Below are 137955 nucleotides of genomic sequence, written 5' to 3' on the forward strand. Positions count from 1 at the left end.
AAGGTACGGATTACTGTAATCCCACTGGATTCCCCCATCTGACTCGAACTCATCCTCTAATCCCGTTTTATGCATTTAGTTTAGTTTACTGCAGTCTAAGTGGAGGAAGATGCTTTATAATCTGGATTAGAGGAGGAAGATGCTCTGTAATCTGGACGTTAGAGGAGGAAGATGCTCTGTAATCTGATGTTAGAGGAGGAAGATGCTCTATAATCTGGACGTTAGAGGGGGAAGATGCTCTGTAATCTGGACGTTAGAGGAGGAAAATGCTCTGTAATCTGATGTTAGAGGAGGAAGATGCTCTATAATCTGGACGTTAGAGGAGGAAGATGCTCTGTAATCTGGACGTTAGAGGAGGAAGATGCTCTGTAATCTGATGTTAGAGGAGGAAAATGCTCTGTAATCTGATGTTAGAGGAGGAAGATGCTCTATAATCTGGACGTTAGAGGAGGAAGATGCTCTGTAATCTGGACGTTAGAGGAGGAAGATGCTCTGTAATCTGATGTTAGAGGAGGAAGATGCTCCATAATATGGAGGTTAGAGGAGGAAAATGCTCTGTAATCTGATGTTAGAGGAGGAAAATGCTCTATAATCTGGGTGTAAAGGAGGAAGATGCTCTATAATCTGGACGTTAGAGGAGGAAGATGCTCTATATGAGTTGTTTGTGTTTTGCAGGAGATCCTGTGAGTTCTCTGTTCGTGTCTCCGGCCGTCACTCCGATAAAGAGCGTAAAGGACCCGTACTCCAACAATCCGGCTTTCCGCGCTTATTCCTACGACCTGAAGGATTTCTCCGTGCTGGTAGGAAGCTAATGCTACATGTGGCTTGTGGCTACTAGCTGACTGCGTCATCATGTTAGCATTGTAGCTGCTAATTAGCTGCATCATCATGTTAGCATTGTAGCTGCTAATTAACCGTGTCATCATGTTAGCATTGTAACTGCTAACTTGCTGTGTCATGTTAGCATTGTAGCTGCTAACTTGCCGTGTCATGTTAGCATTGATGCAGCTAGCTCTGTTTCTTTGCGCTGAAGGACATCTGGCAATACTTCCTCAACCTGTCTGACGCTAACCAGAAGCAGAGCGCCGACTGGCGGCTGGAGTACGTCATGACGGAGGCGTTCGGCCTAGCCGACCTGCGGCCGAGCAGCCTCCTCAAGCTAGGCCTGAGCCTCGTCCCCGACGACTCGCCGACCTTCCACAGGTACTTCACGCACTTCATGGTTAGTTATGACAGCAGCCTCACCTGCCGGGGCGACTGTAAGCTGAGCCAGGTGTGCGCCGTGCTGCACCCGGACGGGCCGTCCTACTCCAGGTGTGTAGGGGGCGGGGCCCGCTAACAGGAAGTGGGACAAAGAAAACTGAGACTGTTTTTGATCAAACGGGAAGGTAAAGAACTGCTTTTTAGAAATTCTGGGATCAATTTTGCTGAACATTTACACGCTGATACGATTGTGAATGTCTGAGACTCTCGGTGAGTTAGCAATGCTAATGCTAACGAGACAATTCACTACCACCGTTAGACAGGACCTCTCATGTCAACGTGCTATAATGGAATATCTAAGTGAGTTAGCGTCTCTGAAGCTAATAAGTTAAAATGGAATCTCCATGTGACTTAGCATCGGCAATGTTCAGTAAATATGGGGGACCAACGACAATTAGCATCTGTACTGCTAATTTAATAGAATGTCAATCTGGGTTGGAGTCTGTTTTAGAATTAGCCTCCGATGCTAACATGGAAAAATGTAACGTTAATGTGAGTTAGCATCGCTAAAGCTACCGTGTCATGATGATTATCCAGGTGAGTTAGCATCTGTAATGCTAACATGGTGACTAAAGGGACTTAGCTTCTGTAACACTAACGAGAAAATGGAATGTGACGGTGGTTAGCGGTTGTAATGCTAACGATGTCGCCACCACGCAGCAGTTAAACGGATAAAAGAGTTTCTTGTGTGTGAAATCTACGTTCAAGACGAAGAAAAGGAAGTAAAATGTTTTGATCAGCTTTATTTTTCTATCAATTAAAGGTCTTTCTTAAAAATGTTTTAAATAAAACGTGTTTGAAAATCTGCCTCTGTTTGTATTTTGCGTGGCGTGGCGGGGCGTGGCGTGGCGTGGCGGGGCGTGGCGTGGCGGGGCGTGGCGTGGCGTGGCGGGGCGTGGCGTGGCGTGGCGGGGCGTGGGGACGCAGTGCCATGTTGGGTTGAAGCGTCCGCCAGAGCGGGATCGTAAAAGTAGAAAGTGGGATTCTCCGACCCGACGGCGAAACGTGTGCAGCCGACCTCCAACGACCTCGTGCTTGATAGTGTTGCGTTTTAATCCAACGGGATTAATGACGGAAGATGTTTTCTCTCGTTGCTAATCTTGTCAGTTTAAAAAGAAACGACGTCGTTAATGTTGAAACGACAAAACAAACAGAATTCATCTTTCCTTTTAGAGAAACCTTCAGCAGAGTCGCTCCAGCGTTTCCCCTCATGGGCCCCCGTCACGTTCCCTCCCCCAGCGACCCCCCACAGAGGCACCGTCGCCGCGGAGACGCAGTCAATGGTGAGCGTGGCGGCGGAGAGGACGCCGTCGCCACGGTAACGGGAGCCCAGCTCTCAGTCTCTCGGAGTTCAAGCCAGTGCAAGTTGGGTTAACTCTTTCAGTGCCGACCTGAAGAGGCGAGAAGTTTGAGATGGAGGAAGTAAAATCAAGAAATAATCTGAGATGAGATGGTAGGACAAAACAGATTAAGGTGGAATGAGATTAAATCTAATGAGGAAACACGATGAGCAACTGTAACGCCCCGTTTCCACGGCAACGCTTCAAGAGAACCCATGTTTACATGAAAACCTTCTCACACATATTTAAATACATTTTTTTGTTTTAGTTATTTTCTGTTGAGATTAAAACAGATTATAGATTATTCTAAAAGGTGAGACCCTACATATTTATATTTTCTTTAAAAAAATATTTTTTTTAAATTTAATTTAAATTTAAATGTCGCAGAGTAAAAATACAAAGTTTATTGAATCAGTTTTATTTCACGAGGATTATCAAGGAGCTGCATGAAGACTTTAAAGGACAAATACTCTGATTACATCTCGGAGTAAACAAAAGTTTACCCTTCAGTCACCAACGGGTTCTTTCATTTCTTTATTGAATTTCCAGTTTGATGCCGGTTTGGAGCCTGAAAGTTAAAAACAGAGAAAAGAAAAACCAGCGTGAGTGTTTCCACTCACATTTCTGCTTTTGTGTCGAAGAGAAAAAAGTTTCAGCCCAAAGCTTCTTTCAGTTTTTCTTCTATCGCAGACATAGATGGATGGACGGGGGCAGAGGGGCAGGAGACAGAGGCCATGGGGGGCAGCAAGGGGGGCGGGGGGGTCGCTTTAGTCTCAAGCTTCAGTGGTAATTTGTAAACGGGGATGAATGGAGCTCTTCATCACTGATGGTGTGTGTGTGTGTGTGTGTGTGTGTGTGTGTGTACACCCCTCCCCCGTCTTTATGTGGGACCACCATAGCCAGGTCCCTCAGCAGCCAATCAGCTTCCCCCGTGCGTGTGTGACATCACTCCGAGCCGAAGCCGCCGGAACGAAACGTTAAATTTGTGGAGGAAAAGTTTTCTAATTTAATCCAGATTTTCTCAGAGTTTCACGAGTTACGGTGTATTTCTCTCATGACGACTGTACTCACACCCCGGAGTCACGTCACCTCGTCTCAGCAGCAGTGATTCAGAAAAACTGTCCTAACCCCCGTTTCCATGGAGACGGAGTCGGAGCATTTTCAAAAAGTTGTGTTCTCAGCGTTGTGGCTGATAAACGCAGCCTGATAGTGGAGTTACTCCTCACTGTAGTGACAGTCAAAGTCTCTGCTGCCCCCCCCCCCCACCGGCAGGAGAGGGGGAACACCAGTTAATCTGGGGGGGGGGTTCTGGCTCTGTTTCCAAGGCAACAACTTCAAGTGAAAACAAAAATAGGACCGGGCCGGACCAGGTGACCTCATGTTTCCCTCCTCTGATGTCTGAAGAATCAAGTCTCTTCAACTGGTTCAATTTAATGAAACGCTTTGAAATTGAGAAACTGGCTGCAGGATGTGTGTTTGCCCCCATCCTGCTGCTGCCCTCTGCTGCCCTCTGCTGCCCTCTGCTGGTCATCCTGCCCTCTGCTGGTCATCCTTCCCTCTTCTGCCCTCTGCTGGTCTCTGCTGGTCATCCTGCCCTCTGCTGCCCTCTGCTGGTCTCTGCTGGTCTCTGCTTGTCATCCTGCCCTCTGCTGCCCTCTGCTGCCCTCTGCTGGTCATCCTGCCCTCTGCTGGTCTTCCTGCCCTCTGCTGGTCATCCTGCCCTCTGCTGGTCTTCCTCCAACACCACACTGGTTCAGGACTTTTTCAATTTATTCAATAACTTTCTGAACGTGTCCACCAGAAGGAGGCGGGGCTACCTGCCAGGACAGGTAGCTCTAATCAGGCAGGTGGAGAGACAGCCGTCTGACTGGGGTCCTGACCAGCTGATTGGCCGCTGAGAGTGCAGCGGGTACGCCTACTGCTGGTGATAACCGTCTTGTTCACTGCTGTGATGTTGTTGCCGGCTGCTCTGCATTTCGTTGTTTCACTGAAACATCGGTCAGACCGCACGATGTCGTTTCTTTTTAACTGACAAATTTAATAATAAAATATGTTTTACCTGAGCGCCCATGAAATCAGGGGTTTTGACCTGCAACCATGTCCGACCATGTACGGGCTATTTACGTTGCACTTCCTGTTCCATGGCGTGCTTGGCGATTGCCACGCCCTCAAGCGGCGCTACGAGTAATCATATGGTTGTAATGAGGGCTGGTCTCTGATGCTATGGGTCAAGTTTGACGGCGATCAAACCATGTTAAAAACATTTACGCTGCACTTCCTGTTTTGTGGCGTAACTTTGGCCACGCCCCCAGGTGTTCTGTGTCGACTTAAGTCAGATTTGCTCGTATCTCTTCTGTCGCCACGGCAATTTTCAGGTAAATTGGAATCAGACGAGCTCTCGCTGGAAACTTTGGTCCAAAATCTGTAAACATCCAATATCTACTTAAAGAAATTGGATTTTGGGGGCGTGTCGGGGGAGGGGGGGTGCGTGTTGGGGGGAGGGGGGGTGTAGAGAGGAGGGGGGGCGTGTAGAGAGGACGGGGAGTGCGTGTTGGGGGGAGGGGGGGGGGGGGCATGTAGAGAGGAGGGGGGGGGTGCGTGTTGGGGGGAGGGGGGCGTGTAGAGAGGAGGGGGGGGTGTGCGTGTTGGGGGGGGCATGTAGAGAGGAGGGGGGGGTGCGTGTTGGGGGGAGGGGGGCGTGTAGAGAGGAGGGGGGGGGTGTGCGTGTTGGGGGGGGGCATGTAGAGAGGAGGGGGGGGTGCGTGTTGGGGGGAGGGGGGCGTGTAGAGAGGAGGGGGGGGTGCATGTTGGGGGGGGGCATGTAGAGAGGACGGGGGGTGCGTGTTTGGGGGCGTGTAGGGAGGAGGAGGGGCGTGTAGGGAGGAGGGGGAGAAATGGGGGAGTTGGGGTGGGGGTGGGGGAGCCTTGCAGCTCTGAAGTGAGTCCACCAACACAATAGAATTTAATTCAGCAGCTGGTCTGCTCCCCACAGAGCCTCACCCCCTCCCTCCCTGGCCCCTCCCCCTTTTCACCCCCTCCCTCCCTGACCCCTCCCCCTTTCACCCCTCCCTCCCTGGCCCCTCCCCCTCCCTTCCTGGACCCGATGCCCTCCAGCTACAAACTGTCCTGAAACCTCCACAAGTCTCATTGTTTCCATCGAACGAGGAAAACCGCTTCAGTAGCATTAGCATTAGCATTAGAGGTGACAGCTCGCTGCATCGCTCCTACCCTCCAGTCAGGAGTAACTGATTACTCTCAGTAACTTAGTTACAGTAACTAGAATGAGCCCAAGCCATTCTCTCAGTCGATTGTATTTAATATATTAACGCACATATATGTTGAAGTATAATTCATATTTGTCCGTGTGTGTGTGTACATGCTCAATATATAGTAGTATATGTTTCACAATAGTTGTGATGTTTCATTTATTGTATGCAAATTTCTCTATATTATAAACGCTAAAATACTTATTGAGCATATGTGTGTGTATATATATATATGTGTGTGTTTGTGTGTGTGTGTGTGTCGTTTTGGAGTGTTGGGTAGGACCCCCCCCCCCCCCCCCCCCATTAGAGGACTCTTGTCAGTCACTTTCCCAGCAGCAGCTGTAATCCCCCTACACACACACACACACACACACACACACACACACACACACACACACACACACACACACACACACACACACACACACACACACACACACACACACACACACGCCCCTCCTCCTCCATCCACCCCACCCCTCCGGTAAACTCCGGACCTGTGTCACCGGCCGGAAGCCCACCAGCAGCACCTGTAGGGGCTTTTAACCGTTTTATTCCAGATCAGACTACAGCATCCTGATGAAGATGATGATGATGATGATGATGATGATGAAGCTGGCGGCTGAGTAAGGACGCGGAGACACGCGCACGGATCAGCGCACCGAGCGGCGGCGGATGGAGACGCGCGCTGGAGGCGGAGGGATGCTGGTGGTGCTGATGCTGCTGGTGGTGTAGCGGGTCGCAGCGGGTTGTTGCGGGACGGTGATGCTGCGGAGCGTCACTGTGCCGCAGGCAGCCAGACACAGCGCGCGGACAGGAGGCTTCCACACGGAGCGGAGGCGGCGCGGCGCGGCCGCGCGTCCAGCCGTCCGCCGTGTACCTTCGGTTCGTCCCTCGCATCCTCTCGCGCATCCATGCCGCGGAGCAGCAGCTGAAGTTCACGCGCATTTCGGAGCGATCGGGTGAGGAGTGAGGCCATGTGTTGATGCGCGATGCGCCGCAGCGGGAGAGTCGCGGCAGCAGCAGCGGCGGCAGCGGCGGCAGCGGCAGCGTCTGTTCAGGGCGGATTACGTGCAGAGCAGAAGGCCTCCGTCTGAAGTCTGAGAGGGGGAGGGGGGGAGGAGGGGAGGGGGAGCGCCCCTGCCCTGTTGCTCCTGCAGCCAGAGGAAGAGGAGGAGGAGGAGGAGGAGGAGCAGCAGCAGGCCACCATGACTCACCTCCAGGCCGGCCTCTCTCCGGAGACCCTGGAGAAGGCCAAGGCGGAGCTGAAGGAGAACCCCGACACGCTGCACCAGGACATCCAGGAGGTCCGGGACATGATCATCACACGGCCGGACATCGGCTTCCTGCGCACCGACGACGCCTTCATCCTCAGGTTCCTCCGGGCGCGCAAGTTCAACCACTTCGAGGCCTTCCGCCTGCTGGCCCAGTACTTCGAGTACCGGCAGCAGAACCTGGACATGTTCAAGAACCTGAAGGCCACCGACCCGGGGATCAAGCAGGCGCTGAAGGACGGCTTCCCTGGCGTGCTCGCCAACCTGGACCGCTACGGCAGGAAGATCCTGGTGCTGTTCGCCGCCAACTGGGACCAGAGCAGGTAGGAGGGGTCAAACAGGTGTATGTGGGGGGGGGGGGGGGTAGAGGGTCGTCCAGAGGGGATGGGGGGGGGGGGGTGAGCGCCACCTGGTGTCATCAGAAAGGACTGCATGCTGTTAATTCTTTAAGATTATCTACAATATTTTCTTGTCTGTGAATAAAACTTCCTCTTATTCCTCTTATATACACATAATTACCTTGAAGACTGTTTTTTTATAAAAAAATATTTTTTTGGTCGGTTACTTCCAAGGCCTGTAAGGTGGTTGTAATGTTGTGGCTAAAAGGTGGTGCCCACACTTTACTTTGGAATTCAGTGGCGTCACTAAACCTGAAATAAAATCGTGTCCCACCGAGTGTTTCAGTGTTCCACGTTCCACAGAACCGGCAGAGACGAGGAGGGAGTTTTCATGTTGGGCCACTAGTGGGTGCTGTTGTTAGTGTTAGTACTGAAAACACACACACACACACACACACACACACACACACACACACACACACACACACACACACACACACACACACACACACACACACACACACACACACACACACACACACACACACACACACACACACACACACACACACACACACACAGCAGAGAACAATGAGTTCTAAACATGAACACTGGGAGGACATTCTAATGGACAGACCATCAAGTTGGATTGTTATGACGGTGACTGTCACAATAAAACTACGAAATTAGATTGTTATTATGGTGACTGTCAAAATAAAACCACCAAGTTGGATTGTTATTATGGTGACTGTCAAAATAAAACCACCAAGTTGGATTGTTATTACGGTGACTGTCAAAATAAAACCACCAAGTTGGATTGTTATGACGGTGACTGTCAAAATAAAACTACCAAGTCCAGTAGAATAAGGACAGGGAGTCATGACACCACGGAGGAAACCTTGTTCTGTTCGTCTCTACTGAGCATGTGCAGAGGAAGAACTAGTTACTACCAACATGGTGACCAGGACCAGAGTTTCCATCAACTACATGACGGAGTCGGAGTGTTTCAAAAACTTTTGTTTCCAGTTGAACTCGTGGCCTGATTGTGTCGTCTGTTCTCGTCCTCCAAGCAAACGGTTTGAAACTGTTCCGGACTTTGACTTTGCGTGAACGTCTCCCTCCTCCTCCTCCTCCTCCTCCTCCTCCTCCTCCTCCTCAGGTACACCTTCGTGGACATCCTGCGGGCGATCCTGCTCTCGCTTGAGTCGATGATCGAAGATCCTGAACTGCAGGTCAACGGCTTCGTCCTCATCATTGACTGGAGCAACTTCACCTTCAAACAGGCGTCCAAGCTGACCCCCAGCATGCTGCGGCTGGCCATCGAGGGCCTGCAGGTACCAGGCCCGGGGGGTGACCTGGGGGAGGGGCGGGGCTATTTTTGGGACGTTAGCGGCTAACTGTTTCTGAATAAATCCCCAAAAAACTAATAAAAACTGTCCCTTACAAAGTGGCTCAAAGGAGATCAGCCTCTGTTGCCATGGAGACGCTCCCTGCTCAGCGTTTCACAGTGATGTAGCTACCTGACAGGCTAGTTAGCATCGATATGAGCTAACGATTATCATGGTAGCGATACTAACTTGGTTCAGCTAACAAATCTGATGTTGGCGAAGGTCTGCGCTCTACCGAGTGTAGCTCTAGTTTTTGTCTATGTTGAGATGACAATATATGAAGCGAGGCTAATCTTTAACTGTCCTGCTAGCTGAATCCCACTCTTAGCTTTAGCATTAGCATTTTACAAAGCTTTTGTCTCCATGTCCTGTTTACGTCTACCATTAACAAATCTAGGTGGAATTAGCAATAACGCACTTTGCTAATTAGCCTGTTTTTTGGTTGCATTCAGTTTTGCCACAGATCCCATTACTGATTACTTGTTTTTAAAAGTAACTAAGTGAGATTACAAGTTACTTTTTTAGTTACTTTCAGCAGCTGGCGACGCCCCCCCCCCCACCCCCCCCCCCCCCCCCCTTAACATTACATTAGATTACTGAAAAAAGTGGTCATGTGAGAGGAACGCGATACGGATAAACGCGTTACTGGCATCACTGGTTGCAATGCATTAAAAAGTGACATTGACCCTAAAAGAGAACTACCTAGCGTGGGGAAGCAGTTAGCTTGTCCCGCTGTGCCTGATGTTCACTCGTTTGTACAACGTGTACGGTTTCCCCACAGGACAGTTTTCCCGCCCGATTCGGAGGGATCCACTTCGTAAACCAGCCGTGGTACATTCACGCCCTCTACACTGTCATCCGACCGTTCCTCAAAGACAAGACCAGGAAAAGGGTGAGGCTAGCAGCTAGCGTCATGCTCACGCTTCCTATGGTTAGCTTTAGCATTAGCTATTGCTAATTTCTCCTGCTCACAGAGTCCTACTGTTAGCATTGTGCTCGCAGATTTATTTTTTCATTGTTCCTATTGATCGTACTGTTAGCTTTAGCATCAGCTAATGCTAATTTCTCAGGCTTACAGAGTCCTGCTGTTAGCATTGTTCTAGCATAAGTTTTTTTCATTGTGCTTATTGATCGTACTGTTAGCTTTAGCATTGCTCAATCTGTTCATCTGTAATACCGAGCGCCTTTGTTAGCATCAGCACTAGCCTAAGCTATTGGTGACTGTCATGTCCACTGTTAGCATAGCATTTCTTTATGCTGGGAAGACAATTTCACAAGGGGTTTCTAGCTAAAGCTAATGTCATGTTGGAGCTAAATGCTAACTGTGGTCCTGGTCTAGATCTTCATGCACGGTAACAACCTGAACAGCCTCCACCAGCTCATCCACCCAGAGATTCTTCCGTCGGAGCTGGGTGGCATGATGCCGCCGTACGACATGGGCACGTGGGCTCGGACCCTGCTGGACCACGCCTACGACGAGGAGGCGGAGTACTGCCCCGAGTCCTGCACACTGTCGGTCCAGGACCTGGAGCGAGACCTGGAGAAGACCCTGTCCCCCAGGACCATGAAGAGGTAACACCGCCGCCGAGCGCCAGGTGGCAGCAGTGAGACGCCAGCACCAAGCAGGATGTGGCTCGCGGGTTAGCTGGTTAGGAGGTTTTTTTAAAATTACGCTTTAAAGGCCAATTTTTTATCATTTTAAGTAGAACAGAGCAATTAACATAATTTTAACAATAAAAAAAAATACAGCGAATGACTTTATTGTTGCTGTTTTAGTCATTTTGGATATTTAAGCAGCTTTAACAATTTTAGCTGGTTCAGCCATTTTAGCATTTTTGGCCAATTAAGATATTTTAGCCTTTTGAGCAGTTTTAGCCTGTTTTTCATCGACACGTTAAGATGCGATGAAGTTTGACTTGATTTTGTGTAAAACGGAAAACGAAAATGTTGAAAAAACGTCCGGGAATAGTTCCGTGTGTTTGGCGCTCCGGAGGGAACCGTGAGAACGGAGCCGACAGTGAACGCACCGCCGTGACTCCGCCTCCTCGTGTTGTCCCCGCAGGTCTCAGTCGGTGGTGGAACCCGGAGTCCTGAAGCGACCCGACAAGACCAAGAGTGACGAGGACAACACGCAACCGCTGCTGTCGCTGGACTAGACCTGTACACACACACACACACACACACACACACACACACACACACACACACCCGGTCCCTCCAGGACCTGCGGAGTGAGCTGGGGATCTCGCAGCGAGCCCTGAGGAACGCTGCATTCTTTCCTTTACGTATTTGTCAAGTGCCAACTCTACAAACTGTGAGCTAGCTTCGGCGAACGACGCGGCGGAGAGCCGGCGCTTCGGGTTCCCCGCGTTCGGACGATAAGCGGCAAGAGGAACTTTAAAGACGGACGCGATTCATTTCTCTCGTCTTCTCTCGCACGTTTGAAGAAGCAAAAGACTGCGACTGGCCGGAGGATCAGCTGACGGACCCAAAACAGGAAGTGGGTCTCTTTGTTCTTATTTTTTCCGTTTTAAAAACTTTATCGGACTCTATTGCTTCTCTCGCGGGTTCTCAAGAACGCGACTTAGGATGAAACCGTTCTGTCAATCATCTCCTTGGTTGTTTTTCTGACCCGAATGTCCCAGAATGCACTGCTGCGCTGGCACAAGCCGCAAAAGCTACAGGATGTTCCCGAACACATCGCAGGTTATAACCTGACGGTTTATTTTCTGACGGGATGAAATGTGTTTGTTTGTTTTTTTTCTTTTGAAGAGGAAGAGGAAGAGGAAGAGGAAGAGGAACGACTCTTTGTGACACATCAGTCGTATTTCTGGCAATCGTCCAACATTCCCTCCGCCGAGCGTCCGCGTCAGATTTATTAGCGTAACGTTAAAGGGCTGGGCGGCCATGTTTCCTAGGTTTAGTTTGACAAAATTCACGTTTGATCTTCTTCTTCTTTTTTTTTTTAAGCTTTTCACTTCAGTTCACGCGCACATTGTTTTATAGCGCAACTCAAATTTAAGCTTTTCTATTTCAAATCCAAACCCATCCAAAGCTCAAAATGCCAGCTAGAATTACTGATTGCGTGCGTTAAGTGAAGTATACGTACATTTCCTTTGTGTGTTTGTCTACTTCAGACTCCTAAAAGTACTTTTTAATAAAAAAAAAAACTAGCCTTTTTTTGTACTTTTATCAGCCGATTGTCCACACAGACGCTGGAATCCGCACAGATTTGTTAGCAAAGTCACCGTGAAGTCTCTGGTTTAGTGGAACACGCAGCTTTAGTATATTTCTATAATCGTGCACTTCTTCACCGATCGGATCCTTTCAGGATATCCACAACGTTTTGTCCGCATGCTAGCTGTAGACGAGCAGCGTCTGTCACATTTTTAGCTTTGAGCTTCTCGACACGTCGAACGTGTAAAAACGAGTTTAGAATTTCAGGCTAAAGTTTAGCATTCTGTTAGCAAACAAGCTAAAGAGTTCGCATACATTTGCCAGGTCCCCTAGCTTGTGTTCAGTCGCGTAATGGGGCTGGTTTTTAGGCAGCGTTTGTCCTGTTGGCTACTAAGTATTTTAGTGCGTTTGCTAACAAAATGCTAAGCCGTTCATGAGAACCGAACAGTTTGATGAAACGACGAAAAGTTAAAGTATTCTGGGAGAAGAAGTAGAAACTCACTTACTGTACATTTTATAGCTATTATCATCCTACAGACGTAAAAGAACCAATGTTTTGTATTCCTTAGCTAACGGGCTAATAAGCTCGTCACGTGTTGCGCACAGTCATGGGAATTAGCCTTAAAGCTAGCATCACGTACCGTTCGAAAAGAGACTTAGCTTTGAGTTAGCCTTGAAGCTAACGCCTCCGTGTATCTTTCTCTGTAGGTTTGAAGCTGCGGTTAGCTTTGAGGCTAATCCTGTTAGCTTCTTCTTCAGGGTTGGACACGCGACTCCGCGACAAAAAGACAAAAATACAAAAATATAAATATTCTGGTTATTTTTCTTCCCATCTTTTTTTTACATCTTGTCGTGTTTTTGTTTTGCGAAACATAGAACATCAGCAAACTTCAGTCCGTCAACAGAACGTGTTATTTTTTTACGTTATATATAGTTTATACAGCGAACACGAGACGCGTGTCGGTTTTTTAGATGAAACGCGACTCAGAGTTTTCTTTACAGAAATGTTCACAAAGTGACGATCAGACGAGTCAACAGGAAGTTCAACAGGAAGTTCAACAGGAAGTGTTCCAAGTTCGGTTCTTTTACCAAAATGAAAGGAACCGCGGAGACGCTAGAAGCTCCCAGTTTTTCCAATTTGAAGATGACAGAGTAGAAACCGTTGAGAACTCGTCGACTCGTCCGGACTTTGTTTTCTTCAGAATTCTCTTCCGCCAGTATTTGAAATATTCGTTGACACGAACTCGTGTCACTTCAGCCTTCACAGATCCTTTCTTTGCTCTTGTCAGTGTTTTACGAGATCAGCTGCTCTCCGCCTCGACAAAGTGTTGTACGAAATGTAAACAAATCCAAACCTTCTTTTTCTTGAAAGTATTTCAGCATTTGGAATGTTTTTTTTTCGTCGTGTCTCTTCGTCCTGAATCCGCCTGGATGTATCCGACAGTCGCAGTTTGAACGGTTTGCAGCGGTGCGTTCGCGGCTCAAGGCTCCTTCATCCTCCCTTTTTGGACCCATAAGAACAAGAAGAAAGTTCTGCAGTGACGTCAGCCAGCTGCTTTCTCGGCAGGACTGTTCATACTCTGATAAGACGCTGCCGAACTTGCAGACCACGCCCCCCACAACAGGCCACGCCCCCTCGCAGCAGCCACATGTCTGTGATGCGGCGTTTAAACCTTTCAACAGCACAGTTTATCTCTGTCCTCCAGTGTTTTCAGAAACACATTTCTCTGAACTGCTCCAGTAATAAAGAGAGTTTCTGTCAGAGCGCCATGCTGGTTGGTTTTAACAGCTGACAGCTGTTCGTGATGCGTTCAGGTGCATCACGTAAGTCTGCCCTCCGACTTTATAACGAGCCGTGGCGCTCGTACAGTAGCGACGTTACAAACTAAATATGATTAAAATATGAGTGATACTCATCAGAGAGCTGGAACACGGCAGTACAGAAGTTTCGGCAGAGCGGCTCCTCCTCAGTTCGGCCAGGACGGTTGGAACAGCCCAAACTGATTCCTTCGTCCAGAAGGAGCTGGAAGAAGGAAATGAGGTCATTCCGTTCGGCCGGACCTGAACTGCCGAACCTTCGTCTTGTTCTTATGGAGGAGGAACCGGCCTTAACTCTGAAGTCGGAGGGTTCCGACTCCAGACACGTTTGAATGGCTCAACCAAATCCTTGAAATTGAAAATATGGTCTCCACGTCCACGTTAACTTTACACTTAAGTTTGAATATTGGATGTATATTTTCCAGTTTCCACGGAAATGAAGAAAGAAAAATGTGGAAAACCGTTGATTTTTGTTTGTATTACCGAGTGATTGTTCGATTGAGGAAAAAAATGTATTTTGTTGTTTCATTCACGCATGTTAGAAAAACAAGTTTCATATTTTGACTTTTTCATGAAGAACAATCAACTTTCTTTCCATTTGAATTTAATCTCGCCACACACACACACACACACACACACACACACACACACACACACACACACACACACACACACACACACACACACACACACACACACACACACACACACACACACACACACACACACACACACACACACACACACACACAGTTCAGATTAAATCCACGTCTCACGAGAATGTATAAATACCCTGAATGGATTATTTATCCCAATAAATGTTTTCTAGAGCTTCAGAATGTTTTTAACATTTTATACAAAACATTTTTTATCATGTTTTTAAGTAAATTAATTCAATTTTGTGTGTGTGTGTGTGTGTGTGTGTGTGTGTGTGTGTGTGTGTGTGTGTGTGTGTGTGTGTGTGTGTGTGTGTGTGGTTGCTATGAAGTCTGCAGCTAGAAACTGTTTATACACACACATACACACTAAAAATTAAAACTGAGAAAGTGAAGCTAATTGCTATTTGAATATGCTAACGCTAATCGCGGTCACTGTTGATACATGCTAATGCCGATGCTAACCGACTGACTACTTCCTGACGATTTAAAGAAACACGCAGAGGAAAAACTTGTAAATATCTCAAAGTTTTTATTCAAGTTGGGACAGAAAAAGTTGCGTTCCGGTGGCGATCCTCCACGTTTCCCACAGCGCACGTCGGACGATGTAAAACATCGACACCGACGTGAAACCGGCCGCGGTTACGTCGCTCACCTCCGCCTCTATTGCACATGCAACACGTAGTTCACACCGCTAACACGCCGCTAACACGCCGCTAACACACCCGAAACGTCGTCTGCCAGTGAAATCTACCTCGTTCCTCTGAGCAGAACAAATCCAGCTTTAGTATTATCTACAGTCTTTATACAGATTTACATCAGCATGCATAAAACAAACAAATAAAGGAAATAAACCTTCGATTCTTCCAAAAGAAACAAACATCCTGGAGTCGGTATATCGGTTTATCGTCGGCTACATTCCTTCAAAAACATCGATAGAATGACTGACTTTCTCCAAAAGATGTAAATAAAACCATTTCTAAGTGACTTTAATAACTTCGGCAGGTTTAGTACAAAAATATTAGCTGCGAATGCTAAATCCAAGCGAGTTAGCGTTAAGAAGCCGAATCGAACAAGTAGTTCAGCTCTTTGATTAGCAGTTTAGCATCCGGCTAAATATTCACACGTGGAGTCGTGGAAACGCGTAAAATAAACTCAAAGAAATTGAAGTACGGAAAATGTACGCCTCAGTGAGCATGTTAGCTAGCAGAATTAGCACGTGTCAGCACATTTTTCCTCGTACCCTCGAAAACGAGCTAACTAGCTAACTAGCTCAGCTGAATCTGAACGGCTCAATTTACTTTCATCCAATTTTAATAAGTAAAATGGATCCTAGTCCTTCGGTTAGCATGGTAGCGTGTTCAGTTGTTGACGGAGATTTAAAAAGTAAATGGTTTGAAGAGCGGTTTTTAACATTTCTAAACATTTTTAAACATTTGATCGTTCTGCTTTTATACTGATGACGCCACACTTTATTTCACCTCATGTATTCGTATATTTTTTGTGTTCGTAGCTAAAATATTTGGCACAGTTCTGCGTGTATCTGGCAAAAAAAAAAACCCAGAGTAAAACTAGATACTGAAATGGAAACGTTTAAAAAACATCATTAAATATTCAACATCAATGAACAAAGATCCAAATCGGAGGACGAATTAAAATTGAGATGTTTGTGAAACTGATATTTGTCATCTTATCTTTTAGTATTCTCTTTGTTAGAATGCAAAAATATAAACGTTTTTAAATTTCAAAGTCATCAGAGGGTACATCTGCTCATTGCACCATCTGGTGGTACAAGGCGGTACTGCCAGCTTTTAGCTCATTCTCCAATCATCTTGAGATTATCAAAAGATAGCGTTATATAGCTTTGTTTTAGATTCTAAAAGCGGTTTTGTAATAATCAGCGTAATCCTTGTAATTGGGTTTTATTTTATGTTATTATTACTAATAAGTTTTATTTCCATCACGTTTGAAATATTAAAAAAAAAATTTGTCTCATGTTTACAGTTTCAACCATCATTACGATTCTATTGATACGCTGACTCACGGCACCATCTGGTGCTTCAAAGCGGAACTGCAAGACCCAACAATGTGTAAGACGTGTAGGAGTTAATGATCGTAGTATTAAGGAGAATAATGTGTTTTAAATTATTCGATTAGTAGACAATGGAACCGAGGAATCGCTAAATTCAAGATGGCTCCAGATAACGACGGATGAAAAGATGAACATACGTTCAAATGAAACCGTCACTCTGAGGATTTTCAGAAGAAAATGCACAAGAAAAAAAAATCCTAAAAATCTCGTAACGGCGTCATTCGAACGCACGTCTTTAAATCCTGAAATGGGCGACGCACAGGGTTCGAGAACGTTCAGGAAGTCAAAGCAGCGTTGAACTTCAGTCACGACTGCTTAACGACAAAACTTCCAACCTTTAACGAAGTTTTCTGGGTTTCCGTAAAAAAGCACCAAGGCAGCGTGAAAAGAAGAAGCAACATCCACAACAATCTCTGTCACTCTTAAAGGTACAGCGCGTAATAGTTTCAATCAAAAACAGTGAAATTAGCAAGCGACTCACTGCTGCCACATGGTGTACTCTAAGCAGTATTACACCAATACTACACACTCTACATTCAAACCAAAAGGTACCGTGTTTAATATTTTCAAACTGTAATATTTAGAACAAAAGAGAATCATCAAAACTAACATGCTAACCAGCTAGCCGTATCCCGATCCGTGTTTCAATTTCACTTTGTGCCACAAGATTGCGTTTTTATTAAAGAAAATGTGTATTTCCTTTATATATATATATAATTTTCATATCTATTTATGTATATAATATTATTGCTATTACTTACAGTATATATATAGATTTCTTTCATTGTTTAATTTAGTTTTTCAGATTCAACCTGTTGAAACTGAGTGAAGCAAAAACTCAACGCTGCCACCCAGTGCACAAAAACGGTATTAAACAAACTTTACATACGGTACCTTTAACGTTTCGTCTTTTAAAAGCTTTTCTGCTCGCCGCTGTGATTGGTTGTTCAGCCTCCAACACATTAGCTGCAGTGTGAATATCAGTTTTTCGACCAATCGGCAGGTCTGAACAAAGTCGAACTGCGTAAACAGATCACGTTGTCTTCGTTCTGACCGATTAGAGGGAATCAAAAGTTGCGTTCGGACTGAATACGAAAACCTCCTTTTAGTCTGAAATTCAAACAGGAAGTGAGAAACTTCTCAGGTGTTCGCGGCTAATTTTAGCCTCTGTCATGTCACTGACGTCCACAGATGTATACATATATATATATATTTAAAACTCCAAATGTGCTACTTTCCTTTGTGAGAATATTTCCGTACAGCTTCACTTTTGTTCTTCTGCCGTTAGAGAATTTAAACCGATCCAAGTCACAGCTTGTTGTATTTCCTTCGTTCGACCAGAAGGAAACAAAACGTTCAGGTTTTTTTGGGCAATTGGAGGAAAAGGAAGCCGAAACTAGCCGGCGTTAGCTGCTAATGTTAGCTTGGTAACAACTTTTACTTCATTAACGACTGCAGATCGGTGAACTTTACTCAATTTATAACTCAACAGAAGCTCCGAATATCTCGTACTTTTCCTCTAGGCCGTTTACACAAACCTTTCCTAGCGATTCGGGGTCCCGTTTCCACGACGACGGTGCTCAGAGTCACTGAAACGGCTATCAACAGCACCCACTAGTGGACCAACTGGAAAACTGCATCGTTTTCAGTGTTTCTGCTGTTTCCGTGGAAACGAGACCTCGATGGAGGTTCAGTTCGTCGTGACTTTGACTGAATTGGCTTCGTTTTCTGTCTGAACGCGTCTCAATCCCAGCGGGACCCTGAGACGAGTGACCCCTGGAACCAAAACCACCGTACGTACAAAGTTCCAGTGTCTCACACACCTCGGAGGTCTGTCACGTGTCCGACTGCGCCCTTCAGCCGCTAGAACTCGGACAAAATGGCCGACGGGCGACTCTGGACGGGTGTAATAACTCCGCCCACTTTTCTTAAACACCAGGTTTCCGTAGAATAAGACCATGTTAGCAACGTTAGCTCAGCGGCGCGTCTTCGCACTCCAACCCGGAGCTCCGCATGGGGTAAATGAAAAGAGAAAAAAAAGGTGACGGGCTTCGTAAACAAGCCGATGATCCACATTCGTCCACTGACATCACGGCGTCTCGTCGGTTGGTCACATCAAAGTGGTCCTGCGCTCCACTTCCTGTCCCCTGAACGCGCTGAGTCGTCGTCAGTACGTCGCAACACAGCCACTTCTCATCTTCGGTGCTGGAACGGGTTCAAGGTCGTGAGTGTGACCCGTTTGATTTTCAACGTAAAATCCATCGTGAATACGAAATATTCAGACGATCGAAGTTATAAAATGTGATGAACGGAGAGTTTGAAGCTCAAACAAGGAAAACCTTGGAAGTTCTTCCTGCAGAGGCAGATGATGCAGCAGGTTTCTGCCCCAGGGCCCTGGAAGGGGGCAGGTTATTGCCCCCGCTGGCATGGCACGGAGGCAGGTTATTGCCCCGGGGGCTCTGGAGGGGGGAAATTTATTGCCCTGGGGCCCAAGGAGGGGGCAGATTGTTGCCATGGGACCCTGGAAGGGGGCAAGTTATTACCCTGGGTGGGGTAAGGTTGTTACCCCGAGGCCCTGGGAGGGGGAAGGTTGTTGCCCCAGAGCCCTGGAGGGGGCAGGGTATTGCCCCGGGGCCTTTGAAGAGGGAAAGTTATTGTCCCGAGGCCCTGGGGGGGGGGGCAGGTTATTGCTCCGGGGCCATGGAGGGGGGAAGGTTATTGCCCAGGGGCCTTGAGAGGGGGCAAGTTATTGCCCCAGGGCCCTGGAGGGGGGCAAGCTATTGCCCCGGGGCCCGGGCCGCCCTCTGCTGCTGCTCCAACATGGACCGGATGGCCGGGGGCAACATGGCGGGTGACATGGGGGGGGCGGCAGGGCGGAGAGGGTACGGAGAACCTTTACCCGGGAAGTAGACGCACTGGAAGAACCTCTGAGCTGCGGGGGGGGGGGGGGGGGGGGGGGGGGGGATAGGACGGTTAGGGCTAGTTACTAGTTACTAGTTACTAGTTACTAATCTAAAAAGTTACTTATTTGAAATGTTACTCATTAATTACAAATTCTTTCAACAGTAATTAGATTACTTAGATTTTTACCTGTTTTCTTCTTTTCTGTCGTTTTGTCGTCAGTCTGAGGTTCTGCAAGAGAAAAAACACCTGAGACACCAAGAAGAGGAGGAAGAGGAGGAAGAGGAGGAGGAGGGAGAGGGAGAGGAAGAGGAGGAGGAGGGAGAGGAGGAGGAGGGAGAGGAGGAGGGAGGGAGAGGAAGAGGGAGAGGGAGAGGAAGAGGGAGAGGAGGAGGGAGAGGAAGAGGAGGAGGGAGAGGGAGAGGGAGGGAGAGGGAGAGGGAGAGGAGGAGGGAGGGAGAGGAAGAGGGAGAGGGAGAGGAGGAGGAGGGAGAGGGAGAGGAAGAGGAAGAGGGAGAGGAGGAGGAGGAGGGAGAGGGAGAGGAGGAGGAGGGAGAGGAGGAGGAGGAGGAGGAGGAGGAGGGAGAGAGAGGAGGAGGAGGAGGAGGGAGAGGAGGAGGAGGGAGAGGAGGAGGAGGAGGGAGAGGAGGAGGAGGAAGAGGGAGAGGAGGAGGGAGGGAGAGGAAGAGGGAGAGGAGGAGGGAGAGGAGGAGGAGGGAGAGGGAGAGGAAGAGGGAGAGGAGGAGGAGGGAGAGGAGGAGGGAGGGAGAGGAAGAGGGAGAGGAGGAGGAGGGAGAGGAGGAGGAGGAGGGAGAGGAGGAGGGAGAGGGAGAGGGAGAGGGAGAGGAGGAGGAGGGAGGGAGAGGAAGAGGGAGAGGAGGAGGAGGGAGAGGAGGAGGAGGAGGGAGAGGAGGAGGGAGAGGGAGAGGAGGAGGAGGAGGGAGAGGAGGAGGAGGAAGAGGGGGAGGAGGAGGAGGAGGAAGAGGGAGAGGAGGAGGAGGGAGAGGAGGAGGGAGAGGGAGAGGAGGAGGAGGGAGAGGGAGAGGAGGAGGAGGGAGAGGAGGAGGAGGAGGAGGAGGGAGAGGAGGAGGAGGAGGAGGGAGAGGAGGAGGAGGAGGAGGAGGAGGAGGAGGGAGAGGAGGAGGAGGAGGAGGGAGAGGAGGAGGAGGGAGAGGAGGAAGAGGAGGAGGGAGAGGAGGAGGAGGTTCTCTGTAGTTTTCATGGTCGGTCGGTTCTTTGAGGTTCTTTCATGTTTAGTTTTGAAGATCAGACTTTATTATTCCCACGAGGGAAAAAAAACCTCCTGGTATTTTCCAGAAGTTGAGAACCGGACGGCCTCGTGGTTAAAGGATTCTAACGGAGATTAATGAAGTATTTCTGTTCTGTTCTAAGTTTCTGAGGTTTTCCAAAGTTTTTAGTTTGTGGATTTAATTGTGAAAGGTGGTGGTTGGTGTTTCTGGGTTCTGAATGAAGCGAACACGAGGACGTACTCTTCTTCTCTGCCGGAGCTCCTGACCGGCTCCTGGCTGGAAGTGAGAGAGAAACATGAGAACCTGCAGGTTCCTGATCGGAACGTTTGAGAGTCGAGAGTCGAGTTACTTTGTTCAGACGATCTGGAACGTTTCTCCTCCTTCGACGTGACGTTTGATGTTCTGGAAGCTTCCAGACGACTTCTGAGTCTGAGCAGCGGCGGACGACTGTCTGCTTCTGCAACACAACAAGTACCAGTACTAACCTGTAGCTACTTCATACTGAGTACTGATACCAGTACTAACCTGTAGCTACTTCATACTTCATACTGATACCAGTACTAACCTGTAGCTACTTCATACTGAGTACTGATACCAGTACTAACCTGTAGCTACTTCATACTGAGTACTGATACCAGTACTAACCTGTAGCTACTTCATACTGAGTACTGATACCAGTACTAACCTGTAGCTACTTCATACTGAGTACTGATACCAGTACTAACCTGTAGCTACTTCATACTGAGTACCGATACCAGTACTAACCTGTAGCTACTTCATACTGAGTACTGATACCAGTACTAACCTGTAGCTACTTCATACTGAGTACTGATACCAGTACTAACCTGTAGCTACTTCATACTGAGTACTGATACCAGTACTAACCTGTAGCTACTTCATACTGAGTACTGATACCAGTACTAACCTGTAGCTACTTCATACTGAGTACCGATACCAGTACTAACCTGTAACTAGTTCATTCCGAGTACCGATACCAGTACTAACCTGTAGCTACTTCATACTGAGTACTGATACCAGTACTAACCTGTAACTAGTTCATTCCGAGTACCGATACCAGTACTAACCTGTAGCTACTTCATACTGAGTACTGATACCAGTACTAACCTGTAGCTACTTCATACTGAGTACTGATACCAGTACTAACCTGTAACTAGTTCATTCCGAGTACCGATACCAGTACTAACCTGTAGCTACTTCATACTGAGTACCGATACCAGTACTAACCTGTAGCTACTTCTTACCGAGTACCGATACCAGTACTAACCAGTAGCTACTTCATACCGAGTACCAATGCCAGTACAAACCTGTAGCTACTTCTTACCAAGTACTGATACCAGTACTAACCAGTAGCTACTTCATACCGAGTACCGATACCAGTACTAACCTGTAGCTACTTCATACTGAGTACTGATACCAGTACTAACCTGTAGCTACTTCATACTGAGTACCGATGCCAGTACTAACCTGTAACTAGTTCATTCCGAGTACCAATACCAGTACTAACCTGTAGCTACTTCTTACAGAGTACCAATACCAGTACTAACAAGTAGCTACTTCATACCGAGCACCAATACCAGTACTAACCTGTAGCTACTTCTTACAGAGTACCGATACCAGTACTAACCTGTAGCTACTTGCTGACACCGAGAACTGATACAAGTACTAACCTTTAGTTACTTGATACCGAGTACCGATACGTGGTGATAAGATGACCTCATATCTGCTGAATCGACTTTTTCTCACAAACCGTTTAACATTTTTTTGAGATTGATCATAAAATCGACTTCCTGTTTTCGGAAACCGTTCCTACAAGTAAACAAAGTAAACAAAGTAAACCTCACCTTCTTTATCTTTCACTTTACTTTTCGCCGCCGTCGCCTCTGAAAACAGAATCAGTTGGATTATTGTGGTTCAGGTCCGTCGTTTGGGGAACTTTAGTTCTGGGATGTCGGAACGTCACCTGTCCTCTCACCTGTCCTCTCACCTGTCCTCTCACCTGTCCTCTCACCTGTCCTCTCACCTGTCCTCTCACCTGTCCTCTCAGGTGTCCTCTCAGGTGTCCTCTTCAGTCGCTCGGCTGCTGCGTCTGAGGCGTGGACAAGCGCCCATGTCAGACCAATCAACAGAACTTTGACTGCTATCAGACGGTAGTTTTACCTTTCCTCGGCGCCGCCTTGCTCCCGGCCTTCACAGGTTTCTCTACATGAGATAAAGGATGTAAACAACATGGAAGACGTCGTGTTCAGCAGTAGAAACCCTTTTTTCACCTTTTATCGTCACTGCAGCAGCTTTCTCTTTCTTCACAGCGGATTCTGTAAGAAATAAAAACATTGACGCGTTACCGTGACGACAGGGACCCAGAATAATCCACCAGTTCAATTTCCCGGAGAATCAACAGGCATTTTCCATTTGTGGGGGTATTTCGCCCTCTAGTGGCTGCAGCAGTTATACCAGGAGAACAAACCGGTGATTGGGTCCATTAGCCCCACCCCCACCCTGATTGGGTCCATTAGCCCCGCCCTCTGACTGTGTCCATTAGCCCCGCCCCCACCCGGATTGGGTCAATTAGCCCCGCCCTCTGACTGTCCATTAGCCCCGCCCCACCCTGATTGTGTCCATTAGCCCCGCCCCCACCCCGATTGTGTCCATTATCCCCGCCTCCACCCCGATTGTGTCCATTAGCCCCGCCCCCACCCTGATTGTGTCCATTAGCCCCGCCCCCACCCCGATTGTGTCCATTAGCCCCGCCCCACCCCGATTGTGTCCATTAGCCCCGCCCCCACCCCGATTGTGTCCATTATCCCCGCCTCCACCCTGATTGTGTCCATTAGCCCCGCCCCCACCCCGATTGTGTCCATTAGCCCCGCCTCCACCCTGATTGTGTCCATTAGCCCCGCCCCCACCCTGACTGTGTCCATTAGCCCCGCCCCCACCCTGATTGTGTCCATTAGCCCCGCCCCCACCCTGATTGTGTCCATTAGCCCCGCCTCCACCCTGACTGTGTCCATTAGCCCCGCCCCCACCCCGATTGTGTCCATTAGCCCCGCCTCCACCCTGATTGTGTCCATTAGCCCCGCCCCCACCCTGACTGTGTCCATTAGCCCCGCCCCCACCCCGATTGTGTCCATTAGCCCCGCCTCCACCCTGATTGTGTCCATTAGCCCCGCCCCCACCCTGACTGTGTCCATTAGCCCCGCCCCCACCCTGACTGTGTCCATTAGCCCCGCCCCCACCCTGACTGTGTCCATTAGCCCCGCCCCCACCCTGATTGTGTCCATTAGCCCCGCCCCCACCCTGACTGTGTCCATTAGCCCCGCCCCCACCCTGACTGTCCATTAGCCCCGCCCCCACCCTGATTGTGTCCATTAGCCCCGCCTCCTATTACACAGAAAAGAAGAGAAGTCCCCTCTACCTTTCTTTGCAGCTCCAGCTTTGGGTTTTTTGTCCTTTAGCGGCGTCGCTGCTGGAAAACAGAAGCGCCGTTAAGATTCACGTTAACGTCTGAGCAGCAACGACAAACAGAACAGAACTTCCTGTGAACATGAATGACCTTTCTTAGCTTTGTCTTTAGCCGCTGCCGCCGGCGCTGACGGAGAAACGCAGGAGGTAAAGAGAAGGAATCCCTCCATTCAGCACCTCCACCTTCTAGAACAACCAGAGACGGTTCCTTACCTTTCCCCGACTCGCCAGCTCCGCGTTTCTTCTTCGCAGCTGAAAGCGAACGGCGAGCTATCGTTAGCCGCCGCGATGGAAGGAGGAAACGTTAGCATTAGCACAACTACATTAGCATAGCTTACCTTTCTTTAGCGTCACGTCTTCCTGCTCAGCCTCTGGTTCTTAAAGCACAAACAGTTTGATGAGTTTACACAAACAAATCTATCTATCTATCTATCTATCTATCTATCTATCTATCTATCTATCTATCTATCTATCTATCTATCTATCTATCTATCTATCTATCTATCTATCTATCTATCTATCTAAGCATGCCTTCCTTTTTTTTTATTAATTACATTTTTTAATAATTAAATAATGAATTCAAATTTAATTATTTAATAATTTTAAGACTTTTTAATGTATTTTTCAGTACACTATAATGATAAAAATAATATAAAACATTCATTGATGAATTCATTCTTAATAGCGCCGGTTTCAACCGCTTCTCTCATCTAATTTGCATCAAGTGAAACTTTTTAAAGTTTATTTTTGTAAATTTCCAGAGAAGCAGATTGAGGATTTGATCTAAAACGGATTATCTTTACAGATGTTTATTAATTTCATCCTAGTTGAAGTTGAGTAATTTGTCTTGATGTGGTGGGTAGCTTCCTGTTAACTCCTCCTCCTCACCCTGAGCAGCAGGGGGAGCAGCAGCAGGGGGAGGGGCTTCAGGGGGAGGGGCTTCAGGAGCCTGGGTTCCGGGATCCGGACTCGAGGCCTCGGGTTCCTCTGGAGCTGCTCCCGGTTCCGGGGCATTGGGCTGGACCGGAGCTGCAGGAGGAGCCTGTTCCGGCGGCGGCGGCGGCGGCGCCATCATGGGCTGCATCATGTACGGTTGATACTGGGCGTACATGGGCGCCAGCGGCTGCTGGGGGAAAAGAGGCGGCGGGGGCGGAGCGCCGGGCTGCACCGGGTGAGCCGTCAGAACCGGAGCCGACGGCGCTGGAGGTGAAAGGAAAGGGTTTTATAGAGAGAGCAGATCTCTGACAGGTAACGCTCAGTTTCCATGACAACGCTTCAAGTCACAACGTTTTGGTTTTGTTTTTCCTGTTGCAGGATAGTTTCGCGTTTACACGTCAGCGTTCTGTAAACAACGTCTGTTTCCATGGAAACGGCAGAAAAAATGAAGTTTTCATGTTGGGCCACTAGTTGGTGCTGTTGTTAGTTTTCATACTGAAAGCACACACACACACACACACACACACACACACACACACACACACACACACACACACACACACACACACACACACACACACACACACACACACACACACACACACACACACAGCAGAGAACAATGAGCTCTAAACATGAACACTGGGAGAACATTCTAGTGGACAGAACACCAAGTTAGATTGTTATTACAGTGACTGTCAAAATAAATCTACCAAGTTAGATTGATATTACGGTGACTGTCAAAATAAATCTACCAAGTTGGATTGTTATTACGGTGACTGTCAAAATAAAACTACAAAGTTGCACTGTTATTACAGTGACTGTCAAAATAAAACTATCAAGTTGGATTGTTATTACAGTGACTGTCAAAATAAAACTACCATGTCCAGGCAAAGATGAACTGGGATTCATGACACTACGGAGGAAACTTTGTTCTGTTTGGCTCTAATGAGCATGTGCAGAATTACTAGTTACTACTAAAGTGACCAGGACCAGTGCCAGTGCCAGGACCAGTGCCAGGACCAGGACCAGGACCAGGACCAAAGTTTCCGTCGTTGATTCGGGACCGAGCGTTTCCTAAAAGTGTTTGTTTTCAGCTGTAAACACATTCCCCCTAAAAACACTACGACAGTCTTGCGTTGTGGGTTTGAACTGGTTGCCATGGAAACGGGCCTCTGGAGGGACCGGGTGACGGTACCTGACAGGGTCGGGGGAGGGTACGGGTTGTCCGTGACGACGTGATGAACTGCGGGGAGGAAACGGCCACACAAAAGTCAGCTTCCCGTTCCGACAGCGAGACGCCATGTTGGTCCGTCAGCTACTCACCGTACCATCCCGGCGGCGACGGGCAGTAAACCGGCGCCGGTCTGCAGGGACCCACTGCAACACAAGCGGCGGAGGAGGTACAGTAATTAGAGTATTAATAACGCTACTCAGAGCTGCTGAAGTTAGCTGTTAGCTCTGTACTTAGCATTCTTTAATTAATAATTTAAATCTCTTTTTATCCCAACTCCTCCAGCCTGCCGTTAGCTTTAGCATTTTCTAAATGTGGTTTCTCCTTCTCGCTATCGTTAGCTTTAGCATTTTCTAAATGTGGTTTCTCCTTCTCGCTATCGTTAGCTTTAGCATTTTCTAAATGTGGTTTCTCCTCCTCGCTATCGTTAGCTTCAGCATTTTCTAAATGTGGTTTCTCCTCCTCGCTATCGTTAGCTTTAGCATTTTCTAAATGTGGTTTCTCCTTCTCGCTATTGTTAAACAGCGTAAAAGAGACCGCTGTTAGCTTTAGCATTAGCTGGTGTGGCTCTTTTTCCCCTGAAACTTGTTTTCTCTTCGTCCTCTTCGCTCTGGAATCGTTCGGATCATCAAAATCAATAATCCATGTTGCTACCGAATTAGCCCAGTGTTACCGTTAGCATTAGCATTTTCCAAAGCGGCTTCATTAGCCCGTCGCCTCACGAGCGCTGAAGTTGTTTTACCTTCTTGTTCAGATTCTGTCGCCACTTCTGGTTTTCTGTTCTCCGTCTCTTTTTCTGTGAAACGCGACGGTAATGAGTATTATTGATCTCGGCGCTGATGTGAGGGTGAATGAAAAGTTCTTTCCTCACCGGGTCGGGAACTCTTGGTCTTCTCCTCTTTTTCCTTCTTTGCTTTATGGGCGAGAAAATTCACGAATTGTCATTGAATTGAATTTCCTGTGTTCTGCTGAATGAAAGGTGGTACCTCTTAGGAACGGAGGGAACCTCCGGACGCGCCGGGCTTTGGGCAGCAGGGCAGTGAACCTGGGTAGGGCTGCGTTCACACAGGAAGGAGGGGGTCAGTGAGGAGGACTGGATCCACACTGGACCTCACGGTACGCTTACCTTGTCTTCTGGGTTTGTCCTCGGTGGACGCCGCTTCACGCACTTCAGAAAGACAGAGAAACACGACTTCTTATCAGGGACGCACCGATACCGATTCTAGTATCGGGTTCAATACCAACACTGGTATCAGGTCTGATACCGATTATGATATAGGGTCCGATACCAATACCGGTATCCTGTCCGATACTGATACCAGTAATGGGTCTGATACCGATTCCAGTATTAGGTCCGATACCACTACCTGTATCAGGTTTGATACCGATTCGAATATCGGCTCCGATATCGAGTCCAGCATTTGGTACGATACCAACACCGGTATTGGTATTGGACCATATACTAGAATTGATATGGAACCTGATAAGGGAATCGGTATCCAACCTGATATTGGTATTGTGTCCAATACTACACAAAGAGCTCGTACTCAGAAAAAGAAAGTAAACCTGGCAGTTTTATATCTGCAACGAGTCACAAAGCTGCACTTCGATGACTTATTGTTGGTGATTTGACCGACTGTCTGTAGTTTTAAATGAGTAGTTTTAAATGAGTAGTTTTAGATGAGTAGTTTTAAATGAGTAGTTTTAAATGAGTAGTTTTAAATGAGTAGTTTTAAATGAGTAGTTTTAAATGAGTAGTTTTAGATGAGTAGTTTTAGATGAGTAGTTTTACATGAGTAGTTTTAGATGAGTAGTTTTAAATGAGTAGTTTTACATGAGTAGTTTTAGATGAGTAGTTTTAAATGAGTAGTTTTAAATGAGTAGTTTTAAATGAGTAGTTTTAAATGAGTAGTAAAGGTTGTCTTTAATTCAGTGTCTCGTCTCTTCTCACCTTTTTTCCTCCTGACGGCTGAAACTCTCCGCGGAACGTCTGAAAGAACCGACGGGTCAGAGACTGAAAACTACAGGAACCATCCAGGTACGACAATACACAACAGTACACAATACTACACAACAGTACACAATACTACACAACACTACACAATACTACACAACACTACACAACACTACAAGACAGTACACAACACTACATAACATAACACAACACAATACTACACAACAGCACACAATACTACACAACAGTACGAAACACAATACTACATAACACAACACAATACTACACAACAGTACACAATACTACACAACAATCCACAACAGTACACAATACTACACAACAGTACACAATACTACACAACACTACAAGACAGTACACAACACTACATAACACAACACAATACTACACAACAGTACACAATACTACACAACAATCCACAACAGTACACAATACTACACAACAGTACACAATACTACACACTACACAATACTACACAACACTACACAACAGTACACAACACTACATAACACAACACAATACTACACAACAGTACACAATACTACACAACAGTATGAAACACAATACTACATAACACAACACAATACTACACAACAGTACACAATACTACACAACAGTACAAAACACAATACTACATAACACAACACAATACTACACAACAGTACACAATACTACACAACAATCCACAACAGTACACAATACTACACAACAATACACAACAGTACACAACACTACATAACACAACACAATACTACACAACAGTACACAATACTACACAACAGTACGAAACACAATACTACATAACACAACACAATACTACACAACAGTACACAATACTACACAACAATCCACAACAGTACACAATACTACACAACAATACACAACACATGATACAAACTGTGTACTCAGCACTGTGTGTGTGTGTGTGTGTGTGTGTGTGTGTGTGTGTGTGTGTGTGTGTGTGTGTGTGTGTGTGTGTGTGTGTGTGTGTGTGTGTGTGTGTGTGTGTCACCTGCAGTGTGTGTGGTTCTGGTTCTGGTTCTGGTTCTGCTGGAGCTCACACAAGGACAACCTGAAACACAAGTAGAACCTGAAGTTTCACTCAAAGTTTAACGTGAAAAAACAAAAAAACTTTATTGGTTCTTACCGGCAGGTTCACTCTTCATCACCTCCTCCTCCTCCTCTTCCTCAGACACTGGTCTGATCACGTCCACCGTGGCCTTCTCCTCCTCATCCTCATCTTCATCATAGTCTTCTTTCTTGTCTTCAGCTTCGTCGACAGTCAGCCTGAGCTCGGCTTCAGGCTCCTCTTCCTCCTCTTCATCCTCGTCTTCCTCTACCTGGTCTTCAGCTTCATCTATGGACAGCCTGAGCTCCTCTTCCTCCTCCTCCTCCTCTTCCTCAGCAGCAGCAGGAGTGTCTGTGTGTAAAACCAGCTTCACCTCCAGACGTCGCTTCACACTTTGTGTTTTAGGAGTGCTACTGACCTTCCTCACCTTCCTCCTCTCCCTCCTCTTCCTCCTGCTCTTCCTCCTCCTCAGGCTTTGCTGCCTCCTGCTGGATCGCTCCGGCCGTTGCGGCTGTGAAAGATTACCACAACAGTCTGAACCGACTGAAGCCCCGTTTCTACGACAACGGTTCAAAACATCACTTTTGAGTTTTCGGTTCACAAAAGATTCACGTTTACAAAACAACGCTCGGAAAACGACGCCCGTTTCCACGGAAACGGCAGAAACAATGGGAGCACAGGGACATACCAGTGGACAGACGGACGGACGGATGAATGAAAGGAAAAGGCTTTTAACTTTACCTGCCAGGATGATGTCATCAACACCATCCTCTTCCTCATCTTCCTCCTCACCCTCCTCTTCCTCGACACCGAGCAGTTCCGATGTCAGTTCATCTTCCTCGCCGGCGAGTTCTATTCTGTCCAGTTCGTCTTCGTCGAAGGTGAACTCCAGCGAGCTCGTGTCGAGGAAGTCTTCATCATCATCATCATCGTCATCATTATCATCATCATCATCTTCATCGGTCCTGTCGTCACTGAAGAACGTCTCATCGAGGGACTCTTCGTCAGATATCAGATCGTCATCTTCGTCGGCCAGGACTCCACTGTCTGTGCTCTCAATGCGAGGAAGCTCAACTTCCTCTTCCTCCTCTTCATCATCTTCATCTTCATCATAGTCATGGATGTCCTCCTCGATGACATCATCCGGTTTGTGTTCGTCTTCGTCGAAGTCGCTGCTGAAGTCGTCATCCTCGTCTTCGTCGTCTGCAAAGTGTTCAGAGGACGCCACCGAGACGTCCTCGTCTGATTGGTCCAGATCTTCATCATCATCTTCGTCGGTGTCCAGAGCAGCCTTCTCCTCTTCCTCATCATCTTCATCATCCACTGCAGCTAAAGGAAGGAGCTCTTCCTCCTCCTCTTCTTCTTCATCTTCATCGTCATCATCCACCGCAGCCAGAGGAGGGAGCTCTTCCTCCTGTTTCAGCTTTTCCTCCTCCTCTTCCTCACTGACGGCGGCCACAAGAGGAAGATCTTCAGTGTCAGACGTCACCACATCTTCATCATCATCATCATCATCATCATCATCATCCTCGTCTTCCTCGCTGGATGTCAGCGCCACGTCGCCGAGGTCAGACGAGTCTTCGTCAAGCTCGTCTTCATCGCTAGTCGTGATGTCAGAGGCGGAATCGGAGAAGGGTTCAGGAGAAACCTCTTCCTCATCTTCATCCTCTTCAGCGTCAGCGACCGCTCCTTTTTCAGGAGACTCCTCCTCCTCGTCCTCCTCCTTCTCTTCCTCTACTATCTTTTCTTTCAGTTCATCATCATCTTCATCATCATCATAATCAACCTCTGCTGATGCTGGTTCAGGTTCCTTCTCATCCTCGTCTTCATCAACAGTTTCATCTTCTTCAACGGCCTCCTCTTCATCAGTAACTGCTTCAGCTCCTTCCTCGCCCTCTTCCTCCTCCTCTTCCTTAACTCTGCCAGCTTCCTCCTCCTCCTCTTCCTCCTTTTCTTCTTCATCGACAACAGCTGTTGGCTCCTCCTCCTCCTCCTCCCCCTCCTCTTCCTCAACTCCTCCAGCTTCCTCCTCTTCCTCCTCATCAACTCCTGCTGCTTCCTCTTTTTCCAACTCGTCATCCTCTTCCACCTCCTCTTCTTCATCTTCGACAACAGTTGCTGCACCCTCCTCCTCCTCCTCCTCCTCCAGTTCTTCCTTCCCTTCTTCCTCCTCATCCTCTTCCGCCTCAACTTCTCCTGCCTCTTCGTCCTCTACTCCTCCAGCTTCCTCCTTTTCCTCCTCCTCCTCCTCCTCTTCTTTCTCATCCTCATCATCAACAACAGCTGCTTCATCCTCCTCTTCCTCCTCCTCCTCTTCCACCTCAGCTCCTCCTGCCTCCCCCACTTCCTCATCTGTCTCCTCCTCTACTTCTCCGTCCTCCTCATCTTCATACTCGTATTCATCTTCATACTCCTCTTCATCATACTCTTCTTCCTCTTCCTCTTCCTCCACCTCCTCCTCTTCCTCCCCCTCCTCCTCCTCCTCCTCCTCCTCCTCCTCCTCCTCCTCCTCCTCCTCCTCCTCCACCACCTCAATGGCAGGTGGTTGGGTCTTAGCGTGCATCCCGATGACTGCAGCAAACAGAATAAAACAAACCATGAAAACACGTTAGAATCCTGGCAGCTGACGTAGCTCACCCTTCAACACATTAGAAACGGGTTTCAACACGTTACCAACTGGTTTCAAAACGTTACCAACTGGTTTCAACACATTACCAACAGGTTTCAACACGTTACCAACAGGTTTCAACACGTTACCAACAGGTTTCAACACGTTACCAACTGGTTTCAACATGTTACCAACAGGTTTCAACACATTAGAAACGGGTTTCAACACGTTATCAACTGGTTTCAACACATTACCAACTGGTTTCAACACGTTACCAACTGGTTTCAACACGTTACCAACTGGTTTCAACAAGTTACCAACAGGTTTCAACACGTTACCAACAGGTTTCAACACATTACCAACTGGTTTCATTAAGTTACCAACAGGTTTCAACACGTTACCAACAGGTTTCAACACGTTACCAACTGGTTTCAACACGTTACCAACTGGTTTCAACACGTTACCAACTGGTTTCAACATGTTACCAACTGGTTTCAACACGTTACCAACAGGTTTCAACATGTTACCAACTGGTTTCAACACGTTACCAACAGGTTTCAACATGTTACCAACTGGTTTCAACACATTAGAAACGGGTTTCAACACGTTACCAACTGGTTTCAACACGTTACCAACTGGTTTCAACATGTTACAAACTGGTTTCAACATGTTACCAACAGGTTTCAACACGTTACCAACTGGTTTCAACACGTTACCAACTGGTTTCAACATGTTACCAACAGGTTTCAACACGTTACCAACTGGTTTCAACACGTTACCAACAGGTTTCAACACGTTACCAACTGGTTTCAACACATTAGAAACGGGTTTCAACGCGTTACCAACTGGTTTCAACACGTTACCAACTGGTTTCAACACGTTACCAACTGGTTTCAACACATTAGAAACGGGTTTCAACACGTTACCAACTGGTTTCAACACGTTACCAACTGGTTTCAACATGTTACCAACTGGTTTCAACACGTTACCAACTGGTTTCAACACATTAGAAACGGGTTTCAACACCTTACCAACTGGTTTCAACACGTTACCAACTGGTTTCAACACATTACCAACTGGTTTCAACACGTTACCAACTGGTTTCAACATGTTACCAACTGGTTTCAACACGTTACCAACTGGTTTCAACACGTTACCAACTGGTTTCAACACGTTACAAACAGGTTTCAACACGTTACCAACTGGTTTCAACACGTTACCAATGGGTTTCAACACATTAGAAACGGGTTTCAACAAGTTACCAACTGGTTTCAACACGTTACCAACTGGTTTCAACACGTTACCAACTGGTTTCAACACGTTACCAACTGGTTTCAACACATTAGAAACGGGTTTCAACACGTTACCAACTGGTTTCAACACGTTACCAACTGGTTTCAACATGTTACCAACTGGTTTCAACACATTAGAAACTGGTTTCAACACGTTACCAACTGGTTTCAACACGTTAGAAACGGGTTTCAACACGTTACCAACTGGTTTCAACATGTTACCAACTGGTTTCAACACGTTACCAACTGGTTTCAACACGTTACCAACTGGTTTCAACACGTTACAAACTGGTTTCAACACGTTACAAACAGGTTTCAACACGTTAGAAACGGGTTTCAACACGTTACCAACTGGTTTCAACACGTTACCAATGGGTTTCAACACATTAGAAACGGGTTTCAACACGTTACCAACTGGTTTCAACACGTTACCAACTGGTTTCAACACGTTACCAACAGGTTTCAACACGTTACCAACTGGTTTCAACACGTTACCAACTGGTTTCAACACGTTACCAACTGGTTTCAACACGTTACCAACAGGTTTCAACACGTTACCAACTGGTTTCAACATGTTACCAATTGGTTTCAACATGTTACCAACAGGTTTCAACACGTTAGAAACTGGTTTCAACACGTTACCAACTGGTTTCAACACGTTAGCATCAGAGCTGCAGCCTGTCATGGGTAAGTGTGGTTAACGTAACGAAGGTGACTTGTTTCCAGCGTTAGTCACACGCTCGCCCGAGAGGTTTGTAAGGAGAGAAACGCACCTTTACTCCGAGACGGAAGAAACTCTCCTGGAAACGACAGAAAAAAAGATTATTGCTCCCATAGAGGAAGAAAAACTGTGTGTGTGTGTGTGTGTGTGTGTGTGTGTGTGTGTGTGTGTGTGTGTGTGTGTGTGTGTGTGTGTGTGTGTGTGTGTGTGTGTGTGTGTGTGTGTGTGTGTGTGTGTGTGTGTGTGTGTGTGTGTGTGTGTGTGTGTGTGTGTACTGGATATAGATTTATTTACACAGAAGATACAGATTCATTTACAAGCACGGCAAAAGTTTTTTATAGAGCAATTCACAACTAGAGCTACACTCAGTAGCCTCGGTACTGTGTGAGCCCTGCAGCTCAGTAGCATGTAGCATTTAGCCTCGGTACTGTGTGAGCCCTGCAGCTCGTTAGCATGTAGCATTTAGCCTCGGTACTGTGTGAGCCCTGCAGCTCGTTAGCATGTAGCATTTAGCCTCGGTACTGTGTGAGCCCTGCAGCTCGTTAGCATGTAGCATTTATCCTCGGTACTGTGTGAGCCCTGCAGCTCGTTAGCATGTAGCATTTAGCCTCGGTACTGTGTGAGCCCTGCAGCTCGTTAGCATGCAGCATTTAGCCTCGGTACTGTGTGAGCCCTGCAGTTCATTAGCATGTAGCATGTAGCCTCGGTACTGTGTGAGCCCTGCAGCTCGTTAGCATGCAGCATTTAGCCTCGGTACTGTGTGAGCCCTGCAGTTCGTTAGCATGTAGCATTTAGCCTCGGTACTGTGCGAGCCCTGCAGCTCGTTAGCATGTAGCATTTATCCTCGGTACTGTGTGAGCCCTTCAGTTCGTTAGCATGTAGCATTTAGCCTCGGTACTGTGTGAGCCCTGCAGCTCGTTAGCATGTAGCATTTAGCCTCGGTACTGTGTGAGCCCTTCAGTTCGTTAGCATGTAGCATTTAGCCTCGGTACTGTGTGAGCCCTGCAGCTCGTTAGCATGCAGCAAGACGATTGTAGAAACACGATCAATGAAAAGGAATTAAACGACACCGACCTTTCTTTCTCACTGCGTACAGATTTCCTGCGGAAGAGAAGACAGACGATAAACGTTAGTGGTGAAAGTTTTCGACAGCAGAGTGAGAGACATTCTGTCTCCGTCCACCTTCGTCGTCCTCGGGAGCGACCAGGCTCGCAGCAAACTTCAGCATGGTGGTGAGGACGTTGGAGGACTCCTCCACGGCGTCGTTGACCGCCTTCAGCGGGTCCGAGCCGATCTTCGTCAGGCCTCCTGGTGACGCACAGCTCGGATTATTTCCTCAGACAAACCGAACTAATCAAACATCGGTGAAAAACAAGTCGTCAAACTCCGACGTCGTTTCAAATCGTTTTCAGCCGAGAAAAGAAACGGAAGCAAGAAGTTAAACTGAGAAGGGCGACTGGAGGAGATCATCACAGGAACAGTCGTTTCAGGATTAGAGGCGCACCGATACCGTTGTTTTAACGTACAAGTACTAACCTTAGCTGCTTGCTGACGCCAAGTACCGATACGAATACTAAGTAAATACCATTAGGCCTAATTCATATTACAAACAATACACAAAGGCTATATGTTACCATGAACCTCCTCCAATGGTCTCTGTGTCGACGCTACGTCACCACCGCCAGCCTCACAGCCTGCAGTAGGATAGCATGTAGCATAGCATGTAGCATGGAGCATTGCGTGAGCCCCGAAAGACTTTAGCATGTAGCATCGCTGGTGTGTGACGCTGAAACTCTTTAGCATGTAGCATCGCTGGTGTGTGACGCTGAAACTCTTTAGCATGTAGCATGTAGCATCTCTGGTGCATGCTCCTCTTCGTATTTTGTCACTTTAGTCGTTCTCATTAACTTTAAAGAACCTCTAAGCGCTAACCTCGCTCGTCTCTCAACCCTCGGGTGACGATGACATCACGTAATACTCGCTGGATTGTATCAGGGATTTTTCATGAGTAAGAGTACTCGGTATTGGTATTGGTATTGGTATCGGTATCGACATTGGTATCGATATCGACATTGGTATCGATATCGACATCGGTATCGGTATCGATTTTGATATCGGTATCGGTATTGATATTGATATCGGTGTGTCCCCAGTGAGGACATGGCGTCCCCACTCTTCAGTTTAACCTCTTCAGTTCAGACCCTCATTCCTCAGGATTTATTCTTGCTTTTACTTTTTTAACCAGCAAAAAAAACCTTTTTTGCGTCAAAGAACTGGAAATTGTCTCCAAACGTTTGTGTATTTTCACTGATGACAGAGGGTCGGAGTTTCCAGTGGTGAAAAGAACCATTTCAACACGCCAGTGCAACTAAATACAACCGGAGAAACACACTGAAACCATGGAAACACCGCGGCAGAACAGTCGGAGCATCGAGCTGCATTCAAGGTTCAGAGGAGCTCGGGTCATCGCTCTAGAGCTACACTCGGTAGAGCGTAGTTTTAACTACAGCTACACTCAGTAGAGCGTAGTATTAACTAGAGCTACAATCGGTAGAGCGTAGTTTTAACTAGAGCTACACTCAGTAGAGCGTAGTTGTAACTAGAGCTGCACTCGGTAGAGCGTAGTTATAACTAGAGCTGCACTCGGTAGAGCGTAGTTTTAACTAGAGCTACACTCAGTAGAGCGTAGTTGTAACTAGAGCTACAATTGGTAGAGCGTAGTTTTAACTAGAGCTACAATCGGTAGAGCGTAGTTATAACTACAGCTACACTCGGTAGAGCGTAGTTTTAACTAGAGCTACAATCGGTAGAGCGTAGTTATAACTACAGCTACACTCGGTAGAGCGTAGTTTTAACTAGAGCTACACTCGGTAGGGCGTAGTTTTAACTAGAGCTACAATCGGTAGAGCATAGTTTTAACTAGAGCTACACTCGGTAGGGCGTAGTTTTAACTAGAGCTACAATCGGTAGAGCATAGTTTTAACTAGAACTACACTCGGTAGGGCGTAGTTTTAACTAGAGCTACACTCGGTAGGGCGTAGTTATAACTACAGCTACACTCGGTAGAGCGTAGTTGTAACTACAGCTACACTCGGTAGGGCGTAGTTTTAACTAGAGCTACAATCGGTAGAGCATAGTTTTAACTAGAGCTACACTCGGTAGGGCGTAGTTATAACTAGAGCTACAATCGGTAGGGCGTAGTTATAACTAGAGCTACACTCGGTAGGGCGTAGTTATAACTACAGCTACACTCGGTAGGGCGTAGTTTTAACTAGGGCTACAATCGGTAGGGCGCCGGTAGCCGTTAACGTCCCAAAATCTAATGGATTGGTCAAATTACGACAAATAATCCCTGGAGATTTCATGTAATTTGGGTGAAAAGTTGGTCAAATACAAACCAATAAGTAAACTAACGTCCTCCAACGCTCGCCGGCGAAAGTCACCGATCATTTGGTGGTGACGAGGTTTTGAGTTCGTCTTTGTCTTCAGGACAAAATCAATTACGCACGAGCGCTAGCTAACTAGCATTAGCTTTAAAAACACCCAGAATGCAACAGTCCGATGAGCGTCTCAGTGGATTTTTCACCAGAAGTTTCATTAAAATTGTCTTTACGTTGAGATTGGAGTCGTTTTCTGCAGCAAGTAGTTTCACGACCTGCTTCAAGAAAAACGTTAACGTTTAAGTTTAAAGGTTAATTATAGCCGTGCTCCAGCGGTCCGGCCCACTCCGGCGACACTGCTTGATAATTTCACTAAACGAAAACGATTTCGAAGGAAAACGACTCCAGTCTCAACAAAAGACGAGTTTAATGAAACTTTCTGGAGAAAAATACAGTGAAAGATCAAAGTATTCCTTGTTTTATTGTGAAGGAGCCAAATGAATTGATGTTGGCAGTCGATCACATCGAGCTCCTCTGAAGTTCAACTTCTACAAACGTTTCAAACCAAAACTCTTTTCTAATATTTAAACTCTTTGTTTCTGACTGAACGATGCATCAACAAATACTTTGAAGTTTTCTCTTCTGTTCAGGCCAGGAGCTTCTTAGGCCTTGGACTTGTTTCAAATAGTTTCTCTCGTCTTCGTCAGAAACCTGGTCAGGTGGTGGAGTACGAGCCTTTACATCATCAGGTGGTGGAGGAAGAGCCTTTACACCATCAGGTGGTGGAGGAACAGCCTTTACATCATCAGTTACATCATCAGGTGGTGGAGTACGAGCCTTTACATCATCAGTTACATCATCAGGTGGTGGAGGACGAGTCTTTATCTCGTCTGCTGGCGGAGGAAGAGCCTTTACACCATCAGGTGGTGGAGGAACAGCCTTTACATCATCAGTTACATCATCAGGTGGTGGAGTACGAGCCTTTATATCATCAGGTGGTGGACGGAGGCGTCACCAACCTGAAGAGGACAGATAAAGACTCGTCCCCCGCCAGCAGATGAGATAAAGACTCGTCCTCCGCCAGCAGACGAGATAAAGACTCGTCCTCCGCCACCAGACTAGAAAAAGACTCGTCCTCCGCCACCAGACGAGATGAAGACTCGTCCTCCGCCACCAGACTAGATAAAGACTCGTCCTCCGCCACCAGACTAGATAAAGACTCGTCCTCCGCCACCAGACGAGATGAAGACTCGTCCTCCGCCACCAGACTAGATAAAGACTCGTCCTCCGCCACCAGACGAGATGAAGACTCGTCCTCCGCCGCCTGCTGGCGACGTTTCTGACGAAGACGAGCGCATGCGGCTGAAACAAGTCAAAGGTTTGTAGAAAAACTCAAGTTACCCGACGAGAAGAAGAAACTGAAAGTATAACGAAGTGACACGAGAACAGCTTCTCCTCAAGAGAACCCACAAACTGCTGACGTCGGCCATGACAGTCTTCATCATAAAGCCAGTAACTGACAGGAAACAGGAAGCAGCTCATGATTTAACTTCCTGTCATCGGCCTGCTGGTTAGTAGCTGGTTAGTAGCTGGTTAGTCGATTCTGGAGCCGCCAGTTAGTGTCTTGCCTCTACGGCCTGAATCCTTTAAAACCTTCCTGACGCCAGGAGGAGGATGACCTGGGGGGGTGATAGAGCAAAGGTTATAGAGCATCTTCCTCCTCTAACATCCAGATTATAGAGCATCTTTCTCCTCTAATCCAGGTTATAAAGCATTTTACCCCTCTAATCGAGATTACAGAGCATCTTCCTCATCAAACAGCCACACTATAGAGCATCTTGCTCATCTAACATCCAAATTATAGAGCACATTTCTCCTCTAATCCAGGTTTTAAAGCATTTTACCCCTCTAATCAAGATTACAGAGCATCTTCCTCATCAAACAGCCAGATTATAGAGCATTTCCCTCATCTAACATCCAGATTATAGAGCATCTTCCCCCTCTAACATCCAGATTATAGAGCATCTTTCTCCTCTAATCCAGGTTATAAAGCATTTTACCCCTCTAATCGAGATTACAGAGCATCTTCCTCATCAAACAGCCACACTATAGAGCATCTTGCTCATCTAACATCCAAATTATAGAGCACATTTCTCCTCTAATCCAGGTTTTAAAGCATTTTACCCCTCTAATCAAGATTACAGAGCATCTCCCTCATCAAACAGCCAGATTATAGAGCATTTCCCTCATCTAACATCCAGATTATAGAGCATCTTCCCCTCTAATCCAGGTTATAAAGCATTTCCCCCCTCTAATCGAGATTACAGAGCATCTCCCTCATCTAAAATCCATATTATAGAGCATCTTCCTCCTCGAGCATCAGATTATAGAACATCTTCCTGCTCTAATCCAGATTACAGAGCTTCTTCCTCATCCAACAACCAGATTATAGAGCATCACTTTCCTCTGAAATCCAGATTATAGAGCTTCTTCCTCCTCTAATCCAGATTACAGAGCATCAGTAACAGAGCGCTTTACCTGAAATGGTTTTGTAATCCATCAGATCAAACATAATGACAAAAACACAGGACCAGGTGACGACCAGGGCCAGAACCAGGATCCAGGCGAGCGGCGAGCTGAAGGTGGCGTACAGCTCCTCCGTGAAGGTTTTCCTGGCGACGCGCGGCGACGGCGACCCCACGTCTCCGCTCCTCCCGTCAATGACCATGGTGGTGGTGACTGACGACCGCGCTGCGGGGCAGGAAACAGGAAGTCAGGATGGCGAGGGGCTTAGCCGCGGTCGGAGCAATTCTTCGATCGGGTCTCCTGGAGATTCCTGCTTCATCGAGTCTCAATCTTTAAGAAAAAGTTCAAGGGAATTAATGTTTGAATAAAATAAAACCTTCTTTTTCAAGGTTCTTCCAGGAAACTGGATCCTCCCGCCTGAAGCTAATGCTAGCGTCAAAGCTAACAGCTTCAGCCTCACGTAACATGTGAAACAACAAAATAAAGTGCTTGATATAAAAAAAATGCACCTACCAGCGCCACTTTTTGAAAACGCAGCGTCCCCGGGGAAACGGAAGGAACGAAACTGTTCTGAAATGCCGCTACTGCTACATGACGGGCGAAGTAGTTACTTCTTCTGCAACAGATTTCCCTGCCGCCGTCGTTTACACGAGCCACTTTTCGACTGTAAACGACGGCGGTGCTCGGCTCCACTGCAGCCGTCACTTTTTTCGAACAGGCTCTGGAGGTGGAGCTTTTCTTTGACGCTCCCGCTTCTGAGAGCGGATTGTCCTCTGCTGCATGTCTATGTGGTTTCATTACAACGACGAGCAACAGCGCCCCCCCCCGGTGGCCCGGAAGACTAACTACATGGCCGTCAGTGCGTCTGCTGCTGCAGCGTGAACGACAGTTCCCTTTAACGGAGCGTCGCCGTGGAAACGAGGCCTTAATGGTCTTTCAGGTTCTTCACGTTGTAATAATAATCGTTTTTCAGTTGTTTAAATGAGCTGCAGGATGTTTGGAACCAGATGAAGAAGTTCTTTGACGTTGTGATTTCCAGAGGATGAATCGGGAACGTTTGGTGTCTTATTCCTTGACGACCTGGAGCTCACAGTCGGAACGTTCTCCCCGGGAACCTGCGTGACTCCTGAGGTTTTCTTTCTTCTGCCGGTTCATCGTTTCAGGCGAGCTCCCCTCTCCTCCACTCATTCCTCCTTTTATGGCCGGCGCTGGGCTGGAGGCGATCCGGACCGGCTGCTGCCGGTGGTGCAGTGAGCCCAGGACGGAGCCCTGAGGCGCGCCTCGTCCTCTGGAGACGCAGCGCTGGCGGAAACCTGCCGCCTCCTCCGGCACTGCTAAGGCCCCGTTTGCAATGTTTTCACGTGAAAACGGAAAACGGGAAAACCTCCGCAGCGTTTCGGGATCCGACATCTCTGCTCAAGTTGCAACGCAAACACAATTATACGGAAAATGCCTCCATCTACGTCTCCATGGAAACGGGAGGAAATGCAACTTTCTAGAAACAGTCAGTCCTGAGTAGACGGTGGGAACGTCGTTCTGCACATGCTCAGTAGAGACGATCAGAACAAAGTTTCCTCCGTCATGTCATGACTCCCGGTCCGTATTCTCCTGGACTTGGTACTTTTATTTTGACAGTCACCGTAATAACAATCCAACTTGGTAGTTTTATTTTGACGGTCACCGTAATAACACTCCAACTTGGTAGTTTTATTTTGACGGTCACCTTAATAACAATCCAACTTGGTAGTTTTATTTTGACGGTCACCTTAATAACAATCCAACTTGGTAGTTTTATTTTGACGGTCACCGTAATAACAATCCAACTTGGTAGTTTTATTTTGACGGTCACCGTAATAACAATCCAACTTGCCAGTTTTATTTTGACGGTCACCGTAATAACAATCCAACTTGGTAGTTTTATTTTGACGGTCACCTTAATAACAATCCAACTTGGTAGTTTTATTCATTTATTTTTTTTATTTTTTTAAATTCGGTAGTTTTATTTTGACAATCACCAAAATAACAATCCAACTTGGTACTTATATTTTGACAGGACTTCAGAAACGTTGTTATCCTCGTTTCCATGGAGACGCAGTCGGAGCATTTTCAAAAAGTTCCACCTCGCGAGCCACACACACACTCGTGTTCTGCAACTAACTGAAACAGTTACTAGTTACTCTGGAGTTACTCTACGAGTTACATATAGTGGGAGTAACTTCAAGCAGTAGCGGTTAGCATCGTTTTTAAGATCAATGAATGAATGTTCAATCCTTCCTTTTTGGGAGGGAGGGGGGGGGGGGGGGGGGGGGGGGGGGGGGGTGCCCCGGGCCACAGAGACCCGGCGAGCCCCCCTGTACCGCCACAGATACATGAGAGCAGAATATTTTTAGTTCCTTCTAATCCTGAGTGAAAAAAGAGGAAGGAAACTGAAAACGTCTCCAGGAGGAACTTTATCATTCAGTAAATAGTCTCACACACACACACACACACACACACACACACACACACACACACACACACACACACACACACACACACACACCACACACACACACACACACACACACACACACACACACACACACACACACAGCACACTCGAAGTGAGAGCCCCCCTGCTGTTTACCTTCGGCGGCGCTCATCTCTTCACTGCCGACGTTTAATCCTGTTTGACTTTAGTTTCCATGAACTTTAATTCACCTTTAATCCCAGAGTTTGTTCTTTAATCCCGGAGAGTTTTTGACACGACGTGTCAGAAGCTGCAGCCTCCACTGTGAGGGGGGTGGGGGTGGGGTGAGGGGGGGACCGGGGACCGGGGGGGTCGCGCTGCTCTGGGGGGGGTTAGTGGGTTGGGGGGTTTTTAGTCCGACTCCGGTCCTGATAGACGAGGTTCAGGAGACGAGGTGGTGCCGGTGCCTCTGTACCTGGTTAGTGCTGGGACTGTAGAAAGAGCCCCCCCACCCCCACCTCCCCTCCCCTCCCCTCCCCAACTCCACCCCCCCCCCCCCCCCCCCCCCCCCCCCACCCCCTCCACACAAGGACAGATTTAGATTGACTGAGGAGAAGGAGCGAAGTGAGATCAGGAGTTGGGAGGGAAGTTTATCTGCTCTGCTGGGCAGGACTTTTTTGGGGGGGGAGTGGAATCAGGGGGGGGGGGGGGTTCACCTCTGGTGGGGCTTTGATTTCACACCAAGAAACTTCCAGAAAACCTGTAAACATGAAAGTTTCCCCGGCAGGATGTGGAGGAGCGACGCTGGAGTCTGATTACAGCCACATTCACACCGAGTTATTCTTAGAGCCGCCGCTGCTGCTGCTGCTGGGACGCTTCGCCTTTTTAGGCCAGAGGCGTGGTGACCTTAACCCCCCACCCCCCCCCCCCTCCCCACACACACACACACACACACACACACACATTACAAACGTACATAAAATTCATATATTCTGTGAAATACTTTCCAGAGCAGCTGATTGAACAGAATAATATTATTTACTTCATTTCTCTTGTTCATGAGGCTCTTTAATAATTCAACCCATTAATCCGTCTGGATTATTTAGTTTCCTGAGTAAATGTGTCAGTTGATATTCCTCTAAAGTGGCTTCGTTATACATCAGGATGTAACTGTACAAACCATCACTGACCACTAGGGGTCGCAGAGCAGGAAGAAAGAATCATCAAGATGATCAACAGTTAATCTGGAATATTCTGCGTGAGAGTGTTTATTCAAATTTCATTCCTTTGATGTGACTTATGATCAAGTTTTCTTTATACGTGTCAGAGAAACTCAGAGTGACTCTGTAACGACCGTGTACTTTTAATATCTGATCTGTTAAAGTATGGCAGAGGGAGGCAGACGTGATGGAGTGATGGGAATATTACTCGTCTCCAAAAACAGATTTCAGAACAGAAAAGACCTCTGACACCCCCTTCACGTCGGATATGTAGTCGCCGTCTGTCTGCCGGCAACATTTGGGGCATGAGGCCGAGTTCTGCCGCCACTGTTCCACACACGCTCTGCAGCCAATGATGCTCTGGCAACACTTGGCGAAGACGGGCCGATCGACGAAGTCTGGGAGGGAAAAATAGACTTTCAATTATCTTCCATAAGATTCTCATTCAGTTACTTTTGAACAGGAGAGATCAACCAGTGAAAGACGGCTGCAGTGGAAGAAAAACAACAAACCAGAGGATCGCACAAGTTTTCCTGTCAATTTCAAACCTTTGAACTGAAGAAGTTTTAAAAAATATATAATTTACTGTAATTTCCTCAAATTCCATAATTGTCTGAATCCTAACTTGTTATTGTACCAGTTCACCATGTCAACCTATAGTTATACATATCCTAATAGTTATGGTTTGTTAGGAGTCGTCACCGTTAACCCCTCGTTTCCTTGGTAAAACATGATTCTTGGTGTTTCACCTCAGCTGAAACTGAAAATCTGGAGTTTGAAAGTGGCTGAGTTGTTCAAACCAGAACTGCCCACAAGGGGGCGCCGCCCCATAACAGGAGGATTTGACATCCACAAATCAAAGGGAAGCTTTTTTTCAGCATGCTATCTAGTGGTTAGCTGCTAACCGCTAGCATGGCTAGTATAAATGTGATTTACAAATATTTCATTTTAAACCTCCGGGGTGTTTTGCTCTTTTTGTTTGTAGACTCTCCACCTTCGGCTTTAGGGTTAGGGTAGGGTTAGGGTTAGGGTTAGGGGTTAGGGTTAGGGGTTAGGGGTTAGGGGTTGGGGTTAGGGTTAGGGTTAGGGGTTAGGGTTAGGGGTTAGGGGTTAGGGTTAGGGGTTAGGGTTAGGGGTTGGGGGTTGGGGTTAGGGGTTAGGGTAGGGTTAGGGTTAGGGTTAGGGGTTGGGGGTTGGGGGTTGGGGGTTGGGGTTAGGGTAGGGTTAGGGTTAGGGTTAGGGGGTTAGGGTTAGGGGTTAGGGTTAGGGGTTGGGGTTGGGGTTAGGGGTTAGGGTAGGGTTAGGGTTAGGGTTAGGGTTAGGGGGTTAGGGTTAGGGGTTAGGGGTTGGGGGTTGGGGTTAGGGGTTAGGGTAGGGTTAGGGTTGGGGGTTAGGGTTAGGGGGTTAGGGTTAGGGGGTTAGGGGGTTAGGGTTAAGGTTAGTGATGACTGACAGTTCCTGTGGCCAATCAGCACATGCCTAACGTCCGTACCAGTCAATAGTTTCTGGATGAAAAAGAGTCGGAACGAGCTCCAGATTTGTTTCTTTATTTTTCTTAATAATAAATTTAGAAAATTGATTTAAAGACAAATTCAGGTAAACTGGATGCGTGAGGATACCAGGTGACGACAACGTCAATGTAAAATGTAAAAGTATTTGGAACCATTGAATTCTGTCACAAACCAAATGAAAAGGTACCAAAGGAAACAGACACTATGGATTCTATACTTACTCAAGCAAACAACACAGCAGAGGCCCTGCTCGATGACCTGCAGCTGAGACTGAGTCAGGATGACTCTCTGAGTGGTGACCAGGTCGGTGAGCTGCCTGACGGCTGCAGGTGCACCAGCGAGGCTGTTTGCTGCCAGAATTAACTCGTCGATCTTCACGGCCATGTCTCCAACGCCGGCAGCGCCTCCATTTTCTTGGCTGGTACGAGGAAAACAACACAACACGTGTGGAATATTGAGATTTTTACTATCTGCCACTTTTGACGGATCGGCCACGCCCCCTGCTGTCCCACACCTGGGGCAGCGTCCTGACAGCAGGGGGCGTGGCCAAGCTGTCAGAAACCACAGGCGCAGCATTGTTTCTCCAAATAAAATAAATGGTTCTAGTCTTTGTTTACCTTTGAAAGGTAGGTGTTGATGCTGAGACGGTCTCCTGTGGAGGCGAACTTGTGATCCTTGTACCCGGTAATCCAGACCGTTGTCCCGTACTGTCTGCAGGGCCTGGGGTCGCCTTGTCTTCACCGTGAACCTCATACCGAGTTCCTGGATTGAGATCCGATGAGCTGAAAACACCAGACGCACCCGGAAAAGAGACCACCTTTCCATCGTCGATCACGTAGAGGCTGTGAGGTGAGACCTGTCGAAACATTCAAAATGAAGAGTCAAACTGTAATAAGCTCATATTTCTAACCCTTAAACAATCGAAGGAAAGGAAACCCGATAGCAAGGCAGCAGATGAGACGGATCTCAAACAACAAGATTGATGGACCGGGTAGGGCTACCTGGACACAAGCCCCCCGGCTGGGTCATATGAAGCTCCAGAAACCTGAGGGGTTCCAGGTACCTGATGATTCAATTCAATTTTAGTTCTATAGTGCCAAATACTATCGTCATTTCAAGGTACTTTTACACAGAAAAACCCAACATACTCCATCTGAGCAATTACTATTAAATATTATGGTGGAAAGAAAAACCTTAATTTTAACTGCAGAACCAGAGTCAGAGGAGCTTCTGGTTCGGGTGAGGGGATAAGGGCGAGAGAGAGAGGACAGACAAACTGTGGGGTAGGGTTTCAAACCCCGGTTTGGGTAAGGCGTAGGGATTCTCATTCTGTCATTCCTGCATGAACCTCAGAGGGCTGTCCCCAGCTTTGGACCAGAAGTAGCAGTGAGATATACCTTCATGAAATAAACTTAAGAGTAATCTTTACCTGGAATATGCAGCTGAGATTATCTGCAGTCATGTCTTGTTCTCGGAGACACACTTGCTTTTTGTTGCGGAAGACAACGTATTGATTCTTGGCGTTCGACGGAGTCGCCTCAGCTCTGGATTTTAAGAAGCGCGGAACCTGGTAATGACCACATGAAATACCAGTAAACAAAAACAAAAGAAAGAAGAACAGCAAAGTGTTTGATTACCCGCCAAAATATATTCCATTTTATTTTTTGTAATTTTTAGATTAAAAGGAAAGTCACTCTTTTGAAAGTCGTTTCTGAATGTAAATGATCAATTACCGAGCGATTCGGGCTCTGATCTCGTACTGCTGAGGCTCTGAAGAACTTCTTGATGTTGTTGTTCATGTTGTTGTTTAATTCACAGTGGAGGAGTTCCTCCCGGTAAACCAGACAGTCCAGAGTGAGTCGGACTCTCTGGTCTTCCACCAGTCTGCTGCTCCGAGGAATCACTTGTTCACGATTGAAGGTGTGATGCATCACCACCAGAACTGCTTCTTTACCAGCTGGAGACACAAAACACAGTTAGACTAAACTCTGTTTACTGGAGGAGGAGCCTCAGTAATCCTGAACTAACTCCGTCCTCCTGACAGCAACATGGAATATGATCCCACTGTCGATAGCATTAGCATTAGCATTAGCCTGGCTCCACGCTGAAGACATGTCTTACAGAGAAGATGGTCCATGGCCTCGCTGACGTCCGTCCCGACTCGAGAGACGACGGGACAGAAAACCAGACAGTAGTCAGCGTCTCCAGGAGACGTCACCTCGGTCTGGTTCAAAGATTTAAAGAGTTTAACAACAGATTTATGAGCTCCGTTTGTTCTTCCTGTCAGGACGATGAAGAATCTTTTCCAAGAGTCTAGAGGAGAATAAAACACATTGAAGTCAAAATTTAACGGATCAATTACATTTAATGTCTGAACACTTTTTATTGAGATTTTCAACGAGGTTTTATTATCTTAATGTGTGTTACACACACGCACACACACACACACACACACACACACACACACACACACACACACACACACACACACACACACACACACACACACACACACACACACACACACACACACACACACACACACACACACACCTGGAGCTGGCTCCTTTGACTCGTTTCTGAAAACACAAACAGGAAGTTGAAGTTCAGCTCAGTGACAGTAAAAGAAGCTGAGAGGAGAAACATCTGACAGTCCACTACATTCAGCAGATTACAGATTATTACAGATTATTACAGATTATTACAGATTATTCACACACCACAACACTCGGACTTACTCGAACGATTGACGAGCTGGTGATGGATATGCCATGTTCAACGTTTCTCATCGTCACTGAAATACTTTCACTTTGAACAGTGACGTGAAGGAGCTGCAGGAGGAGGAGCTGCAGGAGGAGGGGCCGCAGAAGGAGGTGCTGCAGGAGGAGGAGCTGCAGGAGGAGTCGCTGCAGGAGGAGTCGCTGCAGGAGGAGGGGCCGCAAAAGGAGGTGCCGCAGTAGGAGGAGCTGCAGGAGGAGTCGCTGCAGGAGGAGTCGCTGCAGGAGGAGTCGCTGCAGGAGGAGGGGCCGCAGAAGGAGGTGCTGCAGGAGGAGGAGCTGCAGGAGGAAGTGCTGCAGGAGGAGGTGCTGCAGAAGGAGGTGCTGCAGGAGGAGGAGCTACAGGTAAGACGAAATCATTAACTACTCTTTCAAAACTCCTGACTCATTTTAATCACTCAAGGTTGAAGTCCCCTCCACTTTAACTCATTAACAGACTCGCTCTACTAAAACATTTTGTATTAAAAAAAAACCATGAGTGAAGATTTATCGTTATGCCTGGGCCACCCTATTCCAGTCTCACCTGCACTTTGCTTGTCAGGTGATCTCACAGAAATTAAAGGAGAGGAAAATGAGTCCTGCATGCTCCTGGTTTCCCTAAGCGTCGCAAAAAAGCTGATCCTCATGAACTGGAAATCCAAAGTAATCTGAATATAAAGTTATTTAAAAACTTACTTCTAGACCACATCACAGTGGAGAGAATGTCTGCTGGTAGGAAAAATCATTTGACACAATTTGAGTACACATGGTCCCCAATAATTAAATACACCATGTAGCCCTGTGGGGGGGGGGGGGGGCGGTGTCTCTGCCCTGGGGCTCTTGGGGCTGCTGGGGCGTCGTGGCTTGGGTGGTTGGCGGCTCTGCGGTCTGGGGAGGCTGCAGACTGACCTGGGGAGTGTTGTGTTGGGGGGATGCATGTCTGGGGTCTGCTCTGGGCCGGGGGTGGTCCCGCACCCGGTGGGGGTGCTGGGCACCGGGCCTCGGCTGGGTCGTCTGGACGGGGCGGGCGGGTGTGGGGCTTCGGGGCCCTGGGGGAGGGGTGCCTTTACAGTGTGATAACTGTAAATAATATATGCAGCACTAACGAGGGTATTGTCCTCAGACACTCCTCTTTTGATTTTCATCTTCAGCTGTATGCTGATGATACGGTCATCTATAAGTTTCCTTTAATGAATCATGAATCAAGTCTGCAGGACAGTTTTCTTTCTCTAAAATCAGCAACATGTCGACTCAGCGTGACGTTGAGAATCTAATCCAGGAGTTTCTTCCTTCTAGAGCGGTGTGAGGGGCCGAGGTGGTCACCCCGACTCGGGATGTGTTCGGCCTGGTGGTGGTTGCGAGGATGAGGAAAGGATGAGGTGACAGTCAGAGTTTCCAAAATTAATTAGATTTATTTCCAATGTTCATTTTACAAATGTTTAAAAAGAACATTCACTCCCAGCCTCACAGCAGGTATGGCTGCCGCAGACTGGCTCTTTCAGTCTCTCAGTCCTCCCCGACACTGAAGGTGTGCCTCCTTAAATAAGCCCCGCCCCACCCTGAGTGGGGCCAATCAGGACATGTTGGGATAAACAAATGCCCAAGGGGTGTTTTAATTTTAATAATAAATTACCTAAACAAACAGAAAAATCATGATCACATTCAACATATATACAATACATTATTTTAACCAGTCACCAATTCCCCACTATACACATTTACACATACATATACAAACGTGCACCCCTACACCCAGTGGACTGTGCCATCTGCCGTCTGACGGATGGAATACATCTCCTCCTACGGCGCTCCGCCCAGTGAAGGTCTGACGGGCAGGTGCAGGAAGTGCGTGAGGTGAGTTTTACAGTGAGAAGGGAGTATCACCTTCTCACAAGCAGATTCTTCTATTTCTCTATTATCAGGGCTGAGTTACATTTACTCATTTCACTTCAGCACTTCTGATGATTTCATTGTAGTTTGAATCACTTAAAACATTGTTGTGAGTCCTGGGTTCATTGGAGGACTCTGATTGGCTCAAACCATTGAAGTTACTTGAACTAAACACAGACAACAATCTGTCACCTCCAGAGTTTATTAAACACAAAACATTTCACCATCACAGCTCTGATGGGGTTTTGGAAGATTGATGCCAGCACCCGCTGCAATGAAGCTGCAGGACTGGAAATAAAGTACATGGAAGCTTCAAGCACAATTTGAAAAGTTCGACTCCCCAAACAAATGTTTGTTGATGTGATTTAGCGCTTTACAAATAAAATTGAATTGAATTGAATTGAACACCAGATTTCAGACTCAAACATCAGCATCAGCCTCCACCACCATCACACAGTCATTACAACAGCAACATCCTGGAGTTCTGAACATCAGGTCACATTCATCTGATCCCTGAAGATACAGACCACCCCAGAGGGACATTCCTTCAGGTTTTGTCTCACATGACGATGGTCTGTGTTTCAGTGGAGCTGCGCTTCATGTCGTATGTTTCCATCAGCTCAGAAAACCTGCTGATAGAAATAAAAAACCAGACCGTTAGTTCTCTGCTCTACTTTACAAACATTCATCAATATTCATCAGCAGGTAAAAACATTCTATAAACTCGCAGCACAAATTCCATCTTCATGAAATGAATACTGTGTGTTGTTTGTCTCATGTGATGCTCAGTAGAGCTGCTTCATGTTTCTGTCTGCAAAGTCAATCCTGAGTCCTTCTTTCATACAAACAAACCTTTATTGGATCAGGTGCAGAGTGTTTATCCTGAAACAACAACTCTTTCACTTTCTACCAAACTAAACATTAAAAACTCACCTTGAGGCTTAATGGAGGCTGAAGTTAGATGTAAAAACTCTGATAAAAACATTAAACTCTCATGATTCATTATGTCACAGTGAAGCACGGTGGAGGGACCATCATGATTCTGGCTGCTCAGTTACATCAGCCTCTGGCTGGCTCGTCAATATTGATGAGACTCAATGGTTGTAATGCCTTGTGTCGTGGTGGACACCGGGTCAGGAACCTCGGCTTGACAGGACCAGTGACACTCAAGGTGAGTGGCAGGGAATCAAGCAGCTCTACAGGTGGTGTCAACAGGACACCAGGTACCAAGGATGAGAACATCCACACCCTGCTGAAGCACGGTGGAGGGATCATCAGGATGCTGGCTGCTCAGCGGCATCCGGTCCTGGCTGGCTCGCCAACAATGAGAGAAACCCAATTCCACAGATGAAGCTAAACACGGAGGTGACCCGGCTGAAGACGGGAGGAAATCCTCCCTGTGGAGTGAAGCAGTCGGAGCTCAGACCTGAATCCAGTAGAGATGCTGAGAACTGAGCTCAGAGAGCCGCTCACTGCTCACCCTGAGGTCAAGGCTGGACTGAAGCAGCTCTGTGAGGAAGAACTATCCAAAACTCCTCAACATGGTCCAGCTCTGATCTTCTACTAGCTACAGATACTTGAGGAACTGAACTAGTTATAAATGTTCCCTCTGTTGTTTCCATGAGAACATAATTCCAGTCATGACAGCAGGGTTTGCAGTCTGTTGCTTTTACACTGAACTTTCATGAACTTCATACAACTTCACAGTCGTGTCATGATTGTTGCTGTGCTCACCTCAGAAACCGGTCAGCCGCCAGATTACTGAAGGTGAAAACAAAATAAACGCAAGAGTTAATCAAAATATGAGTTTCAATATTATGAAGAATTTAATGAAGCACAGCAGAAGCTATACTTGGACTCGATACTCTGATTACTTGGCAGAAGTCTTTTCTCCACCTCAGTGAGAATCTGACAAAGTTTGTATCTTGGTCCTAATTTCTCCTCAGACATCATCAAAACATCTGAAAACTTCATCAAAACCAACCCAAGTTCACCCTGTGTGGAGTCTGCGTGTTCTACCTGAGCTCATTCAGGAACATCTTGGACCCTTTTAGCTTCGTCTCTGTTTGACTCGAGCACTTTGATGATCTCTATTGACAGACCTCAGTGTGGTGGAACGCTGGAACTGTGTGGTTCCTCCTGGACAGAGGATTTCTTACCTCCTTGGACCTGAAGTACTTGGTAAGATCTTCATACAGGAAGGAAGTGGCTCCCTGATCCTCCATGGATCCTGGTTCTTCACTTTCAGCAGGAACTGGAACTCCACTCCTGGACTCAGATTTGACAGGAGAAGTAACTTTCTGCTTCAGCTCATTCTGTAATTCTTGTATGTTCTCGTCTTTTTCATCATTTTCAACTTGAAAAGTTTCGATCTTCTGAACCAGGACCATCTGTTGTTGTTGTTTCATTGTTTTATTTTTAATTTTCAGGGTGTTGAAGGCCTTTAGAACGTGATCTGAAGAATCAGCCTGTTGACGTCTGTTTGATTCCTTTAAGAAGAAAAAATGTGAAGAAAAATCAGGAAGCTACTCATTTTGTGAACAAGAGTATTTAAAAAACTAAACAGTTCAACCGTCTGCATCACTGTGACTGACAACCAGGAAGTGGGCGGAGCTTCATGGAAACGGTGAAGATTTTAAACGAATCAAAAAGAATGAAAATTAAAAACAGGAATAGAATTAAACAGAAACACATATAATTAGTAGAGGTGAACAGTATGCAGTACTTGTACTCTGTCAGCAGCAGGAGGACCAGAGACTTTTCTGGAGACATTTCTCCAGATCAGATGATCTCTATTGACAGACCTCAGTGTGATGGAACGCTGGAACTGTGTGGTTCCTCCTGGACAGAGGATTTCTTACCTCCTTGGACCTGAAGTACTTGGTAAGATCTTCATACAGGAAGGAAGTGGCTCCCTGATCCTCCATGGATCCTGGTTCTCCTCCACTGACTACCGGACCTGGACCACCTTTGGGCCCAGATTTGACAAGAGAAGTAACTTTCTGCTTCAGCTCTGACATGTAATTCTGTGATTCTTTTCTTTCATCCCGTGATTCTTGTATTTTCTTGTCTTTTTCATCATTTTGGACATGCAGAGATTCTATCTTCTGAACCAGGACCATCTGTTGTTGCTTCATTGCTCTATTTTCCTCTTTTAGGTCGTTGAAGGCCTTTAGAATGGGATCTGAAGAATCAGCCTGCGGACGTCTTTTTGATTCCTTTAAGAAAAAACAATTGGGAAGAAAAAATAGGGAAACTCATTTGGTGGAAAAAAGTATTTCAGAAAAACTATATATATATACACTACTGCTTTTACTGACAACCAGGAAGTGGGCGGAGCTTCATGAAAAAGAAAATGTAAATGAATCAAAAAGAATGAAAATCAAATAAGAAAAAAGAATAAATAGAAAACCAGTAGAACCTGTGAGGACCCGGTAAGAGCGACCCCCTGTTCTGGTCACGCCACTGCACCGACACATATTAACCCGTTAACACACCTTGATAAGGACACCCTGCTTGACGAGGACAACAGACTGGTTCTCCTGGAAAACTTCAAGCTAAGCGACACTGAAACGGTCAAAATCTTTGAGATTGACCTGATTATTGGAATATTCAGATGTTGTGGTGTGAGGAGGTTAGTTTGAGATCTGAATAACCGCCGCTTCCCTGCAGCACGGTGCTGCTCTGTGAAGCTCCTCTCCCTCAGCCCCTCCATGCTCTCCTCCATTGCGCGTCTGGAGACCTTGCGCTGGCCGTGGGCGCTACACGATTGTATCCATACTCCACTGCTGGTTCAATTCCATAACGTTCCATTAACGTTCCATAACGTTCCATAACGTTCCATTAAGTTCCATAACGTAACGTTACAATCCTGATACTGTCTTCACTTCTGCTCACCGGCGTTCTCCACCTTTCCTCAAGTAGTTTATGTTTCACTTCAGGAGTTCTGAACCTCTGGATCTTTATTTTATTTAAATTGTGATTGTTCAGACGGGAGACTGAGGATCTCCTCACACAAGAACCCAGTAGCTCTGGAGCAGGAGCAGTCGGTGTACAGATCACGTGTTCGACTGCAGAGGGTTGGAGTGGAGCCTAGCGCACAGGGTGGATGACGATATTGACGTCACGTCCTCTGCGCACATGAAAGTTTCATTTTCTTTAACAGCAGAGGACATGAGGCCCGAGGGCCAAAACCCGCCAAGAGGCTCCAGTCTGGTCCCACCAAGCAAGGAGGTTATAGAGGATTTATACAAGTTTTATTTTACATTTCATTGTATTTTGCACAAGAATGTTTCATTAAAATTGACTTTATGTTGAGATTGTAATTATTTTCAGTACTAACTGTTTCATCTTGTAAAAATATAGATAATTTCATTACACACACTGTGACTAAAAGAAAGAAAAACTTTGAACTGTAAATTTAAAGGTTATCATAGTAATATTTTACCAGTCTGGTCCTATCAAGATGAAACTGGACTGTATGTGGTCCCTGAAGTACATTTAATCTTATTTAATAATTATTTTGTATACATCTTATATACATTGGTATATATGTATTTATATAGTATACATCTCATACTGGTTCAGTTATTTGCTTTAAAATAACCAGAACATATTTGGTGTTTGGTTTGTTCAATATCAACTGGTCCTACAATTTGTCCTTGTGACCCGTCCCTCCAAAGAGAGGACACCTGTCTTCAGGGGACACTTGTATTTAGATTTTAGGGTGTCCCGACATCAGAGGTTTTACTGTACATAAAATTAGTAGCGGTGAGGAGTATTGGGTACTCATACTTCCAGGACACTTTCGCAACACATGTAGTTCCATTGGAACCACCTTGGGAAGTGGTTTGGTGCCTGAAATGCATGTTAAGAGCAGGTGGAAACAGGTCCAGTCTGGTTCCTCCTGGGCAGAGGATTTCCTACCTCCTTGCAGCTGATGTCCTTGGTACCATCTTCATATACCATCAAAGAAAAATGTCCACGTAGCTGAAATAATCCAGGATTAAGCTGAAATGAATCAGTGAATCAGTTACCTTTGACTTGGAGCGTTTGAAGAACGTCTTGATGTTGCTCATCATGTTCTTGTTAAATTCACACTTGAGGAGTTTGTCCTGGTAAAACAGGCAGTCCAGAGTGAGTCGGACTCTCTGGTCTTCCACCAGTCTGCTGCTCCGAGGAATCACTTGTTCAGGATTGAAGGTTTGATGCATCACCACCAGAACTGCTTCTTTATCAGCTGGAGACACAAACATTAGCATTAGCATGCTGGAATAGCAGTTAGCTTCCTTAGCGAAGAGCCGCCTGGATGTTGTGACTTTATCTCAGCTGGTTTGTTGCTGCTTCTTCTTCTTCTTCCTTTAAGAATCACTAACATCAGATTATAGAGCATCTTCCTCCACTAGCTGAATCATGAGACTGACTCACTCAGGGTTGACCCCTCAGCTAATGCTAATGCTAATGCTAAACCTACAGCAGTGTTGAACATTCACTGGACCGACTCACGACCACTTCATGTGTGGAAGGAGAAACAGTAATACTTCCAAATGTTGTGTTGATCTGAGGAATCAGGAATTCTAGCTACGACATGTCTTACGTAGAAGATGGTCCATGGCGTCGCGGACGGCCGTCCCGACTATCGAAACGACGGGACAGAAAACCAGACAGTAGTCAGCATCTCCAGGAGACGTCACCTCGGTTTGGCCCAAAGATTTAAAGTGTTTAACAACAGGTTCATGAGCTCCGTTAGTTTTTCCTGTCAGGACGACAAAGAATCTTTTCCAAGAGTCTGGAAAAGAATAAAACACATTGAGGTTCACGCGGCAACGTTTCAATTGAAAACACATCGTTTTTATAATTTTGCTTCAAAAAAGTTTCATGTTTGCACAACAACCCACTGGGTGTCAGTGTTAATTTCGTAGACTAAGACTATGACGAAAAATGTTCGTCAACAAACCTTTTTCACGGACGAGAACTAAATAAAAACGAAATAAAAGTCAGATATGATGACGAAGACTGAGCCGAAGGATAACTGACACTATAGTCCACGAATAAAAACGAGACGAAACTCGAAGGCGTGACGAATGGAGAAGAGATCCAATCAGAACTACTCTTTTTGCGGGACAAGTTGGGAAGAGATCCAATCAGAGTGAATCTTTTGAGGATACGTTGATCTCATTGGTTGATCTGTCCGGAGGGAGGCAGCCATTTTAAAATGCCGCGGCAAATGCACGCGAGCAACAACAGGTAAACAAACCTAAAACAAACGCAGCAGCTAAGAGAACAAAGTAACACAATGGTGTAGCCTACCATGTCCGAGGGAAACTGCATGTCTCGTGCACAATAGACATGTCAGGACTAGGCCGAAAACGAAGAATTGACATTTGGTCGCACTTCACATATGACAACAAGGACAACAAGACCGTCTGTACAGCGTGTGGAGCAAAAATCTCTGGGAAAAACACCACCAACTTGAAGCGACATTTACAGACGACTCATCAAGAAATACATGCGAAGGTAAGCTCCGGTTATTTTATCATATCAACACCTGTGTTTCTGCTAAACTTGGAGTACGATAGAAGCTAAAGGAATCCACCTTTGAACTGTATTGATAAGACTGAGTCTGAGACGATTATCTCGCTGAATTAATAGGATTATAAATTATAAATGATTATATATAGGATTATAAATGAAATATGTACTATAAGTAGATTGTGTGTGTGGGTGTCATTGTAGCCTAAGCAGTTATCGAACTTTTATTTTGTTAAATAAGCCCCTGAATTGAACAGATTTCACACTGAGAGACGGCAGATTTGTGAAGGCAAAAGCCAGCTTAATAAACATACGTGTGTGTGTGTGTGTGTGTGTGTGTGTGTGTGTGTGTGTGTGTGTGTGTGTGTGTGTGTGTGTGTGTGTGTGTGTGTGTGTGTGTGTGTGTGTGTGTGTGTGTGTGTGTGTGTGTGTGTGTGTGTCAGAGAGGTTTGAGGAGATTGGGCAAGAAAGAAAAGAATCACAGCTTGATTCCCCCCCTTTTCACCCTCACAGATACAGAAGAAGTCTGATTACAAAGATGACCATGGGCCAAGTGGAAATAAAACTCGCGCTGCTAGTGAAACCCAGCAGCAGGCCATCTCTACAGCTTTCCAAAGTTCTTCAAAATACAAAACTGAATCGAAGGAACAACATACCAAGGAGCAGGCCATAGCTAGATGGATTGGACGCACAGGTTTCCCAGTCACAACAATTGAAGACGAGGACTTTGTGCTAATGATGGAGATAGTAGATAGGAGACTAACAGTTCCAAAGAAAACCAAAATGAGCAATTTGATTGAAACACAGTATGAACATGAAAGACAGAAATTCAAAGGGAGACTGGCTGCTGCTCGGAGAGTATTGATTGGCCTTGACATGTGGACAAAAAAAGGACTGACAGCCTCATTCCTTGCCATGAGCGCATGCTACTTTTGTGTTGAACAAAGTAAACCTGTACACATATTGTTGGCCCTTGAACAAGTAGCTCACCCACACACTGCACTGTCTATCAAGGCATACGTGGATAAATGTATGCAGGAGTGGGCCATACCAAAGGAGAGGATCCTGACCGTAATAACGGACAATGGGAGTAACATGGTGGCAGCCTTTAAACACACAACAGCAGAAGAAACCAGCTCAGACTCAGAGGACGACTCCCCTGGGTCCACAATGGAAAGTGACCCTGAATCTGTAACTGAAGACCAGCGGTGAGCCATGATTAGTTTATTCTTTTACATGACAATTATCACATGAAGGATTTTCCCCGACACATGTATAGAGTATACACACACACACACCAGTCACTTTGTTAGGTTTATACTTATTTGGTTGTCCTTTCTTCCTGTTTTTAGGTACCATCATCATGTCGACATGGAAATGGACCGGACACCGTGTGTGGTGCATACTATACAACTTGTGGTCCACATGTTGCAGAAAGAGACGACTGTCAAAAGAGTCCTCGATAAAGCAAGGTCGGTGGTGAAGCTCTTTCGCAAGTCCTCAGTTGCAACACAGAGGGTACTGGACCAGTGTGGTCTTATTGTTGTAAATGACTGCCCCACACACTGGTCGAGCACATTCAGCATGGTCACACGACTCCTCACAGTCAAAGATGCAGTCTGTCAAATCGCAAGTGACATGGGATGGGACAGTTTGCTTACCAGTGAGTGGCAAAAGCTTTCATCAATCCAAGACCTACTGCTGCCTTTTGCGGAACACACTAAAACCCTCCAGAGTGACACCTCATCTATGTCCCTAGTGGTTCCTGCCCTCTTTGATCTGCTGAGTCACCTAACTGACTTTGCAGAGAGCACTCGGTACAGAGACCTCGCCACTCTTGCAGAGAAAATGAGAGCAAATCTGAACCAGCGTTTTGCTTGCTTCTTGGATTCAGCTGATGAAAAGTTCTCCCCGCTTGCAGCAGCTGCCTGCTTTGTCAACCCAACTGTCTGTGAAATCCTTGTTAATGTTGATGTGGCTGATGGAAATATCCCGCAACTGCTGAAACAGGCAGAGGACTATGTGGCCAAATGCACTTTCCCACACACAAGACAGGAGGTGGACCAGTCTGAAGAAGATGCAGAAGAAGAGGTGATTGAGGAACCAGAAGCAGCACCATCCTCAAAGCAGCCTGTATTTAGGTTCCTCTCAAAATGCCGCACCGCGCGGCTTAAACAGAAAACCTCCACAACCAGCATCAGGCAGCAGATCATCAAGTACAAGGAAGAACTTTCACATCCCATCACTGAGGATACAGGAACAGACTTCTGGCTGGAAAAGAGTGACAGTTTTTATCACAGTTTAAAGCCACTTGCATTGGACTTGTTTGTCTATGCCAGCTTCTCAAGCTTTTGCAGAGAGGGTATTCAGCATCACAGGTGACCTCACAAGAGGAAGGGTCACATTGGAGCGAAGTGCTTTCCTTAAAATGAACAGAGAGAAATAGAACTGTTGTGTTCACTGCTATTTACAGCATTTCCTGGAGCTGCACAGCCTGATATTGGTATTTGTTTTGTTTAATATGAGAGCAGAGATTTTTTGTTCCATCCAAAAATGGCATTACAGCTTAGCGTGTAATTCACTTGTTTTGAGTTGAGCTCATTGATACCTCTTTTTATTTAGTAACAGAAGAATTTCATTTTGTGTGCAATGACGATGCATATTTTCTTTTACATATATGTTTTTCTTTTCAAATATCTGATTTTGCACTCAATGCATAGTAAGAGACGACGAAGAAGATGATGTTCACAGAGTTGTGTGCTTTTTTAGTTTAATGTGATATTTACCTGTACTTTCAATGCTGAGAGACAAGGTTTTTCTTATTCACTTGAAGACAAAGGAGTACTCTTTGGTAGTTACAGCCAATACATATTTTATTTTAAATTTCAGAATTGCACTTATCTGTTCTGTTTATATCTTGTTGATTTTGCACAGAGTCGTAAGACGTGAGGCATTGTAGCCTAACACGTTATTTAACTTGGATTTTGTTCAAAATAAGCCCCTGAATTCAACACATTTTAGATCTCATGCATTAATGATGCACATAGTCCACAGAAGATCAAACTGGAGATTGATGCAATATTGAAGGAGGAGAGTTCTGTTATGACATTAAGAATAAAATACATGTTGTATTACAACCGTTATCTGTATTGCATATTTTGTATTGCAAACCCTTATACCGAACCATTCCATGAAAAAAGAAACATTTAGTCGACTAAGTCCACTGTAGATGTCGTCGACTAATATCTGCTAATGTTTAGTCTACTAAAACTAGACTAAGACTAAATGGTGTGTTATTAAAAAGACTAAGACTAAATCAGAATTTGCTGCCAAAATTAACACTGCTGGGTGTTAATTAAACAAGTTCTTAATTCTGCAAAGGAAGAAAAAGTATCTCCAACGCGAAACGCCATCTTTGCAAATGACCCGATAATGTAGGCGACGTGATGACGTCACCGCACTCGACCAATCAGAGCGTTCGCCGGACACATAGCCAAAGTCGCTTCAGTTCCGTGACCGGGCAAATATACACTTCGTAATAATAATCTTCATCAAATGGTGTATATATTTTTAAATGTGTGTGTGTGTGTGTGTGTGTGTGTGTGTGTGTGTGTGTGTGTGTGTGTGTGTGTGTGTGTGTGTGTGTGTGTGTGTGTGTGTGTGTGTGTGTGTGTGTAGAGATAGTAGTTATGTGAAATGAATGGAAAAATAAATATATATAAAGATTTTTTTAACATGTATGCCATCATGTATACTCCATCTACCCGCATACGAAAAACTGTACATACTAATCTGTATGTATACCCTTTAGTGATAATAAAAGTTACATTTTATGAAAATATTTGCAGAAAAAAAATTGATCCCGGTCTATATTTAAGTATACACATATAAACATATAAGACTTAAGAAGTAAAGCTTATCTATTCCTTCCCCTTCTTCAGTATTTATATATAGTTTTGTTTATGTAAATAATATATATATTAACAATTTGACACCAACCCATCATGTCACACACACACACACACACACACAGACACACACACACACACACACACACACACACACACACACACACACACACACACACACACACACACACACACACACACACACACACACACACACACACACACACACACACACACACTCACCTGGAGCTGGCTCCTCTGGCTGGAGTCTGAAAACACAAAGAGGAAGTTGAAGTTCAGCTCAGTGACGGTAAAAGAAGCTGCAGAGTCTCAGACGCTCTCTCAGGTTTCTACAGGCCCAGAAACACAAGATCAAATACCTGGGAGCAGGTCGGGCGGCCATGTTGGTCCTCTCAGAGAACCAAGGAGTGTTTGTCCTCTTCACTCATACTTTCACTTTGAACGGTGACGTGTGAAGGAGGAGCCGTTAATCTTTAATCCTGTTGTTCCATCATTTACAGAAGATTATTGCTTGTTTGTTTGCAGGAACTAAACTGTGAGGACGTGCTGACGTTAATGCTTTTAAAGCAGCTGTGTGTGAATGCTGAATGTGAGGAAGACTGCCGTTCTCTTCCATAGACTTCAGAATAAATAGAGCCGGCGTCGACAACCTTCATGATTCGGCAATTCTCTACAAAATACATTTTGTCTGGAAGAACAAAACATGCAAATTGTCTGAAATAGAAAAAAAAAAAAAACATCTTTAGAAAAACACTAAAATTGAGGTGGCGTTCCTAAAGTGTACTGGGGACAAATTAAATATATTTTAATGACATTTTGAGCTTTTTTAGCCAATTGAAGAAAGTTTTCCTCTTTTTTCATTTTAATTGTTTTTCCATTTGATCAATTTTAGGTATAAAAATTACATTTATATTTCATGTGTATGTTTATGTGTGTCTATCTATCCATCCATCCATCCATCCATCCATCCATCCATCCATCCATCCATCCATCCATCTATTTTGGAGTTTCTGACACAGAAGAGTCGACACTTCATTCACCTTTGTACACATTAATAAAACAGCAAGTAAGGTTCCAAAAATTATTTTTATTTACAATGAAAAGAAAACAGATTCTCACTATCTATATACAGCTTGGTGTGTGTGTGTGTGTGTGTGTGTGTGTGTGTGTGTGTGTGTGTGTGTGTGTGTGTGTGTGTGTGTGTGTGTGTGTGTGTGTGTGTGTGTGTGTGTGTGTGTGTGTGTGTGTGTGTGTGTGTGTGTAGAGAGAGAGAGAGGTGGAGGGAGTGTGTGTCTGTGGTGTGATCGAACTACAAAACAATATGGAGGATCACAATAAACTACATTCAGAATGGAGGTTCTCAGAGAGCAGGACGACTGTCCTCGGTCTCCACCAGGTGTCGGAGAACAATAGAACATAGAAGCTCGTCTTTAGCTTCTGCTTCCTGTTTGTCTCCATTAAAGGAACATTTCTAAAATGAGTTACTGTGTGATGTTGTCTCTGATGTGAAAGGTGTAGGTTGGTAGTTAACTAGTTAGTAAGGCAAATATTGGCATGCAGAAAAAGCACAAAGAGGCTCTGTGAGGTGTCGATTCCTGGTCTTGTCCTGGAGAAACTGCTTGGTCTTCCCTGGTTGATGGGAGATCAGACGCTGGGTGCTGGTCTCTGGATCTGGGGGAAGGTCTGACCCTGGTGGTCGGTCAGAGGAGGAGTTGAGGACAGGAGCAAAGCTTTAACAGAGAATCTCTCCAAAAGGCTTTTGGTAAGGTGGGGACATTCCAAGGTGTCCAATCCTGGGAGCCTCAACCAATCGGTGACTGGCTGAGAGCATGGGGGAGGGGTCACAGTCTTTTGAGCAAAAAGGGCGGAGGATTTCCATGGGACACATGTCGTATGTTTCCATCAGCTCAGAAAACCTGCTGATGGAAATAAAAAACCAGACCGTTAGTTCTCTGCTCTACTTTACAAACATTCATCAATATTCATCAGCAGGTAAAAACATTCTATAAACTCGCAGCACAAATTCCATCTTCATGAAATGAATACTGTGTGTTGTTTGTCTCATGTGATGCTCAGTAGAGCTGCTTCATGTTTCTGTCTGCAAAGTCAATCCTGAGTCCTTCTTTCATACAAACAAACCTTTATTGGATCAGGTGCAGAGTGTTTATCCTGAAACAACAACTCTTTCACTTTCTACCAAACTAAACATTAAAAACTCACCTTGAGGCTTAATGGAGGCTGAAGTTAGATGTAAAAACTCTGATAAAAACATTAAACTCTCATGATTCATTATGTCACAGTGAAGCACGGTGGAGGGACCATCATGATTCTGGCTGCTCAGTTACATCAGCCTCTGGCTGGCTCGTCAATATTGATGAGAATCAATGGTTGTAATGCCTTGTGTCGTGGTGGACACCGGGTCAGGAACCTCGGCTTGACAGGACCAGTGACACTCAAGGTGAGTGGCAGGGAATCAAGCAGCTCTACAGGTGGTGTCAACAGGACACCAGGTACCAAGGATGAGAACATCCACACCCTGCTGAAGCACGGTGGAGGGATCATCAGGATGCTGGCTGCTCAGCGGCATCCGGTCCTGGCTGGCTCGCCAACAATGAGAGAAACCCAATTCCACAGATGAAGCTAAACATGGAGGTGACCCGGCTGAAGACGGGAGGAAATCCTCCCTGTGGAGTGAAGCAGTCGGAGCTCAGACCTGAATCCAGTAGAGATGCTGAGGACTGAGCTCAGAGAGCCGCTCACTGCTCACCCTGAGGTCAAGGCTGGACTGAAGCAGCTCTGTGAGGAAGAACTATCCAAAACTCCTCAACATGGTCCAGCTCTGATCTTCTACTAGCTACAGATACTTGAGGAACTGAACTAGTTATAAATGTTCCCTCTGTTGTTTCCATTAGAACATAATTCCAGTCATGACAGCAGGGTTTGCAGTCTGTTGCTTTTACACTGAACTCTCATGAACTTCATACAACTTCACAGTCGTGTCATGATTGTTGCTGTGCTCACCTCAGAAACCGGTCAGCCGCCAGATTACTGAAGGTGAAAACAAAATAAACACAAGAGTTAATCAAAGTTCACCCTGTGTGGAGTCTGCGTGTTCTACCTGAGCTCATTCAGGAACATCTTGGACCCTTTTAGCTTCGTCTCTGTTTGACTCGAGCACTTTGATGATCTCTATTGACAGACCTCAGTGTGGTGGAACGCTGGAACTGTGTGGTTCCTCCTGGACAGAGGATTTCTTACCTCCTTGGACCTGAAGTACATGGTAAGATCTTCATACAGGAAGGAAGTGGCTCCCTGATCCTCCATGGATCCTGGTTCTCCTCCACTGACTACCGGACCTGGACCACCTTTGGGCCCAGATTTGACAAGAGAAGTAACTTTCTGCTTCAGCTCTGACATGTAATTCTGTGATTCTTTTCTTTCATCCCATGATTCTTGTATTTTCTTGTCTTTTTCATCATTTTGGACTTGCAGAGTTTCTATCTTCTGAACCAGGACCATCTGTTGTTGCATCATTATTCTATTTTCCTCTTTTAGGTCGTTGAAGGCCTTTAGAATGGGATCTGAAGAATCAGCCTGCGGACGTCTTTTTGATTCCTTTAAGAAGAAAAAATAAGGAAACTCATTTGGTGGAAAAAACTATTTAAAAATATAATAATAATATATATATATATATACACACATGCGGCTTTTACTGACAACCAGGAAGTGGGCGGAGCTTCATGGAAAACAGAATTTAAATGAATCAAAAAGAATGAAAATCAAAAAAGGTAAAATAACAAATAGAAATACATAAAATTAGTAGAGGTGAGGAGTATTGGGTACTCATACTTCCCGGACACTTTCGCAACACATGTAGTTCCATTGGAACCACCTTGGGAAGTGGTTTGGTGCCTGAAATGCATGTTAAGAGCAGGTGGAAACAGGTCCAGTCTGGTTCCTCCTGGGCAGAGGATTTCCTACCTCCTTGCAGCTGATGTCCTTGGTACCATCTTCATATACCATCAAAGAAAAATGCCCACGTAGCTGAAATAATCCAGGATGAAGCTGAAATGAATCAGTGAATCAGTGAATCAGTTACCTTTGACTTGGAGCGTTTGAAGAACGTCTTAATGTTGCTCTTCATGTTCTTGTTAAATTCACACTTGAGGAGTTTGTCCCGGTAAAACAGGCAGTCCAGAGTGAGTCGGACTCTCTGGTCTTCCACCAGTCTGCTGCTCTGAGGAATCACTTGTTCAGGATTGAAGGTTTGATGCATCACCACCAGAACTGCTTCTTTATCAGCTGGAGACACAAACATTAGCATTAGCATGCTGGAATAGCAGTTAGCTTCCTTAGCGAAGAGCCGCCTGGATGTTGTGACTTTATCTCAGCTGGTTTGTTGCTGCTTCTTGTTATTAGTTCATTCATTTGTTTCAACAAGAACCTCTAACATCAGATTATAGAGCATCTTCTTCGTCTACCATCCAGATTATAGAGCATCCTCCTCCTCTAACATCCAGACTATAGAACATCTTCCTCCTCTAACATCAGATTATAGAGCATCTTCCTCCTCTACCATCCAGATTATAGAGCATCCTCCTCCTGCTACTGATGAAACTTCACCTGAATCCTTAGACTGACCCACTTGGTGCTGGCAGCTAATGCTAATGCTAAAACTACAGCAGTGGTTAGCAGTGTTGACTTTTGTACAGCGTATATATATATATTTAAATATATATATATATATATATTTAAATATATATATATATATAATACAGAAATTTAAATAACTACATTGATCTTACAAATGAAATTAAACCTCAACAACAAAAATACATCACCCATGTTTACATACTCCAAACACAACAAGACCCAACAAATCAACAGCCTCCCTCTGCACATTAGACGGGTAACAACCCGTGGAGCTTTTTCTGGAAACTAATTTGGCCTGATGACCTTGTGGCGTCTTTACAAAGAGTTTTCTGCCTTTGTCTTAAAGGTTGAAAGAGAAGCAGCGATTGTAAAGATGCAGGCCAAGTGAGGAACTGACATTGTCCAATACTTAAAGTCTGAATGGGTACAAACCAAGTTTGGGCAGGAGAGTGTGTGTTAACAAAGGAAGAATTAAGTCGTATAAACGAGTATTTTCCCCTTGTTGCTCACTTGGTGGTCTCTACTGGTCTGGGATCGAATTTGCCTTTAGCATCCACTGAGGCCTTTTTCTCAGTGTGAGACGATTAAGCGGCTCCACATAATCCAGAGGGATGGCTCCTGCGATGGCCCAAGAGGCAGGGCATGGCGATCTTAAAGAGCTCTGCGTCACATTTCTGCAGAGTGCATGAAGATCAGAAAGAAACAAGGCCTCCACAAGCAAGGTTAGAGGGGCCTGCCTGTTTCTTTATTATTATATATTCATATAGTATATATACACTGACGGATAAATTAACCTCAATTTTAGAAACTAAAAATGCTGAAAAACTCAAATTAGTCATTCATATCAAGCCAATTGAAAACTTCAAAAATATTTAAAAAATTAACTCCAAGAGTACAACAACGTGCTCTCTAGCGCCACCTAGAAACAGTAAAATGGTTATCACAGCACATAGGACTGTCTTAGAGAGATCCAACCTAAACTCCCTGTTCGTCTCATCAAGGCCTATAAAACATGCGCTGACCCCCCTGACCTAAATCCAAGTCCACAATTTTCCTTTCAAAATAGGAGTTCTGCTGTCTCCTCTGACGGCGAATATCAGGTTGACTTCAAAACGTTATAAAATGACAGAGGAGATGCCTCCGGTGCAAAGTTCTTTACAACTTTGTAAGAACTCAATTGACTTGGATTTTATTTGCAGTCATATTTGGAGTCCAGAATCCCGGCGTCTGCCTGCTCTCATGTGAACCAGTGAAGTAAATAAATCTGAGAGGCTGTGAAAAGCCCCTGATCACACGTCTCAAACAAGTGGTGGTTGTGGTGACTCCTATTGACAAAGCCGGCACATCAGAACGCCGACAAGGACCTGCTGGAAAAGACGATACAACACATGTGGGGATGATTCCATAAAACAAGACCTTCTTGACCAGAGACAAACATGCTGTCATCTGCTGTCCTCCAGGTATTTTAAGCATACAGTACTTTATAACGGACTCTAATGGGAGGAAGATCCTGCGTCTGCATCAAACGGAGGCTCCTCGTGGCTAAAGTACAAATTCGACTGCTTTGAAACCCAGAAAGACTGAAAGATAACCAATTTCCTCCCATGAAACGATACTTTTATTGAGGTTTGGCCAAAGTTGTGGAGTGAGAGTGGAGTTGTTCCCACAGCAGTTGGGTTTTATTTTTTACCGCTCACATTCTAGGTCATGTGACTCAGTGCAGGTCGGGAGAACATTGCGCATAAACAGCCAGTATTGCGCGACACAATGTCAATCAAAGTGTGACCAGTTCACCTGCATGTCCTGACTTTCTAATTAAAAGCCCTAAACTGGTTCAAAAATAAAATTCCTTGTTTATTAGAACATTGAAAATGTATATTTCATCAATATCTAAATGAGCCAGGAGCCACGATTGGGCAGGATCATGGGGTCCCGACCAAGGCTGCTTGCAGCTTTAACTACAAAGAATGTGCCAGGAAGTAACTAATCTGGAATAATAGTGAAGACATGTCTTACGGAGAAGATGGTCCATGGCCTTGCTGATGTCCCATCCAATTCGAGAAACGACGGGACAGAAAACCAGACAGTAGTCGGCGTCTCCAGGAGACGTCACCTTGGTCTGGTTCAAAGATTTAAAGTGTTTAACAACAGATTCATGAACTCCGTTTGTTCTTCCTGCCAGGACGACTAAGAATCTTTTCCAAGAGTCTAGAGGAGAATAAAACACATTGAAGTCAAAATTTAACTTCAGAGGATCAATTACATTTAATGTCTAAACACTTTTTATTGAGACATTTTAACGAGGTTTTATTATCTTAACAACCCATCATGTAACACAATCTCTCACATACACGGAAGTCCAAAGGTCCGGTGAGAAAAGCATCGACCAACTCTCCAATTCAACACCACATCAATACCTCCAACCCCCAATAACCCCCATCTGACATGAACCCCCCCCCCCCCCCCCCCCCCACACACACACACACACACACACTCTCACCTGGAGCTGGCTCCTCTGGCTGGAGTCTGAAAACACAAAGAGGAAGTTGAAGTTCAGCTCAGTGACGGTAAAAGAAGCTGCAGAGTCTCAGACGCTCTCTCAGGTTTCTACAGGTCCAGAAACACAAGATCAAATACCTGGGAGCAGGTCGGGCGGCCATGTTGGTCCTCTCAGAGAACCAAGGACTGTTTGTCCTCTTCACTCACATACTTCCACTTTGAATGGTGGAGGAGGAGCTGCAGGTGGAGGAGCTACAGGAGGAGGAGCTACAGGAGGAGGAGCTGCAGGAGGAGGAGCTACAGGAGGAGGAGCTACAGGAGGAGGAACTGCAGGAGGAGAAGCTGCAGGAGGAGGAGCTACAGAAGGAGAAGCTGCAGGAGGAGCTGCAGGAGGAGCTGCAGGAGGAGGCGGTGCAGGAGGAGGAACTGCAGGAGGAGAAGCTGCAGGAGGAGGCGGTGCAGGAGGAGAAGCTGCAGGAGGAGCTGCAGGAGGAGGGGCTAGAGGAGGAGGGATTGCAGGTGAGACTGAATCATGAACTACTTATTGAAAACTCTGGACTCACTTCAAACAGAAACAATCCGACGGATCTTCATTCTCTTCAAGGTGAAATGAGAGACCATGTTTGTTCGTTAAACATTAAACTGAACTGAAATGAAACTTGGTGTTGGAGGATAATCTGGTGGTGTTCAGGTCAAAAGGGGAGCACCACAATCCTCTCCTCTGGGGCCACTCCTTTCCTCCATCTTTCAAAATGTCCTCAGACACTCCTCTTTTGATTTTCATCTTCAGCTGTATGCTGATGATACAGTCATCTATAAGTCATGAATCTGTTGTTTCCTTTAATGAATCATGAATCAAGTCTGCAGGACAGTTTTCTTTCTCTAAAATCAGCAACATGTCGACTCAGCGTGACGCTGAGAATCTAATCCAGGAGTTTCTTCCTTCTAGAGCAGATTCTTCTATTTCTCTATTATCAGGGCTGAGTTACATTTACTCATTTCACTTCAGCACTTCTGATGATTTCATTGTAGTTTGAATCACTTAAAACATTGTTGTGAGTCCTGGGTTCATTGGAGGACTCTGATTGGCTCAAACCATTGAAGTTACTTGAACTAAACACAGACAACAATCTGTCACCTCCAGAGTTTATTAAACACAAAACATTTCACCATCACAGCTCTGACAGGGTTTTGGAAGATTGATGCCAGCACCCGCTGCAATGAAGCTGCAGGACTGGAAATAAAGTACATGGAAGCTTCAAGCACAATTTAAAAAGTTCGACTCCCCAAACACCAGATTTCAGACTCAAACATCAGCATCAGCCTCCACCACCATCACACAGTCATTACAACAGCAACATCCTGGAGTTCTGAACATCAGGTCACATTCATCTGATCCCTGAAGATACAGACCACCCCAGAGGGACATTCCTTCAGGTTTTGTCTCACATGACGATGGTCTGTGTTTCAGTGGAGCTGCGCTTCATGTCGTATGTTTCCATCAGCTCAGAAAACCTGCTGATAGAAATAAAAAACCAGACCGTTAGTTCTCTGCTCTACTTTACAAACATTCATCAATATTCATCAGCAGGTAAAGTTGATGAAAGAAACCTGGAAGTTATCGTACAATGGGAGTCTGGTCTGTGGTCTGGTCTGTGGTCTGGTCTGTTGTCTGTGGTCTGGTCTGTTGTCTGGTCTGTGGTCTGGTCTGGTCTTTGGTCTGTGATCTGTGGTCTGGTCTGGTCTGGTCTGGTCTGGTCTGTGGTCTTGTCTGTGGTCTGGTTGTGTTTTGTGTGTTTTTGACTGAAATGATTCTGAAAAGATTTAAACGAGTCTGGAACTGTGTGGTTCCTCCTGGACGGAGGATTTCTGACCTCCATGTTATTGCGGATCCTTGGTACCGTCTTCAGACTGGAGGGGAGCAGCTCCCTGTTGGTCCATGGATTCAGGTTCTTCTGGTTCGGGTTCTTTTGCACCGACTGCAGGAACTGAACCACCACTGGACCCAGATTTGACATGAAGACCAGTGTGCTGCTGCAGCTCTGCCACATCGTCACTTAATTTCTCTATTTTCTTGTCTATTTGAGCATTTTGACAGAGTAGAATTTTTAGGTTCTGATCCTTCAATGTTTGTTGGTTTTTCAGTTTTTCCACTGTCGCTTCTGAAGAATCAGCCCCTGGACGTTTGTTTGATTTCTTTATGAAGAACAAACAATGAAGAAAAATGAGGAAACCACTCATTGTGTGAACAACACTGCTTCAGACTTTCCACATCATTCTGTGTTCCAGATATTTTACTTTTTCAGTCGGACCCTGGAAGACATTTTGGACTGGACCCGGTAGATACCTGAGGATGGACTCTTTAAACCTCTGAACCATGCCTCGATCCGCCTGCTGAGTTAACTTTGGTACCATGAAATGAAAAAGAAAAACAATGTGTCAAGAAAACCAAAATAAACTTCTCATTATATAAACAAAACTACCAGGAACTCAACTGTCACTGGGACTGACAACCAGAAAGTGGGCGGGGCTTCATGGAAAAACAAACCTGAATCATTGAAGAATTTAAGTGGAACAATGAATTTAATCAAAACTGGAAACCATTTTTATTATTTTAATAAATGTTAATCATAATAAAAACCTGCGTGTCTCTGAATAACTGACGTCCATGATGGTGACTGACATGATCCTCTTGTCTTGGATTTATTTGGCACTTTGATTAAACATCAGCTGCAAAGAAAAATGTTCACGTAGCTGAAATAATCCAGGATGAAGCTGAAATGAATCAGTGAATCAATGATTCAGTGAATCAGTGAATCAGTGATTCAGTGAATCAGTGAATCAGTGAATCAGTGAATCAGTGATTCAGTGATTCAGTGATTCAGTGAATCAGTGATTCAGTGATTCAGTGAATCAATGATTCAGTGAATCAGTGAATCAATGATTCAGTGATTCAGTGAATCAGTGAATCAGTGAATCAATTACCTCACAGAGTGAGACTCCGAAGAACTCCCCGACGTTGCTCTTCATGTTCTTGTTTAATTCACACTGGAGGAGTTCCTCCCGGTAAACCAGACAGTCCAGAGTGAGTCGGACTCTCTGGTCTCCCACCAGTCTGCTGCTCGGAGGAATCACTTGTTCACGATTGGCGGTTTGATGCATCACCACCAGAACTGCTTCTTTATCAGCTGGAGACACAAAACAGTCTTTTATTATGGGAGGACATTCCTGCGTCTGCGTCAAACTGAGGCTCCTCGTGTCCAAAGTTAAAGTCTCACTGCTTTCAAACCCACAGAGAGTCAAAGAACCATTTTTCCTCTGCAGACATGATAAGTTTATTAAAATGTCACCACAGTGGTGGAATCTGAGAGGAGATGTTTCCACCCCCTCTTCCTTCTCACTACAGGTCATGTGACTCAGTGCAGCTCGGGAGAACATTGAGCAATAAACACCCAGTATTGCGCAACACAACGTCAATCACCTGACCAGTTCATCTGCATTTTCTGGCTTTCAAAATAAAAGCCCCAAACTCCTTCAGAATGAAAGTCCTCGTTTATCAACAATGACGGATAAAACTAGATGTCAATCAAACTGTGACTAGTTCACCAGGACGTCCCGGGTTTCAAAATAAAAGTCCCAAACTCCCTCAAACTCCTTCAAGAAGTCGCCATCGCCACACTTGATGACATAAACTAAACCACGACATGAAGTTTGCTGCGTCCAGCCGATACGATGAATACACAGGCCGACTCGTAGCTGACGTATTACACAATAATGTACTGCGCAACACGTGATCACATCCTAAACATCAACATGAGTCTCACCGTTGGGAGATTTATGTATTTGGAAATAAATCGGTCCAAAGCGTACAGTGTGTGGAAGCCTGAAGACGTGTCTTACGTAGAAGATGGTCCATGGCGTCTCTGACGTCCGTCCCGACTCGAGAAACGACAGGACAGAAAACCAGACAGTAGTCAGCGTCTCCAGGAGACGTCACCTTGGTTTGGCCCAAAAATGTAAAGAATTCAACAAGAGATTCATGAACTCCGTTTGTTCTTCCTGCCAGGACGACGAAGAATCTTTTCCAAGAGTCTAGAGGAGAATAAAACACATTGAAGTCCAAATTCAACTTCAGAGGATCAATTACATTTAATGTCTAAACACTTTTTATTGAGAGATTTTCAACGAGGTTTTATTATCTTAATAAAACACACACACACACACACACACACACACACACACACACACACACACACACACACACACACACACACACACACACACACACACACACACACACACACACACACACACACACTCTCTCTCTCACCTGGAGCTGGCTCCTCTGGCTGGAGTCTGAAAACACAAAGAGGAAGTTGAAGTTCAGCTCAGTGACGGTAAAAGAAGCTGCAGAGTCTCAGACGCTCTCTCAGGTTTCTACAGGCCCAGAAACACAAGATCAAATACCTGAGAGCAGGTTGGGCGGCCATGTTGGTCCTCTCAGAGAACCAAGGAGTGTTTGTCCTCTTCACTCACATACCTTCACTTTGAACGGTGGAGGAGGAGCTGCAGGAGGAGGAGCTGCAGGTGGAGGAGCTACAGGAGGAGGAGCTACAGGGCGAGGAGATGCAGGAGGAGGAGCTGCAGGTGGAGGAGCTACAGGAGGAGGCGCTACAGGTGAGACTGAATCATAAACGATTCATTCAGAACTCCCGACTCATTTCAACCCCTGGAGTTGACGTGTCCTCCTCTTCAACTCCTCGATAGACTCACTCCCTCCTCAGTCTCTCTACCTTCCTGCAGGATCTCTGACAGTAGAACTGGAACTTTCAGTCCTTTCTACCACATCAAGTCTTTACCAAGTCATTCAGTTTCTCCTCTTTATTCCTCTCTGACTCTCTTCTGTCAGTAAATCCTCAAACACCAACTGCTGCAGAACGTTTCTATCAACCACTTTGCTGAGATGTTTTCCTGTTTAACTGGAGTTTTCCTTCCTCTCACCTTTGCCTTCTCTTGTAGATGTTGAGTTTTCTCAGCTGTACACTGACGCTGGTGACTCCAGAGGATTTTATAAGTAACCAAAGGTAGTATATGGCCCCTCACACGAGGCCCAGAGTCCTTTGCAGGGCTCGGATGGCCAGACGCTCTTCAGCGCAGTGCTCACAACAGTGCAGTCCTACGGATTCCTCGGCAACCTGATGAACCACCCACCTTTGTCGAGACCACCTGTGAGGAGGAGAGAACTGTGGCGGATCATGGTAGGAAGTTCCTCAGCCTGGTCATCCAGCCGCATGACGATCAGTGTGGTGAAGTCCGACTGGACAGCGATCAATCAACGATCTATCAGAGCCATTCTTCATCATCAGTGGGGCGAAGCAGCTTTACGTCTTGGTACACAACTTTCTTTTCAGCATGATGCTGAAACAGGCCATTGAAGACCTTGACGATGAAGACCTCCATGTTTACATGAGGTACCTACTCCACAGCAGCCTGTTCCACCTCAGACATGTACAGGCCCACATGAAGACCTTTGAGCAACTGATCCAGGACCTCCTCTTTGAAGACGACGCTGTCTTTTTTTGCCCACAAAGAGAGAAGCTCACATGTTTTGCAGAGGCTGCCCAGCTCTTCAGGCTAGAGGTCAGCCTGAAACAGAAGGAGGTCCTCCACCAACCTGCACCTCGGGACTATTATCTTTCCTCCCAGCATCAGCATTGGTAAAACCGAACTGAAATCCATACAGCAGTTCACTTACCTTGGCGGAACCATCTCCTCACATGTGACAAGGGAATCAACAAGACTTCGGAAGGCAAATGATGCATTTGGTAGACTGTACAAATGTGTGTGAAACACCAATCACCTGAAGAAGATTATTGAAAACACTGTCCACAGGACTAGTGAACTTGCCACCCCTCTACATGGTCGTGGGTCACCTATCTCTGCTACCCTAGACTCCTTGAGCACTTCAGCACTGCCTCTGGATGATCCTGAACATCCAGTGGAGTCACGTCATTACCAATAACCAGCATTGAGCTCACGCTGTTGAAGTCACAGCCACGTGGAGCAGGACACATTTCCAGGATTGTGGAATATCACGCCCAAGCCATCACTTACGATGAACTTTCTTCAGGCCTTCGTCACAGAAGGGCTCCAGAAAAATGTGGCAAGGTCTCAAGAAGTTGGCCGGTGAATGTCACCTTGACAATTACTGAGGGTCTATGCTTGCTTCAGACTGATACACCTGGCAGCACACTATAAAACGGACTGTTTCCTCGTCCCAGAACACCTGTAGGGCCATCCTCAAGGAAAAACGCCACAGGAGAAAGAATCGTGTGGCAACTGCACCAGACCATCAGCTGCCACCACTGCAACCAGACCTGCTGATCCTGAATCGGCCTCGTCAGTCACGATCATGCTTGTAATCAACGTAGACAACCACCTTCATGATCTTCATTTGCAAAGCCGAGCTGTGGTGAAATATGGTTATCGAAGTGTTAAAATAGGTGTACCACAAGGGTCTCCTCTGGAGTGATGCCTTTTTCCAGATGTAGTAATGACCTTATACAATCCTTCATGATCAGTTGTACGCCGATAATGGTCAGTTCTACTCAAACCATCAGAAATACTGTACTGGAGATGAAGGCCGTATCCACTTGAGCTACTTTGGTTGATGATCAACTCTTCTGGTAAGAACTGACATCTTTTGTTTGTTTGTTTTGTCGGATCGACTCTGAAGTTACACTCTGTGTCCGTCCATGAATCATTTTACTCTTCAAATGTAGAGAAGAAAAACTACCCAACCGTTTTTTTTTCAATTATGTTGTTAATAGGTTAAGAGAATAGAATTTACAAGCAAAAAATCAGACAATAAAACCAGTAACACCCTTAATCCAAAATACAGGTATTGTTTATCAAATCACTTCCTTCATCCTGTTAAAGATATTAACAATAGTAACTGTCGATGGTTATTTAGAAGTACTGACAGAACTCATCATGGTTCACTAAAGTGATGATCACAAACCTCAGGAGAAGTTCTAACTGGCGTCGATACATTGAGCTCAGTCATTCATATCTGTAAACAAATCAATCTGTACTTCTATTAACATTCAACCAGTCAAAATCTCTTTCTGTTGTTCTGAAGCTTTATGTTCTTCACAATCATTCTTCAGCGACGAAGCGCTGCAACTAAATTCCATCTTTTCACAGGCAGGGGCAATGCATCTTGGTCCTTCCTGGTTCCGTCACCCGAGCAGATCATCCGTTGTTGTTGTTTCCGTTGGTAAGGATAACCGATCTCACCCTTTAAACAAAGAGGATAAAAGCAATTAGTCACATGGTCTGCACAGCCACCTGAAGTCCCGGCTGGCTCGCCATCGAGAGCTAAACTTTGAATGAGTTCATCAGTGTGTCTAAAGGCAGTGGTTTCTCTCCACCTGCTGAAGCATGGTGGAGGTATCATCAGGACACTGGCTGCCCTAAGGCCGGCTCGCCATCGTGGGTTTATCAGTGGATTTGAAGGAAGTCAGAGTGGCTGTGCAGCTTCAGGAGCTCAGGAGAAACAAACAGCAGGACGACGAGGCCGAACATGAAGCTGGACGGACTGAAGAATGTGAGGAAATCCTCCTTTAGGGTTGAACCAGTCTGAGCTCAGACCTGAACTCCAATGAGACCTTGAGAACAGGCTCAGAGCGTCGGCCATGTTTCAGCTTTAATCTACTCCTGGATACCGCTTCTGAACGGAACCTGAACTTTCAGTTCCTGCTGACAGAGGAGGCTCCGCCCTCTCAGCACTAAAGTCACAACACTGCTGGATGAAAATGGTCGTAGCTCCACATTTCATCTTCATTCTTGTCGGCTGCTTGAGACCTGCAGGAACAGGTTCATCGTCCTGTTCATCTCAGCCACTCAGTTCTCAGACTGTTTGTTCCAAATTGATGAAATTGATCAACTTCTGTTTTGCATCTGACCAACTGTGATTCCTTGAAATGCTGATTTCATACCGAGTCGTTTTACTAACCTGTCATCAGTGAGGCTCACTGCCTCTCATTCCTACACTTACCCTTCAAGACATTTTAACTTTTAAAATTTTTTAATGTGAGGCTGGGCTACAAATGAATATTTTCTATGAAATGGTAACATGTGTGATTTAGAAGCCCTTAAGATGACATTTTATTATAGTTCATGTCTTTCAAATTAAATTAACTGAGAATGTGGCCAGTTAATTCCACTCACGTTGACTCATTTAGACTGTGATGATTCCTGCAGTACTTACCGAACCACCAAAACATTTGGGAAACCACGAGCGACGACGGGATTTCTAAAGCAAAAAAGCAAAAACAAAACAAATACGAGCGTAAGAAAGAATATTTATATAATCACTCTCTCACCCAGGAGGTTACTAGATCATCCATCAGAGGTTTGGGAGTTTGAGGGTTCTGTGCAGAGTCTTAGAAGACCTCTGGTAAAGGATCAGAGCTTGAGGATCTTATAAATTCCACCCTACATGCATTAGAGGGTGATTCTGATTCTTCTATACACACAGTTTGAGAAAGACCCAGCTGACCCCCCTGAGCTGCTTTATGGTGCCCAGAACCCCAAAACCTGTTTAAGCCCAACTGAGAGTCTCTCAATGACCTCCGAACTCCTCACATGGCACAGACTGCTTCTGTAGTCCAGAGTCCTCTGAATCAACCAGGTCCTAAAGGTCTACTGAGTCCAAAGTCCCCTGAACCAACCAGGTCCTAAAGGTTTACTGAGTCCAGAGTCCCCTGAACCAACCAGGTCCTAAAAGTTTACTGAGTCCAGAGTCCCCTGAACCGGCCAGGTCTTAAAGTCCTCCTTCTTCTGGTTGACAGCTTCTCAGACCGCTGGTGTCCACCAGCATGTCCTCAGGTTGTCACCATGACAGCCACCGATGAGCTTCTGGTTCCAGCTGCTTCCATGATGGAGGTCTTGATCAGGGTCCACTTGGACTCCTTGTCCTAACCTCCTCTGGTCCAGGGGAGAGGTTCTCATGGGGGTCGGAGTTGAACTGGTTTCTGAAAGACTTTCCCAGCACAGGCTCACTTTGGTCTTGGGTTTCTCTTCCTGCCCCCTGATCAACTCTCCACCAGGAGATCAGTTGATCAACTCGCTACCATCCGGTGATCAGTTGAAGCTCTACTTCTCTTCACTTTAGAGTCCAGAACATCCAGTCTCAGGTCAGGTAAAATCACAAAGTCCCGTTTCCACAGTACAAAAAGTGCCGGTATGGTCCGGTATGGTCCAATATGGTCCAATATGGTTCAGGTTTCCACTGCAAGAATTGTTTATGGGAACGAAAAAACGCTCCAAAGTTTGACGCTTTTCCGTCGCCCTTCCATTGGGGTTGTTTGATGCATGATCACAAACAACAGTCTGGGTTTTCTCCACAACACTCATGGAAAGACTTCATAGTGAATCAGTCAATCCGTCAATCCGTCAATCAGTCAGTCAGTCAATCAGTCAATCAGTCAATCAGTTACCTTTGACTTGGAGTCTCTGAAGAACTTCTTGATGTTTTTGTTCATGTTGTTGTTTATTTCACACTTGAGGAGTTTGTCCTGGTGAAACAGGCAGTCCAGAATGAGTCGGACTCTCTGGTCTTCCACCAGTCTGCTGCTCCGAGGAATCACTTGTTCACGATTGAAGGTTTGATGCATCACCACCAGAACTGCTTCTTTACCAGCTGGAGACACAAAACACTGTTAGACTAAACTCTGTTTACTGGAGGAGGAGCCTCAGTAATCCTGAACTAACTCCGTCCTCCTGAACTGAAATGATGTCCCACTAAACTCACTTCCCTCAGTGTGTGATTACTTGACTCGGCAGCCTCTCTGCCGTACCAGGAGACTGGTCATTTGGGCGATGAAAAGCACAACATGCTGACACTTTCAAACCTATAGGTACTGTAAGCCACTGGAAATTGAAAACTAAATTAGAATTATATTATAATTTAAAAAAATAACCAAAATGAATATTTCATTTATTTCAAATCAGCCTTGGGTAGGAACTGCCTACCCTGCCTACCCTGCCTACCCTGACTACCCTGCCTACCCTGCCTACCCTGACTACCCTGCCTACCCTGCCTACCCTGACTACCCTGCCTACCCTGACTACCCTGCCTACCCTGACTGCACGTCACTGGTGCTTTTACCAAATGTGGTGCTGCTCTGACTAGTCAGACGTGTCTTACGTAGAAGATGGTCCATGGCCTCGCTGACGTCCGTCCCGACTCGAGAAACGACAGGACAGAAAACCAGACAGTAGTCTGCGTCCTCAGGAGACCTCACCTCGGTCTGGCCCAAAGATTTAAAGTGTTTAACAACAGATTTATGAACTCCGTTTGTTCTTCCTGCCAGGACGACCAAGAATCTTTTCCAAGAGTCTAGAGGAGAATAAAACACATTGAAGTCATTTTACTCAAAGGATCAATTACATTTAATGTCTGAACACTTTTTATTGAGACATTTTCAACGAGGTTTTATTATCTTAATAAAACACACACACACACACACACACACACACACACACACACACACACACACACACACACACACACACTCACCTGGAGCTGGCTCCTCTGGCTGGAGTCTGAAAACACAAAGAGGAAGTTGAAGTTCAGCTCAGTGACGGTAAAAGAAGCTGCAGAGTCTCAGACGCTCTCTCAGGTTTCTACAGGCCCAGAAACACAAGATCAAATACCTGGGAGCAGGTCGGGCGGCCATGTTGGTCCTCTCAGAGAACCAAGGAGTGTTTGTCCTCTTCACTCACATACTTTCACTTTGAACGGTGACGTGTGAAGGAGGAGCCGTTAATCTTTAATCCTGTTGTTCCACCATCTACAGAAGATTATTGCTTGTTTGTTTGCAGGAACTAAACTGTGAGGACGTGCTGACGTTAATGCTTTTAAAGCAGCTGTGTGTGAATGCTGAATGTGAGGAAGACTGCCGTTCTCTTCCATAGACTTCAGAATAAATAGAGCCGGCGTCGACAACCTTCATGACTCGGCAATTCTCTACAAAATACATTTTGTCTGGAAGAACAAAACATGCAAATTGTCTGAAATAGAAAAAAAAAAAACATCTTTAAAAAACACTAAATTTTGCATCTTTTGCAGGAGGAGGAGCTGCAGGAGGAGGAGCTGCAGGAGGAGGAGCTGCAGGAGGAGGAGCTGCAGGAGGAGGAGCTGCAGGTGGAGGAGCTGCAGGAGGAGGAGCTGCAGGTGGAGGAGCTGCAGGAGGAGGAGCTGCAGGCGAGACGGAATCTTATTTATCAGGTTCAGTAGTAGTAAAATAGACCTATGGACCATTCAGATGATCCACCTTGTTTAATACCACTGATGACCTCTGGGGGCAGTGTTTAATACCACTGATGACCTGTGGGGGCAGTGTTTAATATAGAAAGTTGTGCTGTCCTATGTTTCCATGAAGACGGAGCCGGGGTGTTTTCAAGAAGTTGCACTTTCTCCCATTTCAATGGAGACCGAATCGGAGCGTTTCCAAAAGTTTCTGATTTGTTATTGCAGCTCTGAGCAACCGTGTAAACGGACCTCCAAAACACTAGAAACGTTTTCCACTGTCACTTGAAAACTTTGTCGTGTAAATGAGGTGTTCGTCAACCATGGTGAATAATCGTGGAGAATCACTGTTTCGAAGGGTTTAGGTGAGTGCTGGGATTTCCTACAGCCCGTGAAGGCAGCAGCAGATGCAGGAGGAGGGCGTTCCTGAACCACACACACACACACACACACACACACACACACACACACACACACACACACACACACACACACACACACACACACACACACACACACACACACACACACGGGGTTCAGGGTTCGCTTCCCGGGTTTGGGCACCGGAACCGGGACCGGGCCTTCCTGCGGCTGTTCCCCGCCCTGATGGTTCCTCGTCCCGGGGAGAAGCGTCGGAGGAGGCCGGGCCGGACGCTGGAGGACATGGCGGCTGCAGCCCGCGGTAGTACGGTAGGTGCGGGAACAATGACGGTCGGGTACCGGGAGACCGGGGAGCCAGCCTCGGATGGAGGCTGGAGGAGCTCCCCGCCACCGGAGAGCCGCTGCTTTTCCACCGTTTTGCTCATTTCAGGGAGAATTTAACGGCCCGATGTGACGCGTTCTGCAGGGAAACAGACTGGATGTGGTGGAGCCGTCCTGCAGGGAGCCGCTTCCTCCGCACGCTTCACCTATAACCATCCCTATCCGCTGATTCCGGAACATTCTCCGGTCCACCGAGGCCCGTTCACCCGCCACTAACGTTTAGGGAAAGGTTCAATTTCTTTACCTTCACGTTTAAAAAAAAAAAAATAAATAAATATTTCCTCTGATGTTTCTAGTGAAAACCATCGCTTTTTGAAACAATTCACTTTTAAATATTTACGTTTTTAAAAAAAAGTTTGATGTTTCCATGTGTATGTTGATGTCATGTGACAGCCCATCTTTGTTTTTATTTCTAAAAACTCCTGCGTTTCCACGGCAACGGTTCACCTGAAAACTATTCATTTGTTTAACATTTACACTTTCAAAAAGTTTTATGTTTACATGGCAGCCTATCACGTGACATAATGCGTAATCTTTCTACGTTTTTTTATTTCCGGAAAGTTCGGCGTTTACGCGGCAAAGTCTCACGTGAAAACACCCCATTTCTTTACGTTTACGATTGTGTTTCCGTGGCAACATCACAAGTGAAAACCATCGTTTTTGTGTCACAGAAAAGTTTTGTGTTTCCACGGCAACGTTTTACGTGAAAGCGCTTCGTTGTTTACGGGGTGTTTTTTTTTCTTCCAAAAAGTCCTGCGTTTACACGGCAACTTTTCATGCGAAAACCTGTAATTTGTTTTTACATTTTCAAAAAGTTTTACGTTTTCACGGAAACATGAAGTGTAAGCGCATCACTTTTTTTATGTTTTTATGTACAAAAGACCTGCATTTACACGTAAACGTTTCACGTGAAAATGTGTGGTTTTTACGTTTTTCTTTCTCAAAAGTTTCATGTTTCCATGACGACATTTCACAGGAAAATGCAGAATTTTCGTAAAAGTGTTCTGATACAGAAATGCAAACGAGAAAGCCCGGCCTTTTCCCTCGGGCCTCAAACGAGCCTGGAACTGGTCTACGGTCCGAACCCTAAACTAGCAGACGAGAATCCTCACCATCAAAGTGGGAACTTCCCAGTTTGACGAATGATCTTCTCCCACTACGAAGTGGGAATTGTTCTGGTGGACGCCGACTCGTCGTTTTTGAACGAATACGTGAGGATGTTGTGTCTCGTCCTGTTAGCGGTGATTTCCTGGGATGGACTCCGCTGCCCCCGGAGGCGACATGTCGCCGCTGTACGTGCCGAGGAAGAGGAAGCCCGTCCAGACGAAGAGCGGCGCGCCGTGTCCAGGTGACAGGAAGTAGCTGGCGTCCTCTCGCGCTAACCGTTCTTCCCGCTGAGTGCGCTCAGCTTCAGTCTGTTTCCTCTCTCCTGCAGTCGTTCAGCGAGTTCCAGGAAGAGTCGGCGAAGAATCCGCGGGTCGCTGTCGTCAGGTGAGCCACGACTCCGCCCACCGACCAGGGCTTGTTCTTCTTCACGTCAACGTTACGCTAAGCTAACTGGAAAACTGAATCTGACTATTTATTCTGATGTTTTGTCTTTAAAAGTAAAGAAAATGTCTGTTCGTTGTGTTTTCGACGTACTGAGAAGCTCCAGGAACAAATATGCTAACCGCTAAAACTCTAATGCAGTTTAGCATTTTGTTAGCAGACATGCTAACTGGCATTGGAACTGACGGTGTGAATCTAATGTGATTGTAGCGAGCTAGCATCGGACACTTAAGAAGCCGCCTGGTGCTAAGCTAGTCCCGCTATGCTAATACTCACCCACCTCGCTTAGCTTTAAAATGCTAACGTTTGATATAATCTGACATTTACGCTTTAGATTTTTTTGCTCTTTGGTCCACCTCACTTTATCAGTTTGTCGATATTGGCATTTTGTTAGCAATGAAATGCTAACGTGACCTGTACGAGGTCGATACGCAGTAGATAACACGCTGATGCTAAGCTAGCACGGCTATGCTATGTGTCAATTGTTTGTTTGCTCACAAAATGGCAACCTTTGCTCAAAAACTTTAAAATAAAGACACGAATAAATAATTGGCGCTCTGCTCAAAAAGTACTCAAAGATGTTAAGTAATAACTGTGTGTAGTCGTCGGCGTTCGTCTGCAGCTCCTGGAACTTTGTAAAAACTCTCAGAATCCTTCTGGAAATACTTGAGCTCATTTTGTAACTTCAGGTGATTTACGATTCTTTCAGAATGACGAGTCAGAGAACCCGGAGGCGGCGAGGATGAAGCGGAGGTTTGGGAGGAAACGGTGAGAGACAATCAAAAACTCAATTATGGTTTTATTTTATCTCCTTTTAACGTCTTCAATGCACCTAAAATGTTTTTTTCCCCACATACGGAATAAAAATGTGATTTTAGTTGTGATATATTAAGAAGCAAATCAAAGTATAGCAGTTCACTACCGTATGTCACCACTAGATGTCTCAGGATGACCACAGCAAATAAATATTTCTGCTGGATTTTTCACTTGAAAAGAAAAAAAGGACCTAAAAAGCAGCATTTAAAGTAAAAAATATTAAACTCTTCCTCCCCACAGGTACGAGGATCTCCAGAGCGTTTCTATGGTAACCGGAGACGACCCCGCCCCCAGCTGCTCTGTGATGTCACCTGGCGGCCTGGCCAATGGCTCGCAGCCAGACTCCGTGGTTCCCCCGCCCCCCAGGCCCCCTCCCAGACTAGAGGGAAAGGACACGTGGCCTTCGGGGCCCGAGGGGGACCGGGGCCCAGAGCTCCACGGCTGGGTCCCGGGTCCAGACCGACCCCAGGACCAGGTCTGGGACGCCGAACGGGACAGAGCGTGGGGGGCCGGCAGGGACTGGAGGGAGGGCCGGGAGGAGGGGCCGGAGCAGGGCTGGGGGCCCTGCAGAGACCGAGGCCAGAACCAGGACCGGGACCAGGACTGGAACAGAGGCCCGGGTCCAGGAGGAGACGGGGTCTATGCGGGGGCCCAGCAAGGGTGGGGCCCTGAACGAGTCCAGGACCAGAACTGGAGCCACACCAGCACAGAGAGGGGGGGCGTGTGGAGACCAGGTACACACACACACACACACACACACACACACACACACACACACACACACACACACACACACACACACAAAATGGGGCCACTTTCTGCCACTGTGGTGTGTGTGTGTGTGTGTGTGTGTGTGTGTGTGTGTGTGTGTGTGTGTGTGTGTGTGTGTGTGTGTGTGTGTGTGTGTGTGTGTGTGTGTGTTTCAGACGTAAACATGAAGAAGCTGCAGAGAGCTGGTCCAGTCAGTGACTCTTCTCAGCCAGCAGGGGGCAGCAGCTGCTGTGAGTCCGCCTCTAAACACTCGGGACTCGTCTCCTCGCTGACGCTGCGGTTCTGTTTGTCAGAACCTCATTTGCACTTTCACATGCTATGCTGTCACTATGCTATTGCTATGCTATTGCTATGCTATCGCTATGCCGTCGCTATGCTATCACTATGCTATTGCTATGCTATCACTATGCCGTCGCTATGCTATCGTTATGCTATCTATGATTGACAGTTCCTGCGGCCAATCAACACACCTGACACGTACCAGTCAAACCTCTCATGTTCTCTCTCGAGGCTGTTATAGAACAGGGTCAGAACGGCGCCATGTTTGATATTTGTGACCTTGTAAATGTTAAGAATTGATTTGAATTTAATTTAAGAAAACTGGTTCCATGAGAACATCAGCCGACGACTCCTTTAAAGAATCTTCAGAAAAGGAATCATTTATTAAAAGGAGAACTCTGGAACGAGTACTCAGTGTATCGAGTACTCTGGAACGAGTACTCAGTGTGGTATCGTCCCTGGTGAAAACTGGTGTCCTCGTCTCCTCCAGGTCCAGATGAAGTCGCTCAGACGTCCACGGCTTCCATCTGCTCAGAGCCGAAACCTCCGATCCTCCCGTCCAGGAAGGAGCCGCCCACCTACCCTGCAGGTGAGTGTCCACCTCCTCATCACCCCTCTGTCTCCTCCTCCTGCTCCTCCTCCTGCTCCTCGCTGACCCCGCCTCCTCCCAGGGAGTCCGGAGGAGCGCTGGCAGCTCCAGATCGCCGCCAGAGGGAAGGTGACGTGTCCAAAGTGTAAGAGTGTGAGCAGGAAGACTGTGGAGGGACTGAAGAAACACATGGAGAACTGCAGGCTGGTGAGCACACACACACACACACATACACACACACACACACACACACACACACACATACACACACACACACACAGAAGTTGTGTAGTAACACGTGGTACTTCCTGGTCAGAAGAGTGTCCAGGTAGAAGCAGGTCCCAGGTTCTGGTGTTGACAGCCGCTCTGCAGGGCCGAACAATGACTCCATCCGTCTGTCGTCCATAGCAACCGTTCACCTGCCAGCACTGCGGCAAGCAGCTCAAGTCTTCTACTGGGATGAAGTATCACATCATGGCCGACCACAGTCACCTGGTGAGCTCATCGGTTAGCAGGGTAGTATCGATGGGGGGGGGGGGGGGGGGGTGTAGAAGGATGGAGGAGGATGGACAGGTGACTGGAAGACTGGATGAACAGATTCCGTGGTTCCGTCCCTCAGCCCTCCATGGACGACGTCTCTGAGCTGAACGACCGAACCGTCAAAGACAAACTGAGGAAAGTCCTGAAGAGACTTGGCAAACTGAAATGCTCCAGAGAGGTGAAGCCTGCACCTTCAGGTCCGACCCACCGCCGCCTCCGCCCGTCCAAACTACGTCTGTCCTCCTCGTGTCCCCGCAGGGCTGTGGCGCCGCCTTCAGCAGCATCATGGGGTACGTGTACCACATGAGGAAGTGCGGCAAGGAGGAGGCGGAGCTTGAGAAGATGCTGCTGCGCTGCTCGCACTGCGGGAAGACGTACAAGTCCAAGGCGGGTCTGGAGTACCACCTCAAGTCAGAGCACGCCCCCGTGAGTCCTCCGTCACCGCGGCAACCAATACACCGACAGAAACGGGCGCTCAGATGTAACTGAAGAGGAGAAAGTGGTTGTTGCCATGGCGACCTCTAGGACGGGTGTTTTTAAGTTTAGCCTTTCTTCAATCTGACCTCCGATCGTCTTGTTGCCCCCCAGAACTGTACACTGTCATACAGATTGCCATGGCAACAACACCGTAGAATCAACAGCGTTAGCGCTGTATGTTAGTTCCCACCGCGCTGTAAGAAATAAAGAAAGCACCGACACCTTTCTCCACCGAAGTTACATCTGAGGGCCTGTTTCCACGGCAACCTCTTATCATCTCATTAACCCCCCATACACTGTTGTACAGGTTGCCATGGCGACATCATCTTGTTGTTCTTTTGGGTTTAACGGCAGTTTGCATCCATAAAGTTGCGTTAGCGCCATCTTCTGGTTCCATCTATCTACATTGTTTCCGTCGGCAACAGCATCTTTCTCCGCTCCAGTTACATCTGAGAGCCCGTTTCCATGGCAACATTTTAATGCGAAACTTTTGTGGCGTCTTGTGTGTCCATTTGTACGACAGTGGAGCTCGGAGTCACTGAAATGGCAGCAAACGACATTTTCCGAAAATGTTGGGGATCGGTCGTCATGTGGACAATGGAAACACTGGTCCTGGCCCTGGCCCTGGTCCTGGTCCTGGTCCTGGCCCTGGCCCTGGCCCTGGTCCTGGCCCTGGCCCTGGCCCTGGCCCTGGCCCTGGTCCTGGTCCTGGTCCTGGTCCTGGCCCTGGCCCTGGTCCTGGGCCTGGGCCTGGCCCTGGCCCTGGTCCTGGCCCTGGTTCTGGCCCTGGTCCTGGTCCTGGCCCTGGTCCTGGTCCTGGTCCTGGCCCTGGTCCTGGCCCTGGCCCTGGCCCTGGTCCTGGTCCTGGTCCTGGTCCTGGTCCTGGCCCTGTCCCTGGCCCTGGCCCTGTCCCTGGCCCTGGCCCTGGCCCTGGCCCTGGCCCTGGCCCTGGCCCTGGTCCTGGTCCTGGCCCTGGCCCTGGCCCTGGCCCTTGTCCTTGTCCTTGTCTGCTGTTTCTGTGGAAACAGACATCGTTTTCAAAACATTGCGCTGTAAACACAAAGTCTTTCTTCATTGAAAATGCACAAAACATATGTTTTCTCTTGAAAACGTTGTCGTGGAAACGGGTCTTCTATGATATGTGATCACTGTCGCATCAACTTTTTACACTTTCCACGAATTTGACCCGGAAGCTAAAACTCTTCGTCATGTGGAATGAGAAAAGTGAAGGTTTTGAGTTAATCGCACTGAATTAAACAAGATTATTTTAGGTTTGGCCTTTCTTCAATCTAAGTTCCGATGGCCTTGCCCCCCCCCCCCCCCCCAGACCTCCCAGAAGACGGAGGTGGATGAGGACTCGCAGGCTGGAGGGGAAGCCGACCCCGAGAGGACGGCCAGCGGCCGGGTGCAGCGCGCCTCCGCTCAGGTGGCAAACTTCCAGCTGGCAGAGATCGCCAACAACGACCTGCCCAAAGACTGGCCCAAGAGGAAGTTCCAGTCTGACCTGGTGCCAGACGACCAGAAGGTCTCACACACACACACACACACACACACACACACACACACACACACACACACACACACACACACACACACACACACACACACACACACACACACACACACTTTGCAGAAGTGTAAAGTGTAAAAAGTGTTTGTCTGCTGAATGGAGGCTGTAGTGTTGTTGTTGTTGTTGTTGTTGTTGTTGTTGTAGTTGAAGTACGCCCGGCCCGGTCTGCCGGCCTTCAGCCAGGAAGTTCTGAGGAAGTGGAAGAACGAAGTGAAGCTGCAGAGGAAAGTCCAGTGTCCCAACCAGGTGAAACACAACTAGACAACAACATGACAACAATGAGACAAGGAGACATGACGAGTCAACAAGATATTACAACATGACAACAACACAACATTACATGGCAATGAGGCATGACAACATGACAACATGTGTACTCTAGTTTATCCACTGTAAGTGTAATATGACACATTGTGTTGTAATATACTGCATTTTAATGGGACTTCCTGTGATGTAGCAGTTACTTCCTGTGATGTAGCAGTTACTTCCTGTGATGTAGCAGTTACTTCCTGTGATGTAGTGTAACTGTGTGCCTCTGTCAGGGCTGCGGTTGTACCTACACCAGTGTGTCTGGACTTAAAGCTCACCTGGGACTCTGCACACGGGTAAGTCCTCCTTTAGAAATACTCCCGTCCACAGGGAGTACTTACAGATTCCAGATTACCCCATACTTCAAAGTCACTAGAAGATTAGCAAACTTCTCGTTTTGTTGGAACCTCAGCGCGACGAGATGTTTCTGATCTCGTTTCACTGAAACTTCAGAATTATCGTTGTTGGATTCGTTGTATTTACATGTTTCCCTCTATTGTTAAAAATATTTGTTTCTATTTTTTATGTTGTTTATTTATATGTTCATATGTTTTGTTCTTCTGTTCATCAGGGCGACTTTCAGGCTGGAAAATACAGATGTCTGATCTGTAATAAGGAGTTTAACTCTGAGAGCGGAGTGAAGTACCACATCAACTCTGTTCATTCACAGGTAACTCTCACACTCTGTCGTCATTATTAATATTATTATTACCAGTAGGAGTAGGAGTATTTGTAGTAGTATTAGTTTTGTTGTTATTGTTGTTGTTATAGAAACAATATAAATGTCCACCACTGAACTAGAGGTAATATAAGTGTATTAAGTGTCACTGTATGCTGATGACACTGTATGATATTTTACACATTGAAATATTTAGCCTTTATTGACTTACATTTATTTATTTGTTCTCCCTCTTGTTTATTTAATTTGTCTATTTGTTTATGCATTTATTTATTTTGTTTTTGCATTTACAAAAAGCCTTTTTTAAAACCTTATTTTTTTTCAAAATAATAAATTTTATTTGTTTGTTTATTCATTTATCTTTTCTCCTTATGTTTCTCTTTGTTTACCTTTATTTCTTTTTTATTTATTTGCAATTGATTTATCTAGTCATTGATCTCTTTTGTCTTTATTTACCGTTATTGTGTTTTTGTTTATTTTCCTTACTGTCTTTTTATTATTTATGTATTTGATTTATTCATTCAAATATTTTCCTTTGTTTCTCTTTCTTTACTTTCATTTAAAAAAAAAAATTGGGGGTCTATGTGCTTTTATTGTGTTCTACATTATTTGACAATCTTTTCACTATTGATATTTTATTAATAAATTTCATTCAATTATTCAATCATTCATTCATGTACTTATTCATGTACTTATTCATGTATTTATTTATTTATTTATTTATTTATTTATTTATTCAACTTTCCCTTGAGTTCCTTATTATTTTCACTAGTTTTTATCAAATGTTTATTTCCAGTGAGACACGCAGCAGGAGCACACAGCTTCATACAGCTTCATACACATTGTAGGATATTTAATTACGCACCAAGTAATATCTGTAAAGCTGCTTCGGAGTGACGTTAGTTTTTAATTTGAAGGATTGTGACGTTCTTTCCGAGCTGTTGAATCGTCGTGTTTTGTCTTTGTTGTCGTTTCTAACAGGAGTGGTTCGTCACCAACAAGAAAGCCTCCAAGAAGTTTGAGAAGTTCCTGAAGAACCAGCCCAAAGAGTTTGTGCTCAACGTGGACAAGCAGAGCACATCTCACCTCCACCACCTCCACCACCACCACCATCATCACCATCAGCAGCAATATCAGCAGCAGCACCATCACCATCATCATCATCAGCACCACCATCATCACGCTCCTCCTCAGCAGCTGCAGCCGCTGCAGCCGCTGCACCACCTGCAGCACCAGCCACAGTTCCTCCACCTGGACAGGCCCTGTGTCACCCACCAGGGGGAGCCGCCGCTCCTCTACACCCCTCTGGAGCCCCCAGTGGTGGCCGTGTGGGTGGACATGGAGCACAGGGAGGATGTGCCAGGCCCCGAGCAGGCCCCCATCGAGATGGAGCTGGCCGTCATGGACAAGGAGGAGGAAGAGGAGGGCAGCCAGCAGCCGCTCGCAGGGGAACCTGAAGGAACCGCGTGAGGAGAAAACTCCTCAAGACTTCAACGTGACACAAGCAGGAGAAGCGACACCACCAAACGTCCCACGCTCCACCTCAGTCCTCGAACGCACCACGAGTTCATTCATCAGCAGCAACAAACAACAACAAACTGGAATTAAATCCAAATATATACAAGAAAGAAATATCCTGTTAAATACTCTGGGACCAGGTGTTCAGACCAGCAGGTGTTTAGACCAGCAGGTGTTTAGACCAGCAGGTGTTTAGACCAGCAGGTGTTTAGACCAGCAGGTGTCCAGGCAGCAGGTGTTCAGACCACCAGGTGTTCAGACCACCAGGTGTTTAGACCAGCAGGTGTCCAGGCAGCAGGTGTTCAGACCACCAGGTGTTCAGACCACCAGGTGTTTAGACCAGCAGGTGTCCAGGCAGCAGGTGTTCAGACCAGCAGGTGTTTAGACCAGCAGGTGTTTAGACCAGCAGGTGTTTAGACCAGCAGGTGTCCAGGCAGCAGGTGTTCAGACCACCAGGTGTTAAGACCACCAGGTGTTCAGACCAGCACGTGTTTAGACCAGCAGGTGTTTAGACCACCAGATGTTAAGACCACCAGGTGTTCAGACCACCAGGTGAGGTGTCCAGACCACCAGGTGTTTAGACCACCAGGTGTTCAGACCACCAGGTGTCCAGACCACCAGGTGTCCAGACCACCAGGTGTTCAGACCAGCACGTGTTTAGACCAGCAGGTGTTTAGACCACCAGATGTTAAGACCACCAGGTGTTTAGACCACCAGGTGTTCAGACCACCAGGTGTCCAGACCACCAGGTGTCCAGACCACCAGGTGTCCAGACCACCAGGTGTTCAGACCACCAGGTGTTTCACTGCCTGGCTCCCCTGGTCACCTTCAGAATGACATTTCGTGCCTCTTTCAATCTGATCTCTATCAGCTTCGTACATCTTCTCCTCACCAGACCTTCTCTCCTCCGTCACTCAGACTTGAGAGAAGACCTGGTCTCTCCTCCGTCACTCAGACTTGAGAGAAGAACTGGTCTCTCCTCACTGGGTTTCATTCCGTCTCCGTTCCAGGTGGCTGCTGCTCTCCAGATGAACTCACAGTAGAAACTTTTCTTTGTTTTACTTCCTGTGTTCATGGTGGAGAAAATATCCAGAACCTGCGATGTTCCTCCGAGGTGATTCCAGCTGTAGTTTTCATTGACAAGGAAGCAAGTGTTGAGTTGTTCTGGCGGCATCGGGAGGAGGACGATCGCGGGCAAAGCAGCCTCATTCACGGTACTGTGTTTTAAGTGAAAACCATGTCTGTTTCCACGGCAACGGCAGACGACGAAGTTGGAGCTTCGTCTCCAGATGTCTGTAGAACCGCTGTGAACACGAGGTGGTGAAGATAGCTGTGTTTTCCACACGTCCGCTCACGTTAGCACGGTTAGCTCAGCACCCAGCAGCTGATCTCTGTGTATTTAACCAATAGCATGTAGCCTAATATTTATATAGCCTACATTTTATATCTGTTGTCGTCGGATCTGGTTAACTCTGAGCTCTTATTTTGGTGTCTCTTATTTTTCTGAATGTATTTAGTTCTCGGATGAGTGACGCATTAAAGAGGAAACTCCCTTTAAACCTGTGAAAGTGAGTAAACGTCCTCCATTAATGAGACTCAGTGATTCAGTGCTTCGCCCCTCCGGTCGTCCACCTCCATCAGCTTGACGGAGAAAAAAAACCCCACCTCTTAATGTTTCTGTTCTTTGCATATTTTGGTTTTGTTTTACTCAAATGTGTTTTTAAACGATAACCAGAGTTTGGAGTGGAGCGGTAACGAGTATAGAAATTCTTTAAACCGATGGATGTGGGTCCTCACTACGTCTATTTGGAGCAATTTTGGGGTTCAGTGTCTTGCTCAAGGACACTTCCTCATCTGGAATCAAACCCGCAACCTTCCAATCGAGAGACAACCTGCTCAACCAACCACAGCCGCCCCAAGAAGCAGCTAGCTTAGATGCTAGTAGCCTCTCCTGCGCTTCGTGGAAAAGTAAAAGTAAAAGTTTGAGGTTGTGCTCGTTCTTGCTCTTGACATCTAGAGAAGTAAAATAGCGTATCGTTCCCAATAGAGGAGCATCGCCTAGTAGAAGAGCGCCCCCTTTCTGCAAAGACGTGGAGGAACAAACATCACTACTTGATAAAATATATTTTGCAAAAATGCAGAAACGACACTCAATTAAATATTTTTCTTTTTATTTCAGCCATGTTGGCAATAAAAATGGTTAAATTAAATAGTTTATAATTGCCTCTTTTTCCAGCTTTTTTCCAGCTATCTTAGTGTAGAAAATGTATAATGTTTGAAATGTAATATAAAACTACAAATGGAATTTTTATACATAAAATTGCTAAAATAGAAAAACCATTGTAATGAAAAAAGAGGAAAACTTTCTTAAATTGGCTAAAAAAAGCTCAAAATGTCATTAAAATATATTTAATTTGTCCCCAGTACACTTTAGGAACGCCACCTCAATTTTAGTGTTTTTTTAAAGATGTTTTTTTTTTTTTTTCTATTTCAGACAATTTGCATGTTTTGTTCTTCCAGACAAAATGTATTTTGTAGAGAATTGCCGAATCATGAAGGTTGTCGACGCCGGCTCTATTTATTCTGAAGTCTATGGAAGAGAACGGCAGTCTTCCTCACATTCAGCATTCACACACAGCTGCTTTAAAAGCATTAACGTCAGCACGTCCTCACAGTTTAGTTCCTGCAAACAAACAAGCAATAATCTTCTGTAGATGGTGGAACAACAGGATTAAAGATTAACGGCTCCTCCTTCACACGTCACCGTTCAAAGTGAAAGTATGAGTGAAGAGGACAAACACTCCTTGGTTCTCTGAGAGGACCAACATGGCCGCCCGACCTGCTCCCAGGTATTTGATCTTGTGTTTCTGGGCCTGTAGAAACCTGAGAGAGCGTCTGAGACTCTGCAGCTTCTTTTACCGTCACTGAGCTGAACTTCAACTTCCTCTTTGTGTTTTCAGACTCCAGCCAGAGGAGCCAGCTCCAGGTGAGAGTGTGTGTGTGTGTGTGTGTGTGTGTGTGTGTGTGTGTGTGTGTGTGTGTGTGTGTGTGTGTGTGTGTGTGTGTGTGTGTGTGTGTGTGTGTGTGTGTGTGTGTGTGTGTGTGTGTGTGTACTTGAATATAGACCGGGATCGATTTTTTTTCTGTATATATTTTCATAAAATGTAACTTTTATTATCACTAAAGGGTATACATACAGATTAGTATGTACAGTTATTCGTATGTGGGTAGATGGAGTATACATGATGGCATACATGTTAAAAAAATCTTTATATATATTTATTTTTCCATTCAACTACTATCTCTACACACACACACACACACACAAACACATTCAAAAATATATACACCATTTGATGATAGTAGATAATTAAATTAAACCTCATGAAAATATAGTTATACAAATTATATAATCTAAGATTAAGTATACTCACGCATACCATGGTTGAAAAGGGGTAGGATTATTTAATGGTTAGGTAAGGACCCTATTGAAATTGTAAAGATTATTAATATGAACTTTTATACTTTTTTCATGATGGGAAAACACATTTTTGAGGAGCAAAACATCCATAACTTTTTGTGACACTTTGCACGGTCTTCAGGCCCGGTGAAAAATGTGATAATTTAGAGGAATCACACATGTGACTGCAAAAATGGCTTAACAGCGCCACCTGGAAATTTTTTTAAAAATTCAGCCCCCTGATCCCGTTCACCTGAAACTACGAACGTTGGCAGCCATACTGTATCACCCCAAGATGAACAAAAAACTCTCTTGCCCTCGTACTGAAAAGTCAAAACTCAGCCCTCATCACAGCTATGTCACAATGACGACCACCAGCCATGGCGCCACCTGCTGGAAACAGGAAGTGGGGTGTACATGCTCGGATCTGGCTCACGCATCACACGTTGCATGAGAGTCCACATCTGATAACAGCCATAAGACGGTTATATCGATTGAGCATAGCGCCACCTGCTGGCAACAGGAAGTGAGGAAACACACGTGAGACCGTGACATGCGACCCATTCCGACCAGCGTGGGTGTGAGAGGACCTGTTCAACACTGCTTGCAGTGTTAATTTTCTAGTTATATTTTCATAAAATGTAACTTTAATTATTCTCACAAAAACATTTCCTATGGAATTGTATTTTTTTATATATATGTGGGCAGGTAGAGTATATATGATTCCACACATGTTAAAAAAAATTATATCACATGTCTGAAATGAATGAATGAATAAATACATACATACATAGACACAATTCTGATCAAAGAGTTTTTACTAGGGACGTCCCGATCACACTTTTTCACCCCGATACCAATCCGATTTTTCAGAATTGAGTATCGGCCGATACCGATACTTACATTGTTATTGCAAAGATACTCAATAGTGTATTTTTGGAGCAACTAAGATGTCTGAAGCTAAAAGCACTATTGGCAGAAGCTTTGTTTACCTAGAAATTATTGTAAAACTCACTTATTGAATCAAAATACTTGTCAGAATGACTTAAGAACTTATTTAAAGGTTATTCAGTCAGAACAACAAAAACCCAGTTACACTCTGCAGTCTTGTTTCTCTTATTTATGTTACCCTAAACAACTTCATCTGGATTTTGTGGCAAACAAAATTTTTTTTTTTTAAATGAAACCCAGTGAATCAGTTTAACATATAAACTATAAAAACTACAACATAAACAGTATTCAGTAAAACCAATCAGAAGAACCCAGTTCCACTTCAAAGTGTCTTTGGCTGGTTGGGTTGAAAATAAGTCCTAAAAAAGTGCAAATTCAATAATAAAAATAAATAAATAAATAAAAATTAAACATAAATACTCTCATTACGTCATCTTTTGTCCACGGATGATGGTGTTTGCTGAGCGTACTCCCCCGCATGTTTACTTTTTAGATGTCTTATCAGATTAGTTGTGTTAAACGAAGCTCTGGTGCTCCACCTCTCGGGACTGTGGTGAAGCTCTGGTGCTCCACCTCTCGGGACTGTGGTGAAGCTCTGGTGCTCCACCTCTCGGGACTGTGGTGAAGCTCTGGTGCTCCACCTCTCGGGACTGTGGTGAAGCTCTGGTGCTCCACCTCTCAGGACTGGTTTGGTTATCCACCCTAAACTCCCTCCAGACTGCTGGTTGATCCTCTCAGTGGCTTCAGGCTGCTCACCTCAGTTTACGGCAGGTCGCACACGGGGCTCAGTTTATGGCAGGTCGCACACGGGGCTCAGTTTATGGCAGGTCGCACACGGGGCTCGCTTTACGGCAGGTCGCACACGGGGCTCGCTTTACGGCAGCTGATGGGAAAAAGTTGGTTTTATTTATTTTTTGTTCGATCGGCGGGGTGATCGGCAGGATTTGCCGATTCCCGATCAGTCACAAATCACCAATGTCGGCCTCGATCCGATATCTACCGATCGGATCGGGACATCCCTAGTTTTTACATTACATTAATTTGATGCTTTGAAGTTTTGCAGCCACGTCAGTTATTGACTGAAACTGAATTCAAATAAAAACGCAGAACGTGGTGTTTTGTTGTCTCTTTACACGACAATGGAGCTCAGAGCCACTGATAAACACGCCGGCGCTGTGTACTAACTAGTAGTTCTGCACATGCTCAGTAGAGCCAATCAGAACAAAGTTTCCTCCGTGGCGTCATGACTCCCAGTCCATATTCTCCTGGTCTTTTATTTTGACAGTCACTGAAATAACAATCCAACTTGGTAGTTTTATTTTGACAGTCACCGTTTTGAAACAAAATTATAAAAACGATGCGTTTTCAATTGAAACGTTGCCGCGTAAACTTCAATGTGTTTTATTCTCCTCTAGACTCTTGGAAAAGATTCTTCGTCGTCCTGACAGGAAACACAAACGGAGCTCATGAATCTGTTGTTAAACACTTCGAATCTTTGGGCCAAACCGAGGTGAGGTCTGCTGGAGATGCTGACTACTGTCTGGTTTTCTGTCCCGTCGTTTCTCGAGTCGGGACGGACGTCAGCGAGGCCCTGGACCATCTTCTACGTAAGACATGTCGTAGCTAGAATTCCTGATTCCTCAGATCAACACAACATTTGGAAGTATTACTGTTTCTCCTTCCACACATGAAGTGGTCGTGAGTCGGTCCAGTGAATGTTCTGTAGTTTTAGCATTAGCATTAGCATTAGCATTAGCATTAGCTGAGGGGTCAACCCTGAGTGAGTCAGTCTCATGATTCAGCTGGTGGAGGCAGATGCTCTATAATCTGATGTTAGTGATTCTTAAAGGAAGAAGAAGAAGAAGCAGCAACAAACCAGCTGAGATAAAGTCACAACATCCAGGCGGCTCTTCGCTAAGGAAGCTAACTGCTATTCCAGCATGCTAATGCTAATGTTTGTGTCTCCAGCTGATAAAGAAGCAGTTCTGGTGGTGATGCATCAAACCTTCAATCCTGAACAAGTGATTCCTCAGAGCAGCAGACTGGTGGAAGACCAGAGAGTCCGACTCATTCTGGACTGCCTGTTTCACCGGGACAAACTCCTCAAGTGTGAATTTAACAAGAACATGAAGAGCAACATCAAGACGTTCTTCAAACGCTCCAAGTCAAAGGTAACTGATTCACTGATTCATTTCAGCTTCATCCTGGATTATTTCAGCTACGTGGACATTTTTCTTTGATGGTATATGAAGATGGTACCAAGGACATCAGCTGCAAGGAGGTAGGAAATCCTCTGCCCAGGAGGAACCAGACTGGACCTGTTTCCACCTGCTCTTAACATGCATTTCAGGCACCAAACCACTTCCCAAGGTGGTTCCAATGGAACTACATGTGTTGCGAAAGTGTCCGGGAAGTATGAGTACCCAATACTCCTCACCGCTACTAATTTTATGTATTTCTATTTGTTATTTTACCTTTTTTGATTTTCATTCTTTTTGAATCATTTAAATTCTCTTTTCCATGAAGCTCCCCGCCCACTTCCTGGTTGTCAGTAAAAGCCGCGTGTGTATATGTATATATATATATATATATATTATTAGTGCTGTCAAAAGTGTGTGTGTGTGTGTGTGTGTGTGTGTGTGTGTGTGTGTGTGTGTGTGTGTGTGTGTGTGTGTGTGTGTGTGTGTGTGTGTGTATTACAGTATATTATTGCCACTTTGTTCATGTAATAATTTTACAACTTTGTTTCTAGAAATATTCAAATTCTCAAAGTGGTGGACCTGCACTCTAACAAAACTCAGACTAATGTTCGATGTTTATTATTGCATTTATTTGGTTTTATAATTTTGCTGATCATGGAGACAAACAGTTTCACCCAAAACTAAAAGGACGTTATAAAAATAGTCTTTGAATTTAAATATAGTCTCTGTGTGTTGAGTCGACATTAATTCTGTGGTTTACCCTGAATAAATATCCATTCTAGTCTTCAGTAGAAAAACAATGTGATTAATCATAATTAATTACCGAAAATTGTGCAATTAATTAGTTGTTGTTTTTTTAATCGATTGACAGCACTAACATATATATATATATATAGCCAGTCGCCGCCTTCCCCTTGGGCTCACCACCTCCAGGAAAGGTTCTTAATGGGTGTGATCTGGGTGACGGTGCTCAGACTGACACCACCGCCACCCGGAAACGGATAAGAGGGAGAAGATGGACGGATATAGTTTTTCTTAAATACTTTATTCCACCAAATGAGTTCCCTTTTTTTTTCCCAATTGTTTTTTCTTCTTAAAGGAATCAAACAGACGTCAGCAGGCTGATTTTTCAGATCCCAGTCTAAAGGCCTTCAACGACCTAAAAGAGGAAAATAGAACAATGAAGCAACAACAGATGGTCCTGGTTCAGAAGATAGAAACTCTGCAAGTCCAAAATGATGAAAAAGACAAGAAAATACAAGAATTAGAGAATGAAAAGTCAGAGCTGAAGCAGAAAGTTGCTTCTCTTGTCAAATCCGGGTCCAATGATGGTCCAGGTCCGGTAAACAGTGGAGGAGAACCAGGATCCCTGGAGGATCAGGGAGCCACTTCCTTCCAGAATGAAGATGGTACCAAGATCAGAAGCAACATGAAGGTAAGAAATCCTCTGTCCTCTGTCACTATTGTTCCCATGAAGCTCCGCCCACTTCCTGGTTGTCAGTCACAGTGACTGACTAGTGAACTGTTTAGTTTTTGGCAGTTTTGTTCAGATAGTTAATGATTTACTTTGGTTTTTATTCACATTGGGATTTTTTTCTTTTTTTTTATGATTCCAAAATTTCACAGTTTGGTCCAAAGACAATTCTCAAAAATCTAAAACCCAAAGCCTTTGGGAAAGACAAAACGAAGTTGAAGGGGAAAGACACCCAAGACAAGAAAGAAAATCAGAAGGGCCAGGCAATGCAGGAGGACACTGGACCTTGTGACCTCCAGCCCAAAGGTCCAGGTCCTGCAGCCAGTGGAGGAGAACCAGGATACCTGGAGTTTCAGGAAATCTTTTCCCACGTTTGAAGATTTTACGAAGGACTGCTGCAACAAAGAGGTAAGAAATCCTCTGTCCAGGAGGAACCACACAGTTCCAGCGTTCCACCACACTGAGGTCTGTCAACAGAGATCCTAGTGCTCCAGTCTTGACCTCAGGGTGAGCAGTGAGCGGCTCTCTGAGCGGCTCTCTGAGCTCAGTCCTCAGCATCTCTGCTGGATTCAGGTCTGAGCTCCGACTGCTTCACTCCAGAGGGAGGATTTCCTCCCGTCTTCAACCAGCAGTGCTGTAAAAAGTACTTGAATACCATATTTGACTAAAAGTAAAGTAACTTTGTTTGAAATCTACTACAGTAAAAGTGAAAGTCATCCATAAATGAATTACTTGAGTAAAAGTTGTAAGGTACGTCATATAGGTATTTAAATACCATAAGTAAAAGTACACGACCCAACCGGAAATATTTTTCATTTTGAGGACTTACTCAAAACACAACCATTATTACAAGCCTGTACGCCTCCTTGCCTTTTTTTCTACGTCTTTCCTGAACATTGCACGGACGTCTTCCCGGTGATGCTCAGGTTCAAAAGGATGAATGTTGAAAGAGACACTGGATTCGAGGGACTTTATTCCAGGGAACTGTCAGAGATCTCACAGCACAATCGGACAGACACATCATGGACACCGACAGAGAACAGACCAACAGACAGACTCAGACAGTCCAACCCCCCGAAGGACCCCTCTGCTCCTTAAGACACCTTCCCCACCCCAATGCCTTCTGCCCCGGCTCCTCAAAGTCTGACAATAACCTTTGTTGTACTTTGTACAAGAACGCAGAAATGCACCAGTAGGACAGGGAGCCGTTGTTAGGTAGTCAATACAGCCATCCTCTAAAACTGGGGGAGACACAAGGACAGCTGCAAATACCTCCGTTAATATAATATAAAGATGTCTCAGTACAAAGGTCTTAAGATTTTCCACCAGTTTCCTCCTTTTTGATCCTAAGATCAACACTACCGGTACCTTACGTTTATCACAGCTAGCAAATGAAAAACTTAAGCAAACTGGTGGGATTTGCAATACATTTAACGGAATGCTGAAAACAAACATAAAAGACGCATGACAAAACATTTCAGGATGGTCCATTGCATCTTATTTTTTGTTGAATTTAAAGTCACACCAGATCTCTTCCTTGACTGGCAGCCCCTCCAAAGTACCTAAACCATCCCCCACAGCCCAGCTGAACACATAAAGATGTGCAGATGTTTACTAAACTGCTGGGAGATCACAGAGGATGGAGTGTGACACGGAAACAGAGTACAATGGTTACAATGAAATCCAATGCAGTGTATGATTACATTAAAATCATCAAACATCATTTGACAGTAGAGTTGCAATACTCATACAACAATGAATCCACCGCTACACATCATACAGCAGCTTGAACTCATTCTAAAGATGATTTGATGGTAAAGAATGTAAGTGACAAAAATCCCTTTTTTTGCTGTGAAAGCATAGTTATTTTCCAACTTCTTCAATTTTCTGAAAACAAAGAAAAAACTTTATTCAAAATCATGAAAGAAATCAGTAGATGTTATCTTCAACCCAATCCTCAATAGAATCTTCTTTGGGCCGTAAGATGAAACTAACAATAAAGGCAACATGGTGACTTTATCCACAATAAAAACCCATGAGTGATGGTTTTCATTCCCCTTTTAAAACTTAATGATTAAAAGTTCCGCTTTAAGGCCTGTTAAATCATCAGTTTAATGATAAAGGAAACAAAATGTTCCCTCCCCACTACTTTCTTTGATCTTTCCCGTCCGTCTTCGGACTGGGTTGGTCCGAACCAGCCTGGGTGATCGACGACACCTTGTCACATGGATCCATTCCACTTTTCCTTCCACCTGCAGGGCTGTTCTGGTCCCGACCAGCACCTGGTCTGGACCTTTCTGTCTAGGAAACAAAGACTCAGACTGAGACTTGATGAATACATAATCACCCACACCAAATGGAGGAGTTGGTTCATCTCCAGGCTTCGGCAGTCTCCTGGACACCAGTAGATGAAACTCTCTTAAAATGTCTGTTAGTTTTAACACATAGTATGTAGTCACATAGTCATCAGTCCATTGTAGAGTCGTCTGTATTCTCTTGATTATTTACCATTTATTAAAACAGCCACATGGTTCAGTTTGAAAGCTATGAACTCACAATGGAGTCCAGTCACGTCCACAGTGGCTCTGACTTTCAAATGTTAGTTGTGTTTGTCTGGGTATTGGGTCATTTTCTTCTTTGGGCTTCTCACCGCAAAATAATTCAGACAATCAGGATTGTGATAACCAACGGGGTGATCAGGCTTGCTCGGTTCCCCTAACACAGACTCTGAAATGGTTTCTTATAGTGTCTATATTGTTGATTCTACATAAACAAACAAACAAACTCACAACTTTCCAATTAATATACAAATCGTCCAGGGATTAATAATATTTAGCATTGACAGCTAATTATCTCATTGTAAAATGATCTGGTTTCTCCCTCCTTGTCCTCCCTGTGTCGGCCCATGAGCAACACATGGAGGACAGAACATGAACAAACAGAACCACCACCAGGGTGAAGCCACAAGCCGGCCCTCGGGTCTCCTGCACACCCCTTTATGTATCAACACTGACCTTCCTCAATCATCTTTAAGAGAAAAAAAATCTTATTTTCAGGATTCACAGGTAGTGCGGAAAAAAATTGAGTATCTCAGTAGCAGAAGTATTCAATATGTACAAGTGTGCCAGTCTTCTTAGAAGCAAGATGGAATCAGTTCTACAGTCCTTTTGGTGAGGTTTTGGCGAGGCTATGAGAAAATCATCAACGTACTGAATGAGTGTGCTTCCTCCTGGGGGGTGCAGGTCTTCAAGATCAGGTTCTACCACTGCTGCATACACCCCCAGACTCTCCACAAAGCCCTGGACCAGCCTAGTCCTTGTATACTGCTTACCCTTTCAAGTAAATGCAGACAGATACTGACTATCTGGGTGCAAAGGAATAGAAAAGAACGCTGAGCTTAACATTAGTTTAACATTAGCTTTAACTGTACCTCTGTGTGATTATCTTTGGTTGCTGTTATTGTTTCATAGTCACTGAAGCATCTTCTGGTTTGAAAGCCTTTATCACCTCTTCTCTGACTTCTGTGCCACATTAACTCGAGGGGCAGAACCTGAGGCTTCCTCCACAGACTCCTCTTCTTCCGCCCTCTCTTCTAACTCCACCCCTTTGGATGACCCTCTACTGCTTCCTCCAGAACTCTCTCTGTCCCGTCTGACTTCAATCTGAGCACGTCACCCATTCTCAACAATTCTCACTCGGTCTGCAACTCTCATACATTCAGACATGCAGCTGACATTACAAACAGACGCACATGAAGTAATAGAAAACTCTCAGTTGCCTCTAACTTACAAGTATTAACTGAACCTTTGGTATGTTCACACAACACGCTAGAAGAATTAAGAAAAGAACTTTTCATTCTACCAACTGCACCAGGAGGGGTTAAAACCCAAACGCATTCTCATATCTCTCTGTTATAGAGTGAGTGGACTGTTGATTACCCATTTTTATCTTCTTTCTTCAGCAGCTCTCTTATACAACAGCTGAGGAACCAAGGTCAACTAGATACAGACACACAACACAGAACACCGAAGCCTTGATTATCGAAGAACCATATCTTTCAAGATCTCCCAGAATGGCTCACCAAGCTGTCGGTTTAATTAACTCTTAAGATTTTCCACCACTTGAACGTCAGTTAACAAAAACAAAAAAACGGTGCGACTTCAATTGAACCCAAAATTCCTGTGTGACGGAATCATGTCAAAACCACAACAGGCCAGTCTGGCTGCTTTAACTTGTTAAAAAAACCTTTGAAAAACTTTAATACGTATCAACAAAACAATAACTGACACCACGCACACACAACCATCAGGGTTTTAAAAAAAAGGTTCCAGGCTGTAGCCGAGAGCTCCAGTCAACATCTTCTACAACCCAGAGCTGAATCCTAATAGTACAGTTTATACACATTACCTTCAGACAGATGGACCACAGGTCTGGATCAGCTTCCTGCTCAACTCACCTCTTGGTGCTCCTCAGAGTCCATCAGTCTTATTTTTATTTGAAAATCCGAACTTTTTGAGTAGGTTTCCTTGTTTTCTTTTAGAAGTGACCGAAAATATGATTCAGCAGTGACGCGGTGTACGTCAAAAACTACACATCCTAAAAGTAATCAGACACGTGACGCCTCTATTTCCCATAATACATCTTTTTTTTTTTATAGTGACATGCAAGCCCGCAGCAGCAGTTTGCTTAATGTTTAAAGTGATGCGACAACTTTATTCTAATTTTATTTTGTAGCCACGGTGTCCAGTAGAAATGTAACAGAGTAAAAGTATCTTTTTTTTCTTCTTTATGTAATGAAGTAAAAGTGAAAGCGCTATAAATTGAAAAAGTAAAGTACAGATACTGGCAAAAACTACTTAAGTACTGATAAAAGTATTTACACCTTTACACCACTGTCAACCAGGTCACCTCCGTGTTTAGCTTCATCTGTGGAATTGGTTTTCTCTCATTGTTGGCGAGCCAGCCAGGACCGGATGCAGCTGAGCAGCCAGCATCCTGATGATCCCTCCACCGTGCTTCAGCAGGGTGTGGATGTTCTCATCCTTGGTACCTGGTGTCCTGTTGACACCACCTGTAGAGCTGCTTGATTCCCTGCAACTCACCTTGAGTGTCACTGGTCCTGTCAAGCCAAGGTTCCTGACCCGGTGTCCACCACGACACAAGACATTACAACCATTGAGTCTCATCAATATTGACGAGCCAGCCAGAGGCTGATGTAACTGAGCAGCCAGAATCATGATGGTCCCTCCACCGTGCTTCACTGTGACATAATGAATGATGAGAGTTTAATGTTTTTATCAGAGTTTTTACATCTAACTTCAGCCTCCATTAAGCCTCAAGGTGAGTTTTTAATGTTTAGTTTGGTAGAAAGTGAAAGAGTTGTTGTTTCAGGATAAACACTCTGCACCTGATCCAATAAAGGTTTGTTTGTATAAAAGAAGGATTCAGGATTGACTTTGCAGACAGAAACATGAAGCAGCTCTACTGAGCATCACATGAGACAAACAACACACAGTATTCATTTCATGAAGATGGAATTTGTGCTGCGAGTTTATAGAATGTTTTTACCTGCTGATGAATATTGATGAATGTTTGTAAAGTAGAGCAGAGAACTAACGGTCTGGTTTTTTATTTCTATCAGCAGGTTTTCTGAGCTGATGGAAACATACGACATGAAGCGCAGCTCCACTGAAACACAGACCATCGTCATGTGAGACAAAACCTGAAGGAATGTCCCTCTGGGGTGGTCTGTATCTTCAGGGATCAGATGAATGTGACCTGATGTTCAGAACTCCAGGATGTTGCTGTTGTAATGACTGTGTGATGGTGGTGGAGGCTGATGCTGATGTTTGATTCTGAAATCTGGTGTTCAATTCAATTCAATTCAATTTTATTTGTAAAGCGCTAAATCACATCAACAAACATGTGTTTGGAGAGTCGAACTTTTCAAATTGTGCTTGAAGCTTCCATGTACTTTATTTCCAGTCCTGCAGCTTCATTGCAGCGGGTGCTGGCATCAATCTTCCAAAACCCTGTCAGAGCTGTGATGATGAAATGTTTTGTGTTTAATAAACTCTGGAGGTGACAGATTGTTGTCTGTGTTTAGTTCAAGTAACTTCAATGGTTTGAGCCAATCAGAGTCCTCCAATGAACCCAGGACTCACAACAATGTTTTAAGTGATTCAAACTACAATGAAATCATCAGAAGTGCTGAAGTGAAATGAGTAAATGTAACTCAGCCCTGATAATAGAGAAATAGAAGAATCTGCTCTAGAAGGAAGAAACTCCTGGATTAGATTCTCAGCGTCACTCTGAGTCGACATGTTGCTGATTTTAGAGAAAGAAAACTGTCCTGCAGACTTGATTCATGATTCATTAAAGGAAACAACAGATTCATGACTTATAGATGACTGTATCATCAGCATACAGCTGAAGATGAAAATCAAAAGAGGAGTGTCTGAGGACATTTTGAAAGATGGAGGAAAGGAGTGGCCCCAGAGGAGAGGATTGTGGTACTCCCCTTTTGACCTGAACACCACCAGATTATCCTCCAACACCAAGTTTCATTTCAGTTCAGTTTAATGTTTAACGAACAAACATGGTCTCTCATTTCACCTTGAAGAGAATGAAGATCCGTCGGATTGTTTCTGTTTGAAGTGAGTCCAGAGTTTTCAATAATATGGAAGCGAATGTGGTTCAACCGGGCTCTGACGTCACTCTCCTGCTCCGCTTGGAAATGTGAAGTCAAAATGGATTTTGATCTTTTTGTTGCAGGCGGACATGGAAAGAAAAAGCAATTCCCTCTTTTATGTTTTCTTTTGAGTTCGGCCATAAATGTGCAACCTGAATAAGGAAATGAAAATGCAGTTTGAATAATGAACTATTATAAATTTTATTTATGAGTTAGATAATGCAGCTATATCCTTGGAATGAAAAGGCATTTTTGCAAATGCATTTTAATTTCCAAATTTAACAATTCTAGAAGGAATTTTGGTCACTATTTGCTGCAGTGTCTTTTGAAAATGAAATCTGAATTTTCTTTTTCTTTTTCATTTTATTTAAGTCACAGAATAAGCAGCCTTGTCAAAGAAAATGAAAATGCAGTTTGGGTGATTGATTATTCATTTTTATTTAAGTCAGAAAATGCAGTTTAATCTGAAAATGAAAAAGCCTTTCTGTTGATACATTTCAAATAGATTCTTGTGCCACATTCGCTTCAATAGAATAAGTGGCTCATGATTCAGCCTCACCTGCATCTCCTCCCCCTGTAGCTCCTCCTCCTGCAGATCCTCCTCCTGTAGCTCCTCCTCCTGCAGCCCCTCCTCCTGCAGCTCCTCCTCCACCGTTCAAAGTGAAAGTATGTGAGTGAAGAGGACAAACACTCCTTTCTCTGAGAGGACCAACATGGCCAACAAATATCAACAGTTCCAGTAAGTCTGAGTGTTGTGGTGTGAATAATCTGTAATGTTAGTCATGTGGTGTTTTTTTTTTTATTATGTGAAGCTAAAACCTTTGTTTGAAAAGTACTATATAACTAAGGTTTGATTTGATAATCTGTAATAATCTGTAATCTGCTGAATGTAGTGGACTCTGTCAGATGTTTCTCCTCTCAGCTTCTTTTACTGTCACTGAGCTGAACTTCAACTTCCTGTTTGTGTTTTCAGAAACGAGTCAGAGGAGCCAGCTCCAGGTGTGTGTGTGTGTGTGTGTGTGTGTGTGTGTGTGTGTGTGTGTGTGTGTGTGTGTGTGTGTGTGTGTGTGTGTGTGTGTGTGTGTACTTGAATATAGACCGGGATCGATTTTTTTTCTGTATATATTTTCATAAAATGTAACTTTTATTATCACTAAAGGGTATACATACAGATTAGTATGTACAGTTATTCGTATGTGGGTAGATGGAGTATACATGATGGCATACATGTTAAAAAAATCTTTATATATATTTATTTTTCCATTCAACTACTATCTCTACACACACACACACACACACAAACACATTCAAAAATATATACACCATTTGATGATAGTAGATAATTAAATTAAACCTCATGAAAATATAGTTATGCAAAATATATAATCTAAGATTAAGTATACTCACGCATACCATGGTTGAAAAGGGGTAGGATTATTTAATGGTTAGGTAAGGACCCTATTGAAATTGTAAAGATTATTAATATGAACTTTTGTCAGACTCCTTGGAGTTCCAGGAAATGCCAATTCAGTTTTATCCATTTCCTAAGATTCATTTGAAATATGAATTAGTAGTTAAATTAATTAAAATGACCTAAGTTAATAGTAAAGTCTGAAGTATTTTGGAGTTCGTGACACAGTTGAAGTCAACATTTCATTCATCTTTTTTCACATTAATAAAACAAGTATTAGTCCAAAAATGATATTCATTCAAAATAACAACAAACTTGTGTTCAGACATTAAACGTAATTGATCCTTTGAGTAAATTTTTGACTTCAATGTGTTTTATTCTCCTCTAGACTCTTGGAAAAGATTCTTCGTCGTCCTGACAGGAAGAACAAACGGAGCTCATGAATCTGTTGTTAATCTCTTTAAATCTTTGGGCCAAACCGAGATGACGTCTCCTGGAGACGCTGACTACTGTCTGGTTTTCTGTCCCGTCGTCTCTCGAGTCGGGACGGACGTCTGCGAGGCCTTGAACCATCTTCTCCGTAAGACATGTCGTAGCTAGAATTCCTAATTTGTCAGATCAGCACCACATTCTGAAAAAAGCATCACTCACTGTACGGTTACAAATATGAAATTCACATCAGCCCCGTTTCTCCCTGGAAGCTGCTGAATGAACTGATCTTGACTGTTGGTGCTCTGAAGCATGTGAACCAAGTTACTGTCAGAATGTGTGAGGTTGGACCCCAGCACAGACTCACAAGTTTCCATGAAATCAATTTATTGATGAAGTAGTCCAGGGAACACAAGGAAACAGAAGTGACAAGCCGAGCCGACGCAGACGACAGGGCGAGAATACTTTAAATCCACAGGGAGACCACAGGTGCTGCACATTAGTGCTGAGCAGAGGAAGGACACGATAGGATTATTGAAAATGTGAGGTGAGACACACAGGGGCAGACAGACACGGAGACCTGACAGTTTACCGCCCCTGGAAATGGAGAAGAATCAAGATATTTACACATTTAATAGATAAACTCAAAAGTAACGACGTCTCACCAGTGGTTGGACACAATCACATTGAGAAAGACGCTAACCGCTATTCGAGAATTCTGATGCTATTCGAGAATTCTGATGCTAATCGGCGCGTCACAGTAACTGCTTAAACTCAAATGCAAAGACAAAGATAAAGGTCTGAAGATTTATTTTGAAAAAAAGCTAACAAATTGGGCATACAAACAAACACAGTCGGGACACTAGGAAGCACTAGTTTAAAGACTGGAAGACTCAACACGTAGGGATGAAGACGATCTGGCAACAGGAACATTGAGGGAAGTGAGTTTCTAGACACTAGTGGGGGAAACACATCAGGGAGGAGTCAGGTAATCACACACTGAGGGAAGTGAGTTTAGTGGGACATCATTTCAGTTCAGGAGGACGGAGTTAGTTCAGGATTACTGAGGCTCCTCCTCCAGTAAACAGAGTTTAGTCTGACAGTGTTTTGTGTCTCCAGCTGATAAAGAAGCAGTTCTGGTGGTGATGCATCACACCTTCAATCCTGAACAAGTGATTCCTCGGAGCAGCAGACTGGTGGCAGACCAGAGAGTCCGACTCACTCTGGACTGCCTGTTTCACCAGGACAAACTCCTTGACTGTGAATTTAACAACAACATGAACAAAAACATCAAGAATTTCTTCAGCGACTCCGAGTCAGAGGTAACCTATTTATAGAAAGTCAAACTCCCAGACAGTGGCGGACTCGGGATACATTCCTGAGATGATTAAAACCTGTTCTTATTCAAACCTGTTTTAATCATCTGTCTGAAGAATTTCAGTTTCAGACAGACAGACAATGTGCTTAACTTTTTGTTTTCACCAACAGAGGTCTCCTGGTTGGAGCTACCTGTGTTGCTTCTGCCAGGGTAAGTACTGCAGGAATCTTCACATTAGTGAATGTGAGTAAAATCAATGAAGTTGTACTGGGTAGGAAAATTAAGATGAAAATAGACTGAACATATGAAACATCCAGACACAATCCGACTGATTGGCTGGAGGAGCTGAACAGCCGACAAGAATGAAGATGAAATGTGGAGCTACGACCATTTTCATCCAGCAGTGTTGTGACTTTAGTGCTGAGAGGGCGGAGCCTCCTCTGTCAGCAGGAACTGAAAGTTCAGGTTCCGTTCAGAAGCGGTATCCAGGAGTAGATTAAAGCTGAAACATGGCCGACGCTCTGAGCCTGTTCTCAAGGTCTCATTGGAGTTCAGGTCTGAGCTCAGACTGGTTCAACCCTAAAGGAGGATTTCCTCACATTCTTCAGTCCGTCCAGCTTCATGTTCGGCCTCGTCGTCCTGCTGTTTGTTTCTCCTGAGCTCCTGAAGCTGCACAGCCACTCTGACTTCCTTCAAATCCACTGATAAACCCACGATGGCGAGCCGGCCTTAGGGCAGCCAGAGTCCTGATGATACCTCCACCATGCTTCAGCAGGTGGAGAGAAACCACTGCCTTTAGACACACTGATGAACTCATTCAAAGTTTAGCTCTCGATGGCGAGCCAGCCGGGACTTCAGGTGGCTGTGCAGACCATGTGACTAATTGCTTTTATCCTCTTTGTTTAAAGGGTGAGATCGGTTATCATTACCAACGGAAACCACAACAACGGATGATCTGCTCGGGTGACGGAACCAGGAAGGACCAAGATGCATTGCCCCTGCCTGTGAAAAGATGGAATTTAGTTGCAGAGCTTCGTCGCTGAAGAATGATTGTGAAGAACATAAAGCTTCAGAACAACAGAAAGAGATTTTGACTGGTTGAATGTTGAACCAAGAACAAAAAGCAGATAACATATTTACAGACAATAATCATATGTACATATTCATAATATATTCTAATGAAAAACGCTCAGGTTGCCTTTCATATTGACCATTGAAGGAACTATTTTCACTTGATTTTCTGTGATTCTACCCACCGAAATGCCAAAGCTTATTGTCTACAGAGCTTTTGACCTACATCTTTGTGCTGTACAGCTACAATCTTCTAGTTTCTGTTTATGTATGTCAAGTGTGTGAGTAAAACTTAACAAGGTATAATCGGCTTATAGTGAAAAATATGACAGCCTCTGGAATACTGGGTTGCCATAACTACACAGTCCTCAGGGAGGACGGTCCTCAAGGGGTTAAATTAAACTCCTGCACTGTAAATACTCTGATCGCAGCGATATAATGAGACTGAATGTTGAGTTTTAAAGAGGTTTGATCTCAGTCTTGGATTCTTACACAGTCCGGTGTGAAAGTTTGGATTGTCTTTGAAAAGTGGTGAGTCTGGATGGACGAGGGTGAGAAGGACTGTGGGGTGGAAACAATCTGTTAAACACTGGGGATTGTTGTGTTTTATGTGATAACGGGGATTCTGGGTCTATTTTGTGTGGAAAAGAAGCTGAGTGGTGAGTTCTGTGAACTTCCTTCACTGATATCAGATGAGGAAAAAGTAAAAACATTATTAGAAGTACAGATTGATTTGTTCAGATATGAATGAATGAGCTTGATGTATCGATGCCAGTTAGAACTTCTACTGAGGTTAGTGATCAACACTTTAGTGAACCGTGGTGAGTTCTGGCAGTACTTCTAAATAACCATCAACAGTTACTATTAACAAGGTGAAGGTTTGTTTCTGAAGTCTTTTGATGAACAAAATCTGCTTTATGGATTAAAGGTGCTACTGCTTTAAGTTTGATTGAGTGTTTGTAAATCTAATGTTCTTTACCTAATGACATTGATAAAAACCTGTTGGTAAGTTATCTTTATTTTGAAGGGAAAGACTGACAATAAGAGCAAAACGACGTTCTGGACGACTGTCGCCGGGCGAGTCGAGCACGTTTCTGATGTTCCAACAGGCGAGTTTGACGCCAAACAGCGTTTCAAGTCAAAAGGTTTTTGCATTCTGAAAATGTTTCCACTGTTTCCTCAATGCCTTCCTCTTAGGAGGCTTTCAAATTTCCCTGTTTGATCCGGACCAGAGTCTCTTCAGGGAGTTTCTGGGAAAAAAAACTGTTTTGTTTTGCTGATTTTAAACGTTCCCCCGAACTCTGGACTGAATCCCACAAGCAATCTCTGGTTCCATTGAAAACATCGGTCCAGCGAACCAGGTGGGAGGATGTCATGTAGAGCACAATGCATTCTGGGCAGTAAAAAAAAACAAACAAACAAACAAAGCTATCAGCGAAAATCAGAAGAAGCAGACAGAAAAGAAAAAGTTATAGAATATGTTGCGTTCAGACTTGGACTAGAAGAGGAAGAGGTAGTGAGGAAGACTCATTCATATCTGGTCTGAAGACTTTATATCGCGCCTGTTTAAGGCTACCCATTAGCCACCAGCTAACTAGCCTAGCCACCACAGGCTAAAGCGTCCGGACCAATCGATGAGCCGTGTTCCTTCTTCACTTCTTCTCTGGTCAGTATTAATCTGGGCGAGAACGCCCCCAAATGAGCAGCTGTTGTAATCACATCACATGTGGTAGAAAGGACTGAAAGTTCCAGTTCTACTGTCAGAGATCCTGCAGGAAGGTAGAGAGACTGAGGAGGGAGTGAGTCTATCGAGGAGTTGAAGAGGAGGACACGTCAACTCCAGGGGTTGAAATGAGTCGGGAGTTCTGAATGAATCGTTTATGATTCAGTCTCACCTGTAGCTCCTCCTCCTGTAGCTCCTCCACCTGCAGCTCCTCCTCCTGCATCTCCTCGCCCTGTAGCTCCTCCTCCTGTAGCTCCTCCACCTGCAGCTCCTCCACCTGCAGCGCCTCCTCTTGTAGCTCCTCCTCCTGTAGCTCCTCCACCTGCAGCTCCTCCTCCTGTAGCTCCTCCTCTTGTAGCTCCTCCACCTGCAGCTCCTCCACCTGCAGCTCTTCCTCCTGCAGCTTCTCCACCTGCAGCTCCTCCTCCTCCTGTAGCTCCTCCACCTGCAGCTCCTCCACCTGCAGCGCCTCCTCTTGTAGCGCCTCCTCCTGCAGCTTCTCCACCTGCAGCTCCTCCTCCTCCTGTAGCTCCTCCACCTGCAGCTCCTTCACCTGCAGCTTCTCCTCCTGCAGCTCCTCCTCCTGCAGCTCCTCCTCCACCGTTCAAAGTGAAAGTATGTGAGTGAAGAGGACAAACACTCCTTGGTTCTCTGAGAGGACCAACATGGCCGCCCGACCTGCTCTCAGGTATTTGATCTTGTGTTTCTGGGCCTGTAGAAACCTGAGAGAGCGTCTGAGACTCTGCAGCTTCTTTTACCGTCACTGAGCTGAACTTCAACTTCCTCTTTGTGTTTTCAGACTCCAGCCAGAGGAGCCAGCTCCAGGTGAGAGTGTGTGTGTGTGTGTGTGTGTGTGTGTGTGTGTGTGTGTGTGTGTGTGTGTGTGTGTGTGTGTGTGTGTGTGTGTGTGTGTGTGTGTGTGTGTGTGTGTGTGTGTGTGTGTGTGTGTGTGTGTGTAAAACACACATTAAGATAATAAAACCTCGTTGAAAATGTCTCAATAAAAAGTGTTCAGACATTAAATGTAATTGATCCTCTGAAGTTAAATTTTGACTTCAATGTGTTTTATTCTCCTCTAGACTCTTGGAAAAGATTCTTCGTCATCCTGACAGGAAGAACAAACGGAGTTCATAAATCTGTTGTTAAACACTTTAAATCTTTGGGCCAGACCGAGGTGACGTCTCCTGGAGACGCAGACTACTGTCTGGTTTTCTGTCCCGTCGTTTCTCGAGTCGGGACGAACGTCAGCGAGGCCATGGACCATCTTCTACGTAAGACATGTCTTCAGCTGTATTTACACACAGGCGATGTAAGTTTTCCGTCACTCCGTCACACTCCTAACATTTTCAATGGGACAATCAGATGCGTTACGTCACATTTAGAATCTTTAGAATGTGAGATTAATGATGAAACACGATATTCATAATGCATCTCTTCGGTGTGAATCCAGCTTGAATATGCCGATGCTAATCACAGCTAACGTAAAGCCAGGCTAATGCTAATGCTATCGACAGAGGGATCATATTCCATGTTGCTGTCAGGAGGACGGAGTTAGTTCAGGATTACTGAGGCTCCTCCTCCAGTAAACAGAGTTTAGTCTAACAGTGTTTTGTGTCTCCAGCTGGTAAAGAAGCAGTTCTGGTGGTGATGCATCAAACCTTCAATCGTGAACAAGTGATTCCTCGGAGCAGCAGACTGGTGGCAGACCAGAGAGTCCGACTCACTCTGGACTGCCTGTTTCACCAGGACAAACTCCTCCAGTGTGAAATAAACAACAACATGAAGACCAAAATCAAGACGTTTCTTAATGTTTCCAGGTCAAAGGTCACTGATTCACTGATTCCTCATGAGGTTTATCACCTGCTCACAGTCGCTGTTTTCACCACTTTGGAACCTTCTTTGTTTTTTATCTGACAGACTGTACGTCGGCTGATCGTGAGGTTCTTCCTGGTTTTGTCATCCTCTCTACTCTACATGGTAACGTATGAGTGACTGTGGTTCAGAGTCACTTGTTCACAACCTGCAGCCATTTTATTGATGGTTTTAACAGTAAACTGATCGGGATCATTATCGTGAAAACATAACATTCTCAAAGTTCTCCTGCGACCAACATCTCCGTGGGGAAATAACCACAAAGAGCAGAAAGGAAGTGATCATATAAAAACGTTAACTAATGAGTTAAAAGATCAACACAACACTTTATTTCTTTAATTCTGAGGCAGAACCAAAATGAGCCAAAGGTTCTGTTCTGAACCAACATCGGTTCAATCAATCAGGTTGAAGTGGCGACCCTCTCAGCCTTTACTACACCAACGTCACTGGACTCTCACATCTGAACAATATTTGATGGAATCCTTCCAGTTGGACTTCTGAGGTGGACCGTCAAGTCCTGACATTCAGTTTGATTAAGTATCGCCAAGCTTAGTAACAAGCAGGAACTGCTTTGCGTGCTCATCTTGTTCTTGAAGCTTCTCCCTTCAGGATGTAGGCCCTGTCCACTCGAACCAAATAATGTATTTTGTCCTCAAAAAGAAAATTCCATCACTATGAATGCAGCTCAACACGATGCCTAAGGGCATGTAGTACATATGCCAGGCCTTTAGGGGCACTGTGACTCACCAAATACACCAAAAATGCAGAAGAAGACACAGGGAACATAGAGATGTAATGGACTCCTGCTCCTCCATAAAATCCAACATGTCCCCCATATTAAACCTGCTAGTATCAATGGTGTGTGAATGTGTGTGTGAATGGCTGAATGTGATGAGCTCTGTAAAGCGCTTTGGGGCTGTTGTCAGTGAAAAGGTGCTCGATAAGTGAGTCCATTTATTTAGTATCAGTAGATTCTGCCACTCGGAAGCCATTGTGGGGGGCGATGACATCATCGTTTCCCACAGACCTGCGTCTTTGCCCATCCAGACCTCAACGCTGAGCCGGCATTTTAGAATTTCCCCACTCTTGGACCCGTGTTAAAAAAATTAAAAAGGTGGGCTCGTTTTCAGGCTCCTAACACGCTGTGGATGATCGGACACAAACGTCCTGGTGTGGACAGGCCCTCACCCTCTGTTTTCATTTGTCGTCTTCAGTTGGACTCGTTTGCTGCAGCCTTACTGTTTTTCTTGGTCAAGACTGGTCTGAGTCGCCAGCCCCAAAGACATTCTGATCTGTCCTCCTTCAGACGTGAGTACTACAGAAATGATCACATTAGTTTGAAACCCTGGTTCAGGTAGGGGGGTAGGGGATCACACCCTCGTTTAGGTAGGGGGGTAGGGGATCACACCCTCGTTTAAGTAGGGGATCACACCCTGGTTTAGGTAGGGGATCAGACTCTGGTTCAGGTAGGGAGGTTAGGGGATAACAACCTGGTTCAGGTAGGGAGGTAGAGCATCAGGCCCTGGTTCAGGTAGGGGGGTAGGGGTTAGGGGATAACAACCTGGTTCAGGTAGGGGGTAAGGGTTCAGACCCTGGTTCGAGTAGGGGGTAGGGGATCAGACCCGTGTTCAGGTAGGGGGTAGGGAATCAGACTCTGGTTCAGGTAGGAGGTAGGGAACCAGACTCTGGTTCAGGTTAGGGGGTAGAGAATCAGACTCTGGTCCAGGTAGGGGGTAGGGAATCAGACTCTGGTTCAGGTAGGAGTCAGAGAACTCGATCTTCCGGTTGGATTGGTCAGCGTAAAGCTTTACTTATTGTTTCCTGGAATTTTTTGTTGCATTCAATGGAAACGAATCGTAAGTGTCGATGTTTGTGACTTACGAGAACATCGTTCTAAATGTTCCACATGACCATTTCCTTTGTTCCTGTTTGTTTTAGGCATGATCATCTTCATCCTCGTCACCGTGGTGGTCTTCATCATTTATTTTTATTTTTTTAATGACACTCAGAGAATCACGGAGGATCGTCCCGGTGGACAAAAGCAAGAAGGACGACGTCTTCGCCCTCTGGAGGATCAAAGTTATTAACAAAGGGTTTGTGTTTCATGAGATGTGTGTCGGTGGTTTTGTAGCCGGGATCAATCAATAATAATAATAATAAAACAAACAAGGAATCTTACAGGACTGAGTGTCATGGCTGCCAGTACATACTCTCCTGGGACTTTGTAGTTTTAATGTCTTCATGTGTATTTTCTGTGTAAATGTGGTGTTAGTGACCCGTGATGAGTTCTGTCAGTACTTCTAAATAACCGTCAACAGTTACTATTGTAAGCAGCTTTAACAGGGTGAAGGTGACTAGAAAAACAATATCTGCATTCTGGTTTAAAGACGTTAATGGTTTTATAGTTTGATTCATTGTTTGTGAATTAAAAAGCTCTTTACCCGTTAATGACATAATAAAAACCTGTTGTGTAGTTATCTTTATTTCAAGAGTGAAATGATTCACATTGTTCAGTTCAGAGTCGATCTGAAACGTGTCAGTGTCAAGAGTTGATCATTAAAACAAAGCAACTGGTGAAAAGGAAGATTTATATCTGCTACCAAACAACGTGATGCCGGGTTCGTTTTCGCTGAGCGGGAGTTTGTTGTGGTCGTGGCTGTTTGAGCAGAACTGGCTGACGGCAGGTGAGGTTCCCACAGAGAGTCGACTGGAGGCCGACAGGGAACCAGGGGGAAGCCTGAGCTTCAGGGAACAGCTCAGTACGCTGCACCACGGGAGGTGGGAGGACCTCTAAACACCTGACAAAGCCCGTTTCCACGGCAACCGTTTCAGCTGAAAACGCAAACTTTTCCGTCTGTTATGATTCAGTCTCACCTGCAGCTCCTCCTCCTGCAGCTCCTGCTCCTCTAGTCCCTCCTCCTGCAGCTCCTGCTGTAGCCCCTCCTTCTGCAGCTCCTGCTGTAGCCCCTCCTCCTGCAGCTCCTCCTCCTCTAGCCCCTCCTCCTGCAGCTCCTCCTCCTGCAGCTCCTGCTGTAGCCCCTCCTCCTGCAGCTCCTCCTCCTCTAGCCCCTCCTCCTGCAGCTCCTCCTCCTGCAGCTCCTCCTTCTGCAGCTCCTGCTGTAGCCCCTCCTCCTGCAGCTCCTCCTCCTCTAGCCCCTCCTCCTGCAGCTCCTCCTTCTGCAGCTCCTGCTGTAGCCCCTCCTCCTGAAGCTCTTCCTCCTGCAGCCCCTCCTCCTGTAGCTCCTCCTCCTGTAGCTCCTCCTCCTGAAGCTCCTCCTCCTGCAGCTCCTCCACCTGTAGCTCCTCCTCCTGCAGCCCCTCCTCCTTCAGCCCCTCCTCCTGTAGCTCCTCCTCCTGAAGCTCCTCCACCTGTAGCCCCTCCTCCTGCAGCTCCTCCTCCTGCAGCTCCTCCACCTGCAGCCCCTCCCCCTGCAGCTCCTCCTCCTGTAGCTCCTCCTGCTGCAGCTCCTCCACCTGTAGCTTCTCCTCCTGAAGCTCTTCCACCTGCAGCTCCTCCCCCTGCAGCTCCTCCTCCTGCAGCTCCTCCACCTGTAGCTCCTCCACCTGTAGCTCCTCCTCCTGCAGCTCCTCCCCCTGCAGCCCCTCCTCCTGTAGCTCCTCCTCCTTCAGCCCCTCCTCCTGTAGCTCCTCCTCCTGAAGCTCCTCCACCTGTAGCCCCTCCTCCTGCAGCTGCTCCTCCTGCAGCTCCTCCTCCTGCAGCTCCTCCACCTGCAGCCCCTCCCCCTGCAGCTCCTCCTCCTGCAGCCCCTCCTCCTGTAGCTCCTCCTGCTGCAGCTCCTCCACCTGTAGCTTCTCCTCCTGAAGCTCTTCCACCTGCAGCTCCTCCTCCTGTAGCTCCTCCACCTGTAGCTCCTCCTCCTGCAGCCCCTCCTCCTGTAGCTCCTCCTCCTTCAGCCCCTCCTCCTGTAGCTCCTCCTCCTGCAGCTCCTCCACCTGCAGCTCCTCCTCCTGCAGCTCCTCCACCTGCAGCCCCTCCCCCTGCAGCTCCTCCTCCTGTAGCTCCTCCTCCTGCAGCCCCTCCTCCTGTAGCTCCTCCTGCTGCAGCTCCTCCACCTGTAGCTTCTCCTCCTGAAGCTCTTCCACCTGCAGCTCCTCCCCCTGCAGCTCCTCCTCCTGCAGCTCCTCCACCTGCAGCGCCTCCTCCTGTAGCTCCTCCTCCTGTAGCTCCTCCACCTGCAGCTCCTCCTCCACCATTCAAAGTGAAAGTATGTGAGTGAAGAGGACAAACAGTCCTTGGTTCTCTGAGAGGACCAACATGGCCGCCCGACCTGCTCTCAGGTATTTGATCTTGTGTTTCTGGGCCTGTAGAAACCTGAGAGAGCGTCTGAGACTCTGCAGCTTCTTTTACCGTCACTGAGCTGAACTTCAACTTCCTCTTTGTGTTTTCAGACTCCAGCCAGAGGAGCCAGCTCCAGGTGAGAGAGTGTGTGTGTGTGTGTGTGTGTGTGTGTGTGTGTGTGTGTGTGTGTGTGTGTGTGTGTGTGTGTGTGTGTGTGTGTGTGTGTGTGTGTGTGTGTGTGTGTGTGTGTGTGTGTGTGTGTGTGTGTGTGTGTGTGTGTGTGTGTGTGTGTGTGAAGGTGTGGTGTGTAATGGTATGTTTTTGTATTTCTATCTGTATTTGTCTGGGTGTGTGTGAGTTTAAACTTCCTCTTTCAATCGTTTGTTTGCATAAAAATAATCAAATTTTCAAAGGAGCCACATTAGACAAGTTTTTACAACAACATCGGTGTTTTACATCCACAAACGTTGAATTCAAAGTTGATTGCCCCGAATCAGCATTTCCAACCGTTTGGATCATTGATCCTCTGAGGTGTATTGATAATCTGCAGTCTGTCAGTCTGTGAGTGGAACTCGCATCACATCTCATGTTGAATTATGTCTCCTGATATGAATTATTCTTGCACATCATTCAAACTCATCAACAGTAACTGAGCTACGTTAGCTGTGGTGCTAATGCTACAGGGACTACCACGCTAAGTAGCCCTGCACACTAAAGCAAAACTAAACCAAGGAGCTTCCAGCTCCCTTGTTTGGGGTGGAGTCGCAGACAGAAGAGTCGAACTGTTGGAGGTTTTGTTTGGTAAATTTCTATCAACAATAAAAACAACATGACAACAACAACAGAGCACCGCTACCAGTGGGAGGGTCAACGGAGAGCCTGCCATGACTGTGATTGGCCAATGCCCTCCATGATATAGCCCAGCGCCGATTCCTGATTCGCTCGTTGGAGCTTATTCACTGAACAGAGTAACGAACCAGTGAGAGGGATGACGGACTTTTTTTTTTCGAGGTTCTTTTCAGAATTGTTTCCATTTTTTCTGTTTCCAGACTCTTGGAAAAGATTCTTCATCGTCCTGACAGGAAGAACAAACGGAGCTCACGAATCTGTTGTTAAACTCTTTAAATCTTTGAACCAGACCAAGGTGACGTCTCCTGGAGACGCTGACTACTGTCTGGTTTTCTGTCCCGTCGTCTCTCGAGTCGGGACGGACGTCAGCGAGGCCCTGGACCATCTTCTCTGTAAGACATGTCTTCAGCGTGGAGCCAGGCTAATGCTAATGCTATCGACAGTGGGATCATATTCCATGTTGCTGTCAGGAGGACGGAGTTAGTTCAGGATTACTGAGGCTCCTCCTCCAGTAAACAGAGTTTAGTCTAACAGTGTTTTGTGTCTCCAGCTGGTAAAGAAGCAGTTCTGGTGGTGATGCATCACACCTTCAATCGTGAACAAGTGATTCCTCGGAGCAGCAGACTGGTGGAAGACCAGAGAGTCCGACTCACTCTGGACTGCCTGTTTCACCAGGACAAACTCCTCCAATGTGAATTAAACAAGAAGATGAACAACAACATCAAGAAGTTCTTCAGAGCCTCCAAGTCAAAGGTAACTGACTGACTGATTATTATGAAGTTTTTAGATCATTGTCATGGAGAAAAGTCACGGTAAAGGACTTTTGGGTGAACGTGAACGTGGTCTGATGTTTTATTCAATCTTAGTCGTGCATTTCCCCCTTTGATCTCCAATGGGGTTCTACCTGAATTTATCAAACTCTTAATACTGTGACTATGACGCCACGGCTTTAGAAACCATCAATAATACACAGAACTGTAGTATTATAGGGCACTGCATGATAGACGGATATCTCTTGTAGCCAGAATGAAGGAAGAAACCCAACCATCATCACCCATCCATCCAACAAGCTCCAGAATTGGCCGACTTCTAAACTAAACTAATCGTACTGATTTAATCCCGTTGAGGAGATTCCTTTTTCTCACATTGTCAAATCCTAATTCTAGGATGTGGAGGTGCAGCTACATTGCGGGACTCCAGGGGGTCAAAGGTCATGCTCAGGGCTCCACAGTGGTGACCTGTCCGCTGTGGGATTTGAACCTGCCTCCACTGCCCGCGCCCTCATAAAATCTGGTGCCCCGTGTGAGGTTCAAACTCCCGACCTTCAGATTTTGAGACTGACGCTCTGCCTGCTGTGCCAACGAGGCCTTCATTGTTTATGCGAAGCTTCGGGTGCCTGCACTGTTGATGCTAAAGGCCTGGAGGCAGAGGCCTTTGAGCAATACACCTCGGAATAGCTTAATCCACAAATAGAAAAGATATACAGTATCAAACCGTATGCGATTGTGGTGGTGTTTAGGCCACTAGAGAATCCCTTACCAGGTCTGAAACTGGAAATGGACTTGGAACCCTCTTTGCTTTTTGTCCGACAGACGTTACTTCAGCTCACCAGGTGGTGCTGTCAGGCGCTGTCATCAGTTCGACTCTACATGGTAAGGTGTCCACGACTACCTGCATCCATTTTGTCCTCCTCGGAGGAGGATGGAGTCATGGTGGCAGGTCGACTCACAACACAGGAGAGCAACAGTGAGAACGATGGAGGAGACAGAGACTTCACTGGTCTCAATACTGCCACCATGACCCCGTAAGGATGGATGGACGGATAGATAGATAGATAGATAGACAGACAGACAGACAGACAAAATGTCTCCACACAGGGGGAACAATTGAGTTTGGTAGGAAGTCCTCAAACCTTTTAATTTACTTTTTATTTGTTTTTAACGTTTTCCCGAGGTGGAGAAACGGAATGTTTCATACTATTGAAAATCTTTTTTTAAAGAGCTGCTCTGTGTGATTTTACTTGCAGGCCTCTTGGCAGTGGTCCAGGTTTGGATGTGAGTACAGCGGCAATCATGACACGACTGTGACTTTGTGTGACATCATCAAAACAAAAGACGTCGTAACGACTGGAAGACAATCGTCTGATTCAAATAAATAAAAGTCCATCAGAAAACAGGTTTGGGAGTAAAAGGAGGATTCCAGGGAGGCTGAGATGAAAAGACAAGTCGAGTTTCAGTCCTCTCCATGTAAACATTGTGGAATAGTTTCTCATACGGTGATGAGATACGATCTAATGGACGAGAGAATCGAGTCTCGTCTCGCTGCAGGAACCTGAACCTCTTCGTCTTTGACTTTCAAGCTGTGGTTCCTGACCCGGTGTCCACCACCTACGATACAAAAATATGATATATTTAACTATTTAAAGCTGATTTGCAAATTGAATATTACAAGGAGAAACATACTGTGTTCAACTCTTGGGCATGTCTTCCTCCATACGGTCCTCTTCTAATCCAACGTCTTTGGTGAGAATAAAACACAGTTACAGAGATTAAAATCTCGTTAAGATAAAACAGGTTGATTTTGTTTAACTCTTCAAGCACTCAGTGTTTCTCAGTTGATACATTTTCAATATATAATTATTTATAATAATAATAACAATTGTTGTTATTTCATATTCTTGATGTGATTTGAAGGCGATGCATTTAAAGTACATGTTCTGTTGTTTGTTTTCAGGGCCGACTCTTTTCGTCTCACTTGCGTTCGGTACGTTGATCTCTGTTTCTTGACGTTGGCAACTAACTTAGTTGAGAGAAACCAGTTGGTTGTTGTTTGTGTCAGAGGATGTAAACCCACCGCTTCTATCCTCATGGATCGAATGAATCCCTCGTGACTGCCGGACGGCGTTGTAGTTATCGTCTGATGGTCATGGAGGCTCAGGTTGATGTTTGTGTGGTCAATCTTTGGTTTGGGAGTTTTGACTGAGTAAAATATGAGTTTGACCAATAAGAACCAAAACTTGAGGTTATGGAATGTTCAGACAGCAGCTTTGTTTTTAACATGTGTCGGGTTCTGGTCTGTTAATTTAATTTAATTTAATTTAATTCTAATATAAATTTTCTTTTCTTTTCTTTTCTCTCTAATTTTTGTTTTATTTTGAAGAGGTTTTCAGATGTTTAGATGATGTTGGAGGATAAATTAGGACCAAGATACAAACTTTGTCAGATTCTCACTGAGGTGGAGAAAAGACTTCTGCCAAGTAATCTCATACTCTGATTACTTGGCAGATGTAATCAGAGTCCAAGTATAAATTCTGTTGTGCTTCATCGTGTGTTTTATGTTACTGAAACTATTTTTTTTAATGAAGTCTTGTGTTCATTTTGTTTTCATCTTCAGGAATGATCTTCCAGATTCAGAGGTGAGTTCATCAACAATCAGCCCCTGAGGGAGAATCTGAGTCCATTTCTTTGTTCCGTTTCCTCTCCAGAGCGGTGCGTTCGTGCATGTCATTGTCAGTTTTCTTCACAAATGAATGAACGTAGAAACAAACAGGAAAACGATAGAGAGGACGTATGAACACAGAGAAGAATGATAAAAGAAAAAAAAAAAAAGAAAATAATAATAATACTAAAATAAAATGAAAATAACCTTCCAGCACCTTTGTGGGCGGATTATCATGGAGTTCTCCTGTAAAGTAAGATTTCATTTTTGGTGTGATAAAGAACCTCGGGAAACAATTCCACGAAAAGTCCCTCCATGTGTGTGAATTAGTACATTTCCATTGTGTTTCACAGACGGTTTGACATTCTTCTTTTCTTATTTCAAGGTTTCCCTCCTTGTCCCATTACTTCTTTAGACAGTCTGTGGAGGAGGATTTGTTTGTCAGGAAACATTTGTAGAGTCTTGAAGTGGCACCTTTAGTTGGTTCACCTGAAAACGCCCTGAGGATCCCTTCAGTAGGTTCTTCCATATCTGTTGGCTGTTCTTTATTGCATTTATCAAAATAACTCCGTTATTGTAAGTATCTATAAAAAATCTTGTTGTTCAAGGGAGAATTGTTTTTTGAGAGTCTGAAAGTCTTTCAGTTGTCTCTTGGTTGTTATTGAGTGGAATGGGGGAGGGGGAGGGGGGGGGGGGTCTTTGATTAGGTTCTTACCTACGTCTTTCCATCTTGCCCTGTAATCCTGCTTACATGCGTTTAGTATTAGTAGAGGCCTAATCTCAGTTGAATCTTTCAGGTTTGGGATCTGTCTTGAACCCTTGAACTCAGTCCGGTTCAGTAAACTGCTTCGTGTTCATTTGAACTGGCAGAACCTGAAACAGAACCAGAATTCTAGGGAGAATTTTCCTTTGAACACATTCTATTCTTTGGCTCGAGCTCATAAATGGAGTAGAGTTCCATCTTGTTTTCACCTGATTTAGGAGACGGTCATAGCTGGTTTGTCTGATTGTGGATATTTCCTTTGGTAGTAATATTGCAAGATGTTTTATTTGATCCCATCTTAAGCAAAATCTATCCTCAAGTTTTTTGGTGGGCAATAATTCAGTTTCAGAATTTGTGTTTTTTGAATATTTAGTTTGTATCCTGCATATTTACCAAATAGTTCTAACAGATTGAATAATTGTAAATGAGTAAAGTTTGATTCTGTGAGAAGTTCAGTGTAAAAGCTCCAAACATTTCACAACTAATGCGAATGCGAGCTTGGACCAAACACCGAGTGTTCTTCAGCTCAGTCCTTTAGAGATTTACACACAAATAATGAACCAAACTTGACTTGATTTTTCTAAAAAATCCTCTCGTGATTATTTGTGAAAGATGCAATTAAAATTGCTGTTTTCTTTCAGGGCGGAACTGGCTGCTGTCCCCATGATGTGGTGCGATGATATTTGGGGAGTTTATTTTTGGATGCACTGGTCACAACATTGTCATTACTGAGGGAGAATTCTCTGAGGATTGTGTGGAAGGATGTAGTATTTTTCGAATAAATCCACTGAATCTTCATAACTGAACGATGGTGTTGTAGTTATTGCATGATGGTGACGGAGGCTGATCTTGATGTTTGAGTCATGAATCTGCTGTGTGGGGCGTTTGAAACCCTGGACCAGCTCAGCTACCTCCCACCTCAACCCTGGACCCTCCCACCTCATCCCAGGACCCTTCCACTTTATCCCCAGGACCCTCCCACCTCAACCCTGGACCCTCCCAAATCAACCCAGGACCCTCCCACTTTATCCCAGAACCCTCCCATCTCAACCCAGGACCCTCCCACCTCAACCCTGGACCCTCCCACCTCATCCCAGGACCCTCCCACTTTATCCCCAGGACCCTCCCACCTCAACCCTGGACCCTCCCAAATCAACCCAGGACCCTCCCACTTTATCCCAGAACCCTCCCATCTCAACCCAGGACCCTCCCATCTCAACCCAGGACCCTCCCACCTCAACCCAGAACCCTCCCATCTCATCCCTGGACCCTCCCACTTCATCCCTGGACCCTCCCACTTCATCCCTGGACACTCCCACTTCATTCCCCTTCTTCAGGTTCCTCTGGTTCTCCTGATTTCTCTGGTTCTTCAGAGACTTCTGGTTCTCCTGATTCTCCTAATCATTCTGGGTCTCTTGATTCTTCCGGTTCCTCTTGTTCCCCTGTTTTCCCTGGTTTTAAGGATTCATCCAGTTCTTTTGTTTCTCTTGGTTCCACCTGTTTCTCTTGATTCTCCTGTTTCACCTGTTTCACCCGGGTCCTCCTGTTTTGTCTTGTTCTTCTGAGTCCCTGACTCCTGGGTGTAGCTCCACAGCCCGCGGGTAGGGGGCAGTGTTCCGCTCCACGCTCCTACACTAACATGGCGGTCTCATGGCAGCACAATATGCTTTTTTAGCGGTGAGTCCCGGTAAAAGTAAGTCGGCAGGAGTTGGTGCGACCCGGCGGGTCCTCTGGTGCAGCGGGTGTCCGGGGTCGGAGCGTCTTCTCGGGGTGTCTCTGACGTGTTCACCGGCCGGGGCTGAGATCGGGACTCGAACCCGGGTGTCCGCGGTCCGTGTCTCCATGTTCGGAGCGCCGTAGTTCAGCCGTCGCCACCGAGGAGGAAGTCAGTTCCGTTCGCAGGGTGAGTTTTTAAACCGTGCAGTAGTCCGGTTCCAGGCGGATTATTACTGCTTATTACCGGAAATCCTCCGTTTATCCGCTGCGTTAGCTTCCTCTATTAGCTCTGCTGCTACAACCCGATCTGACTCACTGATCATGACTACCGCTTCAAAAACTCACGATTTCACAATTTCACACCACACACTCATTAAAGTCAAGCCGAATTAAAAAGCGACTTGAATTTATTAAGAATGTGTGTTATTAATCTCCATGTGACACGTGTGTGTTTGGCAGGAGTTAAAAGCAGGTAAAACGCTATTATTTTTGAATGGGGTTTGGTTTGACAGGCTCAGGCGTCTTACTGGTTCACTTCACTTCAGCAGGAACTATTGTGAACTACTGAACAAGCTCTCTAGTAATACTATAGTTCACCTCTATTAGAAGTATTTACAGTTTAATCAGCAGCCAGGAAGCAGCAGTGTGATGAAATATGGCAGCATAATGATTCTTGATCAATTTTGTCTTTAATCTGTTGGTGAGTTTTTAATATGTTAATTCTTGTAAAATTCAGGCCCCATTTCCACGACAACCATTCAAGGGAAAACTCATCTTGTTTGCTTCTTTGTTTTAGAAACATTTCATGTTTTCCTCGGGTGATGAAGTTGCTGCTGTTGTACCAACTATCCTTCTCCTCCTCTTGATGTTTTGTATGAACATAATTGTTTTTCTTACTTTTGTCATTCTCATTAATTTTAAAGAATCTCCAAACCGCCGATATTGCTCGTACTCTCTTGGTACCGCCGACGTTGCTGACGGATGATGTCACCTTATACTCGCCCACGATCTTCAATATTCATGCTTACTTTGAAACCTTTCCGGCGTGTTGCATGAAACCTAAAAAAAACATAAATTCCCTGTTTTTGTTTTTTAATTTGCTGTCTGTCGTCAGTCGGAGAAGGAACCTGCTCCACACATGAGGAACAACCGCAGGAGACAAACGTAGCACCAGAACCTGGACCTGATGGATCCTGTAGACACGGGACAAGAGACCATGGACTTCAAGAGCCTTGCTGCAGGTCAGTACCGCTCTCTGAACAACAAGCGTCAGGCCGACAACAAGCGTCAGGCAGACAACAAGCGTCAGGCAGACAACAAGCGTCAGGCAGACAACAAGCGTCAGGCCGACAACAAGCGTCAGGCGGACAACAAGCGCCAGGCCGACAACAAGCGTCAGGCAGACAACAAGCGTCAGGCGGACAACAAGCGTCAGGCGGACAACAAGCGTCAGGCGGACAACAAGCGTCAGGCAGACAACAAGCATCAGGCAGACAACAAGCATTAGGCAGACAACAAGCGTCAGGCAGACAACAAGCGTCAGGCCGACAACAAGCGTCAGGCGGACAACAGGCGCCAGGCCGACAACAAGCGTCAGGCAGACAACAAGCGTCAGGCGGACAACAAGCGTCAGGCGGACAACAAGCGTCAGGCGGACAACAAGCGTCAGGCAGACAACAAGCATTAGGCAGACAACAAGCGTCAGGCCGACAACAAGCGTCAGGCCGACAACAAGCGTCAGGCCGACAACAAGCGCCAGGCCGACAACAAGCGTCAGGCAGACAACAAGCGTCAGGCCGACAACAAGCGTCACGCAGACAACATGTGTCACGCAGACAACAAGTGCCAGGCAGACAACAGGCGTCAGGCAGACAACAAGCGTCAGGCGGACAACAAGCGTCAGGCGGACAACAAGCGTCAGGCGGACAACAAGCGTCAGGCGGACAACAAGCGTCAGGCAGACAACAAGCATTAGGCAGACAACAAGCGTCAGGCCGACAACAAGCGTCAGGCCGACAACAAGCGTCAGGCCGACAACAAGCGCCAGGCCGACAACAAGCGTCAGGCAGACAACAAGCGTCAGGCCGACAACAAGCGTCACGCAGACAACATGTGTCACGCAGACAACAAGTGCCAGGCAGACAACAGGCGTCAGGCAGACAACAAGCGTCAGGCCGACAACAAGCATCAGGCCGACAACAGGCGCCAGGCCGACAACAGGCGTCAGGCAGACAACAAGCGCCAGGCAGACAACAAGCGTCAGGCAGACAACAAGCGCCAGGCAGACAACAAGCGCCAGGCAGACAACAGGCGTCAGGCAGACAACAAGCGTCAGGCCGACAACAAGCATCAGGCAGACAACAGGCGCCAGGCCGACAACAAGCGCCAGGCCGACAACAAGCGCCAGGCAGACAACAAGCGCCAGGCCGACTACAAGCGTCAGGCAGACAACAGGCGCCAGGCCGACAACAAGCGCCAGGCAGACAACAAGCGCCAGGCAGACAACAAGCGCCAGGCAGACAACAGGCGTCAGACAGACAACAAGCGCCAGGCAGACAACAAGCGCCAGGCAGACAACAAGCGTCAGGCCGACAACAAGCGTCAGGCGGACAACAGGCGCCAGGCCGACAACAAGCGTCAGGCGGACAACAAGCGTCAGGCGGACAACAAGCGTCAGGTGGACAACAAGCGTCAGGCGGACAACAAGCGTCAGGCAGACAACAAGCATTAGGCAGACAACAAGCATTAGGCAGACAACAAGCGTCAGGCAGACAACAAGCGTCAGGCAGACAACAAGCGTCAGGCAGACAACAAGCGTCAGGCCGACAACAGGCGTCAGGCGGACAACAGGCGCCAGGCCGACAACAGGCGTCAGGCGGACAACAAGCGTCAGGCTGACAACAAGCGTCAGGCGGACAACAAGCGTCAGGCAGACAACAAGCGCCAGGCAGACAACAAGCGCCAGGCAGACAACAGGCGTCAGGCAGACAACAAGCGTCAGGCCGACAACAAGCATCAGGCAGACAACAGGCGCCAGGCCGACAACAAGCGCCAGGCAGACAACAAGCGCCAGGCAGACAACAAGCGCCAGGCCGACAACAAGCGCCAGGCAGACAACAAGCGCCAGGCAGACAACAAGCGCCAGGCAGACAACAGGCGTCAGGCAGACAACAAGCGCCAGGCAGACAACAAGCGCCAGGCAGACAACAGGCGCCAGGCCGACAACAAGCGTCAGGCCGACAACAAGCGCCAGGCAGACAACAGGCGCCAGGCCGACAACAAGCGTCAGGCAGACAACAAGCGCCAGGCAGACAACAGGCGTCAGGCAGACAACAAGCGCCAGGCAGACAACAAGCGCCAGGCAGACAACAGGCGCCAGGCCGACAACAAGCGTCAGGCCGACAACAAGCGTCAGGCCGACAACAAGCGCCAGGCAGACAACAGGCGCCAGGCCGACAACAAGCGTCAGGCCGACAACAAGCGTCAGGCCGACAACAAGCGCCAGGCAGACAACAGGCGTCAGGCAGACAACAAGCGTCAGGCCGACAACAAGCATCAGGCAGACAACAGGCGCCAGGCCGACAACAAGCGCCAGGCAGACAACAAGCGCCAGGCAGACAACAAGCGCCAGGCCGACAACAAGCGCCAGGCAGACAACAAGCGCCAGGCAGACAACAAGCGCCAGGCAGACAACAGGCGTCAGGCAGACAACAAGCGCCAGGCAGACAACAAGCGCCAGGCAGACAACAGGCGCCAGGCCGACAACAAGCGTCAGGCCGACAACAAGCGCCAGGCAGACAACAGGCGCCAGGCCGACAACAAGCGTCAGGCCGACAACAAGCGTCAGGCCGACAACAAGCGCCAGGCAGACAACAGGCGTCAGGCAGACAACAAGCGTCTGGCCGACAACAAGCATTAGGCAGACAACAAGCGTCTTCAACAAGGGGTACCACTCGGGGTACCACTCTTCAACGATGATAGTACTTCTGTATATGGAATAGGATTTTTTTCTCTGTAGTACCAGCTTTCCATGGTCATACAGTGACATCTAGTGGTCCAACATGGTATGTACTGTATAATTGATATATAGATCTTGTGACCAACCAACCGGACGAGTAAAAAAAGTCCAAGTTAGAATCCTGAAAATACGATTTTCAAGTCTTTTTTTATTTATTTTTTTAAACGAGAGTAATTCTTGGGTTTGGAGTCAGGCTCCGTTTGAATTCTAGTAACGTCCAGAACTTCTGGCACTTTTTCTTTGTTTTTGTTTAAAAGAAATTTAAAACTGCATATTTTTGTGGTCCTGCAGAAAATGGGAAGCCATCAGAGCCGAGTCCGGAGGAGACGCCCACCTCGACGCGGCGCCAACGCAGGAGGAATCCCAAATACACCGACTATGAAACCGACGACGGGACTCTCAGCAAGAGCCTTGAAGAAAAAGCGCGTGCGGGGAGCCCACAGGTCGAAGGTGCAACTCCCGCCAAGACGCCCAAACGGAGGGGGAGGCCTCCTAAAGCCGCCGGAGCGGGAACTCCGGCGAGAGGCAGGAAGACGCCCAAGAAGACCCCCGCCAGGAAGGCGCCGGCGAAAGACGGGACCGCGTCCGGCGATGCAGCGCAGCAGGAAAACGGGACGCCCAAGCCGAAGAGGAAGTACGTGAAGAGGCAGCGCCTGCAGCCGGACGCCGCTGCAGATCCGCCGCGGGACAAAGAGCCGACGGAGCCGGAGGAGGAGGTGCAACCAGGAGGCCGCCGCCGGAGAGGAGCCGCCAGAGCGTAAGCACCTCGCGAAGACTTGCTTGAAATCGCTCGGTTTGATCCCGCCACTCCAACGTACGGCACTTCCTGTGCAACAAAGTGAAACGGTTTGAATCCGACCAGTGAGGCTCCGTTAGGGAAAATTCATTGTTTCTGCATTTTCGTTTCCAAAAAGTTTCACTTCACTTCACTCAACATAACTTAACTCAACATAACTTGACTCAACTTAACTCAACATAACTTGACTCAACATAACGTAACTCAATGTAACATAATTCAACATAACTCAACATAACGTAACTCAATGTAACATAACTCAACATAACTTGACTCAACTTAACTCAACATAACTTGACTCAACATAACTTGGCATAACATAATTTGACTCAACATAACTTGACTCAACTTAACTCAACATAACTTGACTCAACATAACTTGACTCAACTTAACTCAACATAACTCAACATAACGTAACTCAATGTAACATAATTCAACTTAACTCAACATAACTTGACTCAACATAACTTGACTCAACTTAACTCAACATAACTCAACATAACTTGACTCAACATAACGTAACTCAATGTAACATAACTCAACATAACTCAACATAACTTGGCATAATGTTTGAAGAAAAACTTGACTTGTCAGAACTCAACGTAATGCACATTAGCGTTACATCACCCCACGCGGCTCGACGTACTGCGACTCTACGAACTGTTAAGTTACATAACGTGAGCTCACGTGTCGTTGGGTACCCAGCTCTACATAACGAGACGTTACGTGATCGAGCATGACTTGAGTAGATGTCAGTCACCTGAGTGGACGACTTAAAGTAGCGACAACATGAAACGCGACTCAAGCTAACCTACCCTGGTTTAATGCAAAGCAACTTCACGTGAAGTCCAATCTGATCCGATCAGCATCAAAACTCAACCAAGTTAATCCGACTGAACGCGGTGAAGCCAAACCTCGACTGAGAGCGGCGGGTAAAGCAGCCGACCACCGGAAGTCATTTCTGACGCGGACGTCTGAAGACCTCCACCAACTGCCCGGACCGATCGGATCGGAGCAGAATTGTTGGTAAAATCCGCGGTCGCGGCTCAGATTGGTCCGATTTTGTGTTCAGTTCCAGGACGGCGCAGATTCAGCTCGTACAGTGTCCAAAAACAAATATTTAATTCCCGTCTCAGTCGTGAACAGAGTGACGTCCTTAACGACCCTGACGGCCGGACATCGTGAAGCTGTCGGCGAGGATCGCCGTCTCATTCCGACTTGTTGACGGATTTGTTGCCGTCCCCGCAGGGCCTTGAAGTACCTCCACGCTTTGGCCACCGAGGTTCTGAACTATGGCGGAGACGAGCCGGACTCCCCGCCGGGAGCCAGCAGCGCGGAGAGGACGACCCCGCCGGGCGGCCGAGGTACAAGTCCTCCATTTTCCATCAGTCGGAGCTCGGCGTGCCGCCGCCACCTCTGACCGCCGTCGTCTTTCTGTTCCCACAGCGTGGAAAGGCCGCCGGAGGAAGCGTCTGGACAGCGACGCCGCCGAGGACGACGACTTCGTGCCGGAAGACGACGGGGAGGCTGAGGAGATGAATGCCGAGGAAGACGAGGAGGAGGGGGGGGCGGAGGATGAAGACGAGGACATGGACCTGGACTCAGACGCCACACCGCGGAGGAGAAGTTCTGCAGGTTTCCACAACAATGTGCGTGTTTCTGTCTTTTCACCAGAAACATTGCTGTGTAATACATGAGCGGCCTGCAGGGGGCGCCGTGGCAGGAGGCGGCGCCGCGACAGATCAGCTTAGAGGAGAAATGGTGCTGTTTTACATCCGCCGTCCCGTTTACACCACAACGTTTAGTCGTTGCGGTTTGGGAATCGGACCGGCAGGACGGCGAATGAAAACACCTTATTGACGTCTAACTGGTTACGGGAAAAAAACTGATGGAGTTAAACACGGAAAAGTAGCGCACGGTGGAACGTTTTTTCAAAATAAAAGTCTTTATACCATCTTTGCCGCCCAGGACCAGATGGTCCCCCGGGCCGGTACCAGAATCGTTGTGTAAATGTGGACACACGCCTCGTTTCCGCCGCACAGAATGCGGCGCGACGGTAAAGCAAAGCGAACCCAGACCCAAATCTGTTTCCGGTTCCGGTTCCGGTTCCGGTTCCGGTTCCACCAACCGAGAGTTGAAATGTAGGCGGGGTTGAACGACGCAGGCGTGTGACGTCATAACGCAACACAGCTGCGTTCTGCTCCTCCTTATCGGACCCGTTCCGTAGTGCCGGGTACAACCATGGAAAGTAAACCCTTCGGTACCGTTCTTTTGGTACCGTCCAGAACCTTTGCTGTGAGAACACAAGAAAACCTGAACCGTGGCGTTCCGTCACTTCCTGGACGGTGGAAACGAGGCGTCAGTGTCCAGGACCAGGTTTTCTGTTTTAGTTTCTTATTTTGTTTTCTTATTATTGATTCATTACAGAAATGGGACATTTCAAACATTTTGTGCGATCACACACACACACACACACACACACACACACACACACACACACACACACACACACACACACACACACACACAACATGCTCGAAAAGGAGGAAAAAGTAAAACTTATCAAGTACTACCTTTTCTCCAATATTCAGTAGTTATACTTTGTAATTCTCTTTCTCTATAAAGATCAGTTCCCATTATATATGTAAATATAGCAGAAAGTCATTATCCGCAGAACAGCAGAGAAAATCTCTTCCTCCTCTCTTCTCCTCCTCAAAGCTCCAGAATGTAAAGACCAACATATAGAAGTATATTATATATTCACTTTACCTGGTGGTGTTTTTTCTCTTCCCGCAGACGTGGACCAAGTCCAGCAGCGGATTCCCTCCGAACTTCATGAGGTCCGTCTGGGAATCGGCCGAGCTCACCAGGAAACAGTGAGTGTTCGGGTCACCTGCAGGTGGCGCCGTCACTTTTCTCATTTCTTCTTCTTTCCTTTGGTTTTTCCACAAGAATCAAAGTCGCACTTTTGGGTTAGAAACGGAGTGTTTGACAGAAACGAACGGACTGAATTAAAAAAAAAAGTAAAATAAATGAATAAATAAAGCAGATTAATATCTAACAATAAAAATGGACCTGCAGATCATGTTTAACCATTAAAATGTTTATTTATTTAATTTATTTTGGGGTTTTCTCCTTTTTTTTCTTTCTTTCTTTTCATTAAAACGTTTATTTCGACACCATTAATACAGATTTTTACTGTGTGTGTGTGTGTGTGTGTGTGTGTGTGTGTGTGTGTGTGTGTGTGTGTGTGTGTGTGTGTGTGTGTGTGTGTGTGTGTGTGTGTGTGTATGTGTGTGTGTGTGTGTTCATTCCAGCCGGGAGCAGCACTACAGCAGCTGGGTGTTCCCGGACTGGATCCCCTCCTCCGCGGACTGGACTCCCGTCCCGTCCAGGTAAGGTTCAGGGAATTATTCCCGCTTCACTCGGGAAAACAAACGGGAAACACTCGTGAGAGGTTTCTGGTGACGATTCAAACTCGAGGAAACCGCTCGTGTTGTAGTCGAGACCCGAGTACCAGTACGAGTACTTGCTGATACCGAGTACTGATATGCTACTGTATCCTGTAGCTGCTAATGAGAGTAGCAGTGCTTTAATCCTGTTTAGCATGTAGCATGTAGCATCGCTGGTGTGTGAGTCTGAAACCTTTTAGCATGTAGCATCGCTGGTGTGTGAGTCTGAAACTCTTTAGCATGTAGCATGTAGCATCGCTTGTGTGTGAGTCTGAAACTTTTTAGCATGTAGCATGTAGCATCACTGGTGTGTGAGTCTGAAACTTTTTAGCATGTAGCATCGCTGGTGTGTGAGTCTGAAACTCTTTAGCATGTAGCATGTAGCATTGCTTGTGTGTGAGTCTGAAACTCTGTAGCATGTAGCATCGCTTGTGTGTGAGTCTGAAACTCTGTAGCATGTAGCATGTAGCATCGCTTGTGTGTGAGTCTGAAACTCTGTAGCATGTAGCATCGCTTGTGTGTGAGTCTGAAACTCTGTAGCATGTAGCATCGCTTGTGTGTGAGTCTGAAACTCTGTAGCATGTAGCATCGCTGGTGTGTGAGTCTGAAACTCTTTAGCATGTAGCATGTAGCATCGCTTGTGTGTGAGTCTGAAACTGTAGCATGTAGCTTCGCTTGTGTGTGAGTTTGAAACTCTTTAGCATGTAGCATGTAGCATCGCTGGTGTGTGAGTCTGAAACTGTAGCATGTAGCTTCGCTTGTGTGTGAGTTTGAAACTCTTTAGCATGTAGCATGTAGCATCGCTGGTGTGTGAGTCTGAAACTCTGTAGCATGTAGCATGTAGCTGTACCTTCAAACACCTGCATTGCCGTCCGAACCAGGCCCGTCTGCGTTGAGTGTCCAGGTTCTCCCTGAGCCGGTTCTTCCTTGCTGCTCAGGATTCCGCCGATGATCCAGTTCAGTTCATTGATCGCTAACGAGCTCGTCGCTCGATGCCGAAGCTCCGTTGACGTGGAAACATGTGGAATGTTTGTTCCTCAGTGACGTGGAGAAGTACCTTCCTCAGGAGCGTCAGTCGGCGGCGTTCAGGGTGTCCAGAGAAGGTCTGAAGAAGGAGGCGGAGCCTGTGCAGCGTCTGGGCAGGTTCGTCTCCAGCGGCACAGTGACGGGTAGTCAGAGTAGTCAAGGTAGTCAAGGTAGTCAGGGTAGTCAGAGTAGTCAGAGTAGTCAAGGTAGTCAGAGTAGTCAGAGTAGTCAAGGTAGTCAAGGTAGTCAGAGTAGTCAGAGTAGTCAAGGTAGTCAAGGTAGTCAGGGTAGTCAGAGTAGTCAAGGTAGTCAAGGTAGTCAGGGTAGTCAGAGTAGTCAAGGTAGTCAAGGTAGTCAGAGTAGTCAAGGTAGTCAGAGTAGTCAGAGTAGTCAGGGTAGTCAGAGTAGTCAAGGTAGTCAAGGTAGTCAGGGTAGTCAGGGTAGTCAGAGTAGTCAGGGTAGTCAAGGTAGTCAAGGGAGTCAGAGTAGTCAGGGTAGTCAGAGTCTAGCTAACGCTGAATTGAAATGAATGAAATATTTTGCTTATTCGTTTTAATTATAAATATGATTTATTTTTTAATTTCCAGTATCTTACAGTACTGACAGGAATTTGTGCTTTTTATCGCCCAAATGACTCAACATCGCCATCTCCTGGTATGGCAGAGAGGCTGCACAGGTCACTTACTCCTGCGTTGTCTTACTTTGAAGGCCACACCCCTTCGTGAAGACCACACCCCCTCCCGAAGGCCACACCCCCTCCTTAGCTTAGTGAGAATTCCAACGCTCCTTCTGGAGTTGTCCCTACCTACCCTACCCCAGTGCTCACGGCACGTCACTGGTTACAAAAACATACAAACAACAGCGGCAACTCGTGGCCCAACATGCTGACGACGTCGTTTTCTGAGTTTGTGACGTTTCCATGGAAACCGGCGTAGTTTTGAAAACGTGAAACTCTTTGTGAAACGCGGCGGTGTCACCAGGTCCTGAAGCTGTTCCTGCGTCCTCCAGGTTCGAAGCGTCGCCGCCTCACCCGCTGCGCTGGGACACGTCGCTGTTCGCCGGCGGGCCGGTCTGGGCTCTGGAGTGGTGCCCCACCCCCGACGGCGCCGCCGCCGCCACCCAGTACCTGGCGTTGGCCTGCCACAGAGGGATGGACGACCAGCACCGCGTCAACCAGACGTACGTGGGCGCCGGACTCGTCCAGCTGTGGGACGTCAGCAAGCTGGACTACAACAAAGAGTACGGACGCAAAGAACCATTCAGACCTTTGTTCTCCACTGAGGATCCAATCAGATGTTTACTTTAGGAGAAAACATCTTTTGATTTCAGCCTTTAGTTTCCACGGTTCTTGTCTTCTGCTCACGTTTTCTCCTTCGTCTTGTGGCTCTGCAGACCGGACCAGCGGCCGTCCCTGAGCTACGCTCTGGGCCAGGACCAGGGCTTCATCTGGCATCTGAAGTGGTGTCCCGCAGGGTGCTGGGAGCCGCCCGCCTCGTCCCGGGAGGTGGGTACACCCGGTCCAGCCCCCAAACAAACCTGCTGTAATTTACAGATGTTCCTGAACGCCCCACTCGGCCAGCAAATATAGACGCTGTAATTTACAGATGTTCCTGAACGCCCCACTCAGCCAGCAAATATAGACACTGTAATTTACAGATGTTCCTGAACGCCCCACTCGGCCAGCAAATATAGACTTTGTAATTTACAGATGTTCCTGAACGCCCCACTCAGCCAGCAAATATAGACACTGTAATTTACAGATGTTCCTGAACGCCCCACTCGGCCAGCAAATATAGACTTTGTAATTTACAGATGTTCCTGAACGCCCCACTCAGCCAGCAAATATAGACACTGTAATTTACAGATGTTCCTGAACGCCCCACTCGGCCAGCAAATATAGACACTGTAATTTACAGATGTTCCTGAATGCCCCACTCAGCCAGCAAATATAGACACTGTAATTTACAGATGTTCCTGAACGCCCCACTCGGCCAGCAAATATAGATGTTGTTATTTACAGATGTTCCTGAATGCTTCACTTGAAGTAAACAGATGTGTGGATTTTACAGATGTCCCTGAACGCCTCACTCATGGGGCTTACATGTTGGTGTTGTAGTTTCTGGATGTTTCGAGAGTTGGAACAAAGTTGTTGATACGGTCTCCTCCTCCTCCTCCTCCTCCTCCTCCTCTTCCTCCTCCCCTCTGAAGCCTCCCCTCCTGTCCAGACTGGGTCTCCTCGCCGTGGCCTCCTCCAATGGCGTGGTCTCGGTCTACAGCCTGCCGCACCCGGACGCCCTGCTCTCACACGGGAAGCTGACAAACTCCGGTAAGACTCCGGAACACCTGAACTCCGTCCTCCAGATCTGGAAAATGGTTCCGAATGTTCTCCAACATTTAATCACTCACCTCGTTGTTCTTTTGGAAGTTTGGGTCAAAGGAGCCACACGTTACTGAAAAGACGAGTAGGAACCAAAGAAAAAGATGTTGATGTTGTGAGGTGAAGGTTTTATTGTGGCAGCGAGGTCCCGCCTCCTCGTTTCCTGTGAATAACACCTGGAGCGTTGCGGTGCAGCGAGCTGTCTGTCCTGCAGGGGGCAGCGTTGGCCTTCTGGTTCTAGATCCCTGTTCAGAACAGGTCCGCAGAGAGACTGAGACTCAGATTATTGCTGCGCTGCCATTGCCTTTAAAAAATGATTTTTAAAAAACAGATTATTTTATGCCTAATTCTTTCAGTGACAATGAGGTGATGATAATATTACACTTCTAAACATCACGTTGGTTCAGTACCGAGATAAAGATGGATTAATTAATGTTAAACATGAGAAGTTAACAAAAGTGTCCAGAGTTAATTTATGGACAAAATATACATATAATCTGATGTTAGAGGAGGAAGATGCTCTGTAATCTGGATTAATCTGCTTTAAATTAATTTTAACAATGTCTATTGAGGTTCTGAATCTTGAAATTGAAAATCCAAACTTTATGAAACAAACATTTGGATGTGATGCTGACCATGATCACGCCACTGTTTTAATCCCAGACATGAACGGTAGATAATCCATATAGATGCTGATCAGTTGGATTTTAATCAAATTATTAATGCTTTTCACATGAAGTGGAGGATTCAGCAGGTGATCCATCAAGCAGTCTGGACTTACTGATCGTTAAAGAAAAGACCGTAACCACGACGACCTGCGTCTGCAGAATGAGAGCCCGTCGACCATAAAAACATAAATCAATAAAATCCTCTGGTGCTGGAGCAGCAGACTCTCCAGGTCGCTGGGATTATGGACCCGGTTGTCGGGTGTCTTCAGCTCACTGCCTCAGGTGCTCGCTGATAGACGACCGTACCGCCCACATTAATGGCCGCCTTATCTGCCACATCACACACACACACACACACACACACACACACACACACACACACACACCCTCCTGTCTTCGGCGCTACGCGCTAATCTGAGTGTCGACATGTCGGGTCACGTCCCATCATCGTTTGGAGCCCGTCTCCCCGAGTGCCACTGCCTGATAACGCCTCGCTTGGTGAAGGCTGATTCTGCTGATTCTGCTGATTCACCTCAGAAGGCTTTTGTTCTCCTCACAGTCCCAGGTCGGTGGGAACCACCGCATGAGCTCAGAAACACTCCTGAAAACCTTCGCCTGAAAACAATTCTGAGAAACCATCTTCTGCAATCTCTTTGTCCCTGAACACTTTTATAAACCATTGTCCCTGAACACTTTTATAAACCATTGTCCCTGAACACTTCTATAAACCATTGTCCCTGAACACTTCTATAAACCATTGTCACTGAACACTTTTATTAACCATTGTCACTGAACACTTCTATAAACCATTGTCACTGAACACTTCTATAAACCATTGTCACCGAACACTTTTATTAACCATTGTCACCGAACACTTCTATAAACCATTGTCCCTGAACACTTCTATAAACCATTGTCACCGAACACTTCTATAAACCATTGTCCCTGAACACTTTTATAAACAATTTTCACCGAACACTTTTATAAACCATTGTCACCGAACACTTTTATTAACCATTGTCACCGAACACTTCTATAAACCATTGTCCCTGAACACTTCTATAAACCATTGTCACTGAACACTTTTATAAACCATTGTCACCGAACACTTCTATAAACCATTGTCCCTGAACACTTTTATAAACAATTTTCACCGAACACTTTTATTAACCATTGTCACCGAACATGTTTATAAACCATTGTCACCGAACACTTTTATAAACCATTGTCACCGAACACTTTTATTAACCATTGTCACCGAACACTTCTATAAACCATTGTCACTAAACACTTATATAAACCATTGTCACCGAACACTTCTATAACCCATTGTCACCGAACACTTCTATAAACCATTGTCACTAAACACTTCTATAAACCATTGTCACTAAACACTTATATAACCCATTGTCACCGAACACTTATATAAACCATTGTCACTAAACACTTCTATAAACCATTGTCACTAAACACTTATATAAACCATTGTCACTAAACACTTCTATAAACCATTGTCACCGAACACTTCTATAACCCATTGTCACCGAACACTTCTATAAACCATTGTCACTAAACACTTCTATAAACCATTGTCACTAAACACTTATATAACCCATTGTCACCGAACACTTATATAAACCATTGTCACTAAACACTTCTATAAACCATTGTCACCGAACACTTATATAAACCATTGTCCCTGAACACTTCTATAAACCATTGTCCCTGAACACTTCTATAAACCATTGTCACCAAGCACATCGTAAACCATTGTCTGTGAACACTTTGACCAGGTGAAAGTAACTTTCCCAGTTTTCATCACATCTTTTGTAAAAAGGTTCCGCTTCATGAGTTTCTGGGGAGATCCCTCCTCAGTGACGAGTGCAGACGGGTCGGTTCAGTTTGGTTCAGTTCAGTTTGGTTCGGGTCGGGTCGGGTTGGGTTGGAGCGGGTCGGTCCAGGTGGGCCGTTGGCTGATGGGATCAAAGGTGACATTGGCAGGGAGAGAGATAAGTGTCTGCGTCCGCCTCGTCTCCTCGCTGCTCGTGGCTGATAATTACTAATGGCTTTTGTCCATCCAGTCAGCAGAGTGGTGGAGGAGGAGGGGTGGTGGAGGAGGAGGGGTGGAGGAGGAGGAGGGGGGGTGGAGGAGGAGGAGGGGTGGAGGAGGAGGGGTGGAGGAGGAGGAGGGGGGGTGGAGGAGGAGGAGGGAGGGTGGAGGAGGAGGGGTGGAGGAGGAGACAGAAGGCAGAGTCTGAGGCGGCGGTGACGGGAGCTCACATAATTTACGGCGCCGCTCTCCATCAGACAAGGATCTGTAATTGAAATGACAAAGAAGATGCATCACCGCCGTTTGTTTGTGTTTGAGGCGGAGGAGGCGTTTCTTCTCCTCCGTCACTTCGTCCTTCGTTCACACAGAATCCTCTTTCAATTCCCCGTCGACACCGGGAGGTTTGGGAAACGGCGTTTACACGGAAACGGCAGAAACACTGTAGTTTTCATTTTGGTCCACTAGTGTGTGCTGTTGTCTGTTTTTGTAATGGAACCACTCACACATACAAGTAGAGAGTACAAGTACTCCTGAAATGCTATTAAGCCTAATTAATACTCCAAACGCAAACAATACACGAAGCCTCGGTGTCGACTGTATGTCACCTCCAACAGCCACACAGGCTACATTAGCATAGCACATAGCATCTCTCTACGCTCTGTGCTATGCTAATGTAGCCTGCAGACCGAGCAGCTAGGAATGAGAGTATCAGTCACTTTAATCATGTTTAGCATGTAGCATGTAGCATCGCTGGTGTGTGAGCGTGAAACTCTTTAGCATGTAGCATGTAGCATCGCTGGTGTGTGAGCCCATTGTCTCTTTGTAATGTTTTGTGTCTCTACAGGTAAAGAAACTCCTACAGTATTCAAGGTACACACACACACACACACACACACACACACACACACACACACACACAATGACATCAAGTAATGAGAAGTGTCATTTATTTATGAATTGATATATTTACAAATGATCATCAGATATTGAGAATTTTCATGTATTTACAGTCCATGGTGATAGAGACAATTATGTAATGAGAAGCCGTGTTAATGAGAGATGATCATCTGTTAATGATAATCTGTGTTACTGAGAGATTATAAGTTGTGTAAATGAGAGTCTGAGTATGAGAAGCTGTTCCTCATACTCCCCCTGCTGCTGCAGGTTCGGCCGGTGGTGAGTCTGAAGCTGGGTTCCTTCCGCGCTCCTCGCCTCCAGCGCAGCGGCATGGCGCTGTCCATGGACTGGCTGCCGCTGAAGCCGCACAACGTCATCGCCGTCGGATTCTACGATGGTACGAACACAC

General features: G+C 45.9%; 14 protein-coding genes across 27 annotated transcripts in view; 8 read left to right on the forward strand and 6 right to left on the reverse strand.

Moving 5' to 3' along the window:
• Positions 1-2070, forward strand: part of smpdl3a (sphingomyelin phosphodiesterase acid like 3A) — a 7826-nt gene extending 5756 nt beyond the window's left edge. The window contains exons 6-8 of the mRNA XM_080490321.1: positions 1-3; positions 676-800; positions 1034-2070. The exon at positions 1-3 is cut by the window's left edge and continues 178 nt beyond it. Of these exons, the coding sequence (XP_080346447.1) occupies positions 1-3; positions 676-800; positions 1034-1339 (434 nt within the window). The 3' untranslated portion in view covers positions 1340-2070. The remainder of the gene's footprint in view (positions 4-675; positions 801-1033) is intronic.
• Positions 2071-7077: 5007 nt separating this feature from the next.
• Positions 7078-11025, forward strand: clvs2 (clavesin 2; the record flags this gene model as incomplete). Its single annotated transcript, XM_080491291.1, has 5 exons — positions 7078-7466; positions 8641-8815; positions 9651-9761; positions 10209-10441; positions 10932-11025. The coding sequence occupies 5 exons, from the start codon at positions 7078-7080 to the stop codon at positions 11023-11025; spliced, it is 1002 nt and encodes a 333-aa protein (XP_080347417.1).
• Positions 11026-19251: 8226 nt separating this feature from the next.
• LOC308126069 (uncharacterized protein) lies at positions 19252-36043 on the reverse strand (the record flags this gene model as incomplete). Its single annotated transcript, XM_080490170.1, has 29 exons — positions 19252-19544; positions 19703-19744; positions 21004-21039; positions 21113-21220; positions 22626-22664; positions 22817-22870; positions 22942-22983; positions 23052-23096; positions 24197-24247; positions 24335-24370; positions 24457-24495; positions 24582-24620; positions 25132-25443; positions 26378-26425; positions 26506-26559; positions 27156-27209; positions 27285-27326; positions 27400-27468; positions 27540-27581; positions 28365-28403; positions 29398-29457; positions 29533-29805; positions 29873-29965; positions 30196-31402; positions 31655-32025; positions 34128-34154; positions 35150-35176; positions 35258-35383; positions 36025-36043. 29 exons carry the CDS (start codon positions 36041-36043, stop codon positions 19390-19392), a joined length of 3549 nt encoding a protein of 1182 aa, XP_080346296.1. The 3' UTR covers positions 19252-19389.
• A 7354-nt stretch (positions 36044-43397) lies between these two features.
• LOC308126735 (uncharacterized protein) lies at positions 43398-47989 on the reverse strand. Of its 2 annotated transcripts, none has more exons than XM_080491312.1 (8): positions 47900-47989; positions 47715-47740; positions 47283-47474; positions 46895-47118; positions 46591-46728; positions 45779-46017; positions 45383-45579; positions 43398-44048 (listed from the first exon to the last, which is right to left on the reverse strand). In XM_080491312.1, exons 1-8 carry the CDS (start codon positions 47932-47934, stop codon positions 43855-43857), a joined length of 1245 nt encoding a protein of 414 aa, XP_080347438.1. In that variant the 5' UTR covers positions 47935-47989; the 3' UTR covers positions 43398-43854. The 2 variants fall into 2 exon arrangements, with proteins under 2 accessions (XP_080347438.1, XP_080347439.1); XM_080491313.1 differs by having other exon boundaries at positions 43400-44048; positions 47283-47385; positions 47900-47957.
• Positions 47990-49306: 1317 nt separating this feature from the next.
• Positions 49307-60706, reverse strand: LOC308126736 (uncharacterized protein). Of its 3 annotated transcripts, none has more exons than XM_080491315.1 (8): positions 60627-60706; positions 60490-60515; positions 55404-55595; positions 54844-55046; positions 52669-53025; positions 51967-52296; positions 51542-51568; positions 49307-50439 (listed from the first exon to the last, which is right to left on the reverse strand). In XM_080491315.1, exons 1-7 carry the CDS (start codon positions 60647-60649, stop codon positions 51566-51568), a joined length of 1134 nt encoding a protein of 377 aa, XP_080347441.1. In that variant the 5' UTR covers positions 60650-60706; the 3' UTR covers positions 49307-50439; positions 51542-51565. The 3 variants fall into 3 exon arrangements, with proteins under 3 accessions (XP_080347441.1, XP_080347442.1, XP_080347440.1); XM_080491316.1 differs by having other exon boundaries at positions 49995-50436; positions 60627-60670; XM_080491314.1 differs by lacking the exon at positions 51542-51568 and having other exon boundaries at positions 49995-50439; positions 60627-60670.
• Positions 60707-61335: 629 nt separating this feature from the next.
• LOC308126739 (uncharacterized protein) lies at positions 61336-67643 on the reverse strand. Of its 2 annotated transcripts, none has more exons than XM_080491326.1 (7): positions 67558-67643; positions 67421-67446; positions 66937-67128; positions 64367-64569; positions 63526-63882; positions 63289-63315; positions 61336-62186 (listed from the first exon to the last, which is right to left on the reverse strand). In XM_080491326.1, the coding sequence occupies exons 1-6, from the start codon at positions 67578-67580 to the stop codon at positions 63313-63315; spliced, it is 804 nt and encodes a 267-aa protein (XP_080347452.1). In that variant the 5' UTR covers positions 67581-67643; the 3' UTR covers positions 61336-62186; positions 63289-63312. The 2 variants fall into 2 exon arrangements, with proteins under 2 accessions (XP_080347452.1, XP_080347453.1); XM_080491327.1 differs by having other exon boundaries at positions 62093-62183; positions 67558-67639.
• Positions 67644-68529: 886 nt separating this feature from the next.
• On the reverse strand, positions 68530-71975 carry LOC308126738 (uncharacterized protein). Of its 6 annotated transcripts, none has more exons than XM_080491321.1 (7): positions 71887-71973; positions 71750-71775; positions 71320-71511; positions 70405-70607; positions 69718-69822; positions 69294-69615; positions 68530-68934 (listed from the first exon to the last, which is right to left on the reverse strand). In XM_080491321.1, the coding sequence occupies exons 1-6, from the start codon at positions 71907-71909 to the stop codon at positions 69301-69303; spliced, it is 864 nt and encodes a 287-aa protein (XP_080347447.1). In that variant the 5' UTR covers positions 71910-71973; the 3' UTR covers positions 68530-68934; positions 69294-69300. The 6 variants fall into 6 exon arrangements, with proteins under 6 accessions (XP_080347447.1, XP_080347446.1, XP_080347448.1 ...); XM_080491320.1 differs by having other exon boundaries at positions 68549-68937; positions 71887-71975; XM_080491322.1 differs by having other exon boundaries at positions 68549-68937; positions 69767-69822.
• A 2193-nt stretch (positions 71976-74168) lies between these two features.
• On the reverse strand, positions 74169-78223 carry LOC308126743 (uncharacterized protein). Its single transcript, XM_080491333.1, has 6 exons — positions 78142-78223; positions 78005-78030; positions 77633-77824; positions 76923-77125; positions 75692-75736; positions 74169-74719 (listed from the first exon to the last, which is right to left on the reverse strand). Exons 1-6 carry the CDS (start codon positions 78162-78164, stop codon positions 74585-74587), a joined length of 624 nt encoding a protein of 207 aa, XP_080347459.1. The 5' UTR covers positions 78165-78223; the 3' UTR covers positions 74169-74584.
• A 956-nt stretch (positions 78224-79179) lies between these two features.
• znf512 (zinc finger protein 512) lies at positions 79180-90188 on the forward strand. Of its 2 annotated transcripts, XR_013936457.1 has the most exons (17): positions 79182-79426; positions 80738-80846; positions 80934-80989; positions 81756-81814; positions 82103-82596; positions 82789-82863; positions 83403-83501; positions 83584-83708; positions 83910-83996; positions 84121-84219; positions 84300-84467; positions 85846-86043; positions 86233-86334; positions 86631-86693; positions 86969-87067; positions 88058-88861; positions 89216-90188. XR_013936457.1 is itself a non-coding variant. In XM_080491311.1 (16 exons), the coding sequence occupies exons 2-16, from the start codon at positions 80753-80755 to the stop codon at positions 88544-88546; spliced, it is 2307 nt and encodes a 768-aa protein (XP_080347437.1). In that variant the 5' UTR covers positions 79180-79426; positions 80738-80752; the 3' UTR covers positions 88547-90182. The 2 variants fall into 2 exon arrangements, 1 of the variants encoding a protein (XP_080347437.1); XM_080491311.1 differs by having other exon boundaries at positions 79180-79426; positions 88058-90182.
• A 1175-nt stretch (positions 90189-91363) lies between these two features.
• Positions 91364-102767, forward strand: LOC308126737 (uncharacterized protein). 3 transcript variants are annotated; one of them, XM_080491317.1, is made up of 7 exons: positions 91364-91443; positions 91555-91580; positions 94421-94612; positions 94974-95176; positions 96306-96641; positions 96833-97088; positions 102322-102767. In XM_080491317.1, the coding sequence occupies exons 1-6, from the start codon at positions 91421-91423 to the stop codon at positions 97055-97057; spliced, it is 1005 nt and encodes a 334-aa protein (XP_080347443.1). In that variant the 5' UTR covers positions 91364-91420; the 3' UTR covers positions 97058-97088; positions 102322-102767. The 3 variants fall into 3 exon arrangements, with proteins under 3 accessions (XP_080347443.1, XP_080347445.1, XP_080347444.1); XM_080491319.1 differs by having other exon boundaries at positions 102325-102767; XM_080491318.1 differs by having other exon boundaries at positions 101584-102766.
• Positions 102768-104021: 1254 nt separating this feature from the next.
• On the forward strand, positions 104022-108612 carry LOC308126744 (uncharacterized protein). Its single transcript, XM_080491334.1, has 6 exons — positions 104022-104110; positions 104345-104370; positions 105171-105362; positions 106331-106533; positions 106700-106739; positions 107438-108612. Exons 1-6 carry the CDS (start codon positions 104085-104087, stop codon positions 107440-107442), a joined length of 492 nt encoding a protein of 163 aa, XP_080347460.1. The 5' UTR covers positions 104022-104084; the 3' UTR covers positions 107443-108612.
• A 940-nt stretch (positions 108613-109552) lies between these two features.
• LOC308126741 (uncharacterized protein) lies at positions 109553-113770 on the forward strand. The gene is made up of 7 exons (XM_080491330.1): positions 109553-110011; positions 110123-110148; positions 110403-110594; positions 110945-111147; positions 111241-111300; positions 112410-112503; positions 113134-113770. Exons 1-7 carry the CDS (start codon positions 109989-109991, stop codon positions 113280-113282), a joined length of 747 nt encoding a protein of 248 aa, XP_080347456.1. The 5' UTR covers positions 109553-109988; the 3' UTR covers positions 113283-113770.
• A 1642-nt stretch (positions 113771-115412) lies between these two features.
• On the forward strand, positions 115413-121349 carry LOC308126742 (uncharacterized protein). Of its 2 annotated transcripts, XM_080491331.1 has the most exons (9): positions 115413-115494; positions 115606-115631; positions 116545-116736; positions 116895-117097; positions 117937-117996; positions 118371-118398; positions 119078-119107; positions 119738-119759; positions 121187-121349. In XM_080491331.1, the coding sequence occupies exons 1-9, from the start codon at positions 115472-115474 to the stop codon at positions 121275-121277; spliced, it is 675 nt and encodes a 224-aa protein (XP_080347457.1). In that variant the 5' UTR covers positions 115413-115471; the 3' UTR covers positions 121278-121349. The 2 variants fall into 2 exon arrangements, with proteins under 2 accessions (XP_080347457.1, XP_080347458.1); XM_080491332.1 differs by lacking the exon at positions 117937-117996.
• Positions 121350-122170: 821 nt separating this feature from the next.
• gtf3c2 (general transcription factor IIIC, polypeptide 2, beta) overlaps positions 122171-137955 on the forward strand; it is a 24013-nt gene continuing 8228 nt past the window's right edge. The window contains exons 1-13 of the mRNA XM_080491309.1: positions 122171-122448; positions 123376-123502; positions 126571-127036; positions 128325-128440; positions 128523-128725; positions 129873-129952; positions 130394-130471; positions 131570-131671; positions 132563-132793; positions 132947-133058; positions 133763-133880; positions 137494-137519; positions 137814-137943. Of these exons, the coding sequence (XP_080347435.1) occupies positions 123448-123502; positions 126571-127036; positions 128325-128440; positions 128523-128725; positions 129873-129952; positions 130394-130471; positions 131570-131671; positions 132563-132793; positions 132947-133058; positions 133763-133880; positions 137494-137519; positions 137814-137943 (1717 nt within the window). The 5' untranslated portion in view covers positions 122171-122448; positions 123376-123447. The remainder of the gene's footprint in view (positions 122449-123375; positions 123503-126570; positions 127037-128324; positions 128441-128522; positions 128726-129872; positions 129953-130393; positions 130472-131569; positions 131672-132562; positions 132794-132946; positions 133059-133762; positions 133881-137493; positions 137520-137813; positions 137944-137955) is intronic.

This window comes from Lipophrys pholis (genome assembly GCF_963383615.2).
Source record: "Lipophrys pholis genome assembly, chromosome: 21".
Lineage (NCBI taxonomy): Eukaryota > Metazoa > Chordata > Actinopteri > Blenniiformes > Blenniidae > Lipophrys > Lipophrys pholis.

Bases quoted from the DNA above. Each gene is read 5' to 3' on its own strand.
- LOC308126738 (XM_080491321.1), bottom strand. From the start codon at position 71,909: ATGGCCGCCCAACCTGCTCTCAG. The intron at 71,512-71,749 runs GTGAGAGAGAGA...ATTCTCCTCTAG, and splicing joins GCCAGAGGAGCCAGCTCCAG to ACTCTTGGAAAAGATTCTTC. The intron at 69,616-69,717 runs GTAAAATATCTG...TTCTTCATAAAG, and splicing joins TCCAGGGTCCGACTGAAAAA to AAATCAAACAAACGTCCAGG.
- znf512 (XM_080491311.1), top strand. From the start codon at position 80,753: ATGGACTCCGCTGCCCCCGGAGGCGACATGTCGCCGCTGTACGTGCCG. The intron at 83,997-84,120 runs GTGAGCTCATCG...TCCGTCCCTCAG, and splicing joins TGGCCGACCACAGTCACCTG to CCCTCCATGGACGACGTCTC. The intron at 87,068-88,057 runs GTAACTCTCACA...CGTTTCTAACAG, and splicing joins TCAACTCTGTTCATTCACAG to GAGTGGTTCGTCACCAACAA.
- LOC308126736 (XM_080491314.1), bottom strand. From the start codon at position 60,649: ATGGCCGCCCGACCTGCTCCCAG. The intron at 55,047-55,403 runs GTAAGACATGTC...TTGTGTCTCCAG, and splicing joins CGCCATGGACCATCTTCTAC to CTGATAAAGAAGCAGTTCTG. The intron at 53,026-54,843 runs GTAACTGATTCA...TTTTTCTTAAAG, and splicing joins TCAAACGCTCCAAGTCAAAG to GAATCAAAAAGACGTCCGCA.
- LOC308126737 (XM_080491317.1), top strand. From the start codon at position 91,421: ATGGCCGCCCGACCTGCTCCCAG. The intron at 91,444-91,554 runs GTATTTGATCTT...TTGTGTTTTCAG, and splicing joins GCCGCCCGACCTGCTCCCAG to ACTCCAGCCAGAGGAGCCAG. The intron at 95,177-96,305 runs GTAACTGATTCA...TTCTTCTTAAAG, and splicing joins TCAAACGCTCCAAGTCAAAG to GAATCAAACAGACGTCAGCA.
- LOC308126735 (XM_080491312.1), bottom strand. From the start codon at position 47,934: ATGGCATATCCATCACCAGCTCGTCAATCGTTCGA. The intron at 47,475-47,714 runs GTGTGTGTGTGT...ATTCTCCTCTAG, and splicing joins GTCAAAGGAGCCAGCTCCAG to ACTCTTGGAAAAGATTCTTC. The intron at 47,119-47,282 runs GTAAGACATGTC...TTGTGTCTCCAG, and splicing joins GGCCATGGACCATCTTCTCT to CTGGTAAAGAAGCAGTTCTG.
- LOC308126742 (XM_080491331.1), top strand. From the start codon at position 115,472: ATGGCCGCCCGACCTGCTCTCAG. The intron at 115,495-115,605 runs GTATTTGATCTT...TTGTGTTTTCAG, and splicing joins GCCGCCCGACCTGCTCTCAG to ACTCCAGCCAGAGGAGCCAG. The intron at 118,399-119,077 runs GTGAGTACAGCG...GTTTGTTTTCAG, and splicing joins GCAGTGGTCCAGGTTTGGAT to GGCCGACTCTTTTCGTCTCA.
- LOC308126741 (XM_080491330.1), top strand. From the start codon at position 109,989: ATGGCCGCCCGACCTGCTCTCAG. The intron at 110,012-110,122 runs GTATTTGATCTT...TTGTGTTTTCAG, and splicing joins GCCGCCCGACCTGCTCTCAG to ACTCCAGCCAGAGGAGCCAG. The intron at 111,301-112,409 runs GTAACGTATGAG...TGTCGTCTTCAG, and splicing joins CATCCTCTCTACTCTACATG to TTGGACTCGTTTGCTGCAGC.
- LOC308126743 (XM_080491333.1), bottom strand. From the start codon at position 78,164: ATGGCCGCCCGACCTGCTCCCAG. The intron at 77,825-78,004 runs GTGAGTGTGTGT...ATTCTCCTCTAG, and splicing joins GCCAGAGGAGCCAGCTCCAG to ACTCTTGGAAAAGATTCTTG. The intron at 75,737-76,922 runs GTAACTGATTGA...TTTTTGCTTTAG, and splicing joins TCAGAGACTCCAAGTCAAAG to AAATCCCGTCGTCGCTCGTG.
- LOC308126744 (XM_080491334.1), top strand. From the start codon at position 104,085: ATGGCCAACAAATATCAACAGTTCCA. The intron at 104,111-104,344 runs GTAAGTCTGAGT...TTGTGTTTTCAG, and splicing joins AACAAATATCAACAGTTCCA to AAACGAGTCAGAGGAGCCAG. The intron at 104,371-105,170 runs GTGTGTGTGTGT...ATTCTCCTCTAG, and splicing joins GTCAGAGGAGCCAGCTCCAG to ACTCTTGGAAAAGATTCTTC.
- LOC308126739 (XM_080491326.1), bottom strand. From the start codon at position 67,580: ATGGCCGCCCGACCTGCTCCCAG. The intron at 64,570-66,936 runs GTAAGACATGTC...TTGTGTCTCCAG, and splicing joins GGCCATGGACCATCTTCTCC to CTGATAAAGAAGCAGTTCTG. The intron at 63,883-64,366 runs GTAACTGATTCA...TTCTTCTTAAAG, and splicing joins TCAAACGCTCCAAGTCAAAG to GAATCAAAAAGACGTCCGCA.